The sequence below is a fragment of the Stegostoma tigrinum genome, chromosome 16, assembly GCF_030684315.1.
Source record: "Stegostoma tigrinum isolate sSteTig4 chromosome 16, sSteTig4.hap1, whole genome shotgun sequence".
In the NCBI taxonomy this organism is placed as follows: domain Eukaryota; kingdom Metazoa; phylum Chordata; class Chondrichthyes; order Orectolobiformes; family Stegostomatidae; genus Stegostoma; species Stegostoma tigrinum.
In genome coordinates this window covers 49,667,237-49,771,953 of record NC_081369.1, presented here as the reverse complement: position 1 = coordinate 49,771,953, position 104,717 = coordinate 49,667,237, and the positions used below count along the sequence as shown (strand labels likewise).

The 104,717-nt window shown below is 44.3% G+C and overlaps 1 long non-coding RNA gene across 1 annotated transcript; it reads right to left on the bottom strand.

Annotated features, from left to right (window-relative positions):
* Nucleotides 1-24,380: 24,380 nt before the first annotated feature.
* LOC132210622 (uncharacterized) lies at nucleotides 24,381-95,220 on the bottom strand. Its single transcript, XR_009446761.1, has 5 exons — nucleotides 95,125-95,220; nucleotides 89,159-89,356; nucleotides 86,027-86,105; nucleotides 78,591-78,672; nucleotides 24,381-24,618 (listed from the first exon to the last, which is right to left on the bottom strand). It is a non-coding gene; the product is annotated as an uncharacterized LOC132210622 (long non-coding RNA).
* Nucleotides 95,221-104,717: the final 9,497 nt, after the last annotated feature.

Below are 104,717 nucleotides of genomic sequence, written 5' to 3'. Positions count from 1 at the left end.
GCCTGCCATTACACACCCCCTGTCGTTAGTCACTAACAGTCCCCATTAACAACTATTCACCCTCCCAGCCTGATCGTGAGCAACTCCTTTGTCTGTCCAAGTGTCTTTCTCTCTCTTTGGCTCTACCCTATCGTTCAGCCCATACCCCACCCACCTCCCTATTTTCTGCATATAAACTGATGTTTTCCCAGCCACCATCAGCTCTGAGGAAGGATCACTGGACCCAAAACATCAACTCTGATTTCTCCTTCACAGATGCTGCCAGTCCTGTTGAGCTTTTCCAGCAACCTTGTTTTTACTCATGAGTCGTTTCTCAAAAGGAAGTGCGTGCAGCATCTTTAAGCATATTTTTAAGGCAGATTATTGATTCTCGAAAACCATGGAGATGAAAGATTATCAGAAATATGCACGAATGTTGAGTTGAAGTTAAAACCTTATCAGCCATGATCATATGGAGTGGCGGAGCAGGTTCAGTGGAATGAATTGTGTACTTTTGTTCCTTGCTTATATGTTCATATCTCTGTAAGACTGTGTGCCCACTTTTTGTCCAGAACTTAATCATTGTGGACATGTGGTCTATTTGGAATCCTTCGAGTCTGGCCATTAACTTTAAGGACCAAGTCAAAGCTGACAATATCATGTTCATCATTCCTTCCCTTGCTACATTTTGCCCATCAGCTTTGAAGGTGTGTCCCTTGGAGTCAGCTGTGAGGGTTGGGAGTAGTTGCAGACTGCTGCATTCCCTATGGCACTGCTCTGACCAAGCAGAGTATATCTTCCTGGCCTGAATTTAATTAGCTATCTAAGGTTAACATTTCAGAGTTCTTGCTGTTCCAAACACTCAGCATCCTCTTTCCATATTATATCCTTTACCAAGTCAGGTTTCTTGTGTCCTGTTTATAAACAGTGCAAGACAGAACATTTCCATGACCTCCTTCTAATGTTGTTTACATGCTGAACTGGCATGATATTTTTTCAATGTCACTGAGATGGGCACCTGTTTGTTGAAGTGCGACCCTCCCCTCCAGTGACTTATCTTGCCCTACAGCTGGCAGCACCATTGAAGTTGGAAAGTCTCAGATTGACTCCCAGCTTTAAGAGCTCAACTGCTGCCTGTAATTGGACAGGAATCCTGTCTCCATTTCAATTAAGGACTCACTGACATGAATATTTGAATTTTACTCAATATATCACAAGGCCAAGAAAACAAACTTTGCTCCTGTGACCAACTTCCACAGCAAATAAAGAGCCTGCGCGCTCAGGCCTTTTGTTAATCACTGAAGAAGAATAGGTAACATCTCCAAAACCACCTTCTACATATGTCTAGAAAGCCTCCTAACTATTAGCTGTGACGGTCATCAGTTACAATTATTGTGGACGTATCAACATGACTAAGAGACAGAAACAGGTCTTTCTGGTTTTTCACTTTGTTTTAAATTTAATTTAAATTTCATGAGATAGGGCACTACTCGTTGCCCATCCCTAATTGTCCTTGAGGGCAGTTAACAATCAACTATGTTGCTGTGACTCCAAAGTTGCATGTTGGCCAGGCCAAGTAAGGATAGATTTCCTTCCCTAAAAGTATATTTGCAAACCAGGGGACATTTTATGACAACTGATAGTTTCATGGTCACTATTTCTCAATTAGCCATCAATTCCAAATTATTTTAATGGATTTCTAAGTTCTACCAGATGCAGTGTTGGGATTTAGATCCTGGCCAATGGGATAACAAGCCCAATGATGTTACCACTACAGTTGCGCTCAAAAAACGCATTCATTTTAGGTGATGATGTAGGAAACTCTGGCATGACAGCAAGGCATATCATTGAAATAACAGACCTAAAACAAAAAGAACACATGCCAGTTTAACAGCAAAGTACAATTGTCATATTCAAGGACAGTTGTGGACTCCCATACTCCCAACATGATAAATGGCTATATGTCTATTATCCATTATTGTCCATTTAGCTGGTCCCGACTTGGGGTATTTTGTCTTCTTTGTCTCCTCTTGTGAAACAACTTGTTTTGCTTTGTAACTTGTCATACTTTGTTCATATTCTTTTAAATTCATTATGCAGGTAGATTGACTTGTTTTTTATTCATTCACACGTTGAGGGTTTCACTGACTAGGCTAGCATTTATTGTCATCTCTAAATCCCCAGAGGGCGGTTAAGAATCAATCACAATGCTGTAGGTCTGGAGTCACATGTAGCCAAACCAGGTAAGTAAATCAGTTAATAAAATGTGAAGCTGGATGAACACAGCAGGCCAAGCAGCATCTCAGGAGCACAAAAGCTGACGTTTCGGGCCTAGACCCTTCATCAGAGAGGGTGATGGGGAGAGGGAACAGGAATAAATAGGGAGAGAGCGGGAGGCGGACCGAAGATGGAGAGTAAAGAAGATAGGTGGAGAGAGTATAGGTGGGGAGGTAGGGAGGGGATAGGTTAGTCCAGGGAAGACGGACAGGTCAAGGAGGTGGGATGAGGTTAGTAGGTAGCTGGGGGTGCGGCTTGGGGTGGGAGGAAGGGATGGGTGAGAGGAAGAACAGGTTAGGGAGGCAGAGACAAGTTGGACTGGTTTTGGGAGGCAGTGGGTGGGGGGGGAAGAGCTGGGCTGGTTGTGTGGTGCAGTGGGGGGAGGGGACAAACTGGGCTGGTTTAGGGATCCAGTTGGGGAAGGGGAGATTTTGAAACTGGTGAAGTCCACATTGATACCATTAGGCTGCAGGGTTCCCAGGCGGAATATGAGTTGCTGTTCCTGCAACCTTCGGGTGGCATCATTGTGGCACTGCAGGAGGCCCATGATGGACATGTCATCTAAAGAATGGGAGGGGGAGTGGAAATGGTTTGCGACTGGGAGGTGCAGTTGTTTGTTGCGAACTGAGCGGAGGTGTTCTGCAAAGCGGTCTCCAAGCCTCCGCTTGGTTTCCCCAATGTAGAAAAAGCCACACCGGCTTCACATTTTATTATCTTGGAATTCTCCAGCATCTGCAGATCCCATTATCTCTGAAGTAAATCAGTTTCCTTCCCAAAAGAACATTGGTGAACCAGATAAGTTATTCCAACAATCAACAAAGGGTTCATGGTCATTGTTAGACTCTTTGTTCCAGATTATTTGTTGAATTTATATTCCACCGTTTGAACCCAAGTCCTCATAAATTTCAGAGATAATGGGAACTGCAGATGCTGGAGAATTCCAAGGTAATAAAATGTGAAGCTGGATGAACACAGCAGGCCAAGCAGCATCTCAGGAGCACAAAAGCTGACGTTTCGGGCCTAGACCCTTCATCAGAGATGGGGATGGGGAGAGGGAGCTGGAATAAATAGGGAGAGAGGGGGAGGCAGACCGAAGATGGAGAGTAAAGAAGATAGGTGGAGAGAGTATAGGTGGGGAGGTAGGGAGGGGATAGGTCAGTCCAGGGAAGACGGACAGGTCAAGGGGGTGAGATGATGTTAGTAGGTAGCTGGGGGTGCGGCTTGGTGTGGGAGGAAGGGATGGGAAGAGGAAGAACCGGTTAGGGAGGTAGAGACAGCTACCTAGAATACACCTCCTCCCACCCACCCTCCTGCAAACCCACAGCTACCTAGAATACACCTCCTCCCACCCACCCTCCTGCAAACCCACAGCTACCTAGAATACACCTCCTCCCACCCACCCTCCTGCAAAAATTCCATCCCCTATTCCCAATTCCTCCGCCTCTGCCGCATCTGCTCCCACGATAAGACATTCCACTCCCGCACATCCCAGATGTCCAAGTTCTTTAAGGACCGCAAATTTCCCCCCACAGTGATCGAGAGCGCCCTTGACCGCGTCTCCCGTATTTCCCGCAACACATCCCTCACAGCCCGCCCCCGCCACAACCGCCCTAAGAGGGTTCCCCCTCGTTCTCACACACCACCCCACCAACCTCCGGATACAACGCATCATCCTCCGACACTTCCGCCATTTACAATCCGACCCCACCACCCAAGACATTTTTCCATCCCCTCCCCTGTCTGCTTTCCGGAGAGACCACTCTCTCCGTGACTCCCGTGTTCGCTCCACACTGCCCTCCAACCCCACCACACCCGGCACCTTCCCCTGCAACCGCAGGAAATGCTACACTTGTCCCCACACCTCCTCCCTCACCCCTATCCCAAGCCCCAAGATGACATTCCACATTAAGCAGAGGTTCACCTGCACATCTGCCAATGTGGTATACTGCATCCATTGTACCCGGTGCGGCTTCCTCTACATTGGGGATACCAAGCGGAGGCTTGGAGACCGCTTTGCAGAACACCTCCGCTCAGTTCGCACCTGCCCATTTACCTCCTCCCTCCCCAGTATCCAAGGGCCTAAACATACATTCCAGGTGAAGCAACACTTCACGTGAACTTCGCAGAATCTGGTCTACTGCATTCGCTGCGCACAATATGGTCTCCTCTACACTGGGGAAACAAAGCTAGACTTGGTGACTGTTTCACAGAACATCTATGTTCTGCTCGCAAAAAAGACCCTGAATTACCTGTTGCCTGCCACTTCAATGCATCACCCTGCTCCCTGTCTATCATCTCTGTCTCTGGCTTGCTGCGGTGTTCCATTGAAGCCCAATGTAAGCTGGAAGAACAACACCTCATTTTCCGCTTGGGGACCCTACAGCCCTCCGGACTCAATATCGAGTTCAATAATTTTAGGGCCTAAACTCTCCGATGTCCCAGTCCCCCACCCAACACACCAGGCCTTGTTACCACATAGCCTGCCATTACACACCCCCTGTCGTTAGTCACTAACAGTCCCCATTAACAACTATTCACCCTCCCAGCCTGATCGTGAGCAACTCCTTTGTCTGTCCAAGTGTCTTTCTCTCTCTTTGGCTCTACCCTATCGTTCAGTCCATACCCCACCCACCTCCCTATTTTCTGCATATAAACTGATGTTTTCCCAGCCACCATCAGCTCTGAGGAAGGATCACTGGACCCAAAACATCAACTCTGATTTCTCCTTCACAGATGCTGCCAGTCCTGTTGAGCTTTTCCAGCAACCTTGTTTTTACTCATGAGTCGTTTCTCAAAAGGAAGTGCGTGCAGCATCTTTAAGCATATTTTTAAGGCAGATTATTGATTCTCGAAAACCATGGAGATGAAAGATTATCAGAAATATGCACGAATGTTGAGTTGAAGTTAAAACCTTATCAGCCATGATCATATGGAGTGGCGGAGCAGGTTCAGTGGAATGAATTGTGTACTTTTGTTCCTTGCTTATATGTTCATATCTCTGTAAGACTGTGTGCCCACTTTTTGTCCAGAACTTAATCATTGTGGACATGTGGTCTATTTGGAATCCTTCGAGTCTGGCCATTAACTTTAAGGACCAAGTCAAAGCTGACAATATCATGTTCATCATTCCTTCCCTTGCTACATTTTGCCCATCAGCTTTGAAGGTGTGTCCCTTGGAGTCAGCTGTGAGGGTTGGGAGTAGTTGCAGACTGCTGCATTCCCTATGGCACTGCTCTGACCAAGCAGAGTATATCTTCCTGGCCTGAATTTAATTAGCTATCTAAGGTTAACATTTCAGAGTTCTTGCTGTTCCAAACACTCAGCATCCTCTTTCCGTATTATATCCTTTACCAAGTCAGGTTTCTTGTGTCCTGTTTATAAACAGTGCAAGACAGAACATTTCCATGACCTCCTTCTAATGTTGTTTACATGCTGAACTAGCATGATATTTTTTCAATGTCACTGAGATGGGCACCTGTTTGTTGAAGTGCGACCCTCCCCTCCAGTGACTTATCTTGCCCTACAGCTGGCAGCACCATTGAAGTTGGAAAGTCTCAGATTGACTCCCAGCTTTAAGAGCTCAACTGCTGCCTGTAATTGGACAGGAATCCTGTCTCCATTTCAATTAAGGACTCACTGACATGAATATTTGAATTTTACTCAATATATCACAAGGCCAAGAAAACAAACTTTGCTCCTGTGACCAACTTCCACAGCAAATAAAGAGCCTGCGCGCTCAGGCCTTTTGTTAATCACTGAAGAAGAATAGGTAACATCTCCAAAACCACCTTCTACATATGTCTAGAAAGCCTCCTAACTATTAGCTGTGACGGTCATCAGTTACAATTATTGTGGACGTATCAACTTGACTAAGAGACAGAAACAGGTCTTTCTGGTTTTTCACTTTGTTTTAAATTTAATTTAAATTTCATGAGATAGGGCACTACTCGTTGCCCATCCCTAATTGTCCTTGAGGGCAGTTAACAATCAACTATGTTGCTGTGACTCCAAAGTTGCATGTTGGCCAGGCCAAGTAAGGATAGATTTCCTTCCCTAAAAGTATATTTGCAAACCAGGGGACATTTTATGACAACTGATAGTTTCATGGTCACTATTTCTCAATTAGCCATCAATTCCAAATTATTTTAATGGATTTCTAAGTTCTACCAGATGCAGTGTTGGGATTTAGATCCTGGCCAATGGGATAACAAGCCCAATGATGTTACCACTACAGTTGCGCTCAAAAAACGCATTCATTTTAGGTGATGATGTAGGAAACTCTGGCATGACAGCAAGGCATATCATTGAAATAACAGACCTAAAACAAAAAGAACACATGCCAGTTTAACAGCAAAGTACAATTGTCATATTCAAGGACAGTTGTGGACTCCCATACTCCCAACATGATAAATGGCTATATGTCTATTATCCATTATTGTCCATTTAGCTGGTCCCGACTCGGGGTATTTTGTCTTCTTTGTCTCCTCTTGTGAAACAACTTGTTTTGCTTTGTAACTTGTCATACTTTGTTCATATTCTTTTAAATTCATTATGCAGGTAGATTGACTTGTTTTTTATTCATTCACACGTTGAGGGTTTCACTGACTAGGCTAGCATTTATTGTCATCTCTAAATCCCCAGAGGGCGGTTAAGAATCAATCACAATGCTGCAGGTCTGGAGTCACATGTAGCCAAACCAGGTAAGTAAATCAGTTAATAAAATGTGAGGCTGGATGAACACAGCAGGCCAAGCAGCATCTCAGGAGCACAAAAGCTGACGTTTCGGGCCTAGACCCTTCATCAGAGAGGGGGATGGGGAGAGGGAACAGGAATAAATAGGGAGAGAGGGGGAGGCGGACCGAAGATGGAGAGAAAAGAAGTTAGGTGGAGAGAGTATAGGTGGAGAGGTAGGGAGGGGATAGGTTAGTCCAGGGAAGACGGACAGGTCAAGGAGGTGGGATGAGGTTAGTAGGTAGCTGGGGGTGCGGCTTGGGGTGGGAGGAAGGGATGGGTGAGAGGAAGAACAGGTTAGGGAGGCAGAGACAAGTTGGACTGGTTTTGGGAGGCAGTGGGTCGGGGGGGGAAGAGCTGGGCCGGTTGTGTGGTGCAGTGGGGGAAGGGGACAAACTGGGCTGGTTTAGGGATCCAGTTGGGGAAGGGGAGATTTTGAAACTGGTGAAGTCCACATTGATACCATTAGGCTGCAGGGTTCCCAGGCGGAATATGAGTTGCTGTTCCTGCAACCTTCGGGTGGCATCATTGTGGCACTGCAGGAGGCCCATGATGGACATGTCATCTAAAGAATGGGAGGGGGAGTGGAAATGGTTTGCGACTGGGAGGTGCAGTTGTTTGTTGCGAACTGAGCGGAGGTGTTCTGCAAAGCGGTCTCCAAGCCTCCGCTTGGTTTCCCCAATGTAGAAAAAGCCACACCGGCTTCACATTTTATTATCTTGGAATTCTCCAGCATCTGCAGTTCCCATTATCTCTGAAGTAAATCAGTTTCCTTCCCAAAAGAACATTGGTGAACCAGATAAGTTATTCCAACAATCAACAAAGGGTTCATGGTCATTGTTAGACTCTTTGTTCCAGATTATTTGTTGAATTTATATTCCACCGTTTGAACCCAAGTCCTCATAAATTTCAGAGATAATGGGAACTGCAGATGCTGGAGAATTCCAAGGTAATAAAATGTGAAGCTGGATGAACACAGCAGGCCAAGCAGCATCTCAGGAGCACAAAAGCTGACGTTTCGGGCCTAGACCCTTCATCAGAGATGGGGATGGGGAGAGGGAGCTGGAATAAATAGGGAGAGAGGGGGAGGCAGACCGAAGATGGAGAGTAAAGAAGATAGGTGGAGAGAGTATAGGTGGGGAGGTAGGGAGGGGATAGGTCAGTCCAGGGAAGACGGACAGGTCAAGGGGGTGGGATGATGTTAGTAGGTAGCTGGGGGTGCGGTTTGGTGTGGGAGGAAGGGATGGGTGAGAGGAAGAACCGGTTAGGGAGGCAGAGACAGCTACCTAGAATACACCTCCTCCCACCCACCCTCCTGCAAACCCACAGCTACCTAGAATACACCTCCTCCCACCCACGCTCCTGCAAACCCACAGCTACCTAGAATACACCTCCTCCCACCCACCCTCCTGCAAACCCACAGCTACCTAGAATACACCTCCTCCCACCCACCCTCCTGCAAAAATTCCATCCCCTATTCCCAATTCCTCCGCCTCTGCCGCATCTGCTCCCACGATAAGACATTCCACTCCCGCACATCCCAGATGTCCAAGTTCTTTAAGGACCGCAAATTTCCCCCCACAGTGATCGAGAGCGCCCTTGACCGCGTCTCCCGTATTTCCCGCAACACATCCCTCACAGCCCGCCCCCGCCACAACCGCCCTAAGAGGGTTCCCCCTCGTTCTCACACACCACCCCACCAACCTCCGGATACAACGCATCATCCTCCGACACTTCCGCCATTTACAATCCGACCCCACCACCCAAGACATTTTTCCATCCCCTCCCCTGTCTGCTTTCCGGAGAGACCACTCTCTCCATGACTCCCTTGTTCGCTCCACACTGCCCTCCAACCCCGCCACACCCGGCACCTTCCCCTGCAATCGCAGGAAATGCTACACTTGCCCCCACACCTCCTCCCTCACCCCTATCCCAGGCCCCAAGATGACATTCCACATTAAGCAGAGGTTCACCTGCACATCTGCCAATGTGGTATACTGCATCCATTGTACCCAGTGCGGCTTCCTCTACATTGGGGAAACCAAGCGGAGGCTTGGAGACCGCTTTGCAGAACACCTCCGCTCGGTTCGCAACAAACAACTGCGCCTCCCAGTCGCAAACCATTTCCACTCCCCCTCCCATTCTCTGGATGACATGTCCATCATGGGCCTCCTGCACTGCCACAATGATGCCACCCGAAGTTTGCAGGAACAGCAACTCATATTCCGCCTGGGAACCCTGCAGCCATATGGTATCAATGTGGACTTCACCAGTTTCAAAATCTCCCCTTCCCCTACTGCATCCCTAAACCAGACTAGTTCGTCCCCTCCCCCCACTGCACCACACAACCAGCCCAGCTCTTCCTCCCCACCCACTGCATCCCAAAGCCAGTCCAACCTGTCTCTGCCTCCCTAACCGGTTCTTCCTCTCACCCATCCCTTCCTCCCACATCAAGCCGCACCCCCATCTACCTACTAACCTCATCCCACCCCCTTGACCTGTCCGTCTTCCCTGGACTGACCTATCCCGTCCCTACCTCCCCACCTATACTCTCTCCACCTATCTTCTTTACTCTCCATCTTCGGTCCGCCTCCCCCTCTCTCCCTATTTATTCCAGCTCCCTCTCCCCATCCCCCTCTCTGATGAAGGGTCTAGGCCCGAAACGTCAGCTTTTGTGCTCCTGAGATGCTGCTTGGCCTCCTCATAAATTTGTCTGGATCTCTGGACTAATGTCCCCGTGATAATACTATTAGGCCATCACTCCCCCTACTTGATAAATCTAATCAAGAACTTCTTCACCAATTATATGAGCATGATGAAATACTTAACTTTTACAATAGATACAAGAATTAGCTAAGTACATAGGTATAGGTCTTCGTGATGTGTATATATATGAAATATATGACCATACGTCCTGAATACATAGGAGCAAAATTAAGCCATTCAACCCATTGAGTGTTCTCTACCATTTAATCATATCTGATATATTTCTCAACTCCATTCTTCTGCCTTCTCCCCCGTACCCTGGATTCCCTCACTCGTCAATAACCTATCTGTCTCTGTCTTAAATACACTCAATGACTTGCCCTCCACAGCCCTCTGTGGCAATCAGTTCAATAGGTTCACCATCCTCTAGCTGAAGAAATTCCTCCATATCTCATCTCTCAAAGGGGTTGTCCCTTCAACCAAGGCTTTGCCCTTCGGTCATAGTCTCTCCAACCAGTGGAAACATCTTCTCCACCTTCACTCTATCCAAATCTCTCAGAATTCTGTCAGTTCCAATCAAATCCTCCCTCATCCTTCTAAACTCCATTGAGCACAGATCAGAGTCCTCAACCACTGACAAGCCTTTCATCCTTCTTGTAGACTTCCTTTGGATGATCTCCAATGCCAGTACATCCTTCCTTGGATTAATGGACCAAAACTACTCACAATATTCCAAATGTGTTCTGATTAGAGCCTTATACAACATCCGTAGTACATCTCTACTCTTGAAACCCACTTTAAATGAATGCTAACTTTGCATGTGCCTTCCTATCTGCTTACTGATTCCACATATTAACCTGAAGAGAATCCTGAGCTAGAACTCCCAAGTCACTTTGTGCTTCAGACTTCCAAAGTCTTTCCCTGTTTAGAAAATAGCCAAAGCTTCTATTCCAACAACCAAAGTGCTTACTCACACTTTCACACATTGCACTTTGTTTGAGACTTCTTTGCCCACTCTCCTAGCCTGACTAAGAACTTCTGCAGCATCCCCATTTCCTCAATACAAACTGCACTGAACAACTGCACCTCCCAGTTGTAAACCACTTCAATTCCCCTTTCCATTCCTCAGACGTCATGTCCATGCCTCTTGCAGTGCCACAACGATGCCACCTGAAGGCTGCAGGAACAGCAACTCATATTCCGTTTGGGAACCCTGCAGCCCAATGCTATCAATGTAGACTTCACAGACTTCAAAATCTCCCCTCCCCCTACCGCATCCCAAAACCAGCCCAGTTCGTCCCTGCCTCCCGAACTTGTCCATTCTCCCACCTATGCCCTCCTCCCACCTTAAGCCCCACCCCATCTCCTACATACTAACCTCATCCCGGCCCCTTGACCTGTCTGTCCTCCCTGAACTGACCTATCTCCTTCCTACCTCCTTATCTACGCTCACCTTTACTGGCTCCATCCCCACTTCTTTGACCTGTCTGTCTCGTCTCCACCTATCCTCTCCTCTATCTATTTTCTATCCGCCTCCCCCTCTCTCCTATTTATTTCAAAACCCCCTTCCCCTCCCCCATTACAGAAGCAGGGCCTAGGTCCAAAACAGCAGCTTTCCTGCTCTTCTGATGCTGCTTGGCTTGCTGTGTTCATCCAGCTCTATACCTTGTTATCTCAGATTCTCCAGCATCTGTAGTTCCTACTGTCTCTGCCCTTCCATCTATCGTTGTGTCATTTGCAAACTTGCATGATAAATCCCTCTGAGATAGTAGGAACTGCAGATTCTGGAGAATCTAAGATTAACAAGCTGTAGAACTAGATGAACACAGCAGGCCAAGCAGCATCAGAAGAGCTGGAAGATTGATGTTTCTGGCCTAGACCTTTCAGAAAAAATGAAGAAGGATCTAGGCCCGAAACATCAGCCTTCCTGCTCCTCTGATGCTGCTTGGCCTGCTGTGTTCATCCAGCTCTACCCCTTGGTATCTATAATAAATCCCTCAGTTCCTTTGTCCAGATTGCTAATGTACAAGGTGAATAATTGTTGCCCCAAATGCCCCCTGTGGAATCCACTGGTTACTGGCTGCAATCCTGAAAAGGATCCCACTATCCCCATGGGCCTTCTGTGTCCAATCCTGTATCCATGTCAGTACCTGAGACCGTCCCTGACTCCAATGATTCCTGAAAGATTCCCACAAATGCCTCCACAATCTCCTTAGCTTTCTGCTGCAGAACTCTGGCAAGTAGACCATCTGGTCTGGCTGATTTATCCACCTTCAGGTTTTTCAACTCCTGCAGCACCCTCTCTTTGGTAATAGCCACTCTACTTACTTCTGCCCCTGACTCTCTTAAAGGGCTAATGTGCTGCTGCTGACTTCCACTGAGAAAACTGATGCAAAGTACCTATTCAGTTCCTCTGCCATTTCTTTGTTCCTCGTTACTACTTTTCTAGGCTCATTCACTAGTGCTCCAATGTCCACTCTTGTTTCTCTCTTTCATTTCAGATCTCTTAAAAAAAAACCTCTTGCAATCATCTTTTATATTGCGGGCTAACTTACTCTCATATTTAAACTTCTCACTCATTATTGCATATTTTGTTATTGTCAGCTGCTTTTTAAAGGCTTTCCAATTCTTCGGCTTCCCACTACTCTTCACCACATTGTATGCTTTCTCTTTTGTTTATATGCTGCCCCAGTTCCCCTTGTCAGCCATGGTTGCCTCATCCTCCCCTTAACATGTTTCTTCGTCCTTGAGATGAATTTCTACAGTGGCTTTTGAATTACCCCAAGAAACTCTGCCTTTGCTGCTCCACCATCTTCCCTGTTCGGCTCCCCTTCCAAACAGTCTGGTCAGCTCCTCCCACATGACTTAGTAGTTACTTCTACTCAATTGGAATACCATTGTATTTGATTCCAGCTTCTCAATCTCAAACTACAGGGTGAATTCTATTGCATCATAGTCATTGCTCCCTAGGGGTTCCTTCATGTTAAGCTCCCAAATCAACTCTGCCTCATTACACATCACCTAATTCAGAATTACCTGTTAATTCGTGGGCTCTACCACAAGCTGATCCAAAAATAAATCATTTTGTAGACATTTCATGAATCCCTTTCCTTGAGATTCACTTGAGCTCCTCAATGACTGTATGAGTGCCTCCTCATGCTCCCACGAGGAGCTCGAACAGTTCATCTACTTTACTAACACCTTCCACCCCAAACTGAAGTTCACCAGGACCATCTCTGACACCTGTCTCTCCTTTCTGGACCTCTCTGTCTCCATCTCTGGTAACTACCTGGAAATTGATATCTGTTTCAAGCCCACCGACTCCCAAAGAAACCTAGAATACACCTCCTCTCACCCATCTTCTTGCAAGAATGCCATCCCCTGTTCCCAATTACCTTGCCTACAGTACATCTAGTCCCAAGATGAGGCATTCCATTTCCAGATATCCCAGAGGTCCTCATTTTTCAAGGCCACAATTTCCCCTGCACAGTGGTTGAAAACACCCTAGACCACATCTTTCATGTTTCCCGCGCCTCAGCCCTTACACCCACTCCCAGCAATAACAACAAAAACAGAATTCCCCTTGTCCTCATGTATCACACCATTAATCTCCGGATTCAACACATCATTCTCCGCCACTTCCACCACCTGCAATCTGACCCCACTACCAAGGATACATTTCCCTCCCCACCTGTATCCTGTATCTGCCTTCCAAAGGAACCACTCTCCCTGTGACTCCCTCATCTGCTCCACACTCCCCACCAGCCCCACCACACCGGCACTTTTCCCTGCAACCGCAGGAAGTGCTACACCTGTCCCTACACCTCCCCCTCACCCCCATCCCAGGCCCCCAAAAAGAATTCCACATTAAACAGATGTTCACCAGCATATCTGCCAATGTGGTAGAATGTATATGCTTTTCCTGATGTGATCTCCTCTACATCGGGGAAACCAAGCGAAGGCTTGGAGATCATTTTATGGAGCACCTACGCTCAGTTCATGACAAATGACAACACCCCCCAGTTGCGAACCACTTCAACTCTCCCTCTCACTCCCTGGGCAACATGTCCATCCTGGGCCTCCTCCAGTGCCACGACGATGCCACCTGAAGCCTGGAGGAACAGGCCCTCATATTCCGCCTGGAAACCCTGGAGCCCAATGGTCTCAAAGTGGACTTCACAAGCTTCAAAATCTCCCCACCCTGATCTCATCTCAAGACCAGCCCTCTCGTCCCCACTTCCTTGACCTGTCCGTCTTTTCTCCACCCATCCGCTCCTCCCACCTCATTGACCAACCTCCACCCCCACTTCCTACCTACTAGCCTCATCCCCACCTCCCTGACCTGTCCGCCTTCCCTTCCACCTACCCGCCCCTCCCTCCTCACTGATCAACCCCCATCCCAATTCCCCACCTACACTCATCTTTACTGACTTCATCCCCACCTCCTTGACCTGTCCATCTTCTCTCCAACTATCTGCTCCTCTGTCCACCTTCTTTCATCGCCTCATCTCTCTGTTTATTTCAGAGACCCCTTTCCCTCCCCCATTTCTGAACAACAGCCAAGACCCAAAACGTCAGCTTTCCTGCTCCTCTGATGCTGCCTGGCCTGCTGTGTTCATCTAGCTCTACATCTTGTTATATAAGCTCATTTACCTTGTCCTATACACTGCAGGCATTTAAGTACAATACCCTCAGTCCTGTGTTAACTGCCCACCACTCCATTTCTTATGGGTGTTCTCTTAGCTGATGTGATTGAAGTTGGATTCCTGACACTTTCCATACACCCTGTGCTAGCGTTACTCAAGTGTACCCATTCCATCGTAACAAATCACTTCTTCCCCAGTATTGGTGCCAGTGTCCAATGATATCTCACCTGTTTCTCCCATACCAGTCTTTGAGCCATGCATTTACCTCTTTCGTCTTGTTGACTGTGCACAAATTTGCTCATGCCTCTGGTGGCAATCTGGAGATCATTACCTCTTTCGTTCTGCTTTTTAATTTAGCTAATAGAGGCTCATATTCCCTCAGAAGAACCTCTTTCCTCTTCCTACGTGTATCATCAGCATATACATGGACCACAACGTCTGAGACTTTCCCTTCCTCTGTAGCCCAGATGAGATATCCTGAACCCAGGCACAAGTCAGGCAACACAGCCTTTGGGACTCTCAATTCTGGCCACACAGAAAAGTGCCTACTGCACCTCTCTTTTCTCTCCCTTGTCTTGAATGGCTTCCTTACCACAGTGCTATGGACAGTTTGCTTCTGCTCCCTGCAGGACGCACTCATCCACACAGGGAGCAAGAATCTCAAACCTGTTAGACAGGCTCAAGGCCAAGGCCAAGACTCCTTCAACGCTACGACGGTTTAAGGAGACGGTTTAAGGAACAGTTGTTGGGAGTGATGAGTAAATATGTCCCTCTGAGACAGGCAAGAAGGGGTAAGATTAAGGAACCTTGGATGACGAGAGCGGTGGAGCTTCTAGTGAAAAGGAAGAAGGTAGCTTACATAAGGTGGAGGAAGCTAGGGTCAAGTTCAGCTAGAGAGGATTACATGCAGGCAAGGAAGGAGCTCAAAAATGGTCTGAGGAGAGCCAGGAGGGGGCACGAGAAAGGCTTGGCAGAAGGAATCCGGGAAAACACAAAGGCATTTTACACTTACGTGAGGAATAAGAGAATGGTCAAAGAAAGAGTAGGGCCGATCAGGGATGGCATAGGGAACTTGTGTGTGGAGCCTGAGGAGGTAGGGGAAGCCCTAAATGAGTTTTTTGCTTCTGTCTTTACGAAAGAAACGAACTTTGTAGTGAATGAAACCTTTGAAGAGCAGGTGTGCATGCTGGAATGGATAGAGATAGACGAAGCTGATGTGCTGAAAATTTTGTCAAACATTAAGATTGACAAGTCGCCAGGCCCGGATCAGATTTGTCCTCGGCTGCTTTGGGAAGCGAGAAATGCACTTGCTTCGCCACTTGCGAAGATCTTTGCATCCTCGCTCTCCACTGGAGTCGTACCTGAGGACTGGAGAGAGGCAAATGTAATTCCTCTCTTCAAGAAAGGAAATAGGGAAATCCCCGGCAATTATAGACCGGTAAGTCTCACGTCTGTCGTCTGCAAGGTGTTAGAAAGGATTCTGAGGGATAAGATTTATGACCATCTGGAAGAGCATGGCTTGATCAAATACAGTCAACACGGCTTTGTGAGGGGTAGGTCATGCCTTACGAACCTTATCGAGTTTTTTGAGGATGTGACTAGAAAAGTTGATGAGGGTCGAGCTGTGGATGTGGTGTATATGGACTTCAGTAAGGCATTTGATAAGGTTCCCCATGGTAGGCTCATTCAGAAGGTCAGGAGGAATGGGATACAGGGGAACTTAGCTGCTTGGATACAGAATTGGCTGGCCAACAGAAGACAGCGAGTGGTTGTAGAAGGAAAATATTCTGCCTGGAAGTCAGTGGTGAGTGGAGTTCCACAGGGCTCTGTCCTTGGGCCTCTACTGTTTGTAATTTTTATTAATGACTTGGACGAGGGAATTGAAGGATGGGTCAGCAAGTTTGCAGACGACACAAAGGTCGGAGGTGTCGTTGACAGTGTAGAGGGCTGTTGCAGGCTGCAGCGGGACATTGACAGGATGCAGAGATGGGCTGAGAGGTGGCAGATGGAGTTCAACCTGGATAAATGCGAGGTGATGCATTTTGGAAGGTCGAATTTGAAAGCTGCGTACAGGATTAAGGATAGGATTCTTGGCAGCGTGGAGGAACAGAGGGATCTTGGTGTGCAGATACATAGATCCCTTAAAATGGCCACCCAAGTGGACAGGGTTGTTAAGAAAGCATATGGTGTTTTGGCTTTCATTAACAGGGGGATTGAGTTTAAGAGTCGTGAGATCTTGTTGCATCTCTATAAAACTTTGGTTAGACCGCACTTGGAATACTGCGTCCAGTTCTGGGCGCCCTATTATAGGAAAGATGTGGATGCTTTGGAGAGGGTTCAGAAGAGGTTTACCAGGATGCTGCCTGGACTGGAGGGCTTATCTTATGAAGAGAGGTTGACTGAGCTCGGTCTCTTTTCATTGGAGAAAAGGAGGAGGAGAGGCGACCTAATTGAGGTATACAAGATAATGAGAGGCATAGATAGAGTTGATAGCCTGAGACTATTTCCCAGGGCAGAAATGGCTAGCACGAGGGGTCATAGTTTTAAGCTGGTTGGTGGAAAGTATAGAGGGGATGTCAGAGGCAGGTTCTTTACGCAGAGAGTTGTGAGAGCATGGAATGCGTTGCCAGCAGCAGTTGTGGAAGCAAGGTCATTGGGGTCATTTAAGAGACTGCTGGACATGTATATGGTCACAGAAATTTGAGGGTGCATACATGAGGATCAATGGTCGGCACAACATTGTGGGCTGAAGGGCCTGTTCTGTGCTGTACTGTTCTATGTTCTATGTTCTATGCTACCTCCTGGATCATTTTTCTTGTCTCAGTCATAGTCACATCTTCCTGTCCCTGAAGACTGATCGAATTCAAGACAGCTTATCTGATGGGTGTGCCTGCCTCCTGAAATGCACTGCCCAGGTAACTCTCTCCCTTCATCTGTATCTGAAGCTCAACTCTGAGCTGAGTTCCTCAAGCAACCAACACTTGTTGCAGATGCCACAACAACAACAAAAACAAAGTTGCTGGAAAAGCCGAGCAGATCTGGCAGCATCTGTGAAGGAAATAAAACAGAGTTAATTTTTCAGGTCCAGTGACTCTTCCTCAGAACACGGATGCCACAGATGTGATCGCTAAGAATCACAATGGGATTCACCAGCTCCCACATTATGTACGTGCAACACATCTCCAAACCAAGCATCTCTAATTTTTAATTCTTATTTTGGATTTTTCAAAATAAGATAACACAGTGTCGATTTCTAAAGAAGGGTCTGGACCTGAAATGTCAGCTTTCCTGCTCCTCTGATGCTGCCTGGCCTGCTGTGTTCATCCAGCTCCACACTGTGTTACCTCAGACTCCAGCATCGGCAGTCCTTATTGTCTCTTGGATTTTCAAAAGTTTTATCCTGGTTATTTAGTTTGTAGCCTGTAAATATTCCCCCTATTTACCTTCAATTTGAAAGTAATCCATAATTGATAGTCAAAATAAAAGCTATCACCACCCAATAAACTTGCAGTTTACCTGCAATATCACTCTTTTGCTCTGGGCCCCTGATTCTGATCTTCAATATATTATGTTGAAAAAAAACTTACAAATGCTGAATCAAGAAATAAGCAAGCAAATGCACCTCTTTTCCTTTGTAGCAGGTTCTCACAATGCCTTCAAATTCCCTCACTCTGGATATGATCTCTCCTTCCTGTGTGAGGCTTCAATATGTGTACGATATGTGCTAAATTGTGATCCATAGATGACGTTGAATCACAATGTGAGTTCTCTGGTCTTTGCTGCCTTCTTCAGGGAAGTCCTGCATTCAGTTCCACTTAGCACTCGTAAAGCTAAAGCTAAGATGAGAGAACCATCGTTTTTCAAGGTAACTGGATTCTCACTCAAGTGCTAGATGTTATCAATGGCAGCCATTCATATTAAATTCATGCTGATTTAGTGAATAAACTTGTGTTTCATCATGAGTCATTTACTATTAGGACATGCAGGATATTCAGACATAGGAATGCGATTGGGTGATTAGTGGAAGTGAAATTAGCGTTATAGAGGTTTGAATGTTGGTTAACTGGAATTACAACATTGCTAATGCTAAGAGTGTACAATGTACCATCATATAATCAGAGTCGGAAAGGGGAGCAATTTTTTAGAGGTGCAGAAACAATAGTCCATGAAGAGTAAGAGAAATCCTAATATTAATTAGGATGAATCCCTCTAACGATACAAAGTTCACAAAATTTTTCACTGACACATGACAAGATTGAAGGGGGAAGAAATCATTTCAGTTCTGCTTATCCGAAATTGATTCAGACTGGTGAGCATTTTAATTCAAGAGCATTCTAGTTGCAATGAATGTAATCCCATCAGATTTAGTGCATATCTGGAAAAGGATAATGACAGCCCAAAGGGATAAAATTTCTATTCTCGGACAAAGGCCAATTTTTGGCTGGTGTGATGTATGAGGGTAAAAGTGATTGGAAACAGCTACTTGAAGGTTCGTGGGAGATATTCAAAGAAAAGCTAAAGGAGGCTCAGAACAAATGTGTTCCCAACACAGTAAAATGCCTGGATACCTGGATGCATGGAACTTGGGACTACTTGGGAACACTTTAAAAATGGCAGGTGGGGGCTTCCAATAATTCCTATCCCTATTCCTGTTTCCACTATTTATCACTAACATAAAAAATGGCTGTGGGCAATCAGTCCTCAAAAGATGCCGAACCTTGCTTGTTCTATTGGGAGGCAATGGGGACAATTTAAACTTGCTCCACATCCCCACAATTTTAGTCTGGTGGAGTTCTCTCAGTAAGCAGACCTGGTTCACAATGTCTCAGAGGAGGTTTAAACCGTGGACCATAGTGGCAAATGAGGAACCGGAATAAAAGTCACCAGTTCCTGAAATTCTTTCAGGCTTTGAAATGCATAGAAAAAAAATTATTTCAGTTTCAGTAATGTGACGCTGTATTGTAAGGTTCATATGTTTTTACAGTAGAATCTGGGATCTCTTGTGTAATATGAAAGAGAGATTTAAATGTCCAGAGTCCTTTAAAATGAAAGAAAAAGATACGCCAGCAGCAGTTGGTTAAAGCAAAGAAAACTCTTCATCTGTTACAGGGCTGCTTTGATTATCAGGCCATCTAATGTTGCAAAGAGAAAGGTCCGTGTCTATTTAATAAAATAAAATCAATATTTTGAAATTACAGTGACTGCAGTGATTTATTAGAACAGTTGTGGTCATTAGCAACGTTTTGTTGAGTTTCAAAAGAACTTAAACTACTTACCTCTGTTGGGGCTGTTTAGATATTTGATTGACAGTTTTAAAAGGATTAGGTATTTTTGTTGGGCTTAGTGAAAAACACGTTTGTTTGGTTTTACAATAGACTGAGAGAGTCTAATTTATTTTGGAATACTTCTTTTTAAGGACAGATTTTTATTACTAGCTTGGTGTCTTTGCATAAGTTTAGTTTATTAAATAAAGAGGACATGGAGGGATCAAACTGGGCATAGAAGGGTGAGCAGTTAGTGTTTGAGTGCCTGATATTCATTAGGAAGACACTGGCAATCACCCACCTCTGTTGTCACTGATGTTCTCCCTACAGAGTGGCAGACCTGACGTCATCCTATTCCCATTACCCCAACATGGTAGCTGGGGGAGGGAATTCCTGTATTAAAAGAGATGGGTCCAACTCAGGAGAGTTTCCAGCTTGTTCCTACTGCCTCTTCCAGGAAAATCTGATCCAAACAGTATGACTCTGCCACGAGCCACTTGGGAAATTGACTGAAACTTGAGCCCCACTATTCACAGGATTTTCACAGAAATTAAATTTTAATTCCAAGAACTCAAAATTCCTTATTTCCTTGCCTGACAGAATCAGGTTAACAGGAAACACTGACGAGGTCTCTGTACATCATAAAACAACTGGTGTTTGTTACAAGTAAATTAATTCTGACCACAAGCAAACAAGAATATAAATTCTCAACATGTTGCTCCCAGATGAAAATCTAACCTCCTTCGAAACTGTGACACACGCACACAAACACAGACACATGAACACACACACACACACAGGAAGAATTACTGAGGAAACCTCAGTTCAATGGCACCAGTACACAGTTTACAATATTCCCAATGACTGGGAAGTCCAGAACCAGAGGTTACATCTAAGGGGGACAGAGATGAGGTGGAATTTCTTCACCTAAACAGTAGTGAGCATATGGAATTCTCTGCCATAGGAAACCGTTAAGGCCAAAATGTTGAATGTTTCAAGGAGCAATTAGATATAGTTCTTAGGAATAAAGGGATCAAAGGATATGTGGAGACAGTGAGAACAGGGTTGGGTGGTGAGCCATGATTATATTAAACAATGAAGCAGGTTCAGATGAATGAGTGGCCTCTTCCTGCTCCTATATTCTATGCTTCTATAGTGCAATAGTTAGCAAATGTAAAGCTCATGTGAACCTAAGGTAAGTGGAAAAATAAATCCAAGTTTGCTCAGCAACAGGAAGAAAATGAGCATCGTTGTAGGTCTTATGTCTAAAGCTTCCTGTTCATAGTATATATCAACAGTTCTGGTGTAGAAACAGAAAATTATCAATGCACTGTTCATGTGGCCAGATAAGCGGTAAATGAAAGTCAATCCAACTGGAGAAATGTGAAATAATAAAACCATAAGACGTAGGAGTAGAAATTAGGCCATTCAGCCCATTGAGACTGTTCCGCCATTCAATCATGGCTGATAGGTTCCTCAACCCCATTTTCCCACTTTCCCCCCATAACCCTTGATCCCCTTGATAATCAAGAGGCTATCTGTCTCAGTCTTCAATGTACTCAATGACCTGGCCGCCACAGCCTTCTGTGGCAGTGAATTCCAAAAGATCCTCTTTTTATTATTCTGTGATTATAAGAAATGGAGTGTTACAGATGTGGGGAATGTTTGGACAAGGGGTGCAGTTGCCTCCTTAGGACAGAGTAAGATGATGATAAGTTTAATTGATGCAAAAGAAAGACCAAATTCTGTTAGGAGAGAAGTTAAAAACCAAAGGGATAATAATTTAATTTTACAAATGATGAGGGAGGAATTGAGGAGTATATTTTCATTCAGAGATTGGAAGGGTTATGCAAAGTACTCACTACTCAATATGGCGGGAGACAAAAATACTCATTACATTTATAAAGCAAAATTAGATCTGCCATTGAGGTGCTGTTGCCCGGGGCTATGAACTAGAAACCAAAAGATGGATGGATTGTGTCTACTTGGCACAGGTAGTAATCGGCATCATACTGTCTCTGGTGCTATAAACTCTCATTTGTTTCTGTTCCACTGATGCCAGAGACCGGATTAGGATACCTAGTGATTACATGTGTACTGATCTACTGAAGGGGCGTGTGGTTCTCACTGATGGGTCAGTTACCCAGGAGCCTCAAAGATACAGGAAGATACTTTTCTTTTTTAAAAAAAATACGTGATGGTGGTTACATAATGGCATGAGTTCTTTCCAAGAGCTATGATCAGATTTGTTAATACAGGCAGAGGATTTTGAAGTTTCGCCAGTTTTGAGTGTTGAAATGCTCATGTTTCCTCTTCACAGACACTGCCTGTGTTGCTAAATACTCTCAGCAATTTTTACTTCATTACAGAGTTCAACCATTACCTGTTTCATAGTTTAATGAATGGAGCTGTTTAATTTCATTCTGCGTGTCACTTCATATACCTAAAGTCTTCTCATGCCCAAGCAAAGTGGGATTATACAGCTACTGGGCAATGATTTGGAGATATATCTAAGCTTCAAGCAACTGGCAAAAAGATCCAAAGAGGAATTTTAAATAACTTGCATTTATGTGGTGCCAGACAAAGTGTTCTTTAAGACAAAGGAGAGGTGGTGTGATCTGGGCTTGAATGTGGCCTTGAAAGAGAAGATGGTAACAGAGGAGCAGAGTGATTGAAAAAGACAACTTTTGAGCTAAAGCCTCGAATATCTGATGGTATGGTCAAAGGAGAAAAGGTAAGTGAGCTGGGAGTGCATAAGAGAACAAAATCGGAGGAAATATGCAATTAATGTCAATCAATTCTATTGCAGCCTTAGGTAAAGTGACACATGTGCACTAATCTAAATAATTATGAAAAAGTGGTTTAAATTCTGTCCACAGTCAGAATTTATCTGCTAAGGAGCAAGACGAAGGACACGAATACACCATCCATTTCAATGTACATGCATCTCCATTCACTAAATCTTGGCTGATCTGGTTGTGGACCCCACACCACTCTTCTGCCTGCACCACCCATGTAATCCTTGATTCCATTGGCTATCAAATTTATCCTTGAATAATTTCAACGATCCAGCAATTACTGTTTCCTGAGGAAGCGAATTCCACAGACTAACTGCTCTCTGAGACAAAACATAACTGTCCTGCAGGCATGATAGGCTGGATATTCATCCTCCATCCTGTAATAAATCTGTGACTATGTGACTTTATTTGTAAACTGTATTCCCAAGTTCTAGTGACTACCACAAAATGAAACATTTTCCTGGTATTAACCCTATCAAGTGCAATCAGCATCATATGTACTTCACTAAGATCAAAGACATCTCTTTCTTCTGAAATCTAGTGCATATCAGCCCATCTCGTTCAAACTTGCTTCATTTGGTGAGGTCCGCAACACAGGAATGAGTCAAGTTTATCTTCTCTGAGCTGTTTATTATGCAATTAAATCCTTTTTTAAATGAGGAGGCCAAAATGCTATACAATACTCCACATAAGGCCTCACCAAAGCCGTGTCCAGCCCCAAAGAAAATTCTCTACTTTTATGTTCCATTTCCTCTTGTAAGAAGAAAACAACATTCCATTTGCTTTCCTACTCTCTATCTATGCTTGCACACTAACATTTGTCAGGATATTTAGATCTCTTGATACCACCAAGGTATGCAAACCATCACATTTAAATAGAACACTACTTTTCTATTCATCCTGCCAAAATGGACAAAATCACATTTTTCAATTATGTTCCAACTGTTAAAAGTTTGCCCAATTGCTTAACTTACCTATATCCCTTTTTGGTTCACCTTTTTCCAGTGTACTTCCTCAAATATCCTGGCGTGATCACTATACATTCAGTTCCTCAATGCCATTGATATAGATCGTAAATTGTTGTGGTTACAAGACTGATGATCTCTGTGCCATTCCAGCCATTGCAGCTTGCCAATGTGAAAAGAAAAATTATCCCTACTCTCTACTTCCTGTTATCTAACCAATCCTTCACCATGTTAAGATGTCACACGAATATCATTTATTTTTATTTTGTGTAGCATCTTTTGTTGTGACACCTTATCAAATCCTTGCAGGAAATTCAAGTAGCAACAGACTTGTTTTCATCTTGCTTATTATTTCCTCAAAAAGTGTAATAACTTAGTTAAATAACTCTGATTAAATAACTTAAAAAAGCTCTAATGAAGGGTCTAGGCCCGAAACGTCAGCTTTTGTGCTCCTGAGATGCTGCTTGACCTGCTGTGTTCATCCAGCTACGCACTTTGTTATCTTAGTTAAATACCTGTCTCTTTTGCAAAATCATGTTGATCCTGTCTGTTCCCATTATGAGTTTCTAAATATTCAGCTATAAGTTCTTCACCAATGGATTCTAGTAAATTTCTAATGATCGTTAGCCTCATTTTACATTACCAGATCTAGGATAATCAGTTCCCTGGTCACTGTTAGAATATTTTGCAATGAAGGATTTATCTGAACAAAAATCCACAAATTAATTTTTCAGGATACCTTTACCAATCTGAACCTCCCAATCTACATGTAGATTAAAGTCACCTCTGATTGTTATGTTTTGTTTCTTAACCCTCCATTTATTTCTTCAGGTATATCTGCTGTCACAAGGTGTAATTATAGTTGGGCAATTTATAAAATATTCCACAAGCAACTTAAATTTCTTGTTGCTTGCCTCCGTTTAAACTGATTTAATATCTTGCTGTTTTGAACAAACTGCATCACACACCATTGTATTAATGCCATCTTTAATCAGCAGTGCTACTCCACAATTTTTATTCCTATCTTTCTGTGGTATAAAATACCTTTCAATATTCAGCAGAATTCATTATATTCTGAACTGAGTTGCATCAAGTCGATTCTGTTCTCTCTGATGAAGGGTCTAGGCCCGAAATGTCAGCTTTTGTGCTCCTGAGATGCTGCTTGGCCTGCTGTGTTCATCCAGCTTCACACTTTGTTATCTTGGATTCTCCAGCATCTGCAGTTCCCATTATCTCTGATCCTGTTCTGCTTCTTGTTGGAACTGGTTGATAAAATAGACCAATAAAATGCAGAAGTAACCAGCCATCAGTTATGCTAAGAATTCATAACAAATTCTTGAATTCCCAAAACACAGTAATTACGAGAAGCGAGACATTACCTCAACCGATAGTCACAGCATGTAAACCTATCCATTAGATTGTTCCATCTGTCAAACTGTAAGATGTATTTTGTTTACTTCTGCAAATTGACTAAATATTAAGCTTTCCTTTCTAAATTTTATTAACATTTAGAAACAGTGACGTGGTCATCAGTTCTTATTATATCACTTTGATCATGATTATTTCTGAATTAAACTGTGGAATAAACTGTAAATTAGATTTGTTGACAGAATTGGACAATTCAGAGTTACTTTAACAAAAATGCTACTGATAAATACTACTAATCCATACTACATTTGTCTTTTTAAAAACCCATAATTTGAAGGAAGAAATATAAAGTCCAGCTAAATAGGAATTTACTGCTTCCATGTTTGAAATATCAAGCAAATTAAAAAAAGATTTTTGAACTGGGAGCAACAGACAATGTTGCTAATTAATCCCTGTTTTGAATAAACTTCGGCCACAAAGTGACCCTTGTTTCACATCAAGCAACATTGTGCTTCACAGGGATTGACTGGAGAGAAAACTATATGAGCACTGATGTTCCAAATCGGTAGAGAGAGAATGCAATATTCTTTGTGACATCTTTTGGATAAGGTGTAAAATCAAGAGCCTGTCTGACCTTTCAAGTGGATGTTGAAAATTCAATGGCAATATTATTAGGACAAAAGACTTCTCCCTGCTCTCCTGGCCAACACTTAACCCTCAATCAACATATAAAACTGATTATCACATTGTTTATTTCATTGCTGAAAAAATGTTTAAAAAATCTGTTGCATTTCATTCATTACAACAGGGAGTGCACTTCAGTAGTATTTTTCAGGCTGCCATGTACATTGGGATAACCTGAGGTTGAAAAGGTTGCTATATAAACTCAAGTATCTCTTTCTTTGTCTAGATTTCCCAACTGAAAAATAAATCTTTTTTCTTTCTATGTAATCAAATCTTTTTGCTATCTAAAACATCTCCATCAGATCGTCCCTCAAACAATTCTCAAGGAAATGCAACCTATATTCATTAAACTGTTCAATCATTCTCTTGTTACTGGAATGAATTTAATGCAGGGGTTCTGCTTGTTGCAGTTTGCAAAAACAATGATGAAACAGACTGTATTCTTCTGCTCTGTTTACAATAAATTACAAGCTGTTGGCTTTAACTTGCGCTCATTGGGATGTTGTGAAGTTGAGGAGAGTATTTGTGGATGAGAAAGCAGGATGTTAAAATGTTTGGTGTTTGTCAAATGGTAAGGGGGAAAAGTACATGTCCCATTAAAAATGATGTTTTTTCTAAGCTTGGAGATCAAAAAAAATGCCTGCAGGCAACAGCAGATGTGCAGATAGTTCTCGAAAATGAAACAGTACATCAAAGCTATAGCGTTAGCAGGCAAAGTAACATTTTTACCAAGTCAACCAGTCTTTGAATTTTTCCAATTAATTTAAGCCAGGACCAAGGTACCAAATCCAAATTAAATCTAAATTTAATCATATTGACTACATAGGACCAATCCTATTGTAAGAAATTGATAGGCCATCAAGGGTACAAAAGAAAAGGACATTTGAAAATTGGTGTGAGAGAAACTACCATCTGAGAGAGGGAACAACCCATTGGCTCTGAAGAGAATCACTGGCTGTCACAGAATTCTATCAGCTCTCAGAAAACAAAATAATCTCATTAAATGTGCAGCAGCATTCTTTGTTAATATTCCTGACATCAGAGTTTGATCAAGAGAGTCATTTTGGCCACCGGAATTTGACAGAGAAAGCCATTCCTAGTGGAGGATCAGCAAAGAAAGCGCAGAGCAGCCTAGGAAAAGCATCCTGTAATTTTGAGGATAATAAAATGTGAGGCTGGATGAACACAGCAGGCCAAGCAGCATCTCAGGAGCACAAAAGCTGACGTTTCGGGCCTAGACCCTTCATCAGAGAGAGGGATGGGGAGAGGGAACTGGAATAAATAGGGAGAGAGGGGGAGGCGGACCGAAGATGGAGAGTGAAGAAGATAGGTGGAGAGAGTATAGGTGGCGAGGTAGGGAGGGGATAGGTCAGTCCAGGGAAGACGGACAGGTCAAGGAGGTGGGATGAGGTTAGTAGGTAGATGGGGGTGTTCTGCAAAGCGGTCTCCAAGCCTCCGCTTGGTTTCCCCAATGTAGAGGAAGCCGCACCGGGTACAGTGGATGCAGTATACCACATTGGCAGATGTGCAGGTGAACCTCTGCTTAATGTGGAATGTCATCTTGGGGCCTGGGATAGGGGTGAGGGAGGAGGTGTGGGGACAAGTGTAGCATTTCCTGCGGTTGCAGGGGAAGGTGCCAGGTGTGGTGGGGTTGGAGGGTAGTGTGGAGCGAACAAGGGAGTCACGGAGAGAGTGGTCTCTCCGGAAAGCAGACAGGGGAGGGGATGGAAAAATGTCTTGGGTGGTGGGGTCGGATTGTAGATGCCATTTACAATCCGACCCCACCACTCAAGACATTTTTCCATCCCCTCCCCTGTCTGCTTTCCGGAGAGACCACTCTCTCCATGACTCCCTTGTTAGCTCCACACTGCCCTCCAACCCCACCACACCCGGCACCTTCCCCTGCAACCGCAGGAAATGCTACACTTGCCCCCACACCTCCTCCCTCACCCCTATCCCAGGCCCCAAGATGACATTCCACATTAAGCAGAGGTTCACCTGCACATCTGCCAATGTGGTATACAGCATCCATTGTACCCGGTGCGGCTTCCTCTACATTGGGGAAACCAAGCGGAGGCTTGGAGACCGCTTTGCAGAACACCTCCGCTCAGTTTGCAACAAACAACTGCACCTCCCAGTCGCAAACCATTTCCACTCCCCCTCCCATTCTCTAGATGACATGTCCATCATGGGCCTCCTGCACTGCCACAATGATGCCACCCAAAGGTTGCAGGAACAGCAACTCATATTCCGCCTGGGAACCCTGCAGCCTAATGGTATCAATGTGGACTTCACCAGTTTCAAAATCGCCCCTTCCCCTACTGCATCCCTAAACCAGCCCAGTTCGTCCCCTCCCCCCACTGCACCACACAACCAGCCCAGCTCTTCCCCCCCACCCACGGCATCCCAAAACCAGTCCAACCTGTCTCTGCCTCCCTAACCGGTTCTTGCTCTCACCCATCCCTTCCTCCCACCCCAAGCCGCACCCCCATCTACCTACTAACCTCATCCCACCTCCTTGACCTGTCCGTCTTCCCTGGACTGACTTATCCCCTCCCTACCTCCCCACGTATACTCTCTCCACCTATCTTCTTTACTCTCCATCTTCGGTCCGCCTCCCCCTCTCTCCCTATTTATTCCAGTTCCCTCTCCCTATCCCCCTCTCTGATGTAGGGTCTAGGCCCGAAACGTCAGCTTTTGTGCTCCCGAGATGCTGCTTGGCCTGCTGTGTTCATCCAGCCTCACATTTTATTACCTTGGAATTCTCCAGCATCTGCAGTTCCCATTATATCTGTAATTTTGAGGAATTCAGTTTTAAACATTTTTTTATTATTATTTTGGTTTATTTGGATGGAATTTATATCTATTGTAACAGCATACCATTAGAAGTTTGTTATTCAAGAATAATTAGTAGTTAAGAGGGAATTGTTTGGTTTGTCAGTAGTCCTGTTAATTTGTTAACTATTAGCGTTAAATAAATAAATTGTTACTTGTTGGTTGTGGATGACTGCCAGGAGTTCATTTTATTTCACCTCTCCTTGATAAGGTATTGGGAGGTGAGAAGCAGGTGTACCACTTTTCATATTTCCTTTAACACCCCCCTTATAATTATCAGAGAGGTGTTGACCTCCACTCTATAACAGGGGGTCCTGCTCTGTTTCAACTCATTCACCAACACAATGCTCACAGTATGAAGTAACCTCTTAAATCCCAATCTAATTCTGTCAAATCTGTATTGTATACCCTCCAAAGTCACTAGATTTGACATGAGTGCAGCAATCTAGACAGGACATGATGGATTTATGCAACTGAACCACTTTTTGTCCTTTGTATTCAGCATCCTTGAAGTAAAGATTACTGTTTATTCACCTTTTGTTTACTGTCTGTACATATCCAGTCACCGTTAGTGATTAATGTGCATGAATATTCATAACTTTCTGAGTCACAGAGTTACACAGGACAGAAACAGACCCTTTGGTCCAATGCATCTATGTGAACCAGATTTCCCAAACTAAACTAGTTCCACTTCCCTGAATTTGGCCCACATCCTGCTAAATCTTTTAAATGTTGTAGCCACACCTGCATCTACCACTTTCTCTAATAGTTCATTGCACACACAAACCAGCCTCTGTATGAAAATATAAGGGTAAGGGTCTAGGCCCGAAACGTCAGCTTTCCTGCTCCTCTGATGCTGCTTGTCCTGCTGTGTTCATCCAGCTCTACACCTTGTTATCTCAGATTCTCCAGCAACTGCAGTTCCTGCCATCTCTGAATGAAAAAGTTGGCCCTCATGTCTTTTTAAAATCTTTCTATTCTCACCTTAAAAATATGGCCCCTAGTTTTGAACTCACCCCCTCCTCCAGGTAAAAGCCCTTTTTGTTTCACCTTATCTATCCCCTGATTTTACAAACCTCTGCAAGGTCACTCCTCAACCTCCGATGCTCCAGTGATAAAAAAAACTTCTCTCTCACAATTTCTAATTCTTCACTAATATGGAAATGATGTGACTATTCTTGCTTCAAACAAAAGGTGATGATTTCATACTTAAACCCAGCAAACCCAATTTTCTTGTTATCAAATCAATCAATCTCTCTCTCTCACTCTCCTCTCTCATTTCCCAGTCATATCTGTGAAATTTACTGTCCCTCCCAGCAAATGGCAAACCTGGATATGCATTTCAATGTCCATTTCAAGCCCACTGACTCCCACAGCTACCTAGAATACACCTCCTCCCACCCACCCTTCTGCAAAAATTCCATCCCCTATTCCCAATTCCTCCGCCGCATCTGCACCCAGGATGAGGCACTCCACTCCCGCACATCCCTGATGACCACGTTCTTCAAGGACTGCAATTCTCCCCCCGCAATGGTCGAGAACGCCATTGACCACGTCTCCCACATTTCCCGCAACACATCCCTCACACCCCGCCCCCACCACAACCGCCCCCAGAGGATCCCCCTCGTTCTCACATACCACCCCACCAACCTCCGGATACAACGTATCATCCTCCGACACTTCTGCCATCTACAATCCGACCCCACCACCCAAGCTATTTTTCCATCCCCACCCTTGTCTGCCTTCCGGAGAGACCACTCTCACTGCGACTCCCTTGTCCGCTCCACACTCCCCTCCAACCCCACCACACCCGGCACCTTCCCCTGCAACCGCAGGAAGTGCTACACTTGCCCCCACACCTCCTCCCTCACCCCCATCCCAGGCCCCAAGATGACCGTCCATATTAAGCAGATGTTCATCTGCACATCTGCCAATGTGGTATATTGCATCCATTGTACCCGGTGTGGCTTCCTCTACATTGGGGACACCAAGCGGAGGCTTGGGAACTGCTTTGCAGAACACCTCCGCTCAGTTCACAATAAACAACTGCACCTCCCATTCGCGAACCATTTCAACTCCCCCTCCCATTCGTCAGACGACATGTCCATCATGGGCCTCCTGCAGTGCCACAATGATGCCACCCAAAGGTTGCAGGAACAGCAACTCATATTCCGCTTGGGAACCCTGCAGCCCAATGGTATCAATGTGGGCTTCATTAGCTTCAAAATCTCCCCTTCCCCCACCGCATCCCAAAACCAGCCCAGTTCTTCCCCTCCCCTCCCCACACTGCATCACAAAACCAGCCCAGCTTGACCCCTCGCCCCACTGCATCTCAAAACCAGCCCAGCCTGTCTCTGCTTCCCTAACTTGTTCTTCCTCTCACCCATCCCTTCCTCCCACCTCAAGCCGCACCTCCATTTCCTACCTACCACCTCATCCCGCCTCCTTGACCTGTCCATCTTCCCTGGACTGACCTATCCCCTCCCCACCTCCTCACCTACACTCTCCTCTCCGCCTATCTTCTTTACTCTCCATCTTCGGTCTGCCTTCCCCTCTCTCCCTATTTATTCCAGTTCCCTCTCCCCATTGCCCTCTTTGATGAAGGGTCTAGGCCCGAAATGTCAGCTCTCGTGCTCCTAAGATGCTGCTGGGCCTGCTGTGTTCATCCAGCTCCACACTTTGTTATCTTGGATTCTCCAGCATCTGCAGTTCCCATTATCACTTATGCATTTCTCTATTTCTTCGTCAAGTTATCCGTATGGTGAAAAATTTGGTTCACATCACATGCCCCATGTGCCAGAGCATATTCCCTTTTTGCAACCCTCTATCTATCTGTTCTATTCGCTTGTGGGATGTGGACATCGCTGACTGGGCCAGCATTTATTGCATGTCCCCAGTTGCCCTTGAGAAGGTGGTGGTGACCTGGCTTCTTGAATTGCTGCTGTGGGTTGACCCACAATGCCATCAGGGAGGGAATTCCAGGATTTTGGCCCAGGAATAGTGAAGGAACAGTGGTGATTTTCCAAGTCAGCGTGATGAGTCGCTTGGTGGGGAACATGAAGGTGGTTCGTACATATCTTTTATCTCTGAATCAGATTCCAACCCGCACCACAACAGTTCATTCAGTTCTAATTCATTTTTGCTACAATCACTTCAGTGGAACTTTTGTCAAATTTCTTCTGGAAACTGAACTATTAGAGAAAGCGGTAGATGCAGGTGTGGCTACAACATTTAAAAGATTTAGAGGGATATGCGCCAAGTTCAGGGAAGCGGAACTAGTTTAGTTTGGGAAATCTGGTTGACATAGACGCATTGGACCAAAGGGTCTGTTTCTGTCCTGTGTGGTGAATCCTGAAAAAAATATTAACTTGTTTAAACAGACAAAATTTATTCTTTACAAATCTATGGTGACTTTGCTCTACCGATAATTCTCCAAGTGCTCATTAACTCTGTCCCTGTTGAATAGGTTTCATCAAATTTCCCATAACTATGTTTTGTTTTCTGATAGCTTTATTGTTAACTGGTTTTGCTAACCCTCATTTAAGGCTAATTGGTTTGCACATTTACTATTGGAAACTGGTACATTTTCAGTTTCAGAATGACTGTTCTCACCTTTGACTCAACACTGAAGAATTAATAGAAGTGATTCAGTTAACATATCAATAACAAAGCCCATAACAACTAAAGTGTATTGCAGGTCAAAACTTGCAGCACGATGATCTAACTTGTGTTACTTTGTACTTGGTGTTAATAAGGCATGTTTCATGTCAAAAGTAGCTCTTTGTTTATTGAAGAGCTGGAAATCACTGAGTCTTAAGAAGTATCTGGAAACAGTATTCCAATGACTTAAAACAGGCTTTTTCTAAAGTATCCCAGGCCCCCAGATGACCTTCCATATCAAGCAGATGTTCACCTGCACATCTGCCAATGTGGTATATTGTATCCACTGTACCCGGTGTGGCTTCCTTTACATTGGGGAAACCAAGCAGAGGTGTGGGGACCGCTTTGTGAAACACCGATGCTCGGTTAGCACTCAAAACTGCACCTCCCAGTCGCGAACCATTTTAACTCCCCCTCCCATTCCTCAAACGACATGTCCATCATGGGCCTCGTGCAGTGCTACAATGATGCCACCCGAAGGTTGCAAGAACAGCAACTCATATCCCGCTTGGGAACCCTGCAGCCCGACAGTATCAATGTGGATTTCACAAGCTTCAAAATCTCCCCTTCCCCCACCGCATCCCAAAACCAGCCCAGTTCTTCCCCTCCCCCCACTGCACCACAAAACCAGCCCAGCTCATCCCGTCGCCCCACTGCATCCCAAAACCAGCCCAGCCTGTCTCCGCTTCCCTAACTTGTTCTTCCTCTCATCCATCCCTTCCTCCCACCTCAAGCCGCACCTCCATTTCCTACCTACCACCTCATCCCACCTCCTTGACCTGTCCGTCTTCCCTGGACTGACCTATCCCCTCCCTAACTCCTCACCTATACTCTCCTCTCTACCTATCTTCTTTACTCTCCATCTTCAGTCCACCTCCTCCTCTCTCCCTATTTATTCCAGTTCCCTCTCCCCATCCCCCTCTCTGATGAAGGGTCTGGGCCCGAAACGTCAGCTTTTGTGCTCCTGAGATGCTGCTTGGCCTGCTGTGTTCACCCAGCCTCACATTTTATTATCTTGGATTCTCCAGCATCTGCAGTTCCCATGATCACTTTTTCTAAAGGATGTCACTGTACATTGCAAAACCCAAAGTGGATCTAACTTTCTAGGAGAGGACTGTTGTAATATGTTCTAATGTAGGTTTTAAGGACTTTTCTACAAGCTGAGGCCAGAATTCCAGGTTATTGTTATTCAAGTTTATTGACACACTCCGCATGAAGGTAAGGCTGCAGAGAAGCATGCAGTGTCTACACCTTGTTACCAGAGCAGGAGTACAGGAGCAAGGGTGTGTTTTTGTAGTTATGCAGTGCCTTGGTGAGACCACACCTGGAATATTGTGTGCAGGTTTGGTCTCCTTTTCGAAGGAAAGATTCATTTGCTCTCAAGCGAAAGTTTACCAGGCTGATTCTAGGGATGGCAGGTCTGACGAATGAGGAGAGATTGACGAGGTTGGATAACAAAGTGTGGAGCTGGATGAACACAGCAGGCCAAGCAGCATCTCAGGAGCACAAAAGCTGACGTTTCGGGCCTAGACCCTTCATCAGACAGGCTCTCTGCTTGGCCTGCTGTGTTCATCCAGCTACACACTTCGTTATCTTGGATTCTCCGGCATCTGTAGTTCCCATTATCTCTGATTGACAAGATTGGGATTGTTTTCACTGGTGTTCAGATGAGTGAGGGGGAATTTCATAGAGACTTATAGAATTCAAACAGGGCTGGACAGAGTAGATGCAGGGAGGGTGTTCCCAACGTGGGTGTGTCCAAAACCAGAGGTCACAGTATGAGGATTGAGAGTAGGCGATTTAGGATGGAGATGAGGAGACATTGCTTTACCCAAAGAGTAGTGAGCCTGTGGGATTCATTATTACAGGAAGTAGTTGATGCCAAAAAATTGAATGTATTCAAGAGCCAGCACTTGGGGCGAATGGGATCAAAGGTTATGCGGAGAAAGTAGCATTCGGCTATTGAATTGGACAATCAGCCATGATCATGAAAAATGACAGAGGAGGTTCACAGGGCCGAACAGCATCCTCATGCTCCTATCTTCGATGTTTCTATGTTTCTATGTAACATTGATCTCACAGCTAAATCACAGCTTTCCTCAAAGATTAAATCATATATCTACATCCGGCTCCCCACTGCAAGTAAATTGTCCTTTTCAGATTATTAACTAAAATGATTTCCTTGGCATTTTGAAAAAAAAATTTCAGGTAAAGTATTTCCCTTCAGTCTGTTTGTATTTCCAACAGGAGCATTTCTCCCAAATGTCTGCTGGACAGAAATTCAATGTGGAGATATTCAAAATAACAAGGTGTAGAGCTGGATGAGCATGGCAGGCCAAGCAGCATCAGAGGAGCAGGAAAACTGATGTTTCGGGCCTAGACCCTTCTTCAGAAATGGGGGAGGGGAAGGGAGTCTTGAAAGGGAGTCCGGAGGCCCGGAAGCGAGAAATGCAATTGCTTCGCCACTTGCGAAGATCTTTGCACCCTCGCTCTCCACTGGAGTCGTACCTGAGGACTGGAGAGAGGCAAATGTAATTCCTCTCTTCAAGAAAGGAAATAGGGAAATCCCTGGTAATTACAGACCAGTAAGTCTCACGTCTGTCGTCTGCAAGGTGTTAGAAAGGATTCTGAGGGATAGGATTTATGACCATCTGGAAGAGCATGGCTTGATCAAATACAGTCAACACGGCTTTGTGAGGGGTAGGTCATGCCTCACAAACCTTATCGAGTTTTTTGAGGATGTGACTAGAAAGGTTGATGAGAGTTGAGCTGTGGATGTGGTGTATATGGACTTCAGTAAGGCATTTGATAAGGTTCCCCATGGTAGGCTCATTCAGAAGGTCAGGAGGAATGGGATACAGGGGAACTTAGCTGCTTGGATACAGAATTGGCTGGCCAACAGAAGACAGCGAGTGGTAGTAGAAGGAAAATATTCTGCCTGGAAGTCAGTGGTGAGTGGGGTTCCACAGGGCTCTGTCCTTGGGCCTCTACTGTTTGTAATTTTTATTAATTACTTGGATGAGGGGATTGAAGGATGGGTCAGCAAGTTTGCAGACGACACAAAGGTCGGAGGCGTCGTTGACAGTATAGAGGGCTGTTGTAGGCTGCAGCGGGACATTGACAGGATGCAGAGATGGGCTGAGAGGTGGCAGATGGAGTTCAACCTGGATAAATGCGAGGTGATGCATTTTGGAAGGTTGAATTTGAAAGCTGAGAACAGGATTAAGGATAGGATTCTTGGCAGTGTGGAGGAACAGAGGGATCTTGGTGTGCAGATACATAGATCCCTTAAAATGGCCACCCAAGTGGACAGGGTTGTTAAGAAAGCATATGGTGTTTTGGCTTTCATTAACAGGGGGATTGAGTTTAAGAGTCGTGAGATCTTGTTGCAGCTCTATAAAACTTTGGTTAGACCACACTTGGAATACTGCGTCCAGTTCTGGTCGCCGTATTATAGGAAAGATGTGGATGCTTTGGAGAGGGTTCAGAGGAGGTTTACCAGGATGCTGCCTGGACTGGAGGGCTTATCTTATGAAGAGAGGTTGACTGAGCTCGGTTTCTTTTCATTGGAGAAAAGGAGGAGAAGAGGGGACCTAATTGAGGTATACAAGATAATGAGAGGCATAGATAGAGTTGATAGCCAGAGACTATTTCCCAGGGCAGGAATGGCTAGCACGAGGGGTCATAGTTTTAAGCTGGTTGGTGGAAAGCATAGAGGGGATGTCAGAGGCGGGTTCTTTACACAGAGAGTTGTGAGAGCATGGAATGCGTTGCCAGCAGCAGTTGTGGAAGCAAGGTCATTGGGGACATTTAAGAGACTGCTGGATATGCATATGGTCACAGAAATTTAAGGGTGCATACATGAGGATCAATGGTCGGCACAACATTGTGGGCTGAAGGGTCTGTTCTGTGCTGTACTGTTCTATGTTCTAAGTAAATAGAGACAGAGGGGGAGGCGCATAGAAGATGAATAGAGGAGAAGATGGGTGGAGAGGAGACAGACAGGTCAAAGAGGTGGGGATGGAGCCAGTAAAGGTGAGTGTACGTGGGGAGTTAGGGAGGGGATGGGTCAGACCAGGGAGGATGGCCAGGTCAAGGAGGCGGGATGAGGTTAGTAGGTAGGAGATGGGGGTGGGGCTTGAGGTGGGAGGAGGGAACAGGTGGGAAGAAGGACAGGTTAGGGAGGTGGGATGAGCTGGTTTTGGGATGTGGTAGGGGGAAGGGGAGATTTTGCAGCTTGTGAAGTCCACATTGATACCATTGGGCTGCAGGGTTCCCAAGCAGAATATGAGGTGCTGTTCCTAGCAACCTTTGGGTGACATCGCTGTGTCACTGCAGGAGGGCCAGGATGGACATGTTGTCTAAGGAATGGGCAGGGTGAATTGAAATGGTTCACGACTGGGAGGTGCGAACGGAACGTAGGTGTTCTGCAAAGCAGTCCCCAAGCCACTGCTTGGTTTCCCCAATGTAGAGGAGGCCACAACGGGAACAGTGGATACAGTATACCACATTAGCAGATGTGCATGTGAACATCTGCTTGATGTGGAAGGTCTTCTTGGGATCTGGGATGGGAGTGAGGGGTGAGGTGTAGGGGCAGGTGTAGTACTTCCTGCGGTTGCAGGGAGAAGTGCTGGCTGTAGTGGGGCTGGAGGGGAGTGTGGAGCGGACAAGGGAGTCATGGAGAAAGTGTTCCTTCCGGAAAGCAGATAAGGCTGGGGAGGGAAAAATGTCTTTGGTGGGGGGTCGGATTGCAGATGGCGCAAGTGTCGAAGGATGATGCGTTGGGTCCGGAGGTTGGTGGGGTGGTACGTGAGGACGAGGGGGTACTGTTCTGGTTGTTATTGCGAGCAGGGGTTGTGAGGGATGAGTTGCGGGAAATGCAGGAGACACAGCCGAGGGTGTTCTCAACCACTGAGGGAAGATGTTGCAGTACTTGAAAAACGAGGACATCTGAGATGTTCGGGAGTGGAATGCCTCATCCTGGAAGCAGAAACGGCAGAGGCGAAGGAATTGGGAATAGGAGATGGCATTTTTGCAGAAAGGTGGGTGGGAGGAGCTGTATTCTAGGTAGCTGTGGGAGTCGCTAGGCTTGAAATGGATATCAGTTTCCAGGTGGCTGCCGGAGATGGAAATGTAGAGGTCCAGGAAGAAGAGAGAGGTACCAGGAATGGTCCAGATGAACTTAAGGTTGGGGTGGTTCGAGCTCCTTATGGGAGCATGAGGCAGTGCTGATACAGTCATCAATGTAACAGAGGAAGAGGTGGGGTTTAGGGCCCCGGCAGCTACGGAAGACAGATTGTTCCGCATAACCTACAAAGAGGCAGGCATAGCTTGGACCCATACGGGTGCCTATGGCCACCCCCCTTTGTCTGTAGGAAGTGGGACGAATTGAAAGTTGTTCAGGGTGAGGACGAGTTTGACTAAGCAGAGGAGGGTGTCTGTGGAGGGGGTGCTGGTCGGGCCTACAGGACAGGAAGAAGTGAAGGCCCTTTAGGCCATCTGTATGGGGAATGAAAGTGTATAGAGACTGGACGTTCATGGTAAAGATGAAGTTTTGGAGGAGGTAGAGGGCGTGGGTGGTGTTACGGACATAGGTCGGGAGTCCCTGGGCCAAGGGGGAGAAAATGGAGTCAAGATAGGTGGAGGTAAGTTCAGTGAGAAAGGAGCAGGTGGAGACAATGGGTCAACCAGAGCAGGTGGGTTTGTGAATTTTGGGAAGGAGATAGAAGCGGGCGGTGTGGGGTTGGAGAACAATGAGGTGGGAGGCTGTGGGTGGGAGGTCACCTGAGATGATGAGGTTGTGGATGGTTTGGGAGATGATGGTTTGGTGCTCGGGGGGTGAGGTAATGATCAAGGGGGCAGTAGGAGGTGCTGTCGGAGAGTTGGCGCCTGGCCTCGGCGATGTAGAGGTCAATGCGCCATAATACATCTGCGCCTCCCTTGTCCGCGCGTTTTATGGTGAGGTTGGGATTGGAATGGAGGAAAACCCACGGACAAGGGAGGTGCAGATGCTGTATGGCACACTGACCTCTACATCGCCGAAGCCAGGCTCCAACTCTTCAACACGTCCTTCTACCCTTATCTGCTTTATGAAGGAAACACTCTCTCTGTGACTCCCTTGTCCGCTCCACACTCTCCTCCAGCCCCACCACACCCGGCACTTATCCCTGCAACTGCAGGAAGTGCTACACCTCCCCCTACACCTTCCCCCTCACCCTCATCCCATGTCCCAAAACCTTCCATATCAAACAGATGTTCACCTGCACATCTGCTAATGTGGTATACTGAATCCGCTGTTCACGTAGTGGCCTCCTCTACATGGGGGAAACCAAGCAGAGACTTGGGGACTGCTTTGTGAAACACCGATGCTCGGTTAGCACTCAAAACTGCACCTCCCAGTTGCGAACCATTTCAAGTCCCCCTCCCATTCCTCAGACGACATGTCCATCCCGGGCCTCCTGCAGTGCCACAACGATGCCACCCGAAGGTTGCAGGAACAGCACCTCATATTTCGCTTGGGAATCCTGCAGTCCAATGGTATCAACATGCACTTCACAAGCTTCAAAATCTCCCCTCCCCCTACTGCATCCTAAAGCCAGCCAAAATCATCCCTGCCTCCCTAACGTGTCCTTCCTCCCACCTATCACCTCCTCCCACCACAAGCCCCACCCCATCTCCTCCCTCCTAGCCACATCCCGCCACCTTGACCTGCCCATCCTCCCTGAACTGACACATCCGCTCCCTAACTCCCCACCTATACTCACCCTTACTGGCTACATCCCTGCACCTTTGACCTCTCTGTCTCCTCTCCACCCATCTTCTCCTCTATCCATCTTCTATCCACCTCCCCCACCCTCCCTATTTATTTTAGAAGCCCCTTCCCCTCCCCCATTTCTGAATAAGGGTCTAGACCCGAAATATCAGCTTTCTTGCTCCTCTGATGCTGCTTGGCCTGCTGTGTTCCTCCAGCTCTATACCTTGTTATCTCAGATTCTCCGGCATCTGCAGCTCCTATTATCTCTGGAAATATTGAAGTTCTTCCCGAGCTATTCTTTCAAAACAACATAGGGGGATGTTGGCATGAAGGCTAGTCTGAATCTGTTCTTTCAGGAGGTGAAACAGAATTAATTGGATTAGTTATAGTTTTCCAAACTCACGACACTAAAAGGACTGGATGCCAGTGTTCTGTGTGATGTCTTTTGTACCTGCTAAGTGTACAGGTTCTTTATAGGCTTACTATTCTAGTGTCTTTGAGGGTAGCCATCAACTTGTCTAACATGAAGACCAGAGTATAATGGAGGTTATTACATCATTAACTTTTTACAGTTTATAAGGAGTTTATGGGGAGAATTGTATATGGATCTGAGTGACTTCAGCAATAGCAGGATGTGTGTCAGAATCAGGCAACGCACATGGCAAGACCCATTTTTATACTGGAAGCAACTCCTACCATCTTTTATGCATTTCACAAATGGGGTGGAAAGATTCCGAAGCAGCAGCAGTGAGGTCCAAGTGTCAGCAATTATCTTTTGTTAAACACCTTGTTAATGTCGCTGCTTGCCTCATTAATATTCAGCCTCCCATCTTACCGCATTCGCCAAACATTACGGAAATTCAACAATTCAAAAATTTAGAGCAGGTGCCCTCTGGATTCAGCTCGCCAGTTGGTCTGAATTGAACACCATGCAGCAAAACTTCAGGGCATGCTCCACTGGCACTGTCCACATGCAGTCCACGTCCACAGACACTAGCATTTGACATGAGAACATGCCTCATTGCACATCCCCAGCTCTCTTAGAGGTAGGTTCTGCACTTCAATGCTGCAAATTGGGCTGAGCTGGCAATTATCATTGTAACGCTGCAACAAGAACACTGCGCACTCAGAGACATATACCCAGTTCATAGAATGAAACTGGCTGCATCTCGTTCACTTAGTGTGAGCCTACCTGAATATTCATAGCATCCGTGCTTTGCATTGCCTTGCCTTGCCTTTTTGACCTTTGCCTCCTCATCCAGAGGTACCAGGTTCATATTACAGCTGTCTTACCATACTATTTAGTGCATCCACAAAACTGGACACAAAATTTAAAGCAGGGCCAGGAAGCTTGTCATAGTTGTCTGCACTCACCAATTATGTCAAGGCAAATATTCTTCACTCAGGTAAATACAGTCAGGGTGTCTGATACCAGTCCAGGCCCTGCTCAGGGATGATCAGTCAGGATGCTCTCTTCATAAGGGGTGTTAAGCAAATTGATGGGCAACATGCCAATTGTCATGAATCTTTGTACCCTATTCCGGGCTGCTTTCCTCCTGGAATGGGAGACAAACAATAATCGCTGACACTTGGAACCTCACTGCTGCTGTTTGGGAATCTTTCCACGCCATTTGTGAAAAACATAAGAGATGGTAGGAGTTGATTCCAGTATAGAGATGGGTCTTGCCATATGCGATGCCTGATTCTGACACACATCCTGCTATTGCTGAAGTCACTCAGGCCCATATACAATTCTCCCCAAAGAGCCTTTCCTTATAATTAGGGAGATGGAACTGGGTGAGTGCAACTATTGCTGTAGTTGCAGATGGGGAAGTGTTCTGAGTTAGTGAATAGGCAGTGCAGAGGCCGTGTAAACTCGCTCCTGTCTCTGGTTGGAGTGGGTGAGAGTGAGTTAGGAAGGCATTGCAGACAATAGTGGCAGAGCATAACCTTAGATGGGAAGTGTGCATAGTTGCAGAGAGTGAGTGTAAGGAATAAGAGAGAAGGTGGTGGAACATGTCCTGGTGGAGTAGAGAAGGACATTGACCATCTTTCTATAGTGTGGAGCATTCTTCCAGATGGCTGACAGCGCTTTAACTTGATTGGCAACCTTGGACCAGGCTGCCATGGTCTGGGGTGATTGTTTCCATTGGTGGCCCTGGGGTAGGAGAAAGCCCCACGCCATCACTACCCCTTCCAGCAGAACTTCCAGAACCCCACCCGTAATGCATGGCCCCTGGGCACGGATAGCATGCAAATTTGTGAAACGTTCCATAGGTTTTAGGGAGGCGATTTCCAGGCCAGAGGCTGTCATGGGGAGCCAAATCCCAGACTGAAGGCTGTTGTGGGAAGGTAACTCCTGGACTGGGGGCCGTCACTGGGAGGTGAGGCCCTACGCGGATGAGAGATGAGGCTTCGAGTTTTGAAGTTCAATGAGGTCTGAAGGCTAAGTGCCTGCACAGAGCAGGGCGAAAGAAATGTAAATTGAATATGTTTTTTAAAAAAAATTCCTTGTTATTCTTACGCTGGACTCTGTTATTTTTATTTCTATTTTATACAAAATACTTAAGTATCCGTAACTAGGTATCTTTTCCTAAGATGGTGCCATAAGTGGTTTCATTGCAAACTTTTCGCAGCACTCATTCGAGTGTACGTGACAATAAAGCTGATTCATTCACAATGTTGGGCACTGAATCCACTATCTGCCATGTCAGAGACAAACGTCAGCAACTGTGCAGAGTAGCTGTGGACTGACGCTGCTTACCCGGGTACACAGTGGGCAGTTAAAGATGACACACACACAAGGGATGGCAATCAATTCCAGAATATCCACTGGGTGGATCAAACAGACATTAGCTGAACGCTTTAAGTAATTAATGAGATGAGTTTGTGTAGATATGGAGAGAGAAATCATTGAATGTTGCAGTAACAAAGCCTCCAAACCATGTGACACAACTCAAACTTAGCTAAAAATCTTGTCATATTGTTTTATAACTTGTGATGTGTTTTATAGTTTGAAGTAAGTTAATCCTTAGAGTTAATAAATCCCTGATGTGGAATTGATTGATCTTGACATGTTTCCTGTGAGAGAGCAGAATTTTGTCGAACCTCAGGTTTACAGAGGGTACAATGTATGAGATTAACCTGTGCATTGTTATAGTGACAGGTGGAGGTGTCAAGAGAGGTAATGAGGTAGAGTTGAGTAATGTTGTACCAGACAGGTTGAAACTAATGCTCCATTTTTAGATATTGCTGCCAAAGGAGAGTACTCAGATTAAAAATAGGCAACGGTCAATGATGGTCCTTGGGACAGGATAAAGGGACTTGGCCAATGATGAGACTGGTATGGAAGTAGAACATCAGGGGAGGGAGGGAGGAAGACTGGTGATTAGAGAAGGGCCAGGCAAACAGGCTGAAGCAGATAAAAAGCATAGATAGAATGAGGAAACAGTTAGAAATTCCAGGGACAGAAGGCAGACAGGAAATATGGAATGGAAGGGAAAGGCAGAAGAAGACAAATTAAGAGCGTAAGGAGAGCACAAGGAGGATAGGCTGTGATTTGGGGTGGGGGAAGAAAGAGTATCAGGGAAGGGAAGGAGAATCTCGTCGAAAATAGAAATGAAACTGCGGAAAATAAACTCAGTGAAAATTGATAGTGACTCACAAAGTTAAACAAACCTTTCATTACAAAAGGATTGCCAACAGTCCAGGATTGGTCTGGACTCACCACAATGTGAAAATCATTCCCTGGGACATTGCTGTGTGCAGTCCTGGAAAAAAAGATTGATTTTCTTTGTCATTTGCTTTGCCAGTTATGAACATGTTTAAAAAAGTTTGGGTAAGAGTAAGAAAGGGCTGCTTATTTAATAGGAAAGCATCTCTCAATCCGGCAGTGAGTCTTCTTGCTTTCCAGTTGTGTAGGAAGGCAGTGCATCTCAATGAAGGGTATGTTGGCTGGTGATAGAATGCAAACAAGTTTAATGTAACCTCAGCAATAAATTTAATTACAATTGACAACCGCACATGGCATGGATAGAGCCAGACTGAATAAATAAAGGGCATTGGCAATGGTAGAATTAATTAGTTGAGTATACTGGGGGCAAAATTGACGTGGTTAACCAAGTAAGGAGCAGCGGCCTTTACGACAACAATCGTTCTTAAATAAATAGCAAACTTCAGTCTGCAAAACTAATAAATCATTTGTACTGTATTGGACCAAGTTAACTAAGTAAAGACAGGGACATCTGGAAGTTGACTGGAATTGATTAATAGCCAACATTTTCCTTTTAATATAAAAACAGAAGTACTTGAAAGATACAGAGATAATGGGAACTGCAGATGCTGGAGAATTCCAAGATAATAAAATGTGAGGCTGGATGAACACAGCAGGCCAAGCAGCATCTCAGGAGCACATGCTGCTTGGCCTGCTGTGTTCATCCAGCCTCACATTTTATTACTTGAAAGATACAGCAGGCTTGGTGGCATTTGTGGAGAGAGAAACAGAGGTAACTTTTCAAGCCAAATATAATTATTTTTCAGAATTGAAATTTTTCCTCCTGTTGTATTCACAGTGCCACCTGTAGGTACTGTTGAGACCAGTCACTATTGATACAAAGGTATTTACATCACATTGAACCAAAGTAACCCAAAGAGGGTACAAATCCTTGCAATGGTAAGTGCTTTTGTTAGATTGAATACCATATCATTAAAGCTGCTTCATAATTAATGAATGATCCTTTCACAGAATGAGAGCAAGAAGCAGCTAGTACTAGTTTACAATAACAAGTTCAATAGTGGAAGATAGAGTTAGAAAGAAAGCCTGAACTGTAGTTACAAGTTGTATTCGTATGTGCCTTTCACATAGTAAGGAAATGTGACTGCAGGCCACAAAAGGAAACAAAGGTCTTGCCAAAGAGGTAGGATTTAAGAGGAATTTTAAATTAAGAAAGTGAGGTAAACAGATTTTGAAGAGTAGATTCCAGAGCGTGGGGGTCAGACAGCAAAATATACAACTGCTAATGGTGAATCAATTAAAATTAAGGTTCGAGTTACGGCTAGGAAATTAGGAATGTTCAGGAAATAAACTAGCTCGAGATGAAACAGAGAAGTGCAGACATCACAAGGCCATAGTAATGCAGTGAAACACAGAGATGCAACAAGGAATTTTAAAGCAAGAATAAGAATTTTAAACTTGAGGTGTTGAATATATGGGAATCTATTTTTTCAATTATTCGTTCAGAGAATGTGCCATTATGGAGGTGATAATGTACTGCCTTCCCAAACCGCTGCAGTCCATTTGGAGAAGATATACTTACAATGCCACTAGAGAGGGAGCTCCAGGATTTTGACCCAGCAACAGTGAAGGAAAAAGTATTATCCTTCCAAGTCTGGATGGTGAGTGGCTTGGAGGGGCATTTGCACTGCCCAGGACACTATCATGAGAAATTCCTCCAGAGGCAACTGACATTCAACTGAGATGACTGACCTTCAACAACCATAACCATCCTTTTATGTGCCAGGTATGATTCCAAACAGTGGAACAATTTCCTCCTGATTTCCACTGATTATAGTTTTGCCAAGGATCTTTGATGCCACACATGCCACATTGATTTCAAGGGCAGTCACTCTGACCTCACCTCTGGAATTCAACTCTTTTGCCGATGTTTGAAGAAAAACTGTAATTAGTTATGTAACTGAAATGGCTGGCAGAGCCAAGGTGAGCAACAGTGAGCAGGTTATTGCTAAAAAGGGAAAGCTTGACAGTGATTTCCTGATGACTGAGAGTCATCTGATGAGCTGGTAATTGGCTCGGTTGGATTTGTCCTGCACTCTGGCCCACGTGAAATATGTAGGTAATTTTCCCAGTTGTCTGGTAGGTGCTGGTGTTGTTGCTGTTTTGGAACAATTTGTTTAGGGCTTTGAGTCTTCAGTACTATTGCCAAAATATTGTAAAGAGGTATAGCCTTTGCTGTATAAAGTGTCTTCAGCTGTTTCTTGATACTACATGGAATGTATTCAATTGGCTGATGGCTGGCATTTCTGACTTTGGGGACCTCCAGAGGAGGCCAAGATGTATCATCCATTTAGGAGCTAAATGCTGACAGATACTTCAGCCTTGTCTCTTTGTGCTGTGTTTCTCAACATTGGTGATGGGGATAGTTGTGGAGCCACCTCCAGTGAGTTGTTTAATTGTCCACCACCATTCATAACTGGATGTGGTAGGAGTACAGAGCTTAGATCGGTTTGTTGGTTATGGCTTCAATTAACTCTGCCTATCAATAGCTGTTTGTGCTGTTTAGCATGCAAATCATCCTGTCCTCTAACTTCATCAAGTTGTCACTTAATTTTTGGACACGCCTGGTGCTGCTCATGGCATGCCCTCCTGAAGTCTTCCTTGTACCATTGCATATTCATCAAAGTTATCTTTAAAATGTATTTGTTCCTAGACTTGTGGGCAGTGCTGATAATCTCAGCATTTATTTTCTACCCCGAATCGACCTTAAGAAGTTCTTGGTGAGCCATCTAATTGGGTTGCAACAGCTAATGTGGGGTCGGTACAATGTTAGGGAAAAGTTCCAGGAACTTGATGCAGTGACAGTGAAGGTTGTCAATTGAGTTTCAAGTCAGGGTAATGTGTGGTTTTGAGAGAAACTTGCTGTTTCCCATGTAAATCATGCTCTTCCAGATGGTAGAATTTGCATATTTGAAAGGTGATGTTGAAGGAGTCTTCATGGCGATGCAGCGGAGTTTTGAATGACCTCAAATTCTCGGAGCTCCGAATGCCGACTGACAGTCAGCATTTTATTGGAATACTCATACTTTGAGATCAAAAAGGCATAGACAAGGTTTGCAGCTTTCGGACGTCCTGAGGTAGGGCAGGATATAGGTGATGTTATGCAGAAGGAAAGAGGTTGTTTAGTGGCAGTTTTGATGTGATTCCAAAGCTGATCTCAAGGTCAGTTATGACAGTGAGGTGGTGAATAGTCTGGTTTGATCTCTGATGTTTGCCATCAACCTTGTGTTGAGGGAAACTGATGTGTGACAGAGCCATGACTTCACTCTTCCCAATAATATTTAATGGGAAGCTGGAAGCACCTTTCACCATAAGGATCAGTTCAAAATACCTGTTTAGCTCCTTTGCCATTGCCTCATTCGCCATAATCTGTTAAGAATAAAGACAGCGAGAGATCTAATTTGGTGAATCATGTGTAAGGTTGAGTAATTTGTTAAGGTTCGTTGTTTGCAGTTGGTAAGGCCACAATGGCAGGAGAACTTGGCCCTGTGGAATTCCACAGGAAGTGGTGCTGGAACTGTTTATAATATATATTAATGGCATGGAGGAAGGAAGTGAAGGTACTTTAGCCAAATTTGCAGAAAGCACAAAAAAGGTGGAAAGGCAGGTTGTGAGAGGGATATAAACAGTTTGCAGAGAGATATTGAAAAGGTAAATAAGTGGGCACAAAATTGGCACATGGGCAAGTACGAAAATGTGAATTTGTTCATTTTGGAAGGTGCAGGATATAATCAGGAAAGCTAATAGAATGTTGGCCCTTATTTCAAGGTGTCGGAGTATGAGAGTGGGGAAGTCTTACTGCAATTGTGCAAGGTGCTGTTGAGACTGCATTTAGAGTAATATGGGCAGTTTTGGTTCCCTTATATAGGATATCTATCATTTCATTGAAGGCAGTTCAAAGAAGTTTCATGAGGATGACTCCTGCTATGGAGGGATTGTCTTATGACCAAAGGTTCAACAGGTTTGGTCTCTGGGGTTTAGAAGAATGAGATCAACTTTGGAATCACATAAAAACTGAAACATTCATTGAAACATATAGGATTCTTAAGGGACTAGACAGGGTAACTGCTGAAAGGATTCTTCCCCTCATGGGAGAATCTAGCACCAGAGGTCATTGTCTCAGGATGAAGGAGTACCAATTTAAGATTGATGAGGAGGAAATTTGCCTCTCAGCAGGTGGCGAGTCTTTGGAACTCTTTTCCACAAGAACTGTGGGAGAATAGTCCTTGTGAATATTTAAAGCTGAAACAGATAAATACTTGATCAGTCAGGGAACCAAGGGTTATGGGGAAAAGGCAGGAAACTGAGTACAAGGAACGTCAGTTCAACCATGATCTTATTGAGTGACAGAGTAGACTTGAGGGACCAAATGGCCTACTTCTGCTCTGATTTCTTATGGCCTTATGGGGTAAATTTTGTGAGGGTTTTCAAAAGTTGCCTTATTCTCAACCAGGGGAGATGTCATAATACTACTAATAAAGTTTTATACCGACACAATGTCACAGTGAAGACTATGATTATAGTATAGCTCTCAATCTTTTGGCATTTTGCCCATCTTATGTGCTCATCAGTGAGAAATGTTGGACTGCCTGTGGTCTGAAACTGGAATGTCTTGAACCACATTGATAACAGCAAATTCCAGTCAGACATGGTTAAAACCAGTTAGACTTGGTAAAGGTCCAACAATTTTCATTAGTATCATGATGTTAATCACATCCCTTGGGATATTTTTGTTACAGATGGGTGAGATAGTTTAAATGAGGCAATTGAGATGATACCATCCTTAATCAGCTGTTAGTCAGGTACTTTTTAAATAAATTTCCCACATGTGCCAATAAATATTATGGAGTTAGCATAGAGAATGCCGGAAAATTAAGCAGTTCTGGCAGCAGCTGTGGAGAGAAATAGAGTTAATATTTTGAGTTTGTATGACTTTTTTAGACCTGAAATACAGTGGGTAAAAGTTCTGATCTAGAGTCATACCAGTCTTGGAATGTCAACTCTACATCTCTCCGCAGATAATGCCAGGCCAGTTGTGTTTCTCCAGAATTCTCTATTTGTTTCAGGGTTCCACCATCCACAGGATTTGGCTTTTGCCCAGAAGACCATCATGTAATTCACTTCAACACCTTTCTGGAGAGTGGTAACTATTTTCTTTTCTGGCAAATACCAACATGGAATTTAAAAAAAAGAAGAAAATGTGCAAGTTGTTTTTTCAGATCTCTAGAACATAGAAGATGAAACAAACTAACTTTGAGATGTAGAAATATAGTGATCTTTATGTTGTCAACAAAGAGACAAGACAGCCTCTATGATCAGTTAATCTGTTTTGATGATTGACAGAACTATATTGGCCTAGACATTAGAAAAACTCCCCTGCTTTTCTTTGAGTTGAATCTTCTACATACATTTCAACAGGCAGGCGGAAAGTTTTTCATCCAGTCAAAACAATTTAAGAACCATCAATATGATTTTGATATGTTTAGCAGTAAATTACTTCAGTTATTGGAAATATAAAGCTAATACTAGTAATGTTGGAAGTGTTGTTAATCTGTGCTTGTTCCTCATGTAATACTACATTTTTGTTGGGACCATGCAGACACGAATAGAGTCAAGAGAAGGGAGAATTTCTCCACTTCAAGTTTGGACTTATATATATTAAGTTAATCATGAAAAATATCATTGCAATTAGCATTCTTTATTTCAGTGTAATAGAATAATAAAAATACACGAACTATTTTAAGCTTGAAGCCAGGTTTCCACGGGATTCATTCAGGACAAAGTTTCATCCTTATTAATGCAGCAATACAGTTTCAGAAAAAATCCTCAGCAGTGGATATAGCACAGTAAGATTTTCTTTTGATAATTCATTCCTTCAGCAATGCAGCTCTCAACTTGGATGCAAAGAAACCAGGTGGATACTGGCTTTGAAGTTTACTCTCTATGAGGCTACTAATTGAGTTATTGTTTGAGTGCAGTCTGGTCACTGAGCATGGGTTTCCAAGAAGATTCATAAGTCAAATATGCAGAAGGTAGAACTGTAGTCACTGACTACTTGTGCAGGAGCAAAGAGAGAGGGCGGAGAGCTACAATATAAGGCATTATCCTAGCTGCTAGGATACCCTGCTGGTAAGCATATATCACATTATTTAAACTTGGAGGATTCCCATAGTGAGAGGCGCATGTGGCAGATGAAGCATCTGTTTTTGGTTGTTTCTGTAGCTCACATTTCCTGGAACAGGTTGAAGCATAACAAACCTGACTGTGCATCAGACTCTGGCTCATACTGAGGCTGTTTTGAAAGATTCCCCATGACAATAATCAAACTGTTTGGGCAGATCTTGAAGGCACCTTCTGGGTCCAACAAGCCCTTGAATAGGACTCAAACCTGAAGCCTCTGGTTCAGAGATAGGGGCAAAACACACTGCACCATTAAGCATTCTCCATACCAACAAGATAGTCAACTTAACTGAAGGTGGGTGCTGTTAATGAGACCCTGGATTTGGGCAAAGCTCTTTGAAGATGGTTATTGTTTCAGTAAAGTTTATGAGCTCATTGTGCCATCTCCTGTTTGTTTGGGCTTTGGGTGTCGACATGCTCACTATTTTTTAGACTGCCACCATTCTTAGTATTTAGAATCTCTAAATCAAGTTTGTCCTAAGCTCTTTTTAGTCTGTAAAACTTTCTTATAGACTCACAAACAGCTATGTACATATAGCTTATTGTGTGGAGGTCACACCTCCTGCATGACACACTTCTCTCCAGTCTGTTTTTCTGCTTAGCTCAATGTCAAGTAATATCATCAGGAACATCATCATTAGCATATTCCTATCTCAATATCTTTCAACAGACAATAGCTTAACGAGGATATTGCTTTGTTTTGGGAGGCAGAATCTGGGAACGTTATGCTTGGTTTTGCCAAGACCATCTGTTGATACAATCATCCACTACTGCACTAATTGTGGCCATGAATCAGATTGCAGTTGAAGCTGAATAAACGGCACGGTCAGTGGGTCAGCCAGGGTTTTCACAGGGAACAGCAGCAGTATGGGAAGCAGTAAACTGAATTTAATTCAAACTTTAAACAAAGAGCAGCAGATCAAAGACACAGGAGTTAGCGTAGTTGAATGGCTTTGTGATTTGAACGTGGGTAGCAGTGGTTTAACCTTTGCTAGCAGTTAACTTGCAGGTAGGTCTAAACTGCATGAATTGTTAAAGCTTTGGGAAGGTAAGGTTGGGAGAAAGGTATCAATGTGCAATATGGCAGCGGTTAGGAATAAATATTCGGGAGCTGCCAGCCTCCCAGGAAGCATCTTGAATTGTTTAAACATCGCTGGAAATGAATTTCATGACATGTTTCACCTAGACTACAGCTTAAGGAACTGGTGAATCAAATGGGGTCAAGGACAATGTCATGCTCTAACCTTTGTCTCTAAGTGGAAAATATTAAATTCCTATTTCCAAAATATTAAATCAAGGTCCATCTAATAGTCAGAATGGTTAGTCATTCAGCAATGAACGACCGAGTTAATTAATTGAGCGACTAACACCTGTGCCCTATTCACTCTCTGTTTAAATCAAAGGTCAGTTATAACAATGCCATGATAAAATGGTTAAAGAGGGCAAGTGATGTTCATGGGAAGATAACATGATGTTTTTATTATAATATGCTTTAAATAAAGCAGACATATATTGCAATGCATTTGGGCATTAGACTTTTCTTTTAAATTATACCTGATAGTTTTATCAGTTAAAACCATCTGAGTTTTTTTTTCATTATTCCTTCATGTGGGCCTCACCAGCAAACACGTATATATGGCACACCCCTAAATGCCATTAAGTGAGTGCCTTGCTCAGCCATTTCAGGGCCTAATTAAGAGTCAACCACTTTTTCATTCATTTCTGGGATGTGGGCATTGTTGACTGGCCAACATTTATTGCTCATCACTGGTTACCCTGGAGAAGGTGTGGTGAGCCGCCTTCTTGAATCGCTGCAGTCCACCTGCAGTGAGTTGACCCAAAATGCCATTAGGGAGGGAATTCCAGGATTTTGACCCAGAGACAGTGAAGGAATGATAATATATTTCCAAGTGAGGATACTTGGAGGGGAACTTGAAGGTGGTGGTGTTCCCATATATCAATTGCCCTCGTCCTTCTGGATGGAAGTGGTTGTGGATTTGGAAGGTGTTGTATGAAGACCTTCGGTGATATTCTGCAGAACATCTTGTAGATAGCACACACTGCTGCTACTGACTGTTGGTGGTGGGTGTTTGTGGATGTGGCATGTCATGGATGGTGTCAAGCTCCTTAAAAGCTTTTAACAAGTGTTGTTGCAACTGCCTCACCCAGACAAGTTGTGAGTACTTGATCACACTCCTGATTTGTGCCTTGTAAATGGCAAAAAGGCTTTGGGGAATCATAAGGTAAATTACTTGGCATAGCACTTCTAGCCTTTCCTGCTCTTTCCTCTCCACAGTGTGGAAATAGGCCATTCAGCCCAAGAAGTCTGCACTGACCCTGCGAAGAGCATCCCACCCAGACCCATCCCCCCACACTATCCCAGCATTTCCCATGGCTAATGCATCTAATCTACACATCCCTAGACACTACGGGGTAATCCACGTAACATGCACACCTTCAGACTGTGTGCGGAATCCAGAGCACTTGGAGGAAACCAAGGAAACCATGCAGACATGGGAGAACATGCAAACTCCACACAGATAGTCACCCAAGGATGAGATGGAACCCAGGTCCCTGGCACTGTGAAGAAGCTAACCATTGAGCAACCGCGTCACCCATAGCCTTTGCAGTATTGTCTCCAGCTATTTCACATGGAATGAATCAAATTAGCTGAAGACTGGTACCTGTAATGCTGGGGACAACTGGAGGAGGCCAAAATGGTTCATCCACTCAGCACTTCTATTTAAATCATGGCTGATGGGCATTTCAACTCCATTTCCCTGCACTCTCCCCGTAGCCCTTGATTCCTTCTGAGATCAAGAATTTGTCGATCTCTGCCTTGAAGGCATCCAACGTCCTGGCCTCCACTGCACTCCGTGGCAATGAATTCCACAAGCCCACCACTCTCTGGCTGAAGAAATGTCATCTCATTTCCGTTTTAAATTTACCTCCTCTAATTTTAAGGCTGTGCCCACGGGTTCTAGTCTCTCCGCCTAATGGAAACAACTTCCTAGCGTCCACCCCTTCTAAACCATACATTATCTTGTAAGGTTCTATTAGATCTCCCCTCAACCTTCTAAACTCTAATGAGTACAATCCCAGGATCCTTAGCTGTTCATCATACGTTAAACCTACCATTCCAGGGATCATCCGTGTGAATCTCCGCTGGACACGCTCCAGGGCTAGTATGTCCTTCCTGAGGTATGGAGCCCAAAATTGGACACAGTATTCTAAATAGGGCCTAACTAGAGCTTTATAAAGCCTCAGAAGCACATCGCTGCTTTTATATTCCAACCCTCTTGAGATAAACGACAACTGTCATTGAGGATTGTGGAGCCTCTTGCTCCTCCAGTTAGGCGTTTAATTGTCCACCACCATTCACGACTCAATATGGCAGGACAGTGGAGCTTAGATCTGCTCTGTTGGTTGTGAGGTCAATTAGCTGTGTTTATCACCTACTGATTATGTTGTTTGGCATGCTAATAGTCCTGTCGGTGGCTTCACCAGGTTGACCTCACATCATCAAGTATGCCTGGTGCTACTCAGGACATGTCCTCCTGAGCATGCTTGAAGCAAATGTGAAAAGGAAAGATTGTGTTGTAAAATAGGTGTTAATAGGTTTGAATGGGAAAGAATAGGTCAGTTCTGCTGCAAGAAAAGGCATAAAATGCAAACAAGATGCAAGAGCGAAGTGGGGATGGTGTGAGCAAAATGTACAATAGTGTTCCTGCTCTGAAGCTGTTAAACTCAATGTTGAATCCTGACAGTTGTATAGAGTGTGTAAGTGGAAAATGAGGTGCTGTTTCTGAAGAAGGATCACTGGACGAGAAATGCTAACTCTGTTTTCTCTCCACGGATGCTGCCAGACCTACTGGATTTTTCAAGCAATTTCTATTTATGTTGCTGTTCCTCCAGATTGCCTTAACTTTCACTGGGACGCTGCATCATGCCTTGGATAGAAATGTTAGCATGGGTAGTTCCAACAAAGAATAGGAATTAATGAGTCCTTCTCAAATTGGCAGGCAGTAACTAGTTGGATGACTTTGGGATCGATGCTGGGACCCCAGCTATCCACAACATATATAAATGATTTGGATGAGGGAACAAAATGTAACATCTTCAAGTTTGCAGATGATACCAAGTTAGGTGGTGGGGTGGGGTGGGATGGGCAAACTGTTAAGGATGCAGAGATCCTTCAGCATGATCTCGACAGTTTGGGTAAGTGGGCAAATCAATGGCAGATGCAGTATAATTTGTATACATGTGAGGTTATTCACTTTGGAAGCAAAAGCAAGTAGGCAGATTACTGCCTGAATGGCTATAAACTGGGAGAGGGGAGTGTGCAACAGGACCAGGGTATCATTGTGCACCAGTTGCTGAAGGTAAGCATGCAGGTGCAGCAGGTGGTAGAAGGCAAATGGTATGTTGGCCTTCATTGCAAGAGGTTGAGTACAGGAGCAGGGAGGTGTTGTTGCAGTTGTACAGGGTGTTGGTGAGACCACACCTAGAATATTGTGTGCAGTTTTAGTCTCCTTTTCTGAGGAAAGATGCTCTTAGTTCTCAAGGGTTGTCAGGGAAGGTTTACCAGGCTGATTCCGGGAATGGCAGGACTGATGTATGAGGTGAGATTAACTAGGTTGGGAATATTTTCGCTGGAGTTCAGATGAATGAGAGAGAATTTCATAGAGACTTATAAAATTCTAACAGGATTAGGCGAGGTAGAAGTAGGGAGGATTTTCCCGATGGTGGGTGTATCCAGAACCAGGGGTCACAGTCTGTGGATTCGGGGTTGACGGAATTGGGGTACGATGGAGATGAGGAAACATTCTTCGCCAAAGGGCTGGCAGCCTGTAGAATTCATTACCACAGGTATTAGTTGATGCCAAAACATTGAATGTATTCAAGAGGCAGCTAGATATAGCACTTGGGGTGAATCGGATCAAAGGTTATGGGGATAAAGCAGGATTAGGCTATTGAGTTGGGCGAAGGGCCATGGTCGTGATGAATGGTGGAGCAGGGTCAAAGGGCCACATGGCTTCTTCCTGCTCCGATGTTCTATATTTCTGTGTTTTTATGGGAGCAAGACGGTTTACTGAAAAAGCAAACATCTAGAATATCTCCCTCTCTCCCTTACCATCCATTGTGTGCAGTTTTAGTCTCCTTTTCTGAGGAAAGATGCTCTTAGTTCTCAAGGGTTGTCAGGGAATATATATATAAAATAATATATAGGTATACCTAGATACCTATATCTCTTGCTCTGGTCACCTTCATTACCTGTTCCACTTGCTCCACCTCTGCCTTTGTCACCAACACAAAAAGTAAACAAAGCCATTATTTTCCAGCCAGCTTCTGTTCCAATGCATCTTTAGACGCTAAACATTAACTCTGTTTTTCTTTTCACAGATGAATCCAGAAATTTAGTTTTTTCAGCATTTTCTGTCATTAAGTCAAATAGCTATGGTTAAGTAATGATTACTACACAATATGAACCTAAGCAAAACATGGATTCCTGAATATTAATTTAAAAGTAATTTAAAAGGAAAGGAGCACACGTATCAATACAAAACAATATTTTACAGCCTCAATCAAATAATTAGGCTGATACAGTGTTGTAAGCTCATCAGATTTCTTCGTTCACATCAATTCTTTCCAATTCTTTTGAAGCATGCAATATAACAATATTATCAATTGGAGCAAAGGAGCTTTTATTACTTAAGTCTGCAAAACCTTATTTCAGAGCATATCTGTGTATTTGGTTAATTATTTTTATATTGGAGCTTGACTGCTAACATATTTTTCCCACTCAAAGGAACATTGTTACTTTCATGTGTCTCTTGCATTTTGATTGTGTGCAATATCTAGTTTGTGGTTTCATTGTTAAGATGCTCAAGGCTGGAATAAAGCTGAACTTTGTACATTTTATCTGACTTGGTGCTTGTCCCAAAAACTGTACTCACAGCAGCAGAGTAGTAACTTTTAACTGCAAGCTTTTAAAATATTCAGAGAATCCCTATAGTGTGGAAGCAGTCCATTAGGCAGAACAAGTCCACTTCAACCCTCTTAAGAGTATCCCATCCAGACCCAACCCTATCCCTGTAACCCTGCATTTCCCATGGCTAATCCACGAGCCTGCACATCCCTGGAGTGGAAGAAACATGGGGAGAATATGCAAATTCCACACAGACTGTCACCCAAGGGTGAAAGTAAACCTAAGTCCCTAGCTCTATGAGGTAGCAGTGCTAACCACTGAGCCACTATGCTGCTCAGCCTTCGCCAACCTCAATATAACTACATGATCCCTTTAAAAAATGTATTTAATTAAAACTTAATTCAGTTACTTGGCCTCTCATATATTTCTTCCTGGTCGCTACTTGTGAAATAAATTTCAATTAATACATGAGACTTATTGTAAAACAGAACAGAAAACAGCTTCAAACTGATACAGTGTCAGTACAAAATAAAGTCTTGCTTACTGCCTCGCCTTATTTACATTCCTTAAAGGAGCCATACTAAAGTTTCACTGGATTGCCTTCTGGAATTGGGCAGAGATTGAGTAGACTGATACCATAAGTTGGAATTTAGAAGAATTGGAAGTAATATCATTAAAACATACAAGGCTCTGAGGAGGTCTGTCAAGATTGATGCTGACGAATTATATCTCTGAATTGCAGACTCAGGGAAAAGAGATTTTGGATGAGGAGCAGGCTATTTGGAATAGAGAGGAGGAGAAATCACTTATTTCAGAGGATTAGAAATCTTTGGTATTCTCAACTCCAAAGAACTGTAGATCATAGAACCCCAACAGTGTGGAAACTGGCCATTCAGCCCAACAAGTCCACAGCGCCTCTCAGAAGAGCATCACACACACAGATCCATTCCACTATCCCTGCATTTCCTCATTCTAACCGACCTCACCATCCCTAGGCACTATGGGTAATTTAGCATGGCCAATCCACCTAGCCTGCACATCTTGGGACTGTGGGAGGAAACCAGAGCACCCAGAGAAAACCCACACAGACACAGGGAGAATGTGCAGACTCCACACAGACAGTCACCTAAGGCTAGAATTGAACCTGGGTCCCTGGTACTATGAGGCAGCAGTACTAAACACTGAGCCACCACGCCACCTAGATACTCAGTCATTGAGTACACGTAAGATGAGACTAGTTAATTTTTAGAGTCTAAGGGAATCAAAGGATATAGCGATTAAGGAAGAAAGTAGACATGAGGTTGAACTTCAGTCATTGATTGATGACTATTGCCCAGCACTGCAGTTGAGATAATGGGGAAAGATACGGAAGGATAAAAATTCATAGGAAACGGAAATGCAAATCAACATATGTCAGGATAACTTGTCTCTCATTAATTAATTACAGATTTACTAATAGTTAACTAATTAAGAGATTTCACATTTATTACATTTTCTATATTTTGTGCTTTGGCAGCATAAAGAAGGAAAGGAAATTTCAGAAACATTGCAAAGGGCAAAATAAAACTTAATCAGGAAAGTTTTACCTCAGCAATACAGTTTTATTGCTAGCTGCATAACAGAGAATTTATCTTTGAAATTTGTTTGCGTTTTATTTTGCACCAGATGTGATTTTCTGCCATTGACAAATATTTTCTTAAGTATTTGAATTTAAATATAGCAGCAAGTTAAGTGGGATAACAAGGTGTAGAGCTGGATGAACACAGCAGGCCAAGCAGCATCAGAGGCGCAGGAAAGTTAGTGCTTCTGGTCTGGGCCCTTCTTCAGAAGAGGGTCTAGGCTCAAAACATCAGCCTTCCTGCTCCTCTGATGCTGCTTGGCTTGCTGTGTTCGTCCAGCTCGACAGCTTGCTATCTCAGATTCTCCAGCATCAGCAGTTCCCACTATCTCTGAAACAAGTTAAGTGGAGCATTTTTCAATACCTCCAACATTGAGATCATGGCTGAAGGATGAGCTGGGGAGTTGTAGTCATTGTAGTAAAATTAGTAAGTTGTGGTAATTGTCGTAAAATTGTAGTAAATCATTAATTGTACTAAAGCTTTAATACCAAATTTAGGTGAACCATTAACAACAAAAAATGACACTTTATCATTATGTCCCCTGTAAAAATAGGTGGAATTTAATCAGCCTGACGGAGGGGGGCCTGTGCAAACATTGGAGTACTGAAAGGGCAGGCCTGTGAGTTCCATGGTGTGGCCCAAATGTAATAAGTGCCCTTTTAGCAATTAGATGACCATTATCAGGGCTTTCCCAGGAATCAGGGCTCCTGTGGCAAAAGTATCACTCACCAAAAGCTTCCAGTCAATCAACGGTCAACAAAAACAGTGAGGGGTATAGATAGAGTTACTGGCAGTTGTCTTTACCCCAGAACAGCGGATTTCATGATTATGGGGCAGATTTTTAAAGTGACACAAGAGAGACTTATAAAAGACAAGGAGCAATTTTTAATCCATAGACGGTGGTTTGTGTGAGGAATAAAGTTCCTGAAGAAGTGGTGGATGTAGGTACAAATGCAATGTTTCAAAGACATTTGGATAAGTACATGAAAGGAAAGATTTGGAGGGTTATGGACCAGGAACAGGCAGGTGGGACTATTTTAGTTTGGGATTATGTTTGGGATAGACTGGTTGGTCCAAAAGATCTGTTTCTGTGCTGTATGATTCTATCACTCCATCAGAGGTCCAGTATTGTCCAAGGACCTCAGGTCAAAGGTGATTACAGGGCAGGAACCAAAAGATGAAGCCCGCAGGCAAAGTGGTGGAGGTGACAAGCTGGAGATTTGGGTAGAGGGCAAGCTTTCAGTGCCCCTATTGAGGCAAGGCACAGAGTGCCCTGAACATGAGTGACCTTTACTGGGAGGTCAAAATCCAACAGAATTCAGTGGGTGGCCTTCAGGAGGCTCAGGAAAGCTAAGCATTTCCTATGTAGTTCCTGAATAAATTTGCTGGCTTCAGAGATAGTGTGCGTGAATTCACTCATTAATATGCCTCATTGGCATCCTGGTATAATGATCAAGAATCCCACATCAACCCCAATCATCCTCTGAGTGCATTGGGCAGAGTTGGTAAGGTTTTGCTGCTGCTGAGGGATTGACACAAGATATTCATTTCATAATAATCTGCTGTTCAGACAGATGTTATTGCACACCACTGGAGCAGATCAGACTTGAAACCAGGACTCTTGGTTCAGAGGCAGGCACACTACCATTGTGCCACAAGAGCATTAAGACTGACACAGGGTCTCTAACATAATTAATTAGGCCGAGCTCCAAAGTTTCCTGCTGCGGTTGGCTGGATCAAATTCTTCATGACTTATTCAAGTGTTGCTGAATAAATGTACATTATTTTTGAAAGTTTACAATTTGCAGACGTCAAGACAATTCACAAGAATACCTAATGTCAAAGGAAAAGTTTATACTGTATGAGCAGAGCATGCTGATCAGTTGACAAGTGGATGTTTGTCAATGCGTTTTCATGGTCCATGCACCAGTTGGTGATGGCTGATGCACTCTGCACATTTTTTTTAAAAAGTCAAAGTACTGCATATGCTAGAAATCTGAAAGATGAAGAAAAAATGCTGGAGAAACTCAACAGGTCAGGCTGCATCTGTGAGAAGAGAAACAGAGATAGTGCTTTGAATCTTATACCTTCTTCAGGGCTGTTCTGTTCATTGCAGGGCTAAATGAGGCTACTGTGATAGGGAGGGGTAAGGTCATAGGAGGGGTATGAATTTGAGAAAAACAATTTTAAAATTCAAGTATCAGTGAACCAGGAGCCAACATAAGTCAGACGTGAGCAGAAATTGTCATGGAATACGATGTGAACAACAGGATTTTGGATGAGCTTGAGACTTAGAGCATGGAGGATAGATGACCAGCCAATACACTGTTGGGGTATTGAAGATACTCTGGTCAATCATTTTAATAGTTGTAAGCACGACACAGGCCACCTTCAGACAACGTCTAAATGAGTAACAGAAAGGAAACAAAGGAAGGATAAAAAACTGACAATCATGGCTTGCCACAGACGAATGGTGTGCTAAGCAAAGTGGGATTCTTTATGATAGGAGATAAATCACTCCATAATAAAGCACTAGAAGACAAGCATCATGAACTTATGCAAGGAAAATTGCTTTGTCGAAACTGGGTTCTTTAGAACACAAAAACCAAACACCTTTTGCTGTAAACACCTCACCAGTACTGTGAAAATCATTGTGGCATGTGGTACCTGAACTGCTTTTTAATTTTTCCTCACGTATGTTGAATTGTTCAAGAGAACCAAACTGTCCTCAGAGAAAGAACATGTCATTCATGAGCAGCTAATGGAGCTGAGGCTGCTGGGAGCGGAGGAGCGCTTCGCTGTCAGGTCCAGTGCAGTTGGGGAGGACACAGAGGACACAACTGCTGCGGGGCAACTTGACACAGAGCTGGGAGTGAAGGACTTTGAATAAGAAACAAAATAAAACAGAAAATATTCAGAGCAAACAACGAGACATTGATGCACAAGAAGTAGTTAAAAACAAGGCACCCGGTGACCTGAAACCATCACTGTAGGGAAAATCAAGGTGAAAATCATTCTGTTCAGAGGCATAAAGTTTGGAATTCTAGTCTTACTACTTCATATTCAGGGATGGAAGTAGAATTCATTTTTTGAGAAGAATCAAAAATGACGGAGCTTTTGCAAAAATACTCAAAGCAATTCAAGTCCAGTGTGCTAACTTCCTCAACTGATTTACTGACTGATGTGTCAACAAAATTAGATTCTTTGTGAAACAGATTATACCAAATATTATACAAATAATTTTCACTTCAGCTCAGGAGGAAATTACTTTCCTAATGCATTGGATCATTGGCAAATTCAGAAAGTGCATAATTTTCACATATGATTTGCTCAGATCATTTGTGAAAATCAAAGAGCGAGCCTGAGAGAAAAACAAACATTATTTGACATAAGCAAAACGCAGGGAAAGATGGAATTCCTAAACAGATCTAGCAGCATCTGTTGAAGGAGAGTTGGAGTTAATGGGAGGATGAAATGAAGGCGATGAACAGAAAATAGCTTTCTAGCTGAATGACTTTTTTAAAATTTCCTTTTCTCGCCTGTGGTGATTGGCAATGTAGTACCACATATTATCACCCTCTCTCACAGTCCAAATGAAGGGGTCGAGGAGAGGGGCTTGCCCATGAACTAATAGAAACCTCATGATGCCTCTTTTATTGAGGATGACAAATTATTCATTTCCCTTCACTGCTTGACTAAAAATAATAAACTGCATTTTCATGTTTGAGTGAATTGGAGGCTGTCCCTCCTGAACTGGAGAGTTCACTGTTGATGCCAATGAAAAGTTTTCACTCAAAGTCTCAACAGTACGATGGAAAATGTGTAAAATTTAAACGTCTTCTAGAGTATTCATTTTCTGCTGAATCATTCAAAATCAGAAAGGAAGGGTTTTTTTTCTGAAAGAATGTAATTGCCATCAGAAACTGCAATCTAGTTGGGTTGTTGACTTACTGTACAGGAACTTCTTGATCAGTTCACGGATTATTTTTGAACTAAGAACCATTCTTTCCAGATGCCAAGTAAGGCCTGTTGTGCAGCACACTACTGTGACCTGAGCATTTTAGAATCCTTTATCCTTTGAAAAGACCAGATTTACTTCATGTAACAGAGTCCATCGATGATGGTCCTGGCTCAAATTCACACTTTAATATTTTTCATGTCACCTCACCACATTGCCATCTCTGTCTGACAGTTCACACCGCAGATATGGCATTGTGGTTATTGGAAGGGGAGTTGGGCTGGGGGTGGTGAAGGGAGCAAAATGAAATTAAAAAGTATTTACTTTAAACAACTGTGAACAGAAAATAGCTAACAGACCATGCCAGATCATCAGGAACAGAGAAGCAGAAGACAGCGCAAGCTGGCAGCCAGTATATCCAGTGTGAAATTTGCAAATCTGTATCACATTGAGTATCACTTTGACTGATTCTTTGTTAATGTTGTTTTTCTTTCTTGGGGTTGCCAATTCTGATTCAACACGTCCCTGCAATTTTCATCACATGCTCACCTCATCATGCTCGAGCCAAGTGTTGATCAACACAACTAGTCTTGTGATACTCTGTCTTTCGACACCAATTTGAAAGCAAACAGACTCATTTGCCAATTGTATGATGCTTGAAATTCAGCCAAGCTGCCTCTTTTTTCCCATTTGCAATATTTTCATATAAATTCATAGAGTTGTGTAGTATGGAAACAGGCCCTTTGGTCAATCTCATCTGTGTCGAACAAATATCCTAATCTGTTTAGTCCCATTTGCCAGCATTTGGCCCATGTCCTCATAAAGCTTTCCTTTTCAAAAATACACCAACATGCTTTTTTAATATCGCTGTTGTATCAGCCTCCACTGCTTCCTCTGGCAGCTCATTCCATCTGTGCACCACCCTCTTTATGAAAAAGCTGCCCCTCAGATTCTCTTTACATTGTTCCCCTCTCACTTTAAACCTACGCCCTCTTGTTTTGGACTCCCTTACTCAAGGAAAAAGCCCATGGTTATTCACTCTAATCATGCCCCACATGATTTTATAAACTTTGATAACGCCATCCCTCAGCCTCTGACACTCAAGGGAAAAAAGCTTCAGCCTATTCAGCCTTTCCCTTCAGATCAAACCCTTCAATCCTGGCAACATCCTTGTACATCTTTTCTGAAATCTTTCACGTTTTGCAACATCTTTCCTTTATGTTTGAAAGAGAAATGTTCAAAGAAAATTACAGAATATATTATTTCTTTTAATGTCCCTGCAATTATTCTGCAGAGTTGTGCACAGCAGTGCCCTAGAAAATAATCTACAATTCATCCAGACTCCAGCCAAATCCTGGAGGGTTGGCAATCCTAATGTGATAGATTAATTCTGTGGAATGTAAGTATCTTCGTGAAAATTGGTGTTTATTTGCTTTAATTCCTGTTGAAGGTGGAAATGCATTTGAAGACATTTTAACATTGCAATTTGCATTGCGAAGCATCAGTAAGGATATAATCCTGAGATTAGCACAAGTGGCTCTTCAGGTTTGTAGTTTGAATTTTGAAAAGTTCTTTTGTAAACCCTTTACTGTAAATAGAAAATAATCAGCATTTAGATGTTTCACACCATAACTATAATTGGAACATCATAGGAAAAAAGTAATTTGACATAATATGACAATATTAAGATTGTAGGTTGCATTGAGAAACATGGATCCAATGTAAAAAGTTTGGGATGCTTAATTTCTCCATTGACTACATATACAAAGTCCACATCCAATAATCTGCAGTCAAAGCTGTGCCACTTTGAATTCGATGACCAAACGTAGTGTTCATCAAATGCACATTCTCAGAGATGCTCAGGAAACAGAACGATCATGTTATAGAAGAGGAACATGCATATCCATTGATCACACCATGGCCAACAGCATTAGTAAAGATGTGGCAGAATTGGGAACAGAACATTCCTGGTTACACAATGTTCAGGAAATAGCAAGAAGTGTTGTGCCATTTAAAACTTTTGAGTTTGGGATACAGTTATCATAGATTTAAAACAAGCAGATATTGGGGAAATGCTTCATCAGATTGCCCAGGACAGCTGACCTGCCAATATAAATGCTTCAATACAGTTTACAATTCTAAACTTAATGTAGGTAACTCCCTCCCTTCCTTAATTCAATCCTAGCCTTTGGTCTTCTGGTTCCTGTGGCAACCCTTTTTAAAATTAAAAGTTGTAACTTTGCTTAGCAGTTTGTTTTTTGTGACCCAATTTACGGATCCATGAAAATAGACTGGTTATTGGTATTTATAACAGTTTATAAGAACTTTCACAAAAACAATCTTGCAATAATGCGCATGCTTTTTCCAGTCAGCAAGTGAAATTCCTCCCTTACAGTGTTAGGTGTAGAAATGGATAGTTGTTATCAGGGTTACCATATGGAAACATAGCCCATCATTCCAACAGTTATTGGCAACATTTCCAACATGATTCAAAAAGAGCTCATAGCTACATTTGCTATTCTCAGCTATCAACGTGTATTCAAATATCAATCTTACTCAATTTCTCCACTTTATTCCTTCCATTAGACATAAGATATAGGAGCAGAAGTAGGCCGTACAGACCATCGAGTCTGGTCTACCCTTTTACCTTTGTTGACATGTTTCTCAACCCCACTCTCCTGCTTTCTCCTTATAACCCTTTGATCCTCTTACATCAAGAACCCATCTACCTGTGCCTTAAATATACTCATGACTTAGCCTCCACAGCCCTCTGCGACAGTGAGTTCCCTGGATTCACCACCCTTTGGCTGAAGAAATTCCCCCTCCTCTCTGTTCTAAAGGGTTTATCCCTTCATTCTGAGGCGATGCCCTTGGGTCCTAGTGTCCCATGTTAGTGGAAATGTCTTCCCCACATCCACTCTCTCCAGGCCTCTCACTATTCTGTAAGTTTCAAACAGAACCCACCTCCCTCATCCTTCTAAACTCTTATCGAATACAATCCCAGAATCCCTTTCCCATTTAGAAAATAGTTTATGCCTTTATTCTCTATACCAACATGCATAACAACTTCCCACGTTGTATTCCATCTGCCACTTCTTTGCAGGCTCTCCTAGCCTGTGTAGGTCCTTCTGCAGTCTGCCCAGCCCCTCAATACTACCTGTCCCCCCACCTTTTTTTTGTTGTCATCTGGAAACTTAGCAACAATGCTTTCAGCTCCTTTATCTAGATTGTTAATGCATACCATGAATAGTTGTGGTCCCAACACTGACACCTGCAGAACTCCACCAGTCACTGGCTGCCATCCTGAAGAAGACCCCTTGCCCCACTCTCTGCCTGCTGCCAGATAGCTAACTCATATCCATGCCAGTACTTTGATCCTAACACCGTGCACTCTTGCCTCATTTAACAGTTTTCAGCGTGGCACCTTGCCAAACGCCTTCTGGAAAACCAAATGACTCACGTCCATTCAATTTTGTCTAACTTGCTGGTAACCTGCTCAAAGGATTCTAACAGATTTGTCAGGCATAACCTCACCTGCCAAAGTCATGCTGACTCAGCCTTATTTTACCATGCACTTCCAAATAATCTGCAATCTCATCCTGAATAATGGACTGTAAAATCTTCCCAGAGGCCGAGGTTAGGCTGACCAGCCTGCTCCCTTCTCTTAAAAGAGGTGTTGCATTTGCCACTTTCTAGTCCTATGGGACCCTCCCTGACTCTAATGATTCCTGAAAGTTGAACAGCAATGGTTCTGCAATTTCCTTAGCTAAGTCCTTTGGAACTCTGGGGTATAGTCCATCTGGCCCAGGCGATCTATCCAGCTACAGGCTTTTCAGCTTCCCCAGCACCTTCTCCTTTGTGACAGCCACTACACTCACTGCTGCACTCTGACTGCCTTGAAGTTCAGGAATACTGTCTGAACTTCCATTGTCAGCCATGGTTGCCTCATTTCCCATGTAGTTTGTTTCTTCGTCCTTGAGATGAATTTCTTCTGTGCTTCCCAAATTACCCTCAGAAACTCCTCCTGGTTGCTAAAACACAGATAGATTGCTAACTTAGCCAAACAGCAAGGGATTCTGGGTATATTGACCAAGAAAAGCTCTTAAGTCTCAAAGCCTAGACCGCAGACACAGTGCAAACATAGCACCCAGATGTTAATGACATTACCACAATGTAAAAAGCAACAATTATCCTGGACAGATATATCTCTAACAACTTATCCATCGAACAAAGGAGGGCCTAGGCAGAAAGACAGTGCTACACAATGAAACACACAATTTCAAGCCATCCAAATGATTGACAACGCTTCAAACTATTAAGTGACCCTCCATAATTAGTCAGAAGTATTGAAATTTCCAGAAAACAATCCAAAAACGGTTGAAAACAGGATTCTACTCCACCAACCAATCTCCTGAACCCTCTTGGACTTCTGAGGAAACCAGCATGGCAGAAGGCAGAATCCCGCTGACCATCTAGAGAAAGAGAGAGAGAGCGAGGAAGAGAAAACGCAGCTTTACAGTTCCACAGAGACAGAGAGAGCAGCAATGCATATCTACAAGAGACTCAGGAAGCATTGTAAGCTTAAGGGGCTGAATAGGATTAAAGGTAAAATTGTTTTGTCATAAAGCCTATTGTTACCTGTTAAGACTGTTTTGCATTGGTACCGGCTTGTGTTCATTGTGATTTGACCGTGTTAGTACGTAGGACACCTGGGCAAATTCATTCATAACATTCTGGTTGGAGTTGAATAACTCATTTTAAGGAGGAACTAGACAAAACTGCCATCACTGCTCCACTGTTAGGCTCCCCTTCCAATCAACTTGGGCCAACTCTTCCCTCATCTCTTTGTGGTTGCCGTTACTCAATTGTAATACAGTTACATCTGATTCCAGCTTCTCCCTCTCAAACTATAGGGTGAATTCTATCATATAATGGTCACTGCCTCCTCGGGATTTCTTCAGGTAAAGCTCCCTAATCAAGTCTGCCTCATTACACATCAGCAAATCCAGAACTGGCTGTTCCCTTGTGAGCTCTGCCACAAGCTGCTCCAAATTAATGTCTGAGAAGTATTCCAATAGTTTCTTTAGTTGGGATCTACTACCAACCTGATTTTCCCAGTCCACATGCATACTGAAGTCCCCTGTGATTATTGTAAGTATATTCCAGAACCAGAGGTCACAGTATGAGGATGTGGGATAGACAATTTAGGACAGAGATGAGGAGCTATTTCTTCACCCAAAGAGGGGTGAGCCTGTGGAATTCATTACCGCAGGAAGTTGTTGATGCCAAAACATTGAACGTATTCTAGAGGTCACTAGATATAGCACATGTGGCGAATGGGATCATAGAAAACAGTATTAGGCTATGGATCAGCCATGATCGTGAAGAATGGCAGAACAGGCTCGAAGGGCTGAATGGCCTCCTCCTGCTTCTATCATCGCTGTTTCTATGCTTCTATATGCCTTTTCCATCTCCTGATTTACTTTCTGCCCCACATCCTGACTAGTGCTGGGGACCTGTTTATAGCTACCATCAGAGTCCTTTTATCTTTGCAGTTTCTTATCTCTACTCACACAGATTCTCTACATTCTGACCCTATATCACTTCTTTCTACAATTTAATTTCATTTCTTACAAACAAGGTATCCCTGCCTCCTCGGCCAATCTGTCAATAGGAAATGAATCCTTTAGTTCCCAAGCCGAATCACCTTGCCACCACACACTCCTTATACCCACAGCATAATATCTGCCAATTTCAATCTGGGCTACAAGCTCATTGACCCTGTTTTGTATACTGCCTGCATTTAAGTCCAATACCCTCAGTCCTGCATTGATTGACGTTCTTCTCTTAGTTATCCACAGTGCCTGAAATTATATTCCTGACCCTTTTTAAGCTCTCTGTCCTTTATTACTTGATCTGGAAACTTTCATAATCTCTGCTGAGCCTCCACTCCTCATTTAACTAGTTAACTCCTGTTGATTCTGGTAAGAGCCCTCTAATCTAGGAAGCCAGGAACCTAAAATCTACCGAAATGATATTCAGAGATTCTTCTGGATTTTTGTGGCTGTTGTGACCTTAAGCGTTCCCTCTGCATCTCTCACAGCTCAAACTATATTCTATCAATAAGACGCCTGGGCTGTTTAATGTCTGCAGCTAAGGCACTTTACCCACTATTTCCTTGTTTCCTGGTTATAGCGTTGACTAACTACTCAGTCAGCGATCACTGGCCTCCAAAACCAGGCTTCAGGAAGCAAGTACAAAATGAGTAACCAATGTGCAATTGCCAACATGTGTGAGATGAATTTGCACAAGTATCCAGTTTTACTTAGATAACAAAGTATGTAGCTGGATGAACACAGCAGGCCAAGCAGCATCTCAGGAGCACAAAAGCTGACATTTTGGGCCTAGACCCTTCATCAGAGAGGGGGATGGGGAGAAGGTTCTGAAATAAATAGGGAGAGAGGGGGAGGCAGACCGAAGATGGATAGAGGAGAAGATAGGTGGAGAGGAGAGTATGGGTGGGGAGGTGGGGAGGGGATAGGTCAGTCCGGGGAGGCCGGACAGGTCAAGGAGGCGGGATGAGGTAGTAGGTGGGAAATGGAGGTGCGGCTTGAGGTGGGAGGAGGGGATAGGTGAGAGGAAGAACAGGTTAGGGAGGCGGGGATGAGCTGGGCTGGTTTTGTGAATGCAGCGGGGGGAGGGGACGAGCTGGGCTGGTTTTGTGATGCAGTGGAGGAGGGGGAGATTTTGAAGCTAATGAAGCCCACATTGATACCATTGGGCTTCAGGGTTCCCAAGCGGAATATGAGTTGCTGTTCCTGCAACCTTCGGGTGGCATCATTGTGGCACTGCAGGTGGCCCATGATGGACATGTCATCTAAAGAATGGGAGGGAGAGTTGAAATCGTGATTGGGAGGTGCAGTTGTTTAATGCGAACTGAGCGGAGGTGTTCTGCAAAGCGGTTGCCAAGCCTCCGCTTGGTTTCCCCAATGTAGAGGAAGACACACCGGGTGCAATGGATACAATATACCACATTGGCAAATGTGCAGGTGAACATCTGCTTAATGTGGAAAGTCATCTTGGGGCCTGGGATAGGGGTGAGGGGGGAGGTGTGGGGGCAAGTGTAGCACTTCCTGCGGTTGCAGGGGAAGGTGCTGGGTGTGGTGGGGTTGGAGGGGAGTGTGGAGCGGACAAGGGAGTCACAGAGAGAGTGGCCTCTCCGGAAAGCAGACAAGGGTGGGGATGGAAAAATGTCTTGGGTGGTGGGGTCGGATTTTAGATGGCAGAAATGTTGGAGGATGATACGTTGTGTTCGGAGGTCGGTGGCGTGGTATGTGAGGACGAGGGGGATTCTCTTAGGGCGGTTATTGCGGGGGCGGGGTGTGAGGGATGTGTTGCGGGAAATGCGGGAAACGCGGTCAAGGGGTTCTCGACCACTGGAGGGGGGAAGTTGCGGTCCTTGTCCCACATTTCCCACAACGCATCCCTCACACCCTGCCCCCGCAATAACCGCACTAACCTCTCCACCTATCTTCTCCTGTGTCCATCTTCAGTCCGCCTCCCCCTCTCTCCCTATTTATTTCAGAACCCTTTCCCCATCCCCGCCTCTGATGAAGGGTCTAGGCCTGAAACGTCAGCTTTTGTGCTCCTAAGATGCTGCTTGGCCTGCTGTATTCATCCAGCCCCACACTCTGTTATCTTGGATTCTCCAGCATCTGCAGTTCCCATTATCTCCAGTTTTACTAATGCTGCCACCAGATGGCAGTGCTATTACTCTCACTGTGTTTCTCATTCTTCTGCCCAATGTGTGGCAATCCAAATGTTCTTGTGGCATCCAGGCAGGGGTTCTGGCAGAGGGGTACCTCGTCGTCAAATCTGATCTAGTCCTGGAGCCCTCCTGTATCTCCATGGATTTTCAGTGGTTTGTGTTGTACGGCTCCTCGTAATTCATCTGTCCCCAGACATTCGGGCTAAAGTAAAAGGATGGCTAGGGTGTCTCAAAAGATTTTGCCCATGCAACTATAAAAAAGACCTTTGATTGATTGTCACACCGTACTTTCCTTTTGGCAGTCTACGTTGGAGTGGCTTAACTGGACATGACAGTTGATGGAGTTTGCCGAATAATTATTTTTTCACTCTGAGGTGACGATGAGAACATTCTGTTAAGTTTTGCATCTTGTAATCTATAGAGGATATTAAGACCAATAAAGAATACAGATGGAAATCATTCAGTTGGAGACAGAATGAGAGACTTTAGCTTGTGTTAGCCATGAAGAGAGAAACCCAAGGGCAGGCTAAGAAATCTGTTCACAAGCAAAACTTGTAGAGTTTGAATAAAACAAAATCAACATCTAACCAAATTAGGGAAGAAAATATATATTCTCCTCTGGTCAGTGAGCTGGCAATGTGAGGACATCAGTTTTGTCACATCACCAAAAGAATGAAGCCAGATTCAAAGACATTTGTTTTGTTTCGTTTCTCATTGCTGTTCAGTCCCTGAATGCCTCAGCGGAAAAACAACTTTTCATAGACTTGAAAGAGGTGTAGCTTTCTGGAAATGGGAAGATTAAGGAGAAATGGAATGGGGATATCGCTAAGTGGGTGCTTCTCTCATAAAGGCAGCTCTGGTGTGACCAGTTGAGTGGATTCCATCTGTGCTATAAAACTTTGTGTTTCTGCGGTGGCCCATTACAAAACACTTCATTTCTGTCTAATGATGCTTTCAGATTGTCAATCAGAATAATGTGACATTATATGACACGTACAGTGGCTCAGTGGTTAACAGTGCAGCCTAACAGCACCAGGGATCTGGGTTCAATTCCATCCTTGGGTGACTGTCTGTGTGGAGTTTGCACATTCTCCCCATGTCTGTGTGGGTTTCCTCTGGGTTCTCTGGTTTCCTCCCACAGTCGAAAGATGTGCAGGTTAGGTGGATTGGCTATGCTAAATTGCCCACAATGTCTAGGGATGTGCTGGCTAGGCGGATTAGCCATGGGAAATGCAGGGTTACAGGGATAGGGTGGGAATGTCAGGATGGAATACTCTTTGGAGGATCAGTGTGGAGTCATTAGGCTGAATGGCCTGCTTCAACACTGTAGGGATTCTATCTGCCACTTGTGACTCCTTAACTGGATTAGATCTATAATCAAGAGGATAAACCAGTGGGTTTACTCCATGCATTCTATTTTATTACATGTAGAATCTATGCCATCATCAATGATATTTTTACTGCCAAAGCACAATTCAAATTGTTTTTAAACTTAAGGTTTTGGTGAAAGAAGTTGAAGTGATTTTCTAAGTGAGTTATTGCTGCACAGGACAGACAGTGTTGGTTCAGAAGTTTTTTGAGGTGTTTTTGTCACTTTTGATTCTTAAAATGAGCAGAACACTAATAGAATATTATCTTACTTTTATAGACACAAGCAGGTCTATAAAATTCCTGCATGGAGAGCTGTTGAGCTGTTTACAATTGAGTTATCTTTGTCGTCAGTCTGTACTGAATTCCTGTTCAGAATCAAAACTGTTTGTCTTGCGAAGTTTCATTCATTGAAAACCTATCCATTTAGACAAATTTACATTTGAGCCTCCAGTGGAAGTTGAGAAAAACAATCAAGGAATGGGAAAACCTCAAGATTTTGCAGCATCTGGTTCAGCCTGATTGAGGGAGTGCAGGCGTGCACGAACAGCATTGGAAGCAAGTTTAGAGTTTTAGGAGCGAGATTTTGGCAGGCCAGTGGAATTCGCTCACAAAGTTGGATGTGGGGCAGAAAGTTGGGGAATTCATGGAGAATTTGCTTCAAATCCACAAGGGAGACCCGATGGAATGACTGCCTTCCAGCATCCCCTGAGCGGCCACCATCTTGTCTTCTCTATGATTGAGATTCCAGGCAGAAGATGGTCTACTCTTTGAGGGCTATCAGTGAATCAGAGGCTGACAGATGGTAGATTGTGACACATGCACACACACTGTAAAATTGTAGCAGATTGGAGTCCTGCATCAGGCCCTTCCATCCACCAATTTAACCAAGCCAGGGTAGATTATTCCACTGCTGGGGGATGGATGAGGGACCTCTCTCAAGATTACATTGCATTGGCCATGAAGGCTCCTGCTCTAACAGATTACTTTAAATCCAGTTCAATAGCTTTATTATATACTGCGTTGAGCAATTATATCTTTAAATATGCACCTTATTATGTGCGGCATGTCCCAGCATTATGTCTTGTAGCTGCCTCGCTAGATCGGGAACATGATGACATTTTTCAATTTAAACCCTGATTTTATGGATGGTGAATCTCTTCACAGAAAACGATGCTACTATAATGGAACAAGCATGCATGAGGTGATCAACATATTAGTAATATATTTAAATTATCTGATCTCTCAAAACAATAAACAATTGTTATGTCTGATTGAAACAATGCTGTCTTTATTTGGGCAATAAAAGATGCAGACATTTATTTATTTCAGGTAAGAAACTTGCTGTACGTTTTACAGAAGTTAAGTAAGGTTAATTGATTTTACTTTTCTTTAATATACATTTTTCAAACTGCACTTGCTTACCAGTGATTAGCTGGCAAATATCTTGTCATTGATTCTAAACATTCTAGGGGTTGCTACTGTCCTGAAACTGAACTGGATTGGCCATGTAAATACAATGGCTACAAGAGCAAGTCAGCAGCTGAGAATCTTAGAACAAGTAACTTACTTTCTGACTTCCCAAATCTGTCACCATCTACAAAGCCCAAATCGGGAGTGTTACGTAACCTTCTCCATTTTCCCAAATAAGGACAATTCCAGCAAAATTCAGGAAGCTTGATAACGGACGTAGCTGTCTACATGATTGGCATCCTGCCCACCACACTTACTATTCACTCCCTTCACCAATGGCAGCTTCTACAAGATGTACTGCAGTAAATTAACAAGGCTCCTACATCTTGCAAAACTGTGACCGCAGCACCTAGAAGGACAAGGGCAGCAGATGCACGGGAACAGCACCATCTGCAAATGCCTATCCTTCCTTCCTTGCATCTGTATTGCCTTTCCCTCAGTGTCACTGAGTCAAAATCCTGTAACACCTTAACTAACAAAACAGCAGGAGTTACTAAACCTTGAGGACTACAGTGGTGAAGACAGCAGCTCACCATCACTTTCTCCAGGGCAATTAAGAATTAGCAATAAATGGGCCATATCCTGCGACACTCCCTTCTCATAAATGAATAAAGGACTTCCGAGAGGGAGGGAATATCTGTATTGACTACTCTTGTTCATTTTCTGTCCATTCACAAAACATCCATAAAACCATGGAGTAATGGTTTCATGTCATTTTCCTGGGATTTCCATAGCTTTGCTGCTTAAATTATAGAAGGCAAAAAAAAGGGCACGCAATAAGCAAATTTATCTCAACACTGATAAACTTTGGGTGATGCATTTTTGCAGGAAAAATAAGGAAAACACATTCATCTTTGATATTAAGAGTTTCAATGGTATAAGGGAACAAAGGAGTCCAGCGGCAGGGATATTCAAATCAATAAAAATAGTGGCACAGGTTTCTTTGGCCATTAAAAAAAAACAAATACAGCACAGGATTTCTTTCTGGAGAAATAAAATTGTAAAGGCAATCAGTAATATTAAAGATAGTATCAGTGATAATGGGAACTGCAGATGCTGGAGAATCCAAGATAACAAAGTGTGGAGCTGGATGAACACAGCAGGCCAAGCAGCATCTCAGGAGCACAAAAGCTGATGTTTCGGGCCTAGACCCTTCATCAGAGAGGGTGATGGGGTGAGGGTTCTGGAATAAATAGGGAGAGAGGGGGAGGTGGACCGAAGATGGTGAGAAAAGAAGATAGGTGGAGAGGAGATTATAGGTGGGGAGGTAGGGAGGGCAAAGGTCAGCCCAGGGAAGACGGACAGGTGAAGGAGGCGGGATGAGGTAGTAGGTAGGAAATGGAGGTGCGGCTTGAGGTGGGAGGAAGGGATGGGTGAGAGGAAGAACAGGTTAAGGAGGCAGAGACAGGCTGGACTGGTTTTGGGATGCAGTGGTGGGAGGGGACGAGCTGGGCTGGTTTTGGGATTCTTAGGGAGGGGGGAGATTCTGAAGCTTGTGAAGTCCACATTGATACCATTGGGCTGCAGGGTTCCCAAGCGGAATATGAGTTGCTGTTCCTGCAACCTTCAGGTGGCATCAATGTGGCACTGCAAGAGGCCCATGATGGACATATCGTCTGAGGAATGGGAGGGGGAGTTGTCGTTAGTACAACAAACTCACTGGCTCCTGCCACCTTGAACAGGATTCCCCCACATCCCCAGCCTGTTCCTGCCCCTCCCCCACCATGCACCCGCCGCCATTGACCATGAGGGCACGGCCGGTGACCCCACTGATGACATCACATCCTCCACCGCCGGGCACACCACTTCTGGGACCGTGAACGCGACCGCTGCTGTAGTCACCACCTCCACTTCCAGAACTAACACCACACACATCAACCTCACCGCTCCTCCCACCGCCGTCGGAACCCCGTCCACAGCCGACGCCGACGGAACCCCGACCACAGCCGACGGCCTCATCGCTCCGCCCACAACCTCCACAGACAGCAACCCCAGAGAAGACAGCCACACTGAGCCCTGCGAATCTTCACCATCCCCCCCAGGCCTTCTCCTGACAAAGGACGAACAGTCAGTCCTAAGCAACGGGCTCACGTTTGTCCCCCTCCACCCACACATCAAGGAATACCAGTCACGTTTGGACATTGAGCAGTTTTTCCGCTGCCTTCACCTCCATGCTTACTTCTTTAACCGGGAGCCTAACCCTCCGTCCACTGACCCTTTCACCCGCTTCCAACACAAGTCCTCTTCCTGGACACCACCGCCAGGCCTCCTACCCATCCTCGACCTCTTCATCTCCAACTGCCGTCGAGACATCAACCGCCTCAACCTCTCCACCTCTCTCGCCCACTCCAAACTCTCCCCCACAGAACGGGCAGCCCTCTGCTCCAACCGCAACCTCACCATCAAACCCGCAGATAAGGGAGGCGCATTGGTAGTATGGCGCACTGACCTCTACATCGCTGAGGCCAAACGCCAACTCTCCGACACCTCCTCCTACCGGCCCCTTGATCATGACCCCACCCCCAAGCACCAAATCATCATCTCCAACACCATCCATGACCTCATCACCTCAGGGGACCTCCCACCCACAGCCTCCAACCTTATTGTTCCCCAACCCCGCACTGCCCGTTTCTATCTCCTTCCCAAAATCAACAAACTTGCCTGCCCTGGTTGACCCATTGTCTCAGCCTGTTCCTGATCCGCCGAACTCATCTCCACCTATCTGGACTCCATTTTCTCCCCTTTGGTCCAGGAACTCCCTACCTAGGTCCATGACACCACCCACGCCCTCCACCTCCTCCAGAACTTCCAATTCCCTGGCCCCCAACACCTCATTTTCACCATGGACGTCCAGTCCCTATACACCTGTATTCCGCACGCAGATGGCCTCAAGGCCCTCCGCTTCTTCCTGTCCCGCAGGCCTGACCAATCCCCCTCCACCGACATCCTCATCCGCCTAGCCAAACCCGTCCTCACCCTCAACAACTTCTCTTTCCATTCTGCCCACTTCCTACAGATAAAAGGGATGGCCATGGGTACCCACATGGGCCCAAGCTATGCCTGCCTCTTTGTAGGTTACGTGGAACAGTTTCTCTTCCGCACCTACACAGGCCCCAAACCCCATCTCTTCCTCCGTTACATTGATGACTGTATCGGCGCCACCTCTTGCTCCCCAGAGGAGCTCGAACAGTTCATCCACTTCACCAACACCTTCCACCCCAACCTCAAGTTCACCTGGGCCATCTCCAACACATCCCTCACCTTCCTGTACCTCTCAGTCTCCATCTCAGGCAACCAGCTGGTAACTGATGTCCATTTCAAGCCCACTGACTCCCACAGCTACCTAGAATACACCTCCTCCCACCCACCCTCCTGCAAAAATTCCATCCCCTATTCCCAAGTCCTCCGCCTCCGCCGCATCTGCTCCCAGGATGAGGCATTCCACTCCTGCACATCCCAGATGTCCATGTTCTTCAAGGACCGCAGCTTTCCCCCGGCAGCGGTCGAGAACACCCTTGACCGCGTCTCCCGCATTTCCCGCAACACATCCCTCACACCCCGCCCCCGCTACAACTGCTCCCAGAGGATCCCCCTCGTCCTCACATACCACCCCACCAACCTCCGGATACAATGCATCATCGTCCGACATTTCCGCCATCTACAATCTGACCCCACCGCCCAAGACATTTTCCATCCCCTCCCCTGTCTGCTTTCCGGAGAGACCACTCTCTCTGTGACTCCTTTGTCCGCTCCACACTCCCCTCCAACCGCACCACCTTCCCCTGCTACACTTGCTCCCACACCTCCTCCCCCTCCCCTATCCCAGGCCCCAAGATGACTTTCCATATTCAGCAGATGTTCACCCGCACATCTGCCAATGTGGTATACTGTATCCATTGTACCCAGTGTGGCTTCCTCTACATTGGGGAAACCAAGCGGAGGAGTAGGGGCCGCTTTGCAGAACACCTCCACTCGGTTCGCAATAAACAGCTGCACTTCCCAGTCGCGAACCATTTTAACTCCCCCTCCCATTCCTCAGACAACATGTCCATCATGGGCCACCTGCAGTGCCACAATGATGCCACCCGAAGGTTGCAGGAACAGCAACTCATATTCCACTTGGGAACCCTGAAGCCCAATGGTATCAATGTGGACTTCACAAGCTTCAAAATCTCCCCTTCCCCCACCGCATCCCAAAACCAGCCCAGTTCTTCCCCTCCCCCTAAGGCATCACAAAACCAGTCCAGCTCTTCCCCTCCCCCCACTCCATCCCTAAGCCAACCCAGCCTGTCTCTGCTTCCCTAACCTGTTCTTCCTCTCACCCATCCCTTCCTCCCACCTCAAGCCGCACCTCCATTTCCTACCTACTACCTCATCCCGCCTCCTTGACCCATCCGTCTTCCCTGGACTGACCTATCCCCTCCCTACCTCCCCACCTATACTCTCCTCTCCACCTATCTTCTCTTCTCTCCATCTTTGGTCCGCCTCCCCCTCTCTCCTTATTTATTCCAGAACCTTCTCCCCATCCCCCTCTCTGAAGATGGGTCTGGGCCTGAAACGTCAGCTTTTGTGCTCCTGAGACTCTGCTTGGCCTGCTGTGTTCATCCAGCTCCACACTTTGTTGTCAGCAATATTAAACTTGCCTAGTCCCACTGTCAGACCATAGTAGGAGCATGATGGGCAGTTCTGCTCTCCATATAAAACAAATTGGATATAGAAGCTCTGTGGAGTGCAAGAATAATGCCAAAACTAAAATGTTATGCAGTAGATGTCTGATATAACGTGGATGTTGTCGACTGAAAAATGCAACTGGACTGTTCTCTAGCTGAATTTATCAGACAAAGACATCCGATTTAAATTAGCTTTATTACTTGCCAGGGAATTCATGAAGCTGCCACAGAATCCATGCGATGTGTGTGTCAACTAGATTTAGCCATTTATAATATGTATTGTTGCAAGCAGAGATTTCAGTTATTTCATTCGTAAGCACAATTTCCCAGAACCTGGCCTGTCGTTTGACCATGGATAAGGGACAATCCATGAGATGTGATTTAAACCACCATGCACACAAAACATTGAATTTGTAACTTTAAATTTGGTGTTTATACATGTGAACGAAATAAACCAAAGAAATGCAGATGTTGGAAAAAATACAACAGGTCTAGCAGCAACGGCAGAGAGAAAGTTAATGTTTCAGACCCAGTGACCTTCCTCAGAACTGTTACAGAAGCTCAAACACACGCACTCGCAGGTTCAAGAACAGCTTCTTCCCTGCTGTTATTATACTGACAAATGGACTCTCCAATTTCAAACAGTTGTTGATCTTTTTAATGTTAATCCTGCTTTGTGAAGCCGTAACATTGTATCTCTCATTCTGTCTAAGCACCTACGACCTGTATGTCTTTGTCTGCTCTGACCTGGCTGTACTGTTCGCAAAATAAAGTTTTTCACTGTGACTACAATAAATCAAATCAGAACTGTTAACCTGCTGAGCTTTTCCAGCATTTTCTGATTTTGTGTTTATATGAGTAGCTGGGCTGGTATTATAATTGCAATAGCCAAGAACAAACTAGCAGCCTCAACGATTAAGGTAAGAACAGGTTAGAAATGAAATGTTGTGGTCTGCTCCCAACCTTATTTTCCCAGTCCGGCTGCATATTCAAGTACCCCATGATTATTGTCATGGCATCATTCTTACATTCCTTTTCTATCGCCTGATTTATTTCTGCCCCACTGCTGGGGACCTGTCCATAAATTCCGTTAGTCTCTTTGATCTTTGCATCTCTATTCATACATATTCTCCTCTTTCAGACTCTTTCGCCCTTCATATTGTTGATTAATTTCATTTCTTACTAACAAAGCACCCTTCCCCCTTCCCCAATTGCCTGTCTTTTCAATAGCATATGTATTTTTGGATATTTGGTTCCCAGCCCTAATCCTCTTGCTGCCACATCTCTTATGCCCAAAACTTTCCACCTGCCAATTTCAATGTGATTTGTAATTTACCTTGTTTTGTATTTCAGCACAACACCCTCAGTCCTGCATTCACTGTCCCCTTTTTCTTTGTCATCCCTTATCTGCTATGCCTGAAAGTAGATTCCTGACCCTTTCCATGCCCTGTCCTATGACTCATTGTGGAAACTTTAAATAACCCTCCCTGACATTAACATTTTACATAATTTTCCATGCAACTGATCCCATATGCACTATTCAGTTTCAAGCCTGATTTACAGTCCTAGATATGCAATTCACCAGGGCTCTGGTCCCAACATGATTCAGGTGGAACTCATCCCATCAGAACAGCCCCTCCTTCACCAGTATGGTGCCAATGTCCCATGAATTTACATCTGTTTCTCCGACACAAATCTCTGTGCCAGGTGTTTACCTCTTTAACGACGTTGACCCTGTGCCAATTTGCTTGTGGTTCAGGTAGTAATTTAGAGATTATTACCTTTTCAGTTTTGATTTGATTTTATTTGATTTATTGTAGTCACATGTACCTAAGTACAGTGAAAAACTTTATTTTGCAAACAGTACAGCCAGATCAGAGCAAACAAGCACATACAGGTCATAGGGTTCCTAGACAAAAATGAGGGATACAAGGTTACAACTGCTCAGGAGGTTCACAAAACAAGATTAACACTAAAAAGATCAATAACTGTTGAAATTAGAGATTCTATTCTTCAGTATAATAACAGCAGGGAAGAAGCTGTTCTTGAACCTGCTGGTGAGTGTGTTCAAGATTCTGCACCAGTTCTGAGGAATGTTCACTGGGCCTGAAAACATTAACCCTGTTTTTTGTCTTCACAGATGTTGTCAGAATTGCTAAGCTTTCCCAGCAACTTTGTTTTTGCTCCTGATTTACAGAATCTGTAGTTCTTTCGGTTTTTCTTCTGTATCTCCTGCCTGATGGAAGAGGTTGTAGGACAGCGTTACCAGGCTGGAGGGATGGGTTATAGTCTTTGATGGCAGCCTTTCTGTGGCAATAAGAAGTGTAAACGGAGTCCACGGATGGTGGGAGGTTGGCTTTTGTGATGGATTTGAGCTGTGCACACAACCTTCACTGGTTTCTTATGTACCAGTCCATTATGCTGCTGTGCAGAGGGACTTGGGTGTCCTCATGCATGAATCGCTGCAAGTAGGATTGTTCATATTCCCTCAGCAGGACTTCTTTCCTAATTCTACCTATGTTGTTGGCACCTACATGGACTCCAACACCTGGCACTTTTCACTCCCACTCCAAGTTCCTCTGCAGCTCAGATGAGATATCCTAAACCCGGGCACCACACAGGTAACAGAGTCTTTGGGACTCTCAGTTCTGGCCAGAGATAACAGCATTTGTTCCTTGATTATACTATCCCCAATTACAACTACATGTCTCTTTTCTCTCTCTTGTCTTGACTGGCTCCCTGTACCATCGCACTGTAGTCAGTTTGCTCATTCTCCCTACAGACCCCACTCTCGTCCTCACAGGGAGCAAGAATCTCAAATCTGTTAAGACATGCTCAGGGGCTGAGGCTCCTTCAGCACTACCTCCTGGATCTCTTTCCCTGCCTCACTCGTAGTCACACCCTCCTGTCCCTGACCAATTCAAGAATAGTTAATGTAAGACTGTGACTGCCTCCTAAAATACAGCATCCAGATAATTTTCCCCCTCACTGATGTGTCGCAGTGCTTGAAGCTCAGACTCCAGCTCATCAATCTTTGAGCTGGAGTTTCTGAAGCAACCAACACTTGCTACAGATATGATCATGATGACCTACAATGGGGTCCACCAGCTCCCACTTCATGCAGTTACAACACTTCGCCTGGCCCTGCATCTCAATTTTACTTACTTAGTTCTTCTTTTGTTTTCTTAAAAAAAAACTTGATCTTTTCATTTGTAATTTGCAAATATTTCTCCTACTTGCCTTCAACCTGAAAGAAACCAATAACAGATAATCAAATTAGCTGCTATTACCAATGTGCAGTTTTTCTGTAATATCACTTTATTTTGTGCAGGGTCCCTGATCGTGGGCTTTAACAATCCTGTCAAGAAACTTGCACACTATGAGCCACAAAGCAAGCAAAAAACATCTTTTCCTCTTGGCACTTATGGTCAGTATGGAATTTATATGACATGTCTTTGCTGTAACACTTCAAAGGCTTCTAATTTCTTCCATATGTCTGTATTAATTGTCCAGATTCCTGAGCCATACAAGAAAGTGACTGAATGTTGCATCTTGTGGACTTTTACAAGTTTGAGCCTTCCTGTTGTTGACTCATCTTTCATCTTCAAAATATACTCCTGGCTATCTCTATCCTTTTTCTGAATCACATCTTCTGTTAGCATTTGTCCTAAATAGACAATCATCTCCTAATGTCTTCCTTCTAACCACGACTGCGTATTGTTTTTCTTTTTGTGTTCATACTCAATATATACTTAGGGCGTGGAATACATTGCTGGAGAGAGTAGTGGAGTCGGCCTCATTAGGGGTATTTAAGTGGCTATTAGATAGGCATATGGATGATAGTATAAGTTTAGGGTGGAGGTTAGATAGACCTTAGGTTTAGGGTAAAAGCTCGGCACAACATCGTGGGCCGAAGGTCCTGTACTGTTCTATGATCTATGTTCAATCTATATGCTAAACTTAGAGATTTTTGTTTGATCTATGATATTTTGTGGGCCCTCTTCTGTTTCTGCAAATTGTACTGTGTTGTCTGTACGCCACATGTTGTTTGTATGGCTGTAAATGGGAAGGGTCACAGTCTGTGGATTCAGGGTAAGCCACTTAGGATGGAAAGGAGGAGACTTTTCTTCACCAAAAGAGTGGTGAGCCTGTGGGATTCATTACCACTGGAAGTAGCTGATGCCAAAACATTGAATGTATTAAGAGGATGCCAGGTAGAGCATTTGGGAAAGGGATGAAAGGTTCTGGGGAGAAAGCAGGATTAGACTATTGAGTTGGGCGACCACTCGTGCGTGATGAAGGTCAGGGTAAGCTCAAGGAAGCCAAACGACCTCCTTCTGCTCCTATCTTCTATGTTTCTACATTTCTATGTATACCACATGTTTGTTATGTTCTTGGTCTCTAGTTTTTGATGCTGTAAATATTTCTGAATATTTGTTTGGTGTCCAGATGGAATTATTCAAGTGGCAGTACACAGCTTTGTCGGAAACTTTCCTCACTTGAAGTATATTTGGTTGTCCCTTTTCTAGGCTGGGGTTTGCTGTTTGGTCCTGATACAGGTTCTAGCATAAATCTGACTTGCTTAACACATGCCACATTTCAGTGACCTGCCTATTAATATTTGGTGATAAACATAAGCGAATACTATTTTACTAGTTCTGAAGCATATACAAATGTTCTTGATTACTGCCGTAAGTAACTCACATCATGACTCTCCAAAGCCTGTCCACTATCTATAAGGTACAAGTCAGATTGCCCAGATGAGTACAGCTTCAACTACACTGAAGAAGCTTGACATCACCAGAACAATGCAGCCTCCTTGACTGACACCACATCCACTTCCTCCGCCACTGACGCTCAGTAGCAGCAGTGTGTACCATCCATAAGATGCACTGCAGAAATTCACCGAGGCTCCTTAGGCAGCACTTTCCAAACCCATGCCCACTTCTATCTAGAAGCTCAAGGGCAGCAGATACATGGGAATACCACCACATGCAAATTCTCCTCCAAGGCTCTCACCATCCAGACTTGGAAATATATTGCCGTTCCTTCATTGTTGCTGGGTCAAAATTCTGGAATTTCCTTCCTAACAGCCATTGAGTGTCTACATACAGCACATAAACTGCAGCTGTTGAAAGAGCAGTTCATCACCTTCTGAAGGGTAACCAGGGATGAGCAATAAATGCTGGCCTTGACAACGAAGCCCACATCCCATGAATGAATTAAAAAATTACTGGTTACTTGTAAATGATTTACAGGGAACGATGGCTTCTTCAGCTCTTGGAAGCAACAGATTCTTAGAGTGGATATGCTTCTTGAGAATTTCAGCAGAAACTATCCATTGCTGTCGATCTTCAATTTTGATAGACCAAAAACTGTTGTGAACAACTTCTGGCTGAATTTGTTGAGAGATTTCATACCACTAACCTCTTACGCTAATGTGAAAAGGTTTTCTTATTATTCTTTAATGGTCTATTTTCATTAATTTTATTTTATGTCCATTTATCTCACTGACCTGGCTCAACCTGTGGCAAATTTCTTAGCAATATTATGTGAGGCACTTTTAACTACAGGATTTAATATTTTATAGCATAGATTCTATAAGATAATTTTCATAGCGAGTGCAATACCTTGTGGCTTCTAGAAAATTTCTTTGCCTTGGGATTGTCAATCCCTTAATTATTTATTCCATGTTGGAGCAATAATAAAGGAGTGCTGTAGTTTGGGAGGTATGACATTTTTTTGTATAAGGGGGCAGCCTGGTGGCTCGGTGATTAGCACTGCTGCTTCACAGTGCCAGGGACCGGTTCGATTCCACCCTCGGGCAACTGTCTATGTGGAGTTTGCATGTTCTCCCCATGTCTGCATGGGTTTCCTCTGGGTGCTCTAGTTTCTTCCCACAGTCCAAAGAAGTGCAGTCTAGGTGGATTGGCCCTGTTAAATTGCCCATAATGTTCAGGGATGCTTAGATTAGGAGGATGGTCCTGGGTGGAATGCTCTGAGGGTTAGTGTGATCACTTGTTGGGCTGAAGGGCGTGTTTCCACATTATAGGGATACTATGGAGTAGTTAAACAAATGCTCTGTCAGATATCCCCAGTGTTGTAAAATACTCCATATTTGGAAAAGCTGCTATTCCCGGAGATCTGAGTAATGTTTATTCCTGAACAAACTAAAAACAGATGGTCTGGTCATTATGATTGCTATATATGGAATCTTCACTTATAAAATTGACTGCTGCATTTCATACTTTTTAATGGTGACTATCTAAAAGCGCTTGGAATTTAACAGAACATAGAACAGTACAGCACAGAACAGGCCCTTCAGCCCACAATGTTGTGCCAACCATTGATCCTCATGTATGCACCCTCAAATTTCTGTGACCATATGCATGTCCAGCAGTCTCTTAAATGACCCCAATGACCTTGCTTCCACAACTGCTGCTGGCAACGCATTCCATGCTCTCACAACTCTGTGTAAAGAAAATTTCTGACATGCAGTTTAGAATTTTAAAACATAAACACTTCACTTCTAAACATTCTCTGCTAATTGGACCTCACGGAGACTTGGAATTCATTAGATTTGGAACTGACCGCTATTAAGGTAGCCCAACTTCAGGAAGTCAACGTGGCACATGGCTGCTGACATCAGTGATTATTGCGTTACTACTGCTTCTGCCCATGTGATCATTCCAGTGCATTCACCAACTCCTGATAAATGCTTCCACTCCTGCTCCTGGCCTCAGATCGACACCTAGCCCCAGCCCCAGCCCCAGCCCCAGCTCCAAACCCTGTCAGCTATTTACATACCCTGAAGCTACCCCTCACTGAGGCTGAACAGCCAGTCCTCAGTGAAGGACTCACCTTCATTCCCTTGTGCCCACATGTAAACAATTCCGTGCTTGCCAGGATGCCGAGCTCTATTTCAACCGCCCCTCCCTCTATGCTCATTCCCTTGAATAGGAATCAACTCCCTGACAACTCCTTATTCTATCTCCAGCAAACTTCATCCTCCTGGACAACCCCTCCTGGCCTCTTACCCTCCCTCGATATCTTCATCTTGAACTGCTGTGATATCAATTGCTTGGGTCTCTCCACGCATCTCTCTTACTCCAACATTTCTCCCTTGGAACTCATATTCCTCCATCCCCTTTGCTCCAATTCTAAACTCACTATTAAACCCACCAATGGGGACATGGTGGTAGTATGGCATACTGATCTCTACATTGCTAAGGACAGATGCCAACTCTTTGACACCTCCTCTTACAAAACCCTCGATCACGATCCCACCTCTGATCATCATCTCTCAGTGCACGAACAACATCACCACCTTGGGAGAATTCCCGTCCACAACCTCCAGCCTGATAGTTCCCCAACCTCACTCCGCTCATTCCTATCTCCTTCTCAACACCATTAAACCCAACTGCCCTGGCCACCCCATTGTCTCTGCCTGCTCCTACCCCACCGAGCTAATCTCCTCTTACCTCTACTCCGTTATTTTCACTTTTGTCCAGGAACTCCCTACCTACATCTATTGATATAGCCCATGGTCTCCATCGTCTCCAAAACTTTCAATTTCACCTCATCTTCATCATGTAGGTACAGTTCCTGTACCTCTGTATACCTCCATTTCTTCATCTGCTGCAGGCCCAACCAATCCCCCTCTACTGACAGTCATTCTCTTGGCTGAATTAGTCCTCAGTCTTAACAATTTCTCCTTCAATTCCTCCCACTTCTTAGAAACCAAAGGAGTGGCCATGGGCATCTGCATGGGCCCAAGCTATGCCTCCCAGAATGAGGCATTCCACTCCAGGTCATCCTGGATATTCCCTTACTTTAGGGAATTTCCCATCCTCTGTAATCAAGAATGACCTCAACCACATCTCTTCCATTTCCCTCATTTCTGGCTTTGCCCACAACTATAAGAGGTGCAACACTGCCCTACACCTCCATCCAAGGTCCCAAACAATCCTTTCAGATCCGGCAGAGATTCGCCTGCACTTCATCCAAACTTATCGATTGCACCCGTTGCTCCCGATGTGATCCCATCTATGTCAGGGGACCAATTCGCAGAGTGTCTGCACTCCGCATGCAACGATCAACCCGATCTTCTGGTTACCACCCATTTTAATTTCCCCTCCTACTCCCCTGACGACATGTTCATCCATGGCCTCCTCCACTGTCAGAGTGCGGTCAAACATAAACTGGAGAAACAACATCTGACATTTTGCTTTGGGAGCTTACAGTCCAGTGGTCTTAACATCGACTTCGCCAGCTTCAAAATCACTGCAACACCTGCCTTATCCCATGTCCAGCCCTCCCCCACCTGACCTACTCTGCCCACATCCTACTCCCCTATCTGTGCCACGCTTCCTACAGACCAATCACTATAACCTTCTATCTGCATCCACCTATCACCATCTCTCCTACACTACCCTGCCACTCCCAACCCAGCCCCTCCATCAATTTATTTCTGGACTCCTCCCTCCCTCTCCAGTCCTGATGAAGCTTTTTGGCCCAAAATGTTGACTCAACTGCTCCTCTGTTGCTGCCTGACCTGCTGTGCTTTTCCTGCCTCACTTCTATAGAGTCTGACTCGCAGTATCTGCAGTCCTTATTGTCTCCAGGTTAAATCAAATTTTGTGCCAACACTTCTCAGGACAGAAACAGATTTCACAGCTTTCTCCAAAGAATTAAGGAGGCGATTTAGAGTGAAGTTTTAACCAGTTAAAAGAATCTTAATTAGCACAGATTTTATTCATAACCTGCGTACAATACCATAGGAATAGGATGGTATACAATAACAAAGTAGGATTAGGAAGACTGCATGGCACAAATGTAAAATTTTAAAATATTGTGTGCTACTTCCTAAAAGACAAGTAAATTATGATATTTCACTTACCTGTAAGTTTTATCTGCAATTTCATGTCATAAAGTCAATTATTTCAAGTTAAATACAGCCCTTTATGTTTTAAATCAATAAATCATATGTCATTTTGATCAGTTGTAAATTTTGTAAATGTCACAGCAACTAATTTGAAACACTTCTAGTTTTTGCTGAGTGGTGACACAAATGCAAATACTGTAGAGGAGAAACTGAAGATATAACAGTTTCCACATGCAAACACAGACAAACTTTACAGGTGATAATGGGAACTGCAGATGCTGGAGAATCCAAGATAATAAAATGTGAGGCTGGATGAACACAGCAGGCCCAGCAGCATCTCAGGAGCACAAAAGCTGACGTTTCGGGCCTAGACCCTTCATCAGAGAGGACTGTATTCGGGAGGCACCAACATATTGTTGGACTTTGGAGAGGAAAGGGAAGGCAGTAGTTTTCAACTACTTTACAGGTCACAGGATACAAAGGTTTTACAAGGAAAACAACTGGTTTTCGGCTAAATTCTTTATGTTATGTGATGGGGACACATATTGTTCTGAGGAGCATATAAGCAAGAAAATCAAAACAAATCTGTCCATGACTTTTTTTCCCTGTAATGGAGATGTACAGTTACACTATGGAACAGTTTTCATGTTATTTTTGTTCGGAAGATATGTTAAGGGAGAATGAATCAAAATAGATAGTTGAAACTTGAGGTACATATTTAGACATGATCTAATGAAATGGTGGATCAGGCCCAATCCTAGCACTTGTTCTATTCTGAAACTCCTACATCACTGTAAATAAAATGGGAGTGCAAAATCTCCTTCCTTATCACTCCATTCTTGTCATATTCTGTGGAGGGACAGCAGTTGAAGGCGTCAAGTTAAGCTAAAGCACACATAAGGTCAGAAGGCACATGACACCAGATTACAATTCAACAGGTTAATTTGAAATCACAAACTTTCAGAATGCTGTTCCTTCAGCAGGTGGAACGAAGAGAAGCACAAAGACACAAATTTATAGCAAGCTTTGTAACAGATTGGGGGCTTGTCCAGGGTTTAACAGTGGTCCCTGTAGTTTAATCAGCATGTTTGAGGCGGTAATATTTAATACACTTCATTTGCATAACTATCCTATATATCCACTATTCTTGAAAACTACTGCCTGCAACTTCCCTTTCCTCTCCAAAGTCCATTAACATGTTGGTGCCTCCCGAATACAATCCTACCTTTCATGGACATGAGTGCATTCCTCCAATGAGATCTCCACGCTACCATAGTACTGCAAAAACTCTGTATCAAAGTCACCACTGACATCTTACTTAGAGATAGTAAGAACTGCGGATGCTGGAGTCAGTGATAACACAGTGTGGAGCTGGAAGAACACAACAGACCAGGTAGCATCAGAGGAGCAGGAAAGTTGATGTTATGAGTCAGGACCCTTCTTCAGATTATTGAAGGTTCTGAAGAAGGGTCCCCTCCCAAAACCTTAACTTTCCTGCTCCTCTGATGTTGAGTGACCTGCTGTGCTTCTCCAGCTCCATACTGTGTTAACATCTTACATAGCTGTGACAAAAGTAAACCTTTCCCCGGCCATCACTTTGAACTGTTTTCAGGCTTTGGCACAGCTGGTCACACCTTCCTTTGCCAATGCTTCTAAGCTGAGTGGGACTGCATTTGCCCGATTCCGTCCTTACCAATATACTTGTAGCTATACTCACTTTCAATGGCCTGTCTTTCTGTTCCTCTGCTGTTACACTGTTGTCCAGAATATCATAAAAATACTGAGGATGCTGGGACCTGAAATTAAAAAAAAGTGTTTGAGAAATTCAGCCAGTCTGTGGGAAGAGAAACAGTTAACATTTCAAGTCCAATAGCTCCTTCTCAGAACTGATTAGGGACCAGGAAATGAAGTTTTATTGTGTCATTGACAAAGAGGGAATGGAACAGATGATGAGGGTTCCAGAGTAAAAGACAAAGGGAGAACTAACAGCAGTAAAGGAGGCATCTCAGTGCAAAATAAGTGTAAATGTTAAAGAACAGGTTCAGGTATTTGGATGTAGGAAATTTTGATATAGGTAGTATCTGCTGATCAGCCTTTGTCACCTCCTGTTTCTTATTGCATTTCACCTCTTAGTGAAGTTGCATGCATAACATGTGGTCCACATTGGTACTTGCAATGTTAGCTTCACAGGAGAGACATCACAATTAAGTTTGTGTTCCCAGCAATTTACATATATTTATAATATACCATTTGTGAACAATCACATAATTGATGGAATTGAATCATATATCTTTTTGTCTGTATTCAGATACATAAATGATTTTGTGCCTTGGAAAGGTTGATACGTTTGTGGGTAAATTTAAGTGATAAGAACAAATGTGGAATCCATTTGTACTTGGAATCGATATGTTAGCTTTGTGCTGTTTGGTTGTTTTTCAATTTATAAAATACAAATGAACACAACATTTTTTAATTTCAACTTGAGTCAAACTTTTGAAAAATGAAGGGTTTAATTCATGTAGATAAAGTTTTCCTTTTCAATGAGGATTGAAATTCTTGTTGTTCCTTTTTATAGGTGGCACTGATTCTGAATGTAGAGAAAGGATTTATCCAGAAAGTTGAAGAGTTTCCAAATACTGATTGCACTGATTAGGTGTGGCCTTATTTCTATCAGTTTCCAAAGGGCGTAGTCAATTCCCCATTAAATCAGCAAATTTAGCAAAAGAAGAAATGGCTTGGGAATGGGAAGTTTATATTGTCATATTCTGTAATGACTGTCCAAAAGGGTGGTGGAAGTAGATTCACCGGAGATTATGAAAGAGAATTGGGTACATGTTTGAAAAAATAAAGAATTGAAAGGCTGTTGAGAAAGAACAGGGAAATAGGGCTAATTGCACTAAATAGCTTCCTTCTGTGCTGTAACAAACTCAGCTATAAATGCCTTACAACTGACCAGATATTTTTGTTTTAACTTCTTTTGATTAAGTTGGATATACGACCAGATTGAATCCACAAGAGGATATATATGATGCAAAAGAATTACATATTTATCCAAATACAACAGATTAATTCATGAAGCTTACCCTACCACCAATTTGTTTCATTATTCTTCAATTTAGACGAAAGAATTGAATGAGAACACTCTTTTACTTTAAATTTCTTAAATTATTGTTGAAACAATGCCAAAATAGTTATTAAAATAAATCCACTTATGATTCCAGTTTCATCTATTCCTATGTTCAGTTTTATTTTTAACCTTTTGGATCTGGAAATGAAATGTGAATTGACATTCTTTCAGTGTAATTTCCAGCAGCTTTTGCTGTTTTAATTTTAGTATTTCAGTTGACAATGCTTGTTACATTGTTTTTATGTTTCTTGTCAGTGATTTGGATGAATAGATTAATAGGTTTTTGGTCATCTTAATATCAATGAGTGGTCAGCTAAGATTAATGGTTGAAGCAATCAAATACTAATGAGGTCAGACAATGGAAATCAGGGAAGAGCTTTTCTCACTGGTTGAGTAAATGTGCTGAAAAGAAAGATGGTTCTGGCTATTGGGATCTAATCAACACAGCACCAGACGCCACTATAGGAATTCTTCAGGCTAGCATCTTTGGACAATGAACTGCTGCTAGTTCAATGGCACAGCCTTCAGTACAAGGTCAGACCTAATCTGGTATCAAGCCAATCCACAGGTGTGCACACAAACGTAGACACACACATACACATGCACAAATGGATACACACACACACACAGAGTTTGGGTCATATGCTCCAAATTATGCCAGAAATTTCTTGATGGATTGACTACCGGAGATAGATTTGCTTTGTGGGACTTCTAAGCAACCAATGATATTAGTATGTATGTATCATTGCTTATTGGTACAATAAAGTTCTACTACATCAAACGGAACTGTTTCCAAATTGTTGTGTGTATTTGATATCTGGGACAAAACCTTCAGACCCAGGAAAGGTGTTTCTTGCATTGTCGATGATTGCAGAGTGTTCAGTTTCATGTGCAATTTGGGGGGGGGGGGGGGAAGCAGTCAGCCACCACTCCCCCATAAAATCCAGTCCTAGATATTCAGAAATAGCAGTAGAAATATTTGGTGATGTGCCTGACTGTTTTTATTTTAGCTGGAGAAAGCTAGGAACAGGTTTATACTATTTAGTCCTTAAAGCCTGTTCTGACATCTAATTAGATCATAGTTAAGCTGTACATCACTGCCATTCATCAGCCTTTGTTCCTTGACCTTTGATGTCCTTCTCAAATAAAAATCTAATGATTTCTGATTTGAAAATTTCAATTTATTCACATCGAGTGTTTTGGGCTGAATTATGTATGTTCAGCACCTTCTGTGTAGAAAAATGCTTCCTGGCTCCATTCTTAAATGTTAAAGGCAGATCCATAAATTGCATATTCAACATGAATTTCAAATTGTAATTCTATCAGTGACATTATCTCAGCCCATAGGCAGAATTTAAGCTTCAATAATGGTGCTGAAAGTTCAATCTACTGAATTCTGACTATATTTTGGAAATATGAGCATTTATTGTCTCAAACAATCTTAGTCAAGACTGATAGTTCTTTTTATATGAAAGAAGAAAGCCAAAATCCTAATTCGTTACTGAATGGAACCATAATATTTTAAGTTTAGTCAAAAGGACTTTTAAAATAGAACCACTTGCAGGAGTCAAACAAAGTAAATACTAAATAATATCTGGGGCAACCAGCTATGCTCTAAAACCCAGAATCAATGTAAGTCAAACATGAATTATCAAGCAACTGTAGTAAATTACTAGCTATAAATTACACTTTAAATGACAAATGCACACAAACAGATCTCACCAATTGATTCGGTTGTCGATCCAACACATTTGCCATCAATCTCAATCACGAAGTTCTAAATCTATCTTCCTCATGGAGGATTTCAATGCCTTTTCCAGTTTAGCCAGATCCCGAGTCAACAGCAAAGCATCACTAATCCAAATACTGGTCTTCAATAAGAATGAAGAACTGTAGAACTTCAACTCTGCTGATGATGGTCTGGAAGGTGTAAATCAACCAATATTAACTGCAATCAACAAAGCCAAATGCATCAAATTTATACTTGTCTAATCCTAATTTTTGGATCCACTGAATGTCTTCTTCAGTAATGCACCACAGGGATCAACATCTGAGCTCGAATGGCTTTGTGTCCTTTCATTTGGTTTAACAAGTTCCAGTTTCCCTCAGACATTTTGTCTTACAATCTCAGTTTCTGTTTTAGTGTTCTTCGAAGCATGATGGAAGAGTTTCCTTTCTCTGTTTTCCTCTTCAACTGAATACGGTCACTAAATAATGGCCAATTCAATGATGCCATATCCCATGAACAAAACAAAAATTAGGTCCCGTCTCAAAATGCTCCAAATGATGGAGGAGTAGGAATCCTGTGCCAGAGTTCCTCCACTCTGGCAGCTTCTCCTATTTTATTTTCTTTTCCATCTCTTTCTTTCTTACTTACCTTGTCCTGAGTTTGGATGGCACCGGCAGCAACCATGTGCAGAACTCAAGCAGACCCAAGGCACAGACCTCAGTTGGTCTCGAGCCAACTACAGACTTATCTTGGAGTTCAGATAGGCCTAGCACAAAATCACAAGTGGGCCCAGGGTGCAGACCTTGAGCAGGCCCAGTGCTCAGGACAGTGAGCCCCTACTTACTTTTCCAGACAGCAGCGAGTGCTGCCTAGTTTATTGTAGAGCTTAAAAAGAATCTATCAGTCCCAAGACAGCTCATTAGCATCAATGTGCCTGTGCCTCCGCCACCACTTTGCCACTGTCCACGCCGGACCCTACAAAAGTCAAAGTCGCTGATCCTCAGGCGCCATCTTTGCCGCTCGGCTGATACTCCTCTGCCACCACCTTGCCACTGTCTGTGCCAGGCCAAATAACGTCACAGTCACACGTCTTGCTGCTGGGCCCACCGTCGATGTTGCTGTGATGCCCTTCCACCACCACTCTGCTGCTACCAGTGCTGGACCTAACCAGCGACAAAGTCGATCATCAGGTGACATCTTTTGCCCCTGGGCCTACCTCGCCGACATTGCCCTTGCAGCTGCCGATTCCAGGTCCTGTGCTTACTCCTGTAGGCAGTGCTCCCTGCTTCTGACACTGGGTTCATGTAGTGGAATGTGGTGTGGTGGAAAACACAGGAGACAGATGCTTCAGAGGCAAAAAAAAAACTGACTGTATTGAACAAACAGTAAATTCTAACCTATTTACAGAAAACATGAAAGTAAATATCAAAAAAAACCTGTCTCTGACGGAGGTCTCTCTCCCAGTTACCGCCCAAGAACCAGGCCTAGCATCGCAGCATTCCCCAAACTCCTTTGAGGAGATTTTAAAAGCATTCCAGGCCGCGCTCACAGGGTCAGGGATGGCAGCCACAGAGATGAGTAAAAGAGACCCCACTACTCCACACCAGAACCCCAGCCTATGAAGAGAGCCGGAAGGGTTCATGGTGAGCCCACAGGCGGGACGGCAGGAAGGGAATTTCCTGGGGCTGACTGTGCAGGTGGCGGAGAGTGCAAAGACTGGGTCCCATGCTGAGGGCAAGCACCAGGCTGACACACTGGCCATGGAAGGAACCCAAACAGGTACCAGCTGGGAACGGAGTGGCTTATGCCTGACAGCAGCAGCCCAGGATAGAGGGGGAGCCGGGGGGGGTTGATGGTACAAGTCTAGGACGGGCCCCAGACCTGAAGAAGGATCCCACCCTTAACCCTCTCCTGGGAACTCTGGCTGTGGAAAAGAAAGTAGGGAGCCTGCATGAAGTAATGAGGCAGCCAGGTGGTGTGGGTCACAATAAGGGGGCAGGCAACCAGGCAGCGGCCCTGGCTGGTGAGAAGCCCCCACGGGGAGCCTACGTCCCACAGACTGCCGTGCCTGAGCAGGTGAACTGCCTCACGGAGTGGGTTAGCCTGCCCATAGTTTGGGGCTCAGGAAGTTCCCCAGGGGAGGCCACACTCCCACAGGTCAGAGATCAGAAAGCAGCACCAGACTGTGGAGTGCCTCCAGGGGAAGACAACCCCAGGAAAGGCCATAGACCAGGCAGCAGCCACAGACAGTGAGGAGGCTCCAGGGGGAGACAACATGCTCGCACTGCCTGCAGAGCTGAGGCCACCCAAGACACCGTCAGGCGAGGCCAGCCCATCCACAGTTTGGGACTTGGGAGGGTCCCTGGTTAGAAATGAGGGAACACTGAGAAGAACCCTCTGAACCCCAAAACCAAAGGCACCTTGGTCCCCAGTTCACTGTTTGACCAGAGGCCGCACAAGGCATGGAACCATCAGATTGTAGCCTGGCCACCTGGAGATGGATGGCATTATACAGTTTGAATGTAAATGGTTCCATGTAGGTTTTTGCTTTTTAGGGATAAGGTTTGTGTAGGATGTTGGACTGTTTTAATATGGCATCAAGCCTGGGTACTACTGAAGGGCAAGGCTGTGTTTGTGTTTAGGACTGTCAAACGGACAAGGTGTTCACATCTGGGTTGCCCTAACAGGAGAGGAGCAGGTCGGCCACACTAGTAAGGGGGTCATTTTGCTAGATGTGGGTCCTGCCACTCCCAGGGGACCAAGGTATGGTTTGGTATTCTGAGGGGGTATGGGGTCACTGGGCCTCGATCTCCCTTACACAAACTTTTAAAATGAAGACTCACTGACCAGGAAGATACCCACAGGAGACGGAGCCATTGCTGGCAATGTTACGCAAGGTTCCTCAAGCTAGAATTTGAAGAACACAAATCAAACCGATACATACAAACCAATCACATTAGGGAGCACTAACCCATAAGGGGAAGCAATTGGAGGGCACAATATCAAGCCCACAAACCCCAATACTAGAGGGAGTGTATAAAAGGCCAGAGGTGTGTATGTGTGAAAATTGTCTTCCGGGGAAGGACTTTTGATGGGGATGTATTTTGTTTATCCTGTATAAAGACAAACAGGTGTAAAATGTATTTAAGTTTAGAATCCAATGTTCTATGTGTACACTATGTACTGTGTACCTGCATATTTTGACCTTCCTTAGTCCTGCCTCGTGTTTCTTGATAGGGGACAATGCACAGGGTCTCGAGGGAAGAAATAAGTGTTTGGGGTTAGGCAGTCTGGGATGTTAGTTTTGAGGTCTGGATGATACTTGCCCATCCAGCTGATTCTGTAAATCATAGAGTATCAAAGCAGGGATATGTACGGTGCAGCAAAAATCCCCATCAGTTTATGTACATGTCCCGGACTTAAAACCCTCTGAAAGTAGAAGTTGTGGAAATTACATTGGATTAAATTCACTGAACTGTTGAGACTCCATAAATCATGAGCTGCGACTGAACCAAGAAATGCCTGTTTGGCACAGACTGAATAATATGCAATCCCAGAGGTAGATGTCCGGAACATGAGTTAGTTTGCAGAAAAGGAAGACCCAGCTTAACTTCAACAACTTCAGACCCTCTGGAGCCTGGAGAGGTACAAAGCCATACAATTTTCCAGCCAGTGCTCAGACACAGAAATACTGAACATTCCACACCATTGTGCTACACGCAAACCAGTTCCAAACATGGATGTAAAGACATTCACATCACTATTCAAACCTAAACGAATACCCATCCAAGGGAAATACTGGACATTCCAAAGCCATCAAAACCATTCGCCTCAATTGAAAAACCATTCACACCTGCTCCTGTGCTCAGGAAGCACATTCAGCCCTGAGAAGAGGAACAATAGCTCAACAGATTTGGTGTGAGATAAGGGGACCTGCAGTTGACTACAACTGGACACCCTGAACCCAGCATGGGAGAGAAAGAGAAGGAGAAAGAGAATGAGAAACAGCGTGGTACCAGCCCTGTGATACCAGAACTGCGATACCAGCCACGCTCCATGACTCCAACACGGTGTGTGTGCGCTCTGAGGTGGGTTCTGCGAGGAAAGTTTTGAGAGTCCGAGTGACAAGCAGGCCCCATTCATGAAGGAAAGCAGCCCTGGCAACCACTGAACACCAGCAACTAACTATGAACCTCTACTCGACGTGCAGAGGCAACAGAAGGCATCCGGAGACACAAGACACCGACCAGGACAATGCCGGCAACATCCTGCTCACAAGGGACCACCAGAAAAGGAAGAAAAACCAAGGTACTCACTAGATAATGGGAACTGCAGATGCTGGAGATTCCAAGATAATAAAATGTGAGGCTGGATGAACACAGCAGGCCAAGCAGCATCTCAGGAGCACAAAAGCTGACGTTTCGGGCCTAGACCCTTCATCAGAGAGGGGGATGGGGGGAGGGAACTGGAATAAATAGGGAGAGAGGGGGAGGCGGACCGAAGATGGAGAGTAAAGAAGATAGGTGGAGAGGGTGTAGGTGGGGAGGTAGGGAGGGGATAGGTCAGTCCAGGGAAGACGGACAGGTCAAGGAGGTGGGATGAGGTTAGTAGGTAGCTGGGGGTGCGGCTTGGGGTGGGAGGAAGGGATGGGTGAGAGGAAGAACCGGTTAGGGAGGCAGAGACAGGTTGGACTGGTTTTGGGATGCAGTGGGTGGGGGGGAAGAGCTGGGCTGGTTGTGTGGTGCAGTGGGGGGAGGGGACGAACTGGGCTGGTTGAGGGATGCAGTGGGGGAAGGGGAGATTTTGAAACTGGTGAAGTCCACATTGATACCATATGGCTGCAGGGTTCCCAGGCGGAATATGAGTTGCTGTTCCTGCAACCTTCGGGTGGCATCATTGTGGCAGTGCAGGAGGCCCATGATGGACATGTCATCGAGAGAATGGGAGGGGGAGTGGAAATGGTTTGCGACTGGGAGGTGCAGTTGTTTGTTGCGAACTGAGCGGAGGTGTTCTGCAAAGCGGTCCCCAAGCCTCCGCTTGGTTTCCCCAATGTAGAGAAAGCCGCACCAACCCCATCACACCCGGCACCTTCCCCTGCAACCGCAGGAAATGCTACACTTGTCCCCACACCTCCTCCCTCACCCCCATCCCAGGCCCCAAGATGACATTCCACATTAAGCAGAGGTTCACCTGCACATCTGCCAATGTGGTATACTGCATCCACTGTACCCGGTGCGGCTTTCTCTACATTGGGGAAACCAAGCGGAGGCTTGGGGACCGCTTTGCAGAACACCTCCGCTCAGTTCGCAACAAACAACTGCACCTCCCAGTCGCAAACCATTTCCACTCCCCCTCCCATTCTCTCGATGACATGTCCATCATGGGCCTCCTGCACTGCCACAATGATGCCACCCGAAGGTTGCAGGAACAGCAACTCATATTCCGCCTGGGAACCCTGCAGCCATATGGTATCAATGTGGACTTCACCAGTTTCAAAATCTCCCCTTCCCCCACTGCATCCCTCAACCAGCCCAGTTCATCCCCTCCCCCCACTGCACCACACAACCAGCCCAGCTCTTCCCCCCCACCCACTGCATCCCAAAACCAGTCCAACCTGTCTCTGCCTCCCCAACCGGTTCTTCCTCTCACCCATCCCTTCCTCCCACCCCAAGCCGCACCCCCAGCTACCTACTAACCTCATCCCACCTCCTTGACCTGTCCGTCTTCCCTGGACTGACCTATCCCCTCCCTACCTCCCCACCTACACCCTCTCCACCTATCTTCTTTACTCTCCATCTTCGGTCCGCCTCCCCCTCTCTCCCTATTTATTCCAGTTCCCTCCCCCCATCCCCCTCTCTGATGAAGGGTCTAGGCCCGAAACGTCAGCTTTTGTGCTCCTGAGATGCTGCTTGGCCTGCTGTGTTCATCCAGCCTCACATTTTATTATCAAGGTACTCACTAGCCTGATCCCACGTGTCCGACCACCTCAGCGGACACCACGAGATTAACTACAAGCAGTGCTTGTGGCCCTTCACGGAGTCCCAGCTACGGCAAGAGACAACGGACAAGAGCCAGTCAAAATGGCGTTTTCACATCGGGCGTGAGCCTAAGATCATCGAGACCCCCTAACCCAGCTTGGCTCATCTTAGATCGGGGAAGGTGTGGTTTAGGAAGGCTAACCGTGTAGGGCACCAGTCGGGAAGGGAAGTGGAATAGGACTCTGGGTCGACGGGAACTCTCTCTCTCTCTCTCACCCTCCCTTTTTAGCTAAGTCACAGCCACCCACTGTATCTACTTACCCATTGTATCAAGCCTTGGTTGCAAGGCTCTACTGGGGGTCAGGTCTTAGTCAGAGATAGGTTTTTTTTGATATTTACTTTCATGTTTTCTGTAAATAGGTTAGAATTTACTGTTTGTTCAATACAATCAGTTTTTTTTTGCCTCTGAAGCATCTGTCTCCTGTGTTTTCCACCACACCACATTCCACTACATGAACCCAGTGTCAGAAGCAGGGAGCACTGCCTACAGGAGTAAGCACAGGACCTGGAATCGGCAGCTGCAAGGGCAATGTCGGCGAGGTAGGCCCAGGGGCAAAAGATGTCACCTGATGATCGACTTTGTCGCTGGTTAGGTCCAGCACTGGTAGCAGCAGAGTGGTGGTGGAAGGGCATCACAGCAACATCGACGGTGGGCCCAGCAGCAAGACGTGCACCTATCTTCTTTTCTCTCCAACTTCGGTCCGCCTCCCCCTCTCTCCCTATTTATTCCAGTTCCCTCCCCCCATCCCCCTCTCTGATGAAGGGTCCAGGCCCGAAACGTCAGCTTCTGTGCTCCTGAGATGCTGCTTGGCCTGCTGTGTTCATCCAGCCTCACATTTTATTATCTTGACTGTGACGTTATTTGGCCTGGCACAGACAGTGGCAAGGTGGTGGCAGAGGAGTATCAGCCGAGCGGCAAAGATGGCGCCTGAGGATCAGCGACTTCGACTTTTGTTGGGTCCGGCGTGGACAGCGGCAAAGTGGTGGCGGAGCCACAGGCACACTGATGCTGATGAGCTGTCTCAGGACCGAAGGATTCTTTCTAAGCTACACCTGTTCTCCCCCTTATTCTTCAGTTATTCAATATGGTACCCTTGCGTAGCAAAAAGTGAACGCTATTCGCTGTGTTTGATTCCATTCTAAGAGGTGATTTGAGGTTGGTGGTGGTGAGGTGAGGTGAGTGCACCCTGCATGTAGCAGGCATGTATTGAATAGGCAGACTCAAACTCTATGTCAAACTAATTTAACTTTAACCTATTATCAAGCCCTTGGTATAGACCCTAATTTAAATACAAATTAACCTTCCCAACATTGTTATGTCAGAACAGGTTATTTCAACTGGCACTAATAATTCTGTTCCTCTTATTGCCCATCATCTTGAGTCCTCAAATCAAAGCATCCTCAGCAAGAAACCATATTGTCAGCCTGTGATATTATCTTGAATAGGTTTTGTTCCTTAGGAAATTAATGGGCAATCTGATTTACCAGCATAAGTTTCTGATCCATCAGGAATGAGGACACATAAAATTTAGTTTCCTATCCCTCAATTACTTTTCTGTTCCCATAAATGCATGTAAATTTCTCCTTAACATACTTTGTTCATTTGAACAGATCCTTTTCCAATACTTAATGTTACATGACGTCAAGCAATATACAACCAGACCTTTGTCACAAATATGACCGAGAAAGGCAAACACAAAGAAACTAACTAATCTATCAGAAAGTTAGTATTTGAAGTTAAATGTGAGCGAGTCAGTTTCTTTTTTCACTGTCTGAGTAGTATTTTAGATTAGTCCCAATCTTAGCAGTATCTCCCAGTTTTGCAATGTGTGGTATTGCCCATACAATACAACCAGTTAATTTCATGAAAAAAAGCCCACTGAAACATTTAGATGACATTATGTATCTGTGTACATAAATATAAGCGCAAGTTTTTGTCTTTAGTGCTCTCGGTGCTGAAACCAGATATCTTAAGGGCCTCTGTGAGTGAGCCTGAATTAGCATAGAATTATGTGCTGTCAGTTTAAGATCCAAAGAACAGAGAACAGCTTTCAGTCTGCCTAATTGGCCTGCACTAATTTCACTTTAGACATCTATAAAGATCCTTTCTACATCCAACCATTGCCATTAATGATCACAAGGGCTGCAGGGTTATAATTCTATGTTTTGCTATAAAATGATATCAGTTGAAAGCATCACAGATGGTTCAACTAATGCCTGCACAATTAGCCTGTAATTAAATAAAACTACTGTAGGTTAAATTAAAGAACTTCCCAGAAAATTTGACTGGTCAAAGGAAATATTTTCCTGTAGTCACTTCAGCAGTGCAATTAATTCCTCCTGAAATTTTTTTGCCAGTTGTCACAAATTGCACTTACAGGAGCAAGATGCTCAATAGTATTAAAAGGAAGATGGTATCGGGAGTAGGGTCAATGATACATTCTTTCCTGTCTGTTTTATATTTGTTTATGCATATACCACTCCTAAGACAGGGCACATATCTGGATTGACAATTAAGTCCAATTCTCAGGGAGTACGACACTTTAAAAGACATCTTTCAAATGCAAAACCATGTCCCGTACACCCAACTCCAGTTCATTAGCACTTATCAGGAAAAGTAATACTAACCCCTAGGAACTCCACTATGTAACTTTCTGCAGTCACAAATGACAGCCATTCCTAATGGGGCTAATGGATTCTACCTACAAGATAAAGTCTGTAACCCAGACCATCGCTGTGTTTCACGTTAGGAAGAGAAGAAGGGTCACCAGACCCGAAACATTAATCCTGTTTTCTCCTTCACAGATGCTGCCACACCTGCTGAGCTTTTCCAGCAACTTTGTTTTTGTTCCATCTCTGTCTTTCCATGTCTATCATTGTTTTCCTTATATGTTTAATAGAGTAAGGATCATTAAAAACTACCCCTTAACTGGTACCAATAGGTTTGCCAGTTGTAATATTTATATTCAGAACCTTCCAAGGTCTCATCTTTCCCATCTCTAAAAACTGTTCCAGACCTACAATCCTCCATATTCCTCCAATACTAATCCATTTCTAATTTTCACTACTCCAGCATTAATAGCCGTGACTTTAGTTGTCTTGGCTCTAAAGTCTGGAATTCTCAAATTTCTTTGCCTCTCCTGCTCTCTCTTAATGTCACGTTATATGATTTTGGGTCAAATTTTCTTTGATAAAGTTCAAATGAAACACATTGAAATATTGTTATGATAAAAGGCGCTGCAGTGGTACAAATGGTATTGCTACATTCCTCTAAGATTACGAGGTCAGGAATGAAGGCCAGTCAAGTTTTTTCTTTGTGCTAAAATAATGTGAAAGTTCTTCTGAGGGCCATTAAAGATGGTAAGGGCAAAGGTCCACACACATGGTCAGGACAGGCTCAAAATGCATGAGAGATAATGGGAACTGCAGATGCTGGAGAATTCCAAGATGATAAAATGCGAGGCTGGATGAACACAGCAGGCCAAGCAGCATCTCAGGAGCACAAAAGCTGACGTTTCGGGCCTAGACCCTTCATTAGAGAGGGGGATGGGGAGAGGGAACTGGAATAAATAGGGAGGCGGGGGAGGCGGACCGAAGATGGAGAGTAAAGAAGATAGGTGGAGAGGAGAGTATAGGTGGGGAGGTAGGGAGGGGATAGGTCAGTCCAGGGAAGACGGACAGGTCAAGGAGGTGGGATGAGGTTAGTAGGTAGATGGGGGTGTGGCACAAACCTGCCTGCCCTGGTCGACCCATCGTCTCAGCCTGCTCCTGCCCCGCCAAACTCATCTCCACCTATCTGGACTCCATTTTCTTCCCTTTGGTCCACGAACTCCCCACCTACGTCCGTGACACCACCCACGCCCTCCACCTCCTCCAGGACTTCCAATTCCCTGGCCCCCAACACCTCATCTTCACCATGGACGTCCAGTCCCTATAGACCTGCATTCCGCATGCAGATGGCCTCAAGGCCCTCCGCTTCTTCCTGTCCCGCAGGCCCGACCAGTCCCCCTCCACCGACACCCTCATCCGCCTAACTGAACTCGTCCTCACCCTCAACAACTTCTCTTTTGACTCCTCCCACTTCCTACAGACTAAGAGGGTGGCCATGGGCACCCACATGGGCCCCAGCTATGCCTGCCTCTTTGTAGGTTACGTGGAACAGTCCCTCTTCCGCACCTACACAGGCCCCAAACCCCACCTCTTCCTCCAGTACATTGATGACTGTATTGGCGCCGCCTCTTGCTCCCCAGAGGAGCTCGAACAGTTCATCCACTTCACCAACACCTTCCACCCCAACCTTCAGTTCACCTGGACCATCTCCAGCACATCCCTCACCTTCCTGGACCTCTCAGCCTCCATCTCAGGCAACCAGCTTGTAACTGATGTCCATTTCAAGCCCACCGACTCCCACAGCTACCTAGAATACACTTCCTCCCACCCCCCCTCCAAAAATTCCATCCCCTATTCCCAATTCCTCCGCCTCCGCCGCATCTGCTCCGACGATAAGACATTCCACTCCCGCACATCCCAGATGTACAAGTTCTTCAAGGACCGTAACTTCCCCCCCACAGTAATCGAGAACGCCCTTGACCGCGTCTCCCGCATTTCCCGCAACACATCCCTCACACCCCGCCCCCGCCACAACCGCCCAAAGAGGATCCCCCTCGTTCTCACACACCACCCTACCAACATCCGGATACAATGCATCATCCTCCGACACTTCCGCCATTTACAATCCGACCCCACCACCCAAGACATTTTTCCATCCCCACCCCTGTCTGCTTTCCGGAGAGACCACTCTCTCCGTGACTCCCTTGTTCGCTCCACACTGCCGTCCAACCCCACCACACCCGGCACCTTGCCCCTGCAACCGCAGGAAATGCTACACTTGCCCCCACACCTCCTCCCTCACCCCTATCCCAGGCCCCAAGATGACTTTCCACATTAAGCAGAGGTTCACCTGCACATCTGCCAATGTGGTATACTGCATCCACTGTACCCGGTGTGGCTTCCTCTACATTGGGGAAACCAAGCGGAGGCTTGGAGACCGCTTTGCAGAACACCTCCGCTCAGTTCGCAACAAACAACTGCACCTCCCATTCGCAAACCATTTCCACTCCCCCTCCCATTCTCTAGATGACATGTCCATCATGGGCCTCCTGCAGTGCCACAATGATGCCACCCGAAGGTTGCAGGAACAGCAACTCATATTCCGTCTGGGAACCCTGCAGCCTAATGGTATTAATGTGGACTTCACCAGTTTCAAAATCTTCCCTTCCCCTACTGCATCCCTAAACCAGCCCAGTTCGTCCCCTCCCCCCACTGCACCACACAACCAGCCCAGCTCTTCCCCCCCGACCCACTGCATCCCAAAACCAGTCCAACCTGTCTCTGCCTCCCTCAGTCACCTGAGGTTGGAATCAAACCTGGGTCCCTGGCACTGGAAGGCAGCAGTGCTAACCACTGAGCCACCATGCCGCCAAAGTTGTCAAATTTCCTCCCTACTCTTTTGCATTTCTCTAGCTCCCTATTCTTTTTTCAAGACAACTCCTTAAAAGCTATATCTTTGACTAAGCTTTTGGTTTTCTGCTCCAATATCTCATGTGACATAATGTCAACTATTGTTTGGTAACACTCCTAAGTTGCTTTGAAATGTTCTACTGCATTAATACCCTATATAAATACAAGTTATTAACAGAGTGATAGAGCCAACCTATGTTGTAAATGAGATAACACTGGCAGCACTAACATATAACTATTTTAAAACTTGCAGCTGTTTATGTCAATTACACAATATAAAGTGGGATAAATGTCACACATAGCCACGGGGATTATCTTATAATCAAATATAAAACATAAGCGTTCTAAGTAGGATGAATTTTGCACAGTAAGTAAATCACAAGTACAGTAAGTCTTGCATTGTCATCAGTTACACTTGTTTTAATGCACACAATGGATTTTAAAATAGATAAGAATGGAAACTTTTATTTCTTAGAAGTATACATGGAAACACCATTTTACACTGTGGCTTTAACTACATTCTATTCACACTTATTGCAGGAGCAATCCAAATACTGGTATGACAACTTATTCGCAATATCAGTGTCAAGCACAGAGCCCAAACAGCTCATCATAAATTCAGATGGTGAATATTGCAATCAATTTGCATCCAGACTACAATGAGTGGGAACGGAATGTGAACTGATTTGATCAACAACTACCTGTGTACTTTTGGCAAGTCCCATGCTCAAAAAATAATGTCCAACCTGCCTTCTTAAACATCTAAGAATCTGGCCAGATTTGAGTCTGTTCCTTTTAAAATTAAATATATAAAGGTTAGCTTGAGAAGTAATGTTTATATAAATACCACTCTCCCCCACCTCACACCTCACCTCACCCTGTCAACTGCAAGTATAGTGTTTATCTGTTCTCACTCATTCTTTTCCTGTTTCACTTTTCTTGGATTCTTTGCATGTTAAATCAAATTTCTAAGGAGATGCAAGAGTAAATTTCAAGACCATAAGAATTTGAACCAATTCCTGTTAAAATCCATTAGGGGGAGACAAGAGAATTTATAGTGAAGCACTGGGAAATGGGAGTGAAGCTAACCAATTACTTTGTCTGTCTTCATGGGTGAAGATACAGAAAATCCCCCAGAAATATAGGGAACCAAGACACAGGTGAAACTGAAAAATTGAAATAAATTAGATATGAAGTTGAAAAGTTAGCACTTTGCAGATGGACCAGATGAACTACACCCCAAAGAGTTTAAAAACCAAAAGAACTGTGGATGCTGTGAATCAGGAACAAAAACAAAAGCTGCTGGAAAAGCTTAGCAGGTCTGGCAGCATCTGTGAAGAAAAAATTCAGAGTTAATGTTTCGGATCCAGTTCGGATAGCCAGACCTGCTGAGTTTTCCAGCAACTGCTATTTTTATTTTGCCCTGGAGTGTTTATGCCCTGTTGGTCCTTTTTTTGATGATGTTGCTTGAAGCATATGTGGTGAACCAATGGATGTTGTGTACTTGGATTTTCAGATGGATTTTGATAAGATTCCACACAGGTGACAAAGAAACAAAATCAGAGAATATGGGTTTACTGGTAATACATTAGTTTGCATACAGAGATGTTTAACAGGCAGAAAAATGGAAATATCATATGAATGGATCATTCTTGGCTTGGCAAACTGTTACCAGTGGATTAACAAAGACCAGCGCTAGGACCGTGATTGTTTAAAATTTATATCAGTAATCTAGACGCAAGGACCAATTATAATACATCCAAATTTGCCGATAACACAGAACTAGTTGGGAATGGAAGTTGTGAGGAAAAAACAAAGGAGACTTCAAACAATTTTGTAGACTATCTGAGTTGCAAAGAACATGACAGATGGGAATAAATCTGTGTAAAGGTTATCTACTTTGGTACAGAAAAAAATAGACAGAATATTTCTCAACTGATGAAAGATTGGAAAGATTTTCTGAAGAAGGGTCTAGACCCGAAATGTCAGCCTTCCTGCTCCTCTGAGGCTGCTTGGCCTGCTGTGTTCGTCCAGTTGTACACCTTGTTATCTAATAAAAGATTGGGGAGTTTTGTTGCTTAAAGCTGTGTAGGTGTCCTCGTTCAGGAGTCACTGAAAGCTACCATGCAGATGCAAAAGCCAATGAAGTCTTCATCACAAAGTGATAGGAGTACAGAACTAAAGATGCATTTCTGAAGAAGGGTCACTGTACCTGGAATGTTAACTCTGCTTTCTCTCCACAGATGCTGCCAGGCTTGGTGACTTTCTCCAGAAATTTAGGGTTTTGAATAAAGATGTTTTGCTGCAGATGTATTGCAGTTTGGTAATATTGCACCTGAGTATCATGTACCATTTTGGACATCAATATCTAAGGGAAGATATAATTGCCTTAGATGGAATGCAACAGAGAATTAAACAAACTAGACCCTAGAATGGTTGGTGGGACGTTTTCTTATGAGAAAATTGGGCCAATGTGCTGTAGGTTTACACAAAATGAGAGGTGGTCTCATTGAAACTTGTTAAAATTCACTTATGGGATATGGGTGTCACTGGCTGGAGCAGCATTTATTGCCCATCCCTAGTTGCCCTTCAGAAGGTGGTGGTGAACTGCCTTCTAGAACTGCTGCAGTTAATGTACGTGGATTCACAATGTTATTAAGGAGGGAATTCCAGGATTTTGATGCAATGACACCAAAGGAGTGGCAACATACTTCCAGGTCAGGATGGTGACTACTTAGAGGAGAAGTGAAGGTGGTTGTATTCCCATGTATTTGCTGTACTATCTTTCAAGATGGAGGTGGTCACAAGATGCAAGGTGCTGTCTAAACAGCTTTGATGTATCTCTGCAATGCATCTTGTAGACGGTACACATTGTTGTTGCTGAGCTTCAGTGTTGGAGGGAGTGGATGTAGTGCCAATCGAGCTGGCAGTTTTGTCCTGGATGGTGTCAAGTTCTTGAGTGTTGTCAGACCTGCACTCATTCAGGCAAATGGGGAATACTTCATCATAGTGCCAATCTGTACTTTGTAGAGGGTGAACATGCTTTGGGTTGTCAGAAGGTGAGTTGCTCGCTGCCGGATTCCTAGCCTCTGCCCTGTTCTTGTAGTCACAGTATTTAAAGAGCTTGACCAGATCAGTTCCTAGTCAATGGAAATCCCCAGAATGATGAAAATGGGGGATTCAATTATGGTAACTTCATTGATGGAGCTTTGGATAGAGTATCTTTTATTGGGAATGTCCATGGCCTGGCATATGTATAGAATAAATGTTTCTTGCCACTTTCAGGCCAGGATTACGTATTGTCCACGTCTTGCTGCTTTGATCATGGATTGCTTATTACATTCATCCAAGGTATAACAAGGTGGATAAAAAATGTTTTCCCCAGCTGGTGTGTTTAGAATTAGGGGACATCTCAGAAAATGTGGCAAGCTATTTAAGCCTGAGATGGGGAAAAATTTATTTATTCAAGGGGTAGTGAACCTTTGGAATAGTGTATGCCAGAAGGTTTTGAAGCTGAGCTGAAGAAGACAGAGTTGGTAGATTTCTGGAACTAATGTCATAAAGGAAAATGAGATTGTGTGAGAAAGTGGCATTCGGGTAGATGATCAGTCATGATCTAAAGTCAATAAACGCAGAACTGGACAAACTACAGGTCAGAAAGCATTAGATGGGCAGGAAAGTCAATGCTTCAGGCCGAAACATTTCGCTAGGTCTGGGGAGGAGGAGAGGGGCCCATAAATAAATAGAGGGAGTGGAGTGGGGTTGGGGAAAAGTAGGTGAGATGCAGATAGGTGGATGCAGTTAAGGGGTTACAATGATTAGTCAGTAGGAAAGGTGGAAAGGATAGGTGAGTAAGACGATGGACAGGTTAGGTCAGGTCAGGGAGGCGAGACAGGGGCGTGGAGGGATTTTTTAGCTGGTGAAGTCAATATCCAGGCACTTGGGCTGTAAGCTCCCAAGGTGACATACCAGATATTGTTCCTCCAGTTTACAT